The 144,179-nt window shown below is 31.9% G+C and overlaps 6 protein-coding genes across 15 annotated transcripts in view; 2 read left to right on the forward strand and 4 right to left on the reverse strand.

Annotated features, from left to right (window-relative positions):
* Nucleotides 1-1,267, reverse strand: part of LOC139486622 (uncharacterized) — an 8,807-nt gene extending 7,540 nt beyond the window's left edge. The window contains exons 1-2 of the mRNA XM_071271550.1: nucleotides 1,183-1,267; nucleotides 1-899 (exon numbers count right to left, since the gene is read on the reverse strand). The exon at nucleotides 1-899 is cut by the window's left edge and continues 4,421 nt beyond it. Coding sequence (XP_071127651.1) covers nucleotides 1-714 — 714 coding nt within the window. The 5' untranslated portion in view covers nucleotides 715-899; nucleotides 1,183-1,267. The remainder of the gene's footprint in view (nucleotides 900-1,182) is intronic.
* A 15,908-nt stretch (nucleotides 1,268-17,175) lies between these two features.
* LOC139484633 (folate receptor beta-like) lies at nucleotides 17,176-31,868 on the forward strand. Of its 2 annotated transcripts, none has more exons than XM_071268461.1 (5): nucleotides 17,176-17,309; nucleotides 25,658-25,818; nucleotides 26,446-26,631; nucleotides 28,915-29,053; nucleotides 30,846-31,868. In XM_071268461.1, exons 2-5 carry the CDS (start codon nucleotides 25,666-25,668, stop codon nucleotides 31,121-31,123), a joined length of 756 nt encoding a protein of 251 aa, XP_071124562.1. In that variant the 5' UTR covers nucleotides 17,176-17,309; nucleotides 25,658-25,665; the 3' UTR covers nucleotides 31,124-31,868. The 2 variants fall into 2 exon arrangements, with proteins under 2 accessions (XP_071124562.1, XP_071124561.1); XM_071268460.1 differs by lacking the exon at nucleotides 17,176-17,309 and adding an exon at nucleotides 23,548-23,572.
* A 6,680-nt stretch (nucleotides 31,869-38,548) lies between these two features.
* Nucleotides 38,549-43,649, reverse strand: LOC139484623 (NADH dehydrogenase [ubiquinone] 1 alpha subcomplex subunit 2-like). Its single transcript, XM_071268437.1, has 3 exons — nucleotides 43,538-43,649; nucleotides 40,446-40,552; nucleotides 38,549-38,724 (listed from the first exon to the last, which is right to left on the reverse strand). Exons 1-3 carry the CDS (start codon nucleotides 43,627-43,629, stop codon nucleotides 38,636-38,638), a joined length of 288 nt encoding a protein of 95 aa, XP_071124538.1. The 5' UTR covers nucleotides 43,630-43,649; the 3' UTR covers nucleotides 38,549-38,635.
* A 1,472-nt stretch (nucleotides 43,650-45,121) lies between these two features.
* LOC139484624 (serine/threonine-protein kinase Nek1-like) lies at nucleotides 45,122-99,488 on the forward strand. Of its 6 annotated transcripts, none has more exons than XM_071268438.1 (43): nucleotides 45,122-45,482; nucleotides 49,552-49,587; nucleotides 50,907-50,967; nucleotides 51,383-51,424; nucleotides 51,896-51,951; nucleotides 53,029-53,112; nucleotides 57,833-57,900; nucleotides 58,325-58,411; nucleotides 59,235-59,289; nucleotides 60,337-60,380; nucleotides 60,764-60,844; nucleotides 61,156-61,231; nucleotides 61,735-61,873; nucleotides 62,280-62,388; nucleotides 63,086-63,143; nucleotides 63,562-63,627; nucleotides 64,094-64,138; nucleotides 64,767-64,835; nucleotides 65,354-65,410; nucleotides 66,189-66,294; nucleotides 66,866-66,983; nucleotides 67,423-67,531; nucleotides 69,360-69,464; nucleotides 70,050-70,112; nucleotides 70,726-70,770; nucleotides 71,071-71,166; nucleotides 73,646-73,674; nucleotides 74,045-74,221; nucleotides 74,712-74,763; nucleotides 75,164-75,320; nucleotides 76,077-76,232; nucleotides 76,767-76,913; nucleotides 77,954-78,238; nucleotides 79,073-79,310; nucleotides 79,751-79,817; nucleotides 81,021-81,119; nucleotides 84,832-84,914; nucleotides 85,283-85,359; nucleotides 85,642-85,902; nucleotides 88,413-88,549; nucleotides 89,170-89,302; nucleotides 92,439-92,454; nucleotides 97,450-97,505. In XM_071268438.1, exons 1-42 carry the CDS (start codon nucleotides 45,366-45,368, stop codon nucleotides 92,450-92,452), a joined length of 4,104 nt encoding a protein of 1,367 aa, XP_071124539.1. In that variant the 5' UTR covers nucleotides 45,122-45,365; the 3' UTR covers nucleotides 92,453-92,454; nucleotides 97,450-97,505. The 6 variants fall into 6 exon arrangements, with proteins under 6 accessions (XP_071124539.1, XP_071124545.1, XP_071124542.1 ...); XM_071268444.1 differs by having other exon boundaries at nucleotides 76,767-76,817; XM_071268441.1 differs by having other exon boundaries at nucleotides 66,189-66,222.
* A 4,338-nt stretch (nucleotides 99,489-103,826) lies between these two features.
* LOC139484625 (uncharacterized) lies at nucleotides 103,827-118,357 on the reverse strand. The gene is made up of 5 exons (XM_071268445.1): nucleotides 117,384-118,357; nucleotides 108,085-108,264; nucleotides 106,048-106,305; nucleotides 105,200-105,450; nucleotides 103,827-104,575 (listed from the first exon to the last, which is right to left on the reverse strand). Exons 1-5 carry the CDS (start codon nucleotides 117,695-117,697, stop codon nucleotides 103,863-103,865), a joined length of 1,716 nt encoding a protein of 571 aa, XP_071124546.1. The 5' UTR covers nucleotides 117,698-118,357; the 3' UTR covers nucleotides 103,827-103,862.
* A 17,997-nt stretch (nucleotides 118,358-136,354) lies between these two features.
* Nucleotides 136,355-144,179, reverse strand: part of LOC139484626 (glycine receptor subunit alphaZ1-like) — a 20,254-nt gene continuing 12,429 nt past the window's right edge. For all 4 annotated transcript variants that reach the window (XM_071268446.1, XM_071268447.1, XM_071268449.1 and 1 more), the window contains 6 exons: nucleotides 143,856-143,923; nucleotides 142,669-142,898; nucleotides 139,906-139,988; nucleotides 139,173-139,310; nucleotides 136,834-137,318; nucleotides 136,355-136,600 (listed from right to left, as the gene is read on the reverse strand). In XM_071268446.1, coding sequence (XP_071124547.1) covers nucleotides 136,409-136,600; nucleotides 136,834-137,318; nucleotides 139,173-139,310; nucleotides 139,906-139,988; nucleotides 142,669-142,898; nucleotides 143,856-143,923 — 1,196 coding nt within the window. In that variant the 3' untranslated portion in view covers nucleotides 136,355-136,408. The remainder of the gene's footprint in view (nucleotides 136,601-136,833; nucleotides 137,319-139,172; nucleotides 139,311-139,905; nucleotides 139,989-142,668; nucleotides 142,899-143,855; nucleotides 143,924-144,179) is intronic.

Here is a 144,179-nt window from a genome sequence, read left to right on the forward strand (position 1 = left end):
TAAGGACAAGGATCTTCTATCGCTCTCGGCTTCTTCTAAAACTTTGACCTCGACCTCTGCGACAGCGGCTTCTGTCTGTTGTTTAAGCAGTGCTAAATCTGCATCAACTTCAGCTTTTTCACGGTCCTTTAAAGCTTTAGACTGTGTTTCTAATTCACTTAATCTTGCTTTTTGCTTAATTAATTTTGTTTGTTGTTCCGCATATTGTAACTTTGTTCGTTGAACTTCAGCATTTACACGCTTCCTAGCCATAGCTGAACTCGAAATTGAGCCGCTTTTACCACTATTGTTTGAACAGACAGACTCTACAGGAACTACTGACATAGTTTCAGCTGCGGTTAATTTCAATGTCTTAATTTGTTGTAATGTATTGTCAATGATTTCATTGCACTTTTTAAACTCAGTCTTAAAGGTGGGTAATGCTTCATTACTGTCTTCATTATTCTTGCGTGTCAAAAACTCAATATATTGATTTGAGTTTTCACAGTATTTTTCACGAGACTTCAAAATGTTTTTCTCTAGTTTGCGTAGAGGTTTCAGCTCCTTCGAGCACTCTGATAATTCTTCGAGTAAATTTTCTATAGTTTCCCACGAACCGTCAATTTGCTTAAGGTATTTTATCTTATGTGAATGATAAAGTTCTTTACCTTTCTCTGTCATTTTATGTTCATGTGTTACTGTTGTTTCAGGCGGAAGTGGTTGTGATTGAGCCATTTCATAAAATTGTTTGTAGGAACTACTGCATGTTATTCTGTATCGAACTGTGTCTTTGCAATCTTTTTACTATTCTGCCTCAGTGCATACTAGTATAACCATAAGCCACAGTAATGTATATCATTTATTTCGAAAACCATGAAATAACAAGTTCTACATATGTGTGCTGTGATGTTGGTAAAAAGCTACAAAAAACAAAAACAAAACCTTAGCTAACTCATCATACTCATGACTACAAAAATCATAAAACTAACAGTTCAAATCTATGTATCAAAATGAATTTTCAATCAAATCATTCAAAAATTATAGCACCAAATGGCTTTCCATACTTTTGTAAAAACAGTGACAAAATTAACAATCATCATATTTCACTTTTGGCTGATATACACATATACAAAATTTATCTTGATGTGGAAACATATTAACTTTCATCATACAATCATTAAAAACTATGAATTATAAACTTACATTGTGAGTTGGCGTAGTTTACGATACTTTTAAATGCCTGTGACCACGTTCATGCTTTCAATTTAGGAAACAAAAAAGTAAGGGGAACAGTAACGAACTTCAAAGTACAAAAATCTAGCAATAAAAAATAGTCCGGGAAAACTTATGAAAAATCGATAGAATTTCTGTTAAACAATAAAAAATCAACACTGGTAACAGTACATAGAAAGTTTTTGTATGTCCCTTAAAATATCATTGCTTTATAGATTGCTAGATCCCTTGAATGTTTTCCCTGGAAATTTTTATAATTGAGTTATATAGAGAAATGTGTTGGGGATATACTATTGTGTTAAGCAATGAGGTCCAGCGGCATTTATAAAGCGCATCTTGTTGTACTCATTATAGAAATCTGGGTCAGTGCGAGTTAAATCACGGAATATACGATGAAACCAATAATATCCATAGACATCTGGTGGATACGGTTTAGTAGACCACCTCTTACGAACCTCGTGTCTCCACCTAGATATTAGGTAAGAGGTAAGAGGTATTTTAAGTTGCAATGAACCAGCTTGATATATGGGTCATCTCGTTTTGAGTCACCTCGAGGTCTCTTCTTTTGTATGTGAAAAAAACGAGTTTGTTCAGCTGCACTATCAATCCATTACACCAATGGTTCAGTGCAATGAACAGTTGCATCAGCCCAAATTCCTCCATACCGTGCGAGTAACTCTAGTCGAATAATATCAGATGTTGCTTGAATGATAGCACTGTTCCTCCAGGCTTCGTCTGAATAGTACATTCTACGGTTGATGATAGTTTCAGATTGTGTTATGTCGAGAATAACGATTTTGAAATCTGTGTTTAATTCGCTCCATGATTTAAAACAAGCACTTTGAAGTTCTGGAGCTTGCTCAAAGCCTCGATCCCGAAACATCCAAATCACACGTGGTATTTGTACCTTAATTTTTAGTGAAAAAATGAATATAGCAAAATAGGAGAAAGAACAAGCTAATGACTGAAGAAGTTTTCTAAACTAATTTTCTTAATGGACAAATTAAATACATGTTGTCTTTTCTTATTGACTCACGTAAACTTCGTCAAATTTAAAAAAAAAGTTATCAGGCTCGAGCATGTATGACTTAAGCCGATTATTTTATATTTCGACAAAACATGTCACGTGTTATTTGGAAGTATCAAACGCCTTCATCGTAAAAGGATTATCGTTACCTAAAATAGACAAAAAAAAACAACGGTTGATTAATGTGAAAATGTGTAACAGGTTAAAAAAGAATTACTCTAGCTATCCCGTTGCATGGTTGGAATTTATTTTGTATTAAGTTGTATGATCATATATATCAAAAGTTAAATCTGTATTTAAATGTTTTTTTAATAAACAGTTACACTATCTTTTCACAGTAATATTACTGTCAAATCGAGTTTATATTTGCCCTTAGAGGTTTCAACGATTTTCCTATAATGCTCAAAAAGTATCGAAGGTTTGATTACCCAAGTCATCATACTGCAACTCACTGATGTTATTTTTTAAATATTTGTTTTAATTAAAAACATCATTTATCAAGATTTCTTTTAGAAGTTTACCGATTTATAATTCAACATCGATCCTTGATTTTTGTAATAGAAAAAGAAATAACATATTATAAAGAATACAAGTGTGGATAGTATGTTTGGATGTTTGACAGTGTCTCATGACAAAAGGAGTTCTATGTTTTTCCTATATGGTGTTATTAGTTGTGTTGCACGATGACAAACAATCTGAGCATTAGGAGTGTTGTTTATTTATTATTTAGTTTTTATGTTCAAGACGGGAATGGAAGAGACATTAATTGCATTAGTTACCAAATGATTATGATAGAATATGTTCCACATCTTTGATTTTGGATACATTTTGTAGCTAGGAGAGCAACACATAATACATTTTTCTAGGTTCATATTTTCATGTGTTTTTTTTTACTAAATGGGAGATGATATCTAGATTTGAGAACATGATATAAGGAGCCTGTAATTCAGTGGTTGTCGTTTGTTTATGTGTTACATATTCGTTTTCATTTATTTTTTGTACATAAATAAGGCTGTTAGTCTTCCCGTTTAATTTTTTTTACATTGTCATTTCAGAGCCTTTTATAGATGATTATGCGGAATTGGCTTTGCTCATTGTTGATGGCCTTACGGTGACCTGTAGTTGTTAATTTCTGTCATTTTGGTCTCTTGTGGAGAATTATCTCATTGGCAATCTTACCACATCTTTTTTTTATATGTATTTGCTTACTATTTGTATGGTTCTATTTATATTACTTTGTGGAGGATCGTCAGTATCATTAGTAAAAAAAATTGTTAAAAGGTCGAATTGTTCCTCAGATTAGAATACATTTATTGGTTTTTAGTAATGACAATGCCTGACAAGATGCTAGGGGCTAGATGAGATAGGAAGTAAACTTCTGTGCTGATTTTTATCAATTCTTTGATAATATTTCCTCCAAAGCTGGTCGAAGCAAAAAAAAATTGACAAATATGAAAATGATTTCACCAAAAGAACTTTTTTGAGCATGCTTCAAAGACTCAAAACTGCTCCAAAAGTAATCTAATAGAATTTCAAGCATGTCAAGTGGATATTATCAACATCTACTTAATTAGTCTTAATATGTCTAAATATCTAAAAAGTTATAGTATTCTCTTTTCATTTTTGTTTGTTATATAGATACAAATATAAGTGATACATGTACCACAAATACAGTATTTGTTGTGGTATGAAAGTGTAGTAATTAACATTTACTGTTACAATGTTAATTCACACAAATTTATTAGAAATAAACAATTGAATGAAAAATGTTGAACATGTACAATGAAACATAGTTTTAGAAATCAATTAGGCCAGATAGGCCTTATTTTTTAAAAAACATAATCGAATGACCATTTACACTCAGGACCAAGTCATCAGTAGGCAGTATAGATGTATTAAAACAACCTAGTATCATATTGCTAGTAGCGGGAGTAGCATTGTTGGGTAAATTTGTTCTTTTTATAAAATTTGGTCAGACATATAATGTTTGGTTCAAATCGATATATGCTTTTTATCTCCCTATTACTTACATTGAAGAAAGAGGTGATACAACTTTGACAAATCCTTGTACATGAGAGTTGTCTGTCAAATCTTTATTTCACAAAGAATGAATTGCATAACAATGAACTGAGCTCAAAGCAAAGTACTTTAATAATACACTTAGACAAAGAGCTAAATCCTGTGATATACTTTGTACTGCAGGTTCTTCATGAACATCCATTGACCAAAACCATATCTCAATAAAATGCCATACTACATGGTTGGATCAAAAGTCCTGAAAAAGACATGTTTTTTTTATCGTATTTTAAGTATGCACAGGTTAAAACTTTCTTGTGGTATAATCATTCAGTATCTAGTATCTATCAATTTGCTTCATGCACAAATTGATATAGGTTGAGCGCTTCTCTGTCATTCATGTCCAGTGAAGGATGTTTATTCAATATTGTCGACATCGCAATATCTACAATGTTAACACGATATAGTGTCAACATTGTTTACATTGTTTGAACCCTTATATAATATATACATCGTTGACATCGCGATGTATACAATGTTAAAACGATGTGAACACGATGTTCTGTTCACATCGTTTACATTGTTTGAACGCTTATATATTGTTTACATCGTTGACATCGTTAACATTGCGATGTATACAATGTAAACACGATGTCGTGTCAACAACGTTGACATTGTTTGAACTCTTATATATTGTTTACATCGTTGACATCGTTAACATCGCGATGTTTACAATGTTAACACGATGTCGTGTCAACATCGTTTACATTGTTTGATCCCTTATATATTGTTTACATCGTTGACATCGTTAACATTGCAATGTATACAATGTAAACACGATGTCGTGTCAACATTGTTGACATTGTTTGAACTTTTATATATTGTTTACATCGTTGACATCGTGATGTTTACAAGGTTAAAACGATATCGTGTGAACATCGTTGACATTGTTTAAACTCTTATATATTGTTTACATCGTTGACATTGTTAACATCGCGATGTACACAATATTAAACCGATATCTAGTCAACTTTGTTAACATTGTTTGAACTCTTATATATTGTTAACATCGTTGACATCGTTAACATAGCGATGTATACATATAAGAAGATGCGGTATAAGTTCAAATAAGACAACTTTTTATTTAAGTTACATCTTTTATAAGTATACCCCTATAGGTTTGACATTAATACGGAGTTTTGGTTTTTATCGAGTAGCAAGCTATGAAAGGCACAAAAAAGCACTAGTGTAAAACTATTTGAACAGGAAAAATGAAGGTCTAATGTAAAAAAAACATGAAACCAGAAACACGTATGAACAATTCAACAAACGACAATTACTGAACGACAGATTCCTGACTAAGGACAGGTGCAAACAAATGCAGTTAGTTTAACGTTTATATACGTACCATAGACTCAATATAAAATATAAACACGATTTTGACACAATATCGTTAGCATTGTTATGTGAACAATTTAAACAGAAAGGTATTTATAAAAAAAGAAGTGGTATGATTGCAAATAAGTAAAATTTCCAGTACATACATACTAAATAAAGGCAACAGTAGTATACCGCTGTTCAAAACTCATAAATCCATGGACAAAAAACAAAATCGGGATAACAAACTGAAACCGAGGGAAACGCATTAAATATAAGAGGAGAACAACGACATAACACTAAAATGTAACACACATAGACAAAATCCCACGAGTTATCTTGGTTAATGTTATGTTTATTTAATACAGTATAAGATAAAAAGACCAAAACTCAAAAACTTATTTTTGACCACTGAACCATGAAAATGAGGTCAAGGTCACATGTTACATACTAACTGGCACATTTATAGATAACCGTATGGCCTTTAACATTGAGCAAAGTTTATATGGCATAGTTAACAATAAGACGCCGACATGAACAAGAGTGCACACGCTGAAATGTCTCGCCTTCTATACTAATCTTAATAAACATAACATTAACCAAGATAACTAAACAAAGACCAATGAACCTTGAAAATGAGGTCAAGGTCAGATGAACCATGCCAGGCAACATGTACAGCTAACAATGCTTCCATACAACATATATAGTTGACCCATTACTTATAGTTTAAGAAAATAGACCAAAACACAAAAACTTAACACTGTGCAATGAACCGTGAAAATGAGGTCACTGTCAAATAAAACCTGCGCGACTGACATAAAGATCATAAAATATTTCCATACACCAAATATAGTTGACCTATGCAATACAGTATAAAATAAAAAGACCAAAACTCAAAAACTTATTTTTGACCACTGAACCATGAAAATGAGGTCAAGGTCACATGACATCTGCCCGCTAGACATGTACACCTTACCATCATTCCATACAACAAATATAGTAGACCTATTGCATATAGTCTGAGAAAAACAGACCAAAATACAAAAATTTAACTATAACCACTGAACCATGAAAATGAGGTCAAGGTCAGATGACACCTGCCAGTTGGACATGTACACCTTACAGTCCTTCCATACACCGAATATACTAGCCCTATTGCATATAGTATCTGAGATACGGACTTGACCACCAAAACTTAACCTTGATCACTGATCCATGAAATGAGGTCGAGGTCAAGTGAAAACTGTCTGACAGACATGAGGACCTTGCAAGGTACGCACATACCAAGTATAGTTATCCTATTACTTATAATAAGAGAGAATTCAACATTACAAAAAAAATTAACTTTTTTTTCAAGTGGTCACTGAACCATAAAAATGAGGTCAAGGACATTGGACATGTGACTGACGGAAACTTCGTAACATGAAGCATCTATATACAAAGTATGAAGCATCCAGGTCTTCCACCTTCTGAAATATAAAGCTTTTAAGAAGTGAGCTAACACCGCCGCCACCGCCGCCGCCGCCGGATCACTATCCCTATGTTGAGCTTTCTGCAACAAAAGTTGCAGGCTCGACAAAAATGGAAAACAATTTTAACTATATAACTAACTGCTTAACCATGTTAACTTATTTTAAAAAAAAGAACGAAAAAAATGTATATACAACAACAACAAGATGTTGACACTATATTGTTAACATTACGATGTATACGATGTGAACGATGTAAACAGAAAGGTGTACCCACTATATATACAATATAAACACGATGTTGACACAATATTGTCAACATCGCGATGTATACGATGTGAACGATGTAAACAGAAAGGTATAGACTTTATATATATAAATACAATATAAACACGATGTTGACACGATATTGTCAACATCGCGATGTATACGATGTGAACGATGTAAACAGAAAGGTATCGCGATGTATACGATGTGAACGATGTAAACAGAAAGGTATAGACTCTATATATACAATATAAATACGATGTTGACACAATAGTGTCAACAACGCGATGTATACGATGTGAACGATGTAAACAGAAAGGTATACACTTTATATATATATATAAATACAATATAAACACGATGTTGACACGATATTGTCAACATCCCGATGTATACGATGTGAACGATGTAAACAGAAAGGTATAGACTCTATATATACACGATGTTGACACAATATTGTCAACATCGCGATGTATACGATGTGAACGATGTAAACAGAAAGGTGTAGACTATATATATACAATATAAATACGATGTTGACACAATATTGTCAACATCGCGATGTATACGATGTGAACGATGTAAACAGAAAGGTATACACTTCATATATATATATAAATACAATATAAACACGATGTTGGCACGATATTGTCAACATCGCGATGTATACGATGTGAACGATGTAAACAGAAAGGTATAGACTCTATATATATGTACGATGTTGACACAATATTGTCAACATCGCGATGTATACGATGTGAACGATGTAAACAGAAAGGTGTAGACTCTATATATACAATATAAATACGATGTTGACACAATATTGTCAACATCGCGATGTATACGATGTGACCGATGTAAACAGAAAGGTATACACTTTATATATATATAAATACAACATAAACACGATGTTGACACGATATTGTCAACATCGCGATGTATATGATGTGAACGATGTAAACAGAAAGGTATAGACTCTATATATACACGATGTTGACACAATATTGTCAACATCGCGATGTATACGATGTGAACGATGTAAACAGAAAGGTGTAGACTCTATATATACCATATAAATACGATGTTGACACAATATTGTCAACATCGCGATGTATACGATGTGAACGATGTAAACAGAAAGGTATAGACTCTATATATACACGATGTTGACACAATATTGTCAACATCGCGATGTATACGATGTGAACGATGTAAACAGAAAGGTGTAGACTCTAGATATACAATATAAATACGATGTTGACACAATATTGTCAACATCGCGATGTATACGATGTGAACGATGTAAACAGAAAGGTATACACTTTATATATACACGATGTTGACACAATATTGTCAACATCGCGATGTATATGATGTGAACGATGTAAACAGAAAGGTATAGACTTTATATATATATATACAATATAAACACGATGTTGACACGTTATTGTCAACATCGCGCTGCATACGATGTGAACGATGTAAACAGACAGCTATAGACTCTCTATATATACAATATAAACACGATGTCGACACGATATTGTCAACATCCCGATGTATACGATGTGAACGATGTAAACAGAAAGGTATAGAACATATTGATAGGATACAATGTAAACACAATAACGACACTATAAAGTTGACATTGCGATGTTGACAATATCGACAAAACATCGTGCACTGGACATAGTTCTTCTCTGTTGGAAATAAGAACACACCTCCTGGCTCCACCTAATTTAAGTCAACTGATGAAGAAACATTCAAAACTATAAAATGTTATCCAAGACTTTTCAGTGTCTATTTAACATTGCCCCTGAAACAGTGATATATTTTTACACATATATACATGTAAGACTAAAATTTTAAAGTACTACATATATAAGACCAAAACTGATATTCGGTCTTTACTACATCTTCATTCCCCAAGTCATTTTCAAATTTTCCAAATTTAGCTATATTTAAGCTTACTACTCCTCACACACATGTATAGATAATCAGTTTTTCTACACATGAGTATCGTAAGATATTTGCCAGTGAGCTGCAATGAATATTTTTAGCGAGTGAGCCCAGCTAATGAGCTAAAATGAATCAAATTGTGTACTCAGTCAGAGTTGTTGATATTTTAAGGTATCTTTACAAAGAAAACCTGCAAATCTCAGTTGCAATTCAGCACTTTTCATAAAGGGGTGGCCTCTGACTTTCCAAAGGGCTGCCCGCCACTCCTGTCAAGCTTTGATGATTTCCTATATAATCAACTAAATTTTTCCCACCAATAGGAGGATCTAGGGGGCAGACCCCTCCCCCCCTTTTCGTTGGAAAAATTTTGTTGATTATATAGGGAATCACTGAAGCATGACTGGAGCGGGCCCCACCTTATGAAAAGTTCTGGATCCGCCACTGTCACCCCCTGGGTCTGTCTATGCATCTGTTTATGGTTTTGCGTAATAGTACCAATACTGGGTTTTTTTCACCTTCCTCACTTGGCCCTAGACAGTTGATTATCTGGTTAAGGTTCTATCACTAGCTTTTTTAGACTAGAGATTTCATGCGTATTATTAAACCGGACCTCAAACACATGTACTACAGACGAAAAGAGACAAATAATTTTATATAATAACCTTGAGTTTACTTCGACTACTGATATGCAAACCAAAAAACAGACGCAAAAATATCATAAAATAGCGATTGAAAGATTGATTGCACTTTGAATGTACAAATGTATAGTTCAGACTGAGACACGTGTTACATGAGGAGCTGAGTTCAGACTGAGACACGTGTTACATGAGGAGCTGGCTTGTTTACAAATAATAATGTCAAGTGATCACTCACTGACGTCACAATTTGCATCGATCTTGCAGTACACTAGACAGTTCGCTCAAACAGTACCCATTATCATGCAACGCAAATGTGATTGGTTATAAAATAATACAGAAATAATGCATGTACAGTTTTAGAAGAAATTAGTTCATCAAATAGATTAGATTTTCACTTTTGACACGAATAGGTCGGGTTGACATTTCGTTAAACGGACAGAAAGTCACAGGACAAAAAGTCACAGGACATAAAGTCACAAATGTGATAGGACAAAAAGTCACAGGACAAAAAGCCACAAATAATTTATTGACCATTATTTTAAATATAAGAATAAATCTTGAAATATTAACGTTTAAATACATATATTCATATTAAAGTTTAGGAAATGTGTCAGTATACTTGAAAAATGAAGATTTATTTAATTTTAATCATGCATAAGATGTTTTTCTTGGCACCATGAAGCCATTTAAGTGCCAAGTCACTTTAACATTTTGTTTTTTTAACAATTATTTGATAATCTTTTATATTTCTTTGATATATTTTATTTAAAAAGTTGGTTTATATACAATAGTTTAAGAAAAATACAAAAATATTTTTGTAGAAATAAGCGTTTTTTATTCAAAGAAAATAATCAGAAAAAATGAATTGTGACTTTTTGTCCTGTGACTTTTTGTCCGTGACTTTTTGTCTGTGACTTTTTGTCCTGTGACTTTCTGTCCTACATTCGACATTTCTGTCATCGGGGATAATATAGAGATAAATGGGATTAAACTGACCGTCAAAGATGTCTAGTCTAAGAGAAGCACATCTGGAGAACTTTAACATAAATAAGCCATACTTACCAAAATTACTCTATATTAATAAATCCTATGTTAGTGAAATTTCACAATGATTACGATAAACAATTTTGATACTGACGATGATGCTGGTCACGGTTAAATTGGCGCAAAAAATATTCTTACTCCTATTGCTTTACGTAATAAAGTTTGTATAGAATTGAATTTGACTGAAGTTCAGCATACAAAAAAACGTGGATATGCAGAAGCATGACAATATATTACTGATAAAGTGTGTATATATTTCTGTTAACGAAGTTGCCTGTATACTTCACTTGAGCGAAAGGATATCTCTATTTGTGAATCGGTTTATTAACCCTTTAAACCCAGGGTCGAAGTTCAAGATGTTAACATATTAATGGAAATTTTTTGGGTTGCTGTTACATCATTCAGGCCATCTATTTTCATTGCGGGGTTTCACATTTCAAATGGAATTATAGAAAATGAACATGTTTACTTTTATATAAAGTTTCTTTAATAAGGAAGTTTATTAGTAAATTGAGTTGTTTTCGCATACTTAAGTAATTACATGTAACGAACTAACATAGGTCCAAGTAATGTGCGGTGGCTGATCCAGGGGAGGGTTTTCAGTTGGAACCGCCCCTTTTTTGGGGTGATCAATGCATTTGAATGGGCACATGGTTGGACCCCCCCCCCTTTTCACAAAATAGCTGGATCCACCCCTGATGTGTTTCAGTTTAGATTAGAGTAACTGAGACAGATCCAACCATTTTTTAAAGGGGGACCTCACCCAGGATAAGCAGAGGCGGGTTTAGTAATTTTTCAAAAAGGGGGACCTAAAGTAAATTGAGTTTTTTCGCATCACTCACTAAATAACAAAGGTCAGAGTAGTGTACAGGTGCGGATCCAGCAGGAGGGTTCCCGGTTGGAATCGCCCCTTTTGTGGGGTGATCAATGCATTTGAATGGGGACATGGTTGGACCCCCCTTTCAAAATGGCTAGATCTGCCACTGATGTGTTTCGGTTCTGACTTGACTAGCTGAGACAGATCCAGCCATTTTTAAAAGGGGATTCTAACCCAGGATAAAGGGTCAGTTCCAACTGATATCCCTATCCAAATGAATTGATCGTCAACAAAACTTAAGGGAGGTTCAACCTCCGGAATTCCCCTCCCCTAGATCCGCCACTGACCAGAGACTTAAGTACAGCTCTTTGTAAGAACCAGGCAGAGTGCGATACATGATGGTTTCAGATTTTATCAATACTTGGCCTAGTAGAAGCAGTAAATGAATACTGCTCAGAAAATAATTTTGAGTGCGAAAATATGAGTGGTTGTCATGGTAACGGACACACTATTTTTTGGTAGTTAAGCATGGTAAAATCTTTCAAAAATCAGCTAAATCACCACAATTCAGAGCCTGATTATGAATAGAATCATACATTTTGCATTAATGTTCATATGTAACATTGATACCAGGCCCGTAGCCAGGAATTTCAAAAGGGGGGTTCGTTTGACTCAAAAACTCGACTTTAACAGTCACAATTCGAACAGAACATTGACTTTAACAGTGCTTATTTGTTTTCAAGGGGGGGTTCGTCCGAACCCCCCGAACCCACCCTGGCTACGGGTATGGATACTATGTGGTTTAAGCTTCAATTTAGAAAAGATTGCATGTCAACCTAATTTGTATATTTTTTGAAAAATTTAACGAAAAAATGCATATTTTCAACTTTTCTGAAATTGGGATTTTTGCAAAATTATCAAATTTTCTCTTGTGTTTTTCAGAAAAGTGCAAATGTGTATAGAATAGTTAGCACTGTAGTTATGAAGTTTGGATACTACTTTACCAAATTTAATAGAAAAATACGTGGGATTTTTTTTAGTTTTGTCACCATAGCAACCGATTTTTCCTTGGAAACAGAGTTTTTATTTGCAGAATATTGCAGTTTAAGAGCTTAAATGTCCTGAATTGTTTTATAACCAATAAGAAAATACATAAAAGCTAACGCAAACTTTAAATTACTATCGTCAAGTGTTGTTGACTTCAATTGTTACCACGGAAACACATATTATCCATAGCAACATGGAAAAAGGGGGGAGGGGGTATGTTTATTTTTCAAAGATATCATACATGTAGATTCTTGAAAAGATAACGTTTGGTCGGAGAGCCAGATTATAAATAGAATCAATTTTTTTCAAAAATTTCATATATAAACTCGATTTAACTTAGTTTTAGTGTCAGAGCTAAGTAAAGGTACATTTTATTTCGCTTGTTAAGTTTTGGGACTTTTGTCAGATTTTGGGAAACCTCAGGTTGTATTCATTTGAATGCCTTAAACAAAAATGGCATTGACCCCCATTTATCTTTTTATAAATCTTGTACATGTATAATGATTGATTGATTGTTCGTTGCTAAACGTCCAGTGGCAAATATTTCATGCATATTCAGGACGAGAACAAGTTCACAATAAATACAATAGGTAGGTTGTTGTAATAGAGGCCATCTAGGATGATGGTCGGGGAAATTTGGACATTTGTAAAAGTCTTATAAAATTTCAATTATTCTTTGATAGTTTTTGAGAATGTAAACTTGTCAATGATAAAGCTAGGAAAAGTCAAGAGAGAATATTTTCCTGCCAAAATTTCAATGGCTAATATCTCTAAAACAAGTACATTGACCTGTATAATTTTTTTTAGTCTTTGATTTCATTTTTGATCCCATATCGATACTAACTAGTTAGTTAGTTTGAAACTGAGAAACGTACTTCCTTCAGATTGCAGTTCAACCCGACCTTTAGATTTTTTGTTAAAATATCAAAAAAATATACAAAAAAACACATTTTTTCTGAATACTGGAGTTTTGTGAAATTATCAAATTTTCTCATGTGTTTTTTTTTTTATTATTGAAAAATGCAAAAAAATAAAGCATAGCTAGTATTGTAGTAACAAAGTTTGAATACTACTTTACCAAAATAAATAGAATATTGTGTGAGGTTCTCTTGAATTTTATCACCAGAGTTATTATTTGTTGAATTCTGCAGTATAGGGAATTCCATGTTCCCAATTCTTTCCAAACCTTTATGATAATACATAGAAGCTTATATATACTCTAGATCTAAACTACAACGGTTAAGTATTATTACAACATTTGTCATAGTAACAAATATCATACATAACAACATCCAATCATAAGATATATAATATGATTTTGTGTTAAAAATACTGATAATTATGGTGGCTATGGTTTTTTTTTTCTGGACAAAACAATCTATTTTTTTCGCGACAAGTCGAAAACAATTTTTTTCTTTCAATTTTAGCATTACATATAGTGGCAGCTGAGGGTGAAACAAACAATTTTTTTTTTTCTCAGAATCAAAAACAATTTTTTTTTTCTCCGAACAAACCTGACGTAAAATTATGTACTATTATATAATAAATAATATCACATTACCTCCAAAAATCAATAACTGTTACAGTACATTTCACATGTTTCAATAATCCAAAAACGATGTTTATGTAAGGAGTTCCCGCGCAAATGTCATTTGTTACCGAAACGGGAAGTCATTTGTTACCGAAACGGGAAACACACAAAAGAATTGTAGGTGCATGTTGTCATTCGCATTCCGATTAATTTACACAGTTCAATAAAATATATATGTTAACATTATCTATATTGGTTTTGAATTTAGTTACTAGATCAGAAAAATGATTTGTTTCTCGCAGACAACACAAAATAATATACATATTAACTTAAAACATCCCTACAACAAAATGGGACGACCAAACGGCGGATTCCCTAATTTTGATAAAGGTGAAATATGTAGAATAAGAATTGTGCACTCTGGAATAAGATCATAAATAAAGCCCTATATAAAGTGTAAACCAAAAAAAAAAATTGTATGAAATCATTGTTTATTACATCTGCTTGCATAATAATATTGAAGTTGAAACTAACAACGATCACGTGTATCCTGTCAACCCCTGAAAAACATAATATTGTCTTCTTGACTACTTCCGCAAACCGTGGTCTGGTAAAATGATATATTGTTATATAGTGTATGTTAACCAATAAAATTCATAACGAGGACAGGCAAAATAAAAAAAAAAGACTTAAAACAACCAATGCTAATCAGAATACTAATGATTATGTAACATGAACCCAAGTGCACTATTGTGCTCCAGATACCCGTATGATACAATGGATAGAACAAACCTAATGCCACAAAAAGGTCCTACATCAAGAAATTTCATATAGTTAGCAACGCATAATAAAATTAACGGTACCAATTTTCCTGCACCAGATGCGCATTTCGACAATACATGTCTCTTCAGTGATGCTCGTGGCCAAAATATATATACATGCATAACTTATGAATGAAGACATGTTAAACAACAGCTGCTCAAAAATTGCACAGAGTTTATTAAATAGAGAGGGTCTGTATACTATATCAATGATCACCATGGATCGATTAGTAAACTTAGAATTGAAAGTAAATACGCTTTATTTATATAGTAATGAATGTTCATAAAATACAGATAAGCGCTAAAATTATTCATGTGAACTTTTGATACTTTTTCTGAAATTCTCCAGTCATTAAATCTTTTACAAAATTCATTGATTACAAAAAAAAAGAAGATGTGGTATGATTGCCATGTTGAGACAACTCTCCACAAGAGACCAAAATGACACAGAAATTAACAATTATAGGTTACCGTACGGTCTTCAACAAAGAGCAAAGCCCATACCGCATACTCAGCTTCAAAAGGCCCCGAAATGACAATGTAAAACAATGTAAACGAGAAAACGCTAGCAGCCTTATTTATGTACAAAAAATGAACGAAAAACAAATATGTAACACATAAACAAATGACAACCACTTAATTACAGGCTCCTTACTTAAATAAATGTTCATAACATACTAAATGTATGTTCTTATTGAAATTGATAGAAAACCAAAAATTGGGAACTTTGGAAATAAAGGTGGAGGGTAAAAAAAACCTTATCCTGTCCACAATAACCTATGACTTATGATACTTTTGCTGAAATTCTCCAGTCATTCTGTATTTACAGTGGTGGATCCAGAAATTTTCATAAGTGGGGGCCCACTGACTGACCTAAGAGGGGGCCCGCTCCAGTCACGCTTCAGTGATTCCCTATATAATCAACCAATTTTTTTCCCAAAAAGGGGGGCCCCGGGCCCCCTGCCCCCCCTAAATCCGCCTCTGATTTAACAAAATTCTTCCAACAACACTTTACATACTGATACTTTAAACTACGATCTGAATGCCCGCGATTTCGCGGGTGTGTTCTAGTGGAATGTTATAATTAAGGACAAGAGTGCTGAAGTTGATTGACGCAATATAAATAGTCCATTACTATGTTAACCCGAATAATTCAGTCGTTATATTCCGCTGATCTAAAAAGGCTACATTAACTCGTAGGTTGGGTCACTAATGTCGAGATACATGTAATTACATCTTCAAGGTGTAGCCAATTTGAATTGTTCTGATTTATATGTGTTTTTAACTAATTACGAAATTTACATCTACTTGTTTTAAGGAAAAGGTAAAATCACAAAAATACTGAAATCCGAGGAAAATTCAAAACGCCGGAAAGTTCCTATAAACATCATAAATCAAATGCCTGAAATGGCAAAATTAAAAGCTGCAAACATATCAAGGGGAAAGGCTGTGGATTAAATTTCCCATACAATTTCAATATGGTTAGCATTAAATCAAAACAAGGGTATTTAATCCTTAAAGGTATGTTTTTACGTCCCATTTATGAGCATTATGTTTTCTGGTCTGTGCGTCCATTCGTCCGTCCGTCCGTTCGTCCGTCCGTTCGTCCGTCCGTCCGTCCGTTCGTTCATTCGTTCATTCGTCCGTCCGTCCGTCCATTCGTTCTTCTGTCTGTCCCGCTTCAGGTTAAAGTTTTTGGTCGAGGTAGTTTTTGGTGAAGTTGAATTAAGTCCAATCAACTTGAAACTTAGACGGTACACATGTTCCCTATGATATGATCTTTCTAATTTTAATGCCACATTAGAGTTTTTACACCATTTTCACAGTCCACTGAACATAGAAAATGATAAAGCGGATGGGGCATTCGTGTTACCGTGTTCTAGGGACACATTTTTGTTATTTTATAAGTTACCATCCTGGTGCGTCATTGTTCCAGACATTATTTGTCGGTAAACAGACTATTCGTGGAGAAATGCAGTATATGACCACAAGGGTACAAAAACTACAGGCTCCGTTATAAACCCTTATAGCACAACGAAGAAACTCTAGAAGTCAGACCTGTTCTTTTACATTTTAGTGGAAATGAAGTAATTTCAAGGAATTATTAAAAAATTTGGGTCTAGAATAATTAAAGAAATGGGAATTGCCAGACACTTTCATATTGGAACACAACGGACCAATTTTATTTGGCAATTTGCGTTTTACATTTTACATAATGATTTAGACCACACACACTGAATGCATGCTAGTTGGCTGGTTTGACGTGCAGTTGTGAGCCAAAATTTGTTCCTGTGAAAAAAGTTCCAGTGGAACTAATATCACAGGAAATATGTTCTGGGAGAACTTTTTTCATAGATAATTTCAATATAATTTGTTCCATCTCTATGAAATAAGTTCCACACTTTACCTGGTGAAATAAGTACCGGGTTGGTGAAATTTGTTCCTTACCTAGTGAAATAGGTTCCAGGTTTATGAGATTTGTTCCTTACCTGGTGAAATAAGTTCTGGGTTTGTGAAATTTGTTCCTCACCTGGTAAAATAAGTTCCTAGTCTGTGAAATATGTTCCACTGGTTAAACAGGTTATCTTATATACTGAACATTTGTCATCAATGAGTTTAAAGTTATCATTCAAGTGCATTATAAAAATAAGTATAATATATTGATAATACATGTATAATAAATGAAAAATGTAAATCATCCAATAAGAATCTTGTGGACTATAGCAAATATTTAAATAATTATAAACGTAAAAAATATCAAAATGACAGTCCCACTTTGAGCCAGAAAAGAGTATAAGGATAAGAAAAATCTTTCAGAAAAAAATAAAGTCAAAGATGAACATGAACATATGAACTAATTTAAAAAGGACAAAATAACTGATTAATGATTCCAAAAGACATTAAGAAACAAAAGACACACTCTTTTGAAACTGTTCCATGACAAGTACATGTATGACTAGAAACAGGGCCATGACAGTTAACAGGAACCAAGGAGGAATACTACATAAAACATAGATACAAATTATGATAAATTACCATCACTTTATCCTGTAGAACTTTACAGTCATGCCTACAATTCACGGCACATGTATCCCATGCCAGCACACTCAGTACAGCATTTAGCTTGCTTTATAAGTTAAGTGTAACAAGAAAATGTTTCGCTGTGCAATACGTTGCAAAGGTACTTATTTCAGTGAAAATAGGTTTGAGAAGAACTTATTCATTGATTTCTTTGAAATATGTACATATTGGTCTTAAACTAATATCACAGGAACTTATTTAAAACGTTTAATATTAACTGGAACAAAATTCATGGAGCTATGATATTTGTTCAGGAACTTATTTCATATTTGGTCTAAAAAATTAGTTCTGGAACAAATTTTACAGTGCTGGAACATATTTTCTGTGATATAAGTTCCGGCGGAACATATTTCCTATGAAATTTGTTCCAGCGGAACAAATGTCACACCGGAACATATTTTTTGTTACACAGTCAGTGTGCTCCCATGTATGAAAATTTATGGATCCGTCACTCCATCCCCCACCCCTTGAACATGTCAGGGGACTTACTGTGGTAAAGGGGGCTGCTTGCACGAAAAAAACGTGAAATAAGACATAATTTCACATTGAACGTGAAATAATTTCTGTAATGAACGTTGCACGAAAAATAAATACTTTTATTTGAACCTTTTGTGACTGAGTCACTGTCTTGTATATATTAACTCTTTGTTTTACTTGATATTCCCGATTTGATAGTATACACATTTATGATATAATTGGTTTACAGCTTTTAAAAAGTATTTCTTGACGATTCCTGCCAAGTGTTTGAATTTTATTTGAAAAATACCGAGCACACAAAATAAGACTTTGAAAATCACGATGCACGTGAAATTAAATAAGCAGAACACTTGAACGAGGCACCTATCTTGCACGACTGAACGTGAAATAAAAAAGTAAAAACACGTTGAACGTGAAATAGAAAAACGGTGATCACGTTGCACGAAAATAACCCTTTACCACCCTTAAGTGATTTTCTAAATCACTGATTCAAGTAACATTATTTCCATAAAAGTTGGAAGTTAGAGTTGTCTTTCTTTAATAATCACCTATTTCAGTAGTACAAATTAATCACTAGAAGAAGTGATTTAATTTTATTGTAGCTTTATATATAGAATACTAATGATCCAGGGACTAATTATGTTTTTAAACTTATCAGAACCAACATCTGTGTTGTCTAGGATGACCAGGTCATTTCAGGTGATGACCTTGTACTGAATCTAGGATAATGACATAAAAATCACTTGTTTAAGTATCAGACCTCCATTTCCTTAAAAAAAATCACTTCTTTAAGTATCATTCATTTAATAACCCCCACTAATTTCAACACCTCCGAACAGTGATATTTTTATCGCGAACAGTAGAATTTTATTACATAATCTGAAAGATAAAACCTTGAACTTCACAGGAAAAATACTCCCACTGCTGGGAAAAATCTTTTAAGAAAATATCAGTTCATTATGTAAAGCCATTATTATAGCATTTTTTCAACTAGAATAGAATTTTCAGCTAAATTATAGCATCAGAGGCATAAACCTTGCTACTTAAAAGAAGCAAAAAGTTCATTTTTTTTTAATTTAACTAATTAAAAATATTATTTAAACCTATGTGTTTAAAATTTTGAAAAAACTACAAAATCCCAATTTGTGACAAAACCTCGAATTTGCTACTCAAATAAGTGATTTAAAAATCACTTATTTCAGTAAGTCCCCTGACTGTTAAATGGTGTTCCCTAATGATTTGATGGCATACTGGGGATTCACTATTATTCTTTGGATACCAGTTTTTAAAGCAATTGCTTTTATGCTATCGCGTATGGCCATCTTTGTGACCCAGATCAGAGACTCCGCCCATATCAAGCCATAGTATTTTGTTAAACAGGCTCCTGGTCTGTCATTCTTTAACACCTATGTATGTTTTCTAATGCAATACATAGCTTGAAACTTTAAAAAAAACGTTAGTGGATTTAAGAAGTTTCAGAATATGTTCTTGTAGATGTATTTTTGTATTTAAAGGGTCAACCGTTTGACTATCAAATAACATAGAAGTCCGAGTGAAAAAAGGTACATTTTTATAAGGCAGTGTCTGCGCGTACCCGCATGCGGGTACGAATAGTCAACTTGACATTCGTAGGCTGCACGTACCCACATCCGGTTTTATAATAAAATGCAATCGGATCGGGAATTAAACGTGAAATATGTATACAGAAATTATCGATAATATGGGGATTTTGAGTAGAACGAGTGAAGATTATGACAAATTATATTTTCGAATTGTATTTATTAGTTAATAATACATAATAAACCTAGCAAATTAAATGCACACTGATTGAAAATGAAATCTACAGTCCCTGTAAGGGAGCTACCATTTGATTTTTATGGGGGGGCTAGGATGAAATTTGAAAAAAATAGGCAGGACAGGAGTTTTGAGTAAAAAAAAAAGGCAGGATGAGACACTTGCAAAAAAAAAAAGTCAGGACGACAATTTAGGTAAAAAAAAGTCAGGATAAACTAAAAAAAAAAGGCAGGACCGAACAGAGTGAAAAATAAAAAGGCAGGACAGAGATTACAGCTAAAAAAAAATGCAGGACAAAATTTTTCATCCTAGCCCCCCCATAAAAATCAAATGGTAGCTCCCTAAACTAGTCCTATAATATATAATATCCGAATTTTAAGTTGCTTCCACTCTTCAGAGGTAAAATATTTTTTGATGCGCTGAAGGTCTAAATTTTTGTCAAATATTTTAGTCATTTATTAACGAAGCTTTCATAGAAGAATATTGGCATCGGCCTTTGTTTATCAGAAATAATGTATTAGGCCTTAATTTTTCCTGTCGAACTTTTTTTAGAATTTTTTGCCTCCGTGAATACAGGTAATATGTCTTCTGTTAAACTTTATTTCCTCTTTATTTTTTGTGTTTCCAGTTCTTCTTTTCTCTGCAGCTGCAATTGATTCCGAGTTTGTTTTTATATACAATTGTATAAAATTTACCGACTGATACTTTTGAACAAATTGTTCCAATTCATGATAACTTTAAAATGTCTGCCCCACATGTATATCAATCTTTTCCCATTTTAAGAATATTTATTAACCGAGAAAAACTGTTCACTTACCTATATATAAATGTTTTCAAAGTAGTTAATTAAATTTATTCACTAATTGCCAATATTCTTCTATGAAAGCTTCGTTAATAAATGACTAAAATATTTGACAAAAATTTAGACCTTCAGCGCATCAAAAAATATTTTACCTCTGAAGAGTGGAAGCAACTTAAAATTCGGATATTATATATTATAGGACTAGTTTACAGGGACTGTAGATTTCATTTTCAATCAGTGTGCATTTAATTTGCTAGGTTTATTATGTATTATTAACTAATAAATACAATTCGAAAATATAATTTGTCATAATCTTCACTCGTTCTACTCAAAATCCCCATATTATCGATAATTTCTGTATACATATTTCACGTTTAATTCCCGATCCGATTGCATTTTATTATAAAACCGGATGTGGGTACGCGTAGCCTACGAACGGCAATTTTGCTATTCGTACCCACATGCGGGTACGCGCAGACACTGCCTTTTTATAACTGCGATTCCGTTTTCCGCCGTTCGTACGATGTTTCAACAAAATATGGATTCATTTCAGTTGTTGATTTAGTATTGAAAATTTAACTGAATTATCTCCTATTAAATACGGTTTTATATGTTTAATTTGTGTTTCTTTAAGAGGTCAGGTGCTCTTGTTCATTCATAAAATTATCGTTCATTCATACATTTATCGTAAAATCAAAATCACTACACAGGTTAATGCGTAGTGTCAAATGATTACCTGTAATCTAAAAATAGACAAACTTTGTTTGCGCAAATAATTTAGCGGAACGAAACCCTTGTTGAAAACAAATAACAATAAGTTCGTTTTCTTTTTCTGTCAAACTCCGTAATATTTATCGATCACCTTACTAATGAAATGGACCCGTCCAAACGTAGTAGATGCCAAGTCGGTCCAGATGAAGAGATATTTCAATTTGGAATTTTCTAGTTACATAGATTGAAAAAAAGTACGTCTTTTTAAATATCATGATCAAAACTGGGAATGCATAAAATGTCAGATGAAACCATTATCCTCGTGTTTTCAGTGAACAAGTCTACTACGTTTGTTGACACTCGACGGTCCACCGTGTTAGCAATTTTATTTCACATGTTTTCGAAATATTGAAGATCATTTTCGCAATGTTTCCTGAAAATTGATAAATGTCAAAGCAACGTAGAGCTGTTTGTTCTTGTTCGTATAATAAAATTGAGAATGGAAATGGGGAATGTGTCAAAGAGACAACAACCCGACCATAGAAAAACATACAACAGCAGAAGGTCACCAACAGGTCTTCAATGCAGCGAAAAATTCCCGCACCCGGAGGCGTCCTTCAACTGGCCCTAAACAATACATCAGTGATAACGATTTAATGGCATGTTTGTCTGTGATGACCCCCCCCCCCCCCCCCCCCCCTTTTCGGGATTGCATGAGAATTATAGTTATCTCGTACCCACATGCACTTGTTTCTATCCATAGGAAGGTCGGCTATCCATATAAAACTATTTTGGATAGAAACAAGTGCCTGTGCTCGTACCGCATCAGAAGGACATACATGTATATCAACTGAGCAATAATGTTTTGAACTTAGTTTTAAAAATGATGACAAAGTACCATTATGAAAATATTTTTATTAAGCTGAAATATATATTTATTCTTTACATGTTTATGTCTTGTAAGATATTTTATTTCTTTCCCGTTTTTTAACATTTGCGTCTGGAAAGTTGAAATGTTTTAACTTAATCATTTGTGTTAATGGTTAAATATAAATTGATAATGAAAATTGTTAAAATTAAATCAATAAAGGAAATTATTGCCCAGTTACAAACACTACCAGGGGATAATCCATGATGATTTCTTTTTGAGTTATATGTTTCAGCACATGTATATTTGACCCCAACTTTAGCCTGGTAAACGTGTTGTCTCCTTGTGAAATATAAAACATATTAAAAATGACTTTCTGCTAAAGTCTTTTATTTATATAAAGTTAAAACCTTCTTACTTCTAACTAGACAACACTCATGTCAGGTTTAATTATTATATATATGTGGATGAAAAATAAAAGTCCCCAAACATTAACATGACAGCAATTGCTTTTACAGCCTTTAAGGCTTTGATTGTGGGAACAGATGAACCAGGAAATTGTTCAAGGAATTACAATTTTTTCTCGTATGCAAGCTTTGGCAAAACCATGATTATTGGTACCCACGAAAATAAATTAATCCATATATCACTATCATGTCAAAGTTTGTAATATTTATATCAAAACGTGAAACATATGTTCAGAAAAATGAATGATTGTTATAAAAAATTAAATATACATGATATATGTTCATAAAAACAAAATATATATATTAAAAAAAAACCAAAAGTATATGTTCATAAAAACAAAATCTATATAATATAATATTAAAAAAAAACTAAGTATGTTCCTTAAAAAAAAGAGCTTACAAATTAAATACATGTCCATAAAAACAAATAATTATTCATCATGTTCTTAAACATTAATATGTACACCATGTATTTATAAATACAAAACATGTATATAAACAATCAAAATAATTATACAATTATATATATATACTACATGAATACGTACATGATATAGTATGGTGGTTAATATGCCATAGCGATCCTACATTCCATCTTCGTTGGCAGCGGCCAAAAATATTCACTCTTTGGTTAAAGTTTTTTTAATTTTAATAACTTTCTTAAACTGTCCTGGATTTCTACCATACGTGGACAGAAGCTTAGATAGTATCCAGAAGTAAATTTGTAAAAAAAAATCTTTTTTTTCTGTATTTTACTAATTGGACTTAGTTTTTCTGCCAGGAAAAACAACATTCACTCTGTGGTTAAAGTTATTAAAATTTTAATAACTTCTTAAAATATCCTGGATTTGTACCAAACTTGGACAGAAGCTTGTTTATGATCAAAAAAATTAAGCTAGCATCTAGAAGGACATTTTGTTAAAATTTTGTACCTGTTTATCCGTATTTTACTTATAAATGGACTTAGTTTTTCTTCCAGTTAACATTACATACAGTCGGCAGTATATGTTTTTAAAAACATTTATTAGATTCATAAACTAACCTGGATTTTTACCAAATTTGGACGGAAGCTACTTACATAACTTACAATAAAAAGATAGTATCGAGAGGAATATTTTAATTTTTTTTATCTCATTTTTGTTGAGCCTGCCATGAACAACAATATTAGGCGAGACTCAGACACTGGGTTTTGCGGAACCCTTACAAATTTTTCAGATGAAGGGATGTATTTTATATGTTTGATACAGTTGATGTTAACAGTGTTTAATTGTTGTCTTTTTCAGATGAAGGGATGTATTTTATATGTTTGATCGAGTTGATGTTAACAGTGGTCAATTGTTGTCTTTTTCAGATGAAGGGATGTATTTTATTTGTTTGATACAGTTGATGTTAACAGTGGTCAATTGTTGTCTTTTTCAGATGAAGGGATGTATTTTATATGTTTGATCGAGTTGATGTTAACAGTGGTCAATTGTTGTCTTTTTCAGATGAAGGGATGTATTTTATTTGTTTGATCGAGTTGATGTTAACAGTGGTCAATTGTTGTCTTTTTCAGATGAAGGGATGTATTTTATTTGTTTGATCGAGTTGATGTTAACAGTGGTCAATTGTTGTCTTTTTCAGATGAAGGGATGTATTTTATTTGTTTGATCGAGTTGATGTTAACAGTGGTCAATTGTTGTCTTTTTCAGATGAAGGGATGTATTTTATATGTTTGATCGAGTTGATGTTAACAGTGGTCAATTGTTGTCTTTTTCAGATGAAGGGATGTATTTTATTTGTTTGATACAGTTGATGTTAACAGTGGTCAATTGTTGTCTTTTTCAGATGAAGGGATGTATTTTATATGTTTGATCGAGTTGATGTTAACAGTGGTCAATTGTTGTCTTTTTCAGATGAAGGGATGTATTTTATTTGTTTGATCGAGTTGATGTTAACAGTGGTCAATTGTTGTCTTTTTCAGATGAAGGGATGTATTTTATTTGTTTGATCGAGTTGATGTTAACAGTGGTCAATTGTTGTCTTTTTCAGATGAAGGGATGTATTTTATTTGTTTGATCGAGTTGATGTTAACAGTGGTCAATTGTTGTCTTTTTCAGATGAAGGGATGTATTTTATATGTTTGATCGAGTTGATGTTAACAGTGGTCAATTGTTGTCTTTTTCAGATGAAGGGATGTATTCTATTTGTTTGATCGAGTTGATGTTAACAGTGGTCAATTGTTGTCTTTTTCAGATGAAGGGATGTATTTTATTTGTTTGATCGAGTTGATGTTAACAGTGGTCAATTGTTACAATAGATTATCTACAATAAACTCTGTAGATGGCTACCTAGATATTTGTATGGATGGAGTGTACCAGAAAGAGGCTCCTGGACCAGGAGAATTGTATGGACAGGTTTGTTGTCATTATTTCAGATATATATATAATAATCATTCCTCAACATTCACCACAGAATTCGAATAACACACATTGTGTATTGATAAATCATTATCAAAGAAGATTTTACAAAGCTAGGAAATGATCATGTTGAAAGTGAACATCTTTGAAAATTTAATACACTTTGCGACAAAAGATATTGATTTCAAATTTCCTTTTGTAACCAGAATGCCCTTTATATGGAGCAACATTCTGGCATCAACTGCATAATTTTTATGGAGTATATATTGCCTAGATACAATAATTTGTCAATGTTTTGGGAATTTTTCGTAATGTTCAAATTGTTTTTCTTATATGTCTTATATATATATGATATAAGGCATCCTTTTTGGAACAATGTATAATACACTATTATCTTTTTTTGTGTCATTTTATAAGTATCTAATGATGAGATTAAAGTGATCCTAATTTGTGTTAAATGACCTGATTTTTCACGGAATTACAGTGATTCCCTTCTTCATATGGAGGGGAATGCATCCTCTGAACACATCTAGTATAAATGTTACAATATAACACACAAAATGAAAAAAAAATGTTAAGATCTCTTAACAAGCTTGTTTCTTAAATAACATTCTTCTTTGACAGTGTTCTGAGTGGAAGGAGAGAAATTGTTGTTATGAAAACACAACTAAATCTTTACAGAAGCCAGAACCTTGGCAGAACTTTAACCTGAATCATTGTGGTCAGCTATCACCTATGTGTAGAGGACATTTCTTACAGAACTTTTGTTTCTATGAATGTTCACCAAATGTAGGCCCATGGCTTGTTAAGGTTTGTATGATATTTGATGAAAAAAGTTTGATGATATATGATGAAAAAAGTTTGTTAGTTTTTTTATAAATGAATATCACAGAACTGCCAACCTTAATGATCTGTTGGAAATTGTAGTCCAGTCAATCTAGCATAAATTTGACCCTAACCTTGAAGAAATTGCAACAAAAGATTTTAAAGTTTTAATCATTAGCATTATACCCTAAATATACACAGAAAAAAGTCCCATAAAATCTAACTTAAGGAAAACTAAAAAATAATGACTCTGAAGTTCCTATGGAGATTGGCATTTATATGGGAAATAACTCTGCAAAAAAGGCAGAAATATCAATAATTGACACTAAATTATAACTTTACCACTTCTATTCAACAAAATGTAAAACTAATTAAGCATATCTTCTTCTTTTTGTGGTTCAAAGTTTCTTTAAACAATGTAGATGCTGAAAAATATAATTTACAGATATAAACAATACCACATATTCACATTAATTTTTCAGAATGGTCACAAAGCCATAAATTTGCTATTTCTTTAAAGGGACACTAGCTGTCAAATTCATGTTCACGGATTCTAATCAAATTCTCATATTTGATTTATAACAATGTAAAAATTTTATCCAAACTATTAAAAGACTAAATAAAACAATAAACAAGGCACAGGCATGAAAATACATAGCTTTGTTTCGTGTGTTTTTGAGTCTAGATGCCATCTAATTATTTATCTAGTTGACCTCTATAGTCATCCGATGACCATATAAGCAATGTAAACATAAATATAGATATAAATAGATTAAGCAAACACATGCTGTTGAATTATTCCAGGTCTATTTAATTTCATATTACGGATGAAAAATAAATGTTTATCATCATTTTACCTGTATGATAATGTGCAATTGTGGATCGAATCAGTCAATCAAATGATTTACCTTTGTTTCACTTTCAATGTTGACATTCTCTTCCTTTAAATAACTTTACACATACAATTCACATGTTATCCATCTCAAGCTAAGGGGTTAAATTAAAGTTCACATGAATACGGATTCAATGAGGTCGAATTATTCGCTTGTAAGTGAATAATTCATAATCAATGTTTTTTTGCTTATTTTGACAAAATTGAATCTTTTTGGCTACTAAAAAGGTATTATTATTTCAATATTTGTATTTCATTACTGATTGAGCCAAAAAAAATTATATATTAGGTCTTTCATATATCTCGTAGCTAGTGCCCCTTATATGAAAAATGTGCAAAAAAAATAAAAAATACCCATATATAAGTGATGAGTGATGACCTGAATTTTAAAATACTTTATTATACAAACTACAAACTCAAATCATACATTCAAATGAATTGAAAGGGTATTTAAGCACAAACACAACTCATTTAATCAATATAGTATTATTAAATTGTTCTGAAGACGCCACGGGAAGTGGAGAAACGTGTAGACTAGAATAAAGCATTAACTTCAGTAATCCAGGATGTTGTCTCGATGAATATAGTTTTAGATTGAAAAGTTACTTGCAACAGCATAAGGTACTCTTGCTTTTAAAGTCCCCCATGGAGATTTTGAATAATTGGTAGATATGATAGCATGGAACCCATGGAAGTCTTAGATATGTCTGCTTTTAGTATTACTCTACTAGAGCCTGCTGTTTGGTGCGAGTCATAATTTCAAATACAGTTTAGGGAATATATTTTGATTGATGTATTTCAGCATCACACAAGTAAATGGTTCAAAATATATTGTTGCACAAAACATTTCAATATGATTAATTAATTAGATTTCTCATATCAGTTATTTACCATAACCAGTATCTTATATATTATAGTCACATTATATTATTTGGACATTTTATAGACTGAATCTTTTAATCACTTCGAAATGTCTTTTAAGATTGAAAAATTGCATAATGTAAAAAAAATATGATCTATTAACTTTATAATCATAACAACAAGTAAATATTTAAGTTTTCAATTTCTTGATAGCTGCTGAATCAGCATATATTGATACTGTGGATTGATTTATTTCAGTGGAAACCAATTTGTTGTGGATTAAGAAAAACATACATGTTCATGGATATTTAATTTGTTGCCCAAGGTTTTTTGTTCTTTGAATATTTAATTTTCATGTGTCACCTGTACACACGAAATCCAAGAAATTTGGTATCCAACGAATAATAATAAACCCACATTTAGATCTAATTTATATTTAGTCAAAATATATAATTCCATGGGTGTTTAAGAAAAGTAGGATTCAAAACAAAGTCTTTCTGTTTTTATTTACATAGGTTAATGGCATGGAATCAAGAAAAGAAAGATTTTATAAAGTACCTTTGTGTGAAAGAGAGTGTAACTTATGGTGGAAGGATTGTAAACACGATAGTACATGTGTGAAAAACTGGGAAACAGATTTTGACCTGAGCAGTGGTAATATAATTAATTCTACAACTTTTACTGAAAACAATTTTTACATGATGATTTTTTTTTTCTTAACATGAGTCATAAGAAACATCAAATTAAAAAAAATAATGCATATATATGTTTTTTTATAACTCAATGGATAGTTTTCATTATAAAACTTATGTGCATATACTTTTTTCTGAAGAAAATTCTTTAATATATTCATATTTAGAAGAAGTTTACTTTATTTTCATTGCTTCCTTCCCCTGACATATTTTCCATATGCAAAGTGACCTCAGTGTGACCCATCGCGTAAAAATCTGCTGATCGCAAAACGCATGGATGTCCTTAAAATAAACTATTATTTGAATTTACATGTTGAACATGTGCTCAATTTCCATGCTTTTTTGTTGATTTTTTGTTGATTGTTGATAAGCAGGGACAATCGTTAAACTTCGGCTTCAAAACACGAACTTTAATTACCTGCCATATTTTCACAACACTGACCGATTGAAAAAAAATTGACGATTATTCGAAATTTATGCGAAAAAAATGATAAATTTGTGCACAGAAGACTAAGTTTATGATGTTTGTATGCATTGGTTCAAGAATTGGAAGAACATTATTTTTCACCGGTCACTCGTTTCTTATGACTTTAAATGTTTTGATACAAACACAAATATTAGGGGAAACATACCTTAAAATTGTTATAAAACTATTTCTGCTTACAAGCTTGAACAATTTGTTATGATTACAAACAACTGTGAACTAATGCTTGGTAAATCTTCAATAAGATAGATTCCCTCAATTTATTTTGGGGAGTAAAAGGTCAATGATCAAGGTCACCTTTTTCATTGAGTAAACATACTTCATTTTTTTACCAATATTATTAAGTCAGATCTTTAGATGATTTTGAATTTTGGTCAATTGTTCAATAATCACAAAAATAAAGGCAAGCAAAAAGATTTACACTTGCAGAGAAATTGAGTTCCAATATGATATTAGATAGATAATGTTTAGATATAAGCATAAAACTCCCGATCAACATAAATTTTATTTTGATTATTAAATGACATAGCAAAATATGATCCGATGTGTCTGAATCAGTCTTTTACTGAAAAACTAGTAGTATATATATATATATATATATATATAAGTACGTCTGGGTCAGTGACAACCCTACAACAGATGTATCCAAATGAAAATAAAGAATACTTATAGTTACCAAACTTGACAAATATCTTTTTCTTAAGAACTGCGGAATCAGTTAATAATAATCTTGTTATATGTATAAACATTAGATGTAAAATGAGTCCAAACGATGTTTTCCTTTGAAGGTTCCAAACAAATGTGTTACTTTGTTGTTGATCTGTAATTAAATATTAAAATTGAAACATTTTTTTTTCCAAATCATTTAAGGAATGACTGTAATATGTTTTCTGTCTACGAAGAAAAAAACATCAAAATTGTGGTGCACACTGAATAACCTGCGTAGCCTGTTTTGTTAAAGTGTGCACCACATTTTTTATGTTATTTCGAAAAGACAGAAAACATATTACAGTCATTCTTTATAATTTAATTCTATATTCCATTTAAATCGTGGTAAATCATGAAAAAACGTTGATGACGTCACAGTAAAATGACAATATTATGTCTATGAGCTGATAGACAAAACACTGTAAGCCAATCAGAAGAAGTTATTGCAACCATCAGGTATGAAGGAGATAAAAAACGTGCCAAGTTATTTACACGACTTTCTTTCTTCTGGCTTGTGATTTTAAAATAAACTGTTTAAATAGCTTAATGATTTCTTTTTTAGGAACAAACACATGTCCAGGTTACAGTTCCTGTAAAAACTTCACAGAGATATACACAGACGCCACTGACTTCTGTGAGAATGTGTTTGACAGAACGTGGAAGGTTGTGCAGAACTCTTCGGAACCCTGTATGGTGCTTAACTTTCACGACACAAATCCTAATTATAATGTCGCCAAACAAAAAGCTCAGTTCATATACAGCAACAAATCAAATACTGTTAAGTTTGGAACAATGTTATATTTGTTGGTTGTTATTATGTTAACTATACCAAAGATGTAAATATTTTCAAAACATTCCAATATTCCAGTCTTTCAATTAGAAGTTCTTGTTTTTATACAATACATAGGTTGTGCCGTTTTTATATTAATATTTTGTAAGAATTGTATTAAATTTACTTTAATTGTTAAAGCATTTTTATGTTTTTATTCAAACTTTTATAAGATATATACAGACAGACAGATCTAATCATGGTAATTGATCTTTCTGTAGAAAGATTTATTTTTTGCTTACATGTAAATTCTTATCCTGTACATCACTGATAAACATTTTAACCTAGCTTTCATTTGTATTTTTCTAATCATTTAATTATAGACTGACAGTAGAATCTCAATGTATATTAGACGTAAGCTATGGCGATAATTTTGGTTGATTGAAAAATAATGTAGGTTCATAAATACCTGACTTTCAAGCTTCTTCTGTTGTTTCAAGGGAAATGTTATGTTTCTGTTTATATGTAATTAATTATGTCATCAGATTCACCACTTTTTTCAATTTTGTGCATTGCATGCATATTTTAACTTGATCATGTGGAAAATTGTATTTAAAAAAAAATTTTGACCCCTGTTTTCGAAGTTTGCAAACAGTCTAGCTGTCTGATTTGACCTATATAACTGTAGTACTTTTGAATACTGTTACAAATGATTTAAGGTGGTACCCAACACCTTCACTTAAATTAATTTGGCTCGTTTAATTTTCATGAAATTTAAAAAAGTATTAACTTTGACCCTTTGACAAAATATAAAAATTTCAAAAAATTTGAACCAACCAATTTATCAGAAAAATTACACTGGTCATATAGCAGTTTGACAAACACTAATTTTTGAGAAGCTTAATATTCCCTTAAGAAGACAACGTAATTAAAACCTTTAGCTGATTTTACAGAGTTATCTCCCTGTAGTGTTAGGTACTAACTTCAGATTAAGAAAACACAATTCTGAAAGATAAATCAAGATTACATTTACTTGATTCTCAGTCAGAATTTTATTTTAGTAATATATATAAATATGATCCAATGAAATAATAAAAAAGTTCCTCTGGAATTAAAATGATCTTGACTATCTTGAAACTTTTGCATCTTTTATTGGAAATATTTAATTCTGTAATTACCTGAAGAATATTGATTTATATTTAAAAAAAAAGTTTGTATCTGAATCAATTTATTAAATGCATATTTAAGTAAACATATCAAATTGTTTATATTACCATTTTGTTAGTTATATTTTATATTTAATATGGTCTGTTTCTTATTTTTAAATTCCTTCTTTCAATGACATTCCAGACTTTTATGTTTTGTATACTTATCACACTTTACTTATTGTACATGATTCAGCAAATCAAAAGTAGGCTTTTTTATACGACTGCAAAAATTTTTTGGTCGTATATTGGTATCACGTTGGCGTCGTCGTCTGCGTCGTTGTCGTCCGAATACTTTTAGTTTTCGCACTTTAACTTTAATAAAAGTGAATAGAAATCTATGAAATTTTAACACAAGGTTCATGACCACAAAGGAAGGTTGGGATTGATTTTGGAAGTTTTGGTCTTAACATTTTAGGAAAGGGGCCAAAAAGGGCCCAAATAAGCATTGTCTTGGTTTTCGCACTATAACTTTAGTTTAAGTAAATAGAAATCTATAAAATTTTGACACAAGGTTTATGACAACAAAAGGAAGGTTGGGATTGATTTGGGGAGTTTTGGTCTGAACAGTTTAGGAATAAGGAGCCCAAAGGGTTCAAATTGAACTTTGTTTGATTTCATCAAAAATTGAATAATTGGGGTTCTTTGATATGCTGAATCTAAAAATGTGCTTAGATTTTTGATTATTGGCCCAGTTTTCAAGTTGGTCCTATGGTAGATTCTTAATTTTTGGTCCCGTTTTCAAATTGGTCTACATTAACATGATTAAAGTCCAAAGGGTCCAAAATTAAACTAAGTTTAATTTTAACAAAAATTGAATTCTTGGGCTTTTTTTATATGCTGAATCTAAACATGTACTTAGATTTTTGATTATGGGCCCAGTTTTCAAGTTGGTTCAAATCAGGATCCAAAATTATTATATTAAGAATTGTGCAATAGCAAGAAATTTTCAATTGCACAGTATTTAGCAATAGCAAGAAATCTTCAATTGCACAGTATTGTGCAATAGCAAGAAATTTTCTATTGCACAGTATTGCGCAATAGCAAGAAATCTTCAATTGCACAGTATTGTGCAATAGCAAATATTTTCAATTGCACAGTATTAGCAATAACAAGAATTATCTAATTGCACAATATTGCGCAATAGCAGGACATTTTCAATTGGAGTTTCTTTGTCCAGAATAGTAGTTGAATCAACTTAAATCATTGTTTTATGCAATATACAATGTATATTCACTTTTACTACCAACTGATAAATTAAAACAATCTTTACCATTCAGGGATAACAAGCACTTTATTTTACATTTTAATATTTTATGATGTATTTAAATGAGTAGTTATTGTTGCAAACTCCATTAGAAATTTGAATTGAGATCAGTTTGGAAAAAGGGAAAGGGGGATGTGAAAAAAAAATGGGAGGGGGGATTAAATTTTTCTCATTTCAGACTTCATAAATAAAAAGAAAATTTCTTCAAACATTTTGTTGAGAGGATTAATATTCAACAGCATAGTGAATTGCTCAAAGGCAAAAAAAATATTTTAAGTTCATTAGACCACATTCATTCTGTGCTTGAATATTGTGTCCATACTTGCCCCAACCGTTCAGGGTTCAACCTCTGCAGTCGTATAAAGCTGCACTTTGCGGAGCATCTGGTTTAAAATAGTTTTTTATAATTTTGTTATAATCTTCCAATGGTATTTTTGAAAGGAGTAGGCCGGTAAGAACCGATTTTGGCCTAAAATTTCAGGTTCATCTAACAAAGATTTTGGACACTTTTTAAACACTTAAGTGTCTATTTCAATTGATTTAATTAGTTTATGTGAAAGATTTTCACTGATTTAGTCATTGAAAACACTCCGATTCGAGCTTAAATATGAAAAATCTATCAAATATGCCAAAAAACATCACTTTTCAGATGTTTTTTGTCAAAAATGAAAGTGGCCGCATCCATGCTCATCCTCAACCTTTATATATGTTATGTATTATCATCTAATACAACTTGCATTTCAATATTATGAATGAACATGAATGCAGCCACTTTCATTTAAGACATAAACCGTCTAAAATTTAATTAAAATGCTAAAATTGCAAAGATTTCAGTAATTAAGCATGACTTAGTACCAGATATATGTGCATTGTATTCTCAAAAACTGCCCATATTTATGTAGCATTCTACTTTCCAGTAAATAGCTAAAAGATTACATTTTGATAATTTTGTAAAACTGCTATATTTTGGGGCCAAAAACGGATCTTACTGAACCTACTTCTTTGTTTGTTTATTTTGTATAACGATAGTTGATGTATTGAAGAAATTTTTTTTAATTGGTTTGTCATTAATTTATTAACATTTTTAAAAAGAACTGAATTGATATTTTTGGTTTTGGTCAGTCTAATAGACTATAACCATAATAACTACTTTTGACATTAACCTATAGTAAATGAGTTAAAGGTTTGGATATGGAATTTTTATGTCCCACCTATGATAGTAGAGGGGCATTATGTTTTCTAGTCTGTGCGTCCGTTTTTTTCTGCTTCAGGCTACAGTTTTTGGTCAAGGTAACTTGTGATGAAGTTGAAGTCTAATCAAATTCAAATATAGTACACATGTTCCCAATGTTATGATCTTTCTAATTTTAATGTCAAATTAAAGTTTTGACCCCAATTTTACAGTCCAATGAACATAGAAAATGATAGTGCAAAGTTCAGGTTAAAGTTTTTGTTCAAGGTAGTTTTTGATGAAGTTAAAGTCCATTCAACTTGAAACTTAGTACACTTCTTCCCCATGATATGCTCTTTCTAATTTAAATGCTAAATTTAAGTTTTGACCCCAATTTCATGGTCCACTGAACATGGAAAATGATAGTGCGAGTGGGGCATCTGTGTACTATGGACACATTCCTGTTCTGAATAGTATTATACAAAAAACAATGTAGTTAGTTTTATAATGACCAAATATATGAAAACTTCTTCAGGTTGTGTTTTCCTACTGTTAAATGAAAATTTTGAACATATTTTTTAACATTTTACATTTATCAATTGTACATAAATTTATTTTAATCAACATATTGCATTAACAAAAGAATCGTTATCAAAATTTTGTATAATTAAGAAATTGTATAAATAATATTATATTTTAAATAAAAAAGTGTTTCAACAGATGGAAATATGGGTTGTTTTTCTTCATAAAATATATATGTAAGCCTCAAGTCTGTATCTTTTCTTCAGATCTGTGCCCAATTATATTTTGTGTCATAGACATCACAAAAGTATGTCCTTTTCAATCCGTCATAACCTGTCTTACACCTTGACCCCATAGTAACCAAAACTTCAATGAGAGATTTTTGTAATCAAAGAAATTAATACAACTTTTAAAATTGAATTATATTGGTATCTGCTTAGGGATTTAAAGGGTTAATGTGTGAAAATAGATATAATATTAACACCTTTTCTCTCTCAAAAAGTCAGAAATGCTCTTTTAGGATTTAATAAATAAGTAACAAAGCCTAGAGGTAAATGGTGAAATAGATTTGAGAACTGTTAGATCAGTGCTTTGTTTCTTTTGATAATAAGATATTTTTTTAAGTTGAATTTTGTGCTTTGTGTTGGTCTTGTTATATTGTTACACCTTAGGGGGATTTAGGGTGTTAACCCCACCATATTCTGCATTTGCTTGTCCAAAGTCATGTTCTATCAAGTCTTCCTTAAAAATTGGCACAAGTACAAATTTGAATAAACAATGATTTGAGTTTGAAAGGACACAGATTTGACTGTTGAATATATATCACCAATTAAATAGTTTTCAGTTATTATGTAAAATAATGAATATGAGGAAATGTAAAAATAACTGAGACACTACCACAACAAACCATAAGACATGTAGAGTTCAACAAATAGGCCTTTTACTACACAGTATAATTTTGCTCATTGTTGAAGACAGTTCAGTGACCAATATTGCTTAAATTCACATCATTTGGACTCTGTTGGATAGTTGTCTCATTGGCAACCATACCACATCTCCTTATTTCATACTAAACAAAAGACAAGTGTCTGTAAAATATACCCAGCTCAAAATCACCTAAAGGCTAGAAAATTTATGATCAAATGTAACAAGAATAAGATACTATCAAAGATCATTTTTAATAAGGAAAAAAGTGCTAGGTTGTGCAAGGAAGGTCGACTTGGAAAGAACTGTAACTGGGCAACAGTTGTTGCAAAGGTTTTTTGATGACATAAGACGTCAGATTTCAAGTCATCTTTGTGACTGGACTTAGCTGTGGGAGTTGAACAGACACCGAATTCTAGAGAGGGTTATGGACAGTATCCCTTGTCTAAGTATCCAACTTCATGTTGGATGACTGTTTAACATCCAGTTGCAAATCAAAGACATATACAGGATGAGAACATGTTAGTGCAATATGAATATAAACCTTGCTTTGTACTAGACAAACTGAGGTGGGTTCAAACCCATGACTTCCACCACTTAAGGAGGCTCGCGGGTATAAGATTTTCAGAAAAGAATTAAACTTATAACCTTTAGTAGTTGTTACTACAAAAATCATTCCAAAATATCAATTCGTGTTGGCCCCAGGTGACTTTTAAAATGTAGATATCATTGAAAAAGCTCCAAATTATCTACCTTTAGTGCAAAAATGCCATTTTTTGGCATTAAAATTGAAATATCCTTTTTAACTCATCAGTGACCTATGTTTTTTATTGTTGTTTTCAAATAAGCTGTACATAAACTAAATAATTGTAAAATTTAAGCAATTTCTGTAATTAAGTTCTTTTTTTATTTAGATATTTATACCGCTATTTCCCGCATTAGTTCAACAGAAAAAAAGGACATTAACAAAAATGTATGCTTCTTTCAAAGGCAGATTGTGAGCGTAAACGAACGGTGACCCCATTTTTTTATTTCATTTTCCTATTAAGTATAAGATAAAGTTCATTTATAGAAAAATATAGAGAATTCCTATATTAAATAAAAAAATTGATTTAGACCCGCTAGCCCCCAATACAGTTGTTCAATTTAATGAAAAATGTAGATGTCAATTAATCAATTTTGTAAGCAAACTTTAGCATATGTATCAACTTTTGAAATAAAGCACCCACCAATACCAACTTCAGAATTGCATGATCCAATTAGCAGTGAAAACATTGCTGCAGTCGATGTAATTTTATGTTTTATATTTAATTTTGAAATTTCCTAACTGCTGATATATAGATATGACTGCTTTGTCACAGGCATGACTTATATGATACTTTTATTTTCAAGTATATTGTTATTGTAGTACTCAAAAGTAGGTTTTAATTCTCTTACAGTGTTGATCTTTCACCATTTTGGCTCTTTTGTTTTTATGCCCCACCTATCGTAGGTGGAGGGGCATTATGTTTTCTGATCTGTGCCTCCATTCGTCCGTTCGTTCGTCCCGCTTCAGGTTAAAGTTTGTGGTCAAGGTAGTTTTTGATGAAGTTGAAGTCCAATCAATTTGAAAATTAGTACACATGTTCCCTATGATATGATCTTTCTAATTTTAATGTCAAATTAAAGTATTGAACCCAGTTTCATGGTCCACTGAACAAAGAAGAAGATAGTGTGAAGCTCAGGTTAAAGTTTTTGGTCAAGGTAGTTTTTGATGAAGTTGAAGTCCAATCAACTTGAAACTTAGTACACATGTTAACTATGATATGATCTTTCTAATTCTAATGCCAAATTAAAGTATTGACCCCAATTTCACAGTCCAGTGAACATGTAAAATGATAGTGCGAGTGGGGCATCCGTGTACTATGGACACATTCTTGTTGTGTTTTGTACCTTCTTATGTGTTTTTTTGTCTTTTGAAATTTCTGGACTTGATCATACATGATGAATATTTTTCAAGAGACAAACACAGTCAATTATCAGTGTTAAAACGTATCTCACTACCACTGGTCAGCTAAAACAGACAAAAGAGCTGGTGCTGACTCTGAACAGTTGTTATTATATGTATGTGTAAAATGCTTTCTTCAGAAAACTTTGTCATATCTGGGAAACTTATTTTGATTGGTGGAAAAAGTACCTGGAAAGAATCACAGACTTTTAGCAGGAAAAATGGTAATCCTAGTCAATCAGATCAGAGCCAAGCACACTTCGCAACAACAAGAATCGAACTCAAAACATAACATGCTCATGATCCATGTAAATAAACAACCAAGACCACTTGCCACAAAGGCAAAAACTAAAACTACAGATATTTCAATAGGTGTGCAGTACTAAGTATTTACTACTTTACAATGATTTTTGTAACACATTGTAGTTTAAGATTTATTTTACAGTACTTTAAATCACATGTATGAACAATACTAGTCATTCACAAATAACCAGCTTGATATAAATATCAAGATCTCTGTGATAATGTTTTCAAAGCATCCAACACTTGGTCTTTTGTCATGTTTGATAATGGTAGGCTGTGTTCTTTTCCAAATTCTGTACCAAAAAAAATATCAAATTAGCATACATGTGCCATCATCTGTAACAACATTTAACATAATAAAATAAACACATGTACACGCTTGCAAATAAAACATTTGTTTTGTTCTTGTATGAAAATTTGTTATTAATATTATGATATTACAACAATTGTGCTAAAATATGACTGTATACATAACCATGTTAACAGAAGCTGTTTTAAGAAAAACAAAAAAATTGTACATGCATTTGTATGGAAACCATTTTGAAAACAGAAAAAATTAATTGATAAAGATTTGAAATATATAAAAGACAATTATTTCCAATACGGTTTTCAGATGTTTCCAAATCTTTGAATGCACTGCATTGAATAGAACAAATTAAATGAGTTATCTCCCCTAATACATCAATTTTCTTTCAATTTTTTATAAGTGTGTCCAAGTCATATTAACATTGATTAATGCTTACCTAAATAGAAAATTTTGTGTGAAATAATTTCATTGTTATTGTATTATCTTTAAAATGCTTTAGACAGTGTATTCAATTGTTCACATAGCAATTTTACGTGTGAAAGTTTTAAAAATCTCAGGGATGTGTTCTCTTTCATTTTGGTTAAAAAACTCAAATGACATTGTTTCATCTATACTATTAAACGAGAAGACCTCATTTTGTGTGTCGCTTCTCTTCCTTCCACAATAAATCAATCATCATGCCTCAGTGTCCTATAGGTAACATGCATAGTCGCATTTGTCATCCATTCTTATGGTTATTCAGATTGAGTTATTTTGGGAGAAAAACGACAAAAAAAAAGTCCGGATATGATTCCTTCATCAGACTAACTTTTAGTCATAGTTAAGACTTCCGGTTTGAAACATGCACAAATACAACCAATCGTATGAAAGATAACAAAAAATGAAAAATAAATAGGCCAATCAGAGCGTTCTCCATATCATGGTGTTTAGATCGCAAGAACAACAACTATTATACCTCCTTATAGAGGACAATCATCTACATGTAAACTACGATTATACTACATTTATATACAGAGACTCTCTGGTCTGTACGGGATCCGGGAATATATTTATCGATTTTGGGATTTCGGGATATTAATTTTTTAAATTCTGCATCTTGGGATTTCGGGATCAGGACCCATCCGACCACCCCTCAAATTAGCCTTAGTCAGTCTTAGTCACTTATACAAGATTCATATCCTACCATTGGCATGTTAATGCTCACAAAAGAAAAAGCACTGATGGATTGTCCTTGAAGCATATTTTATTAGACTTATAAAGGTCTATATATATAAGCAGTTACATTTATTTGATGTTTTGAAACGGAGCAAATTTTTAATTTGATTTGACTTTTTTGATTCTAGCGTCACTGATGAGTCTTTTATAGACGAAACGCGCGTCTGGCATAAGTGTAAAATTTTATTCCTGGTATCTATGATGAGTTTATTGACCAAAAAAAGTATTGTAGCAAAGGAGAAGAATAATTGTGGTCTGAGGCAAGAAACACGAAAATAATTGAATTTAACAGAAAGGAATCAAATATCTGACTTTGGAAAAAGGTAGAGCGCTTTTGATACCTTTTATGAAATTATCTTTTACAAAAAATCATCCTACAACAGTTCACAAGCTGTATATGCCCGCGATTTCGCGGGTGTGTTCTAGTATATATATATATCAAAAAAATAATCATGTACATGTATATTAAAGAAAACTAAAAAAATAACTAACCATATCTAGCATAGACTTTTGGTTGTACTCCACTACATTCTCTAATTAAAATAGGAAATTTAGGGTTACTCTGCTTAACACCAACATAGTAATTCTCTATGAACTCTCTGAAATAACAACATTAAAATATACAATGTATTACAACATATAAGTATATATTTTGATTTTCCTGTCATTGGAAAGTTACTTCACCTTATTCAATGTTTTGAATAGTAAAACATAATTTGTCACTGGACTTCAAGCAGTCAGGAACCTGTCATTCAGTTTATTGATGTGGTTCATATGAGTGGAATGGACTATCATTAGCATAAGGAAGAAATTAAATACCAGTCTAGTTATGAATTTTGACTTCATAAAATATTAACTTTATAGAATTTGACTTCATTAAATATTAACTTTTTAGAATTTAAACTATTCGTCAACCAAAAGTGAGATTCTACTGGACTTTTACAGATTCTTCAGATAAAAGTGTTTCTCAATTAAAAATTATCTTTTTTTATTGGACTGTGAATTTTTTTTACCCTGGTCATTTTGAGCCACTTTAATAGCTTGCTGTTCAGTGAAAGAAAAGGCTCTGTGTTGAGGGATGTACCAATAACTATTTTTTAGATTTGATAGATTTGTATATGACTTTCACATGTATGTGTATATTCAAATAAAAACGATGAGTCTTTGGTGTGGGACTTTGTCAAAGTCCATACCTGTTAAGTCTTTTTGAGTGTTAATACTGTTGATTTCTGAATTTGAAGCAACTTTTTGTACAAAGTCAAAGGACAGTAGTTGTGCAGGAGCGCATGATTTTCATTTGAAAATTGCTTGTCTCCACCAGGACTCGAACCTGGGACCTCTGTGTTACAAGTCAGCCTGTTAACAGACTGAGCTAAAGAAGAATTGAATCTGGGAACGTTCGCGCTCATTCACATTTGCTCCCTTTCACTCTCTCCCCCTACACATTTGCACCCTACATGTTTGCGCCCAATTTCTATTGGTTTTGTGTTCAATAACTTTGTAGTCATGATTTGGCAAGTGTATTCCTAATGGCTATAAGTATATTTGTTGTCATTGTCTCAAAATAAAGTGAGACAACGTTTCTTTTGTAATAAATAATTCTTAACCATGTTTTGGATAGTGTATAGTTAAAAAAATATATAGTTTCTAAATAAAATGAGATTCGACTAATTTTTTTGTTGTTGAATAAATTTTAATCTTTTTTGGTTCATTTGTGGTTAGTATATTGCTATAATTTTTTGTTTAATGATCGCTTTAGAACAAAGTGGTAAGCTGTTAAAAACAATTATCCTTTGTGTTTTTCTTTTAAATTTTTCAATGTTTTACTCATACAAAGCTAAATACATGCAGGTTTTACATCATATCAATTTAAAACAAGGCACTGGTTACGGTTACATGGAAATGTAACAATAATAAAATAATTATTGTTACATTGGAGACTTATTGCCAGAATACAGGATGGGGTACGGATCCGATTAATTACGAATGTAACAATAATATTTGTGTCTGCGGTTACATTGAGTTATTGTTGCATTACTGCACTTCAACGTACGGTAGATTAATTAAACTTAAACTAGCCTTCCCTAGTTTTGTTGCTTATTTTTTTCGCCAATTAAGAACAACGATTAACGAATGAATGTTGGCAACTGTTAACATTAATTGCATTCAAATTGACTTTTAAGTTTTATAAGTTTTTCAGCTATGCTAAGTTGGATATTGAAATCAGAGCGATGTGAACATAAAATCATATAATAATCCACAATAGTCATTCGTTAGTGCAGAATGGAATTGTACAGTATGCAATACTGACGTGCACATTGCTGCATCACTTGTATGTATAAAGGCTGCTTAGAGTGGTTTCACCAAAATACGTCGGACTAAAACATGCCCAAAAAACTGATACATTACTAGTCCCAGCGTACATTGAAGTGTATTTATGTAAAAATAACGCAATTAATGAAACCGTAGACTCAATTACTATTGTTAAATTCGTAATTAATGGGTTCCTTACCCAGCCCTGCATTCCGGCAATTAGTCTTCAATGTAACAATAATTATTTTATTATTGTTACATTTCCATGTAACCGTGTGAACATATATTATGGGGGAACTTATATTCTGTCACACACGTTCGCGCCCAATTTTAATTCAAATTCCAGTTGAATGATTGGAAAATCATGATTGTTGTTTTAAATTTGCTATGGTGTAAATACTGAATATATTTAGCTTGGTATGAGTAAAACATTGAAGATTTTAAATGAAAAACACAAATGATCATTTTTTTTAACAGCTTGGTCTCTTTGATCTGAAACAACATAAACAATGAAACAATAAAATATAGTAATGCACTATTATAACCAAAAAATGATCAAATTTATTCAACACCCCCCAAAAAAACGTCGTCAGAATCTCAATTTGTTCTGAAACAAGTCAATGCAACAAAGTTATTGCAATTCACCTAACCAAAACATGATTAAGAGTTGTTCAACACAAAATAAAACGTTGACAGAATCCCACTTTATTTAGAAAGGATTTTTATTTTTTTCAACAATACACTATCGATAACACGATTAAGATTTATTCAACGCACAAAAAAAAATGCTGTCTTACTTTATTTTGAGACAATGACAACAAATATACTTATAAGAATACACTTGCCAAAACTTGATTACAAAGTATTAAACACAAAACCAATTAAATTGGGCGCAAACCTGTAGGGTGCGAACGGACTTTGGGTGCGAAAATGAAAGGGGGCGAACATGAGTGGGTGTGAAAGTGAATGGGCGCGAACGGACCTGGATTCGGCTAACTTACAGTACTCAGTAGTACTAGTATCTACTACATTGTCTATGCCATGGAAACCTTCCTGGACGGGTATTTGATCGGCATTTCTCTCAAAACATTTAAACCCTGGTCATAGTATAAAGAACTTGTTCAATTACTTTAAAATGAAGATATTTTTGGTGAAGGTCACATTCTATTTTTCGTAAGTCTTTATAAAGAAATGCAATTTTGCAAGTGATTTTGCAAGATATGAGCAGCTTATGTTATTTTAAATATGAACTCATTATATTAGGTTCGAACCTGACACCCTGACTTGCTGTAGATTTCTGGCATAAATGAATTCTCAGCTCTTTTAAACTCTGTCCAAAGCGAAGTGCTTTAGCAGACGCCATTTTCAGCTGGTTTGTAAATGTAAGATGAAATGGTGAAACGAAGACAACTATTTTGGAAATATTTATTATATAAAATAAGTATAATGAGTATCAGAAATATTTGGTAAATCAAATAATTGATAGAGGCAGCGATATTGAATTTAGAAAGAATACTATTCTTTTACACATGTTACATTGTTATGTTCGTTTTTTATGAAAATCTTAAATTTGTATTAACGAAACTATGGATGATTTTGGGGTCTCACTAATTAGCGACAACAAGCGTCAAGAAGCGACAACAAGCGTCAACAAGCGACAAGAAGCGACAACACATATTATTTTAGCGACAACAAGCGACAAGAAGACTATTTAGCGACAATAAAACATTTTTTTTTTATTAGATATAAAGAAATTTGTATTTAATGGGTTTTTTAAATATACGAGCAGATATGTCTAATTAAAATGTTTTATTATATAGATAGACGAAGAAATGAAACATTTGTGAGAAAGAAAGAGATTGTGAAGTTTATATTTAAATAGTATATTGGTAGAAGAAGAAATTTGACTTTTGTGAAAAAGAAAGAGATTGAGCTTCTTTTTTTTATTTTTAAATATGAAGAATATGTATAAAATAATGTATGTATCTGTTTTCATCAAAGTCAAAGTATGAATAAACGAATGGAGATATATATGGAGCGGGCATAATAGAATATAATATTTTGATTCATTTGCTTAATACTATGCTCTAAGTGTACTCTTGTTATGTCAATTCGATGCTTTATTTGTAGAACTCTCAGCCACGCTTTGCCATCTTTATTATTTAAGCGTGTACAATAACATCCAATTAACACCGTCAACTTTGTACACGCGTCAGACTATACAATTACACGCGCCAGAATATACAATCATTGTAAATAGTGAACACCTGTTGAAAACTCAAGATTGTCATTAATTTCCTTTCATCTTCAATCAATATGCATAAACATGATAAATATCGTTTAATGAGGCAATAAACAAATAAAAAGATGAAAACATTCACATTTCAATTTTCTTTTCCTCCTGTTTGGTTTCAGTTCTTTGTATTTCACAATTTGTGTCAATATTTTCAGGACAATGATGCACAAGTAATTCATTTTGCGAGCTTAATACATATTGCACGAAAAGAGTTTTAAAAAACAAATTATAAGATAAATAATATGTTCTAAAACACAAGGAAAAGTAATCTCATAATACAATGATTAAACGTAATACTGGCTGTTATTCATAATAGATGATAAAATATTATGTAAATAATGTTTCATTTTTTTCTATCAATTTTAACTTTCTTGTCGCTAAAATTATTTTCTTTGCATATTCTTTTAAAATTCATTGCAATAATTAATTTTAATTACAAAAAAATGTTTTCTTGTCGCTAAATAGTTTCTTGTCGCTTGTTGTCGCTAAAATAATTCTTGTTGTCGCTTCTTGTCGCTTGTTGACGCTTGTTGTCGCTAAAATTCTTGTTGTCGCTAATTAGTGAGACCGTGATTTTGTACACTTCCGCTGAAATTCCACTTTTACGAAATATAATTTTACATCGAATATTTCAATGAAATGAATTTTTCTTTATAGTTGTACCCACCAAGACATTTAAACCAAATTCAATTTAGTTATATAACATACAGTTTTACATCATGGTCCATCAGAATTTTTTTAATTAATCTCAAGAAAATCGAAAGTAATGAAAGAAAAATAAATTTATCAAAAAGTAAATAAACATGGAAAAATACACCAAAATTAAAAGTATAGGCGAAGGAGCATTTGGCAAAGCATTGCTTGTGAGGGATAAAAGTAATGGTCAGCAGTATGTCGTTAAAGAAATTCAAATGTTGAGGGTACAGTATACATTTTAGCATGTGTCTTCTTCTTCTTCTTTCAGTACAGAGTCTGACTCTTCTTGAGTGTATAAATGACTCTTGCTCGTGAAATCATGAGACCTTCCCTCCTCACTTAATAAAAACTATTTACAGGAAAATTATTTACAAATAAAACTATGTACATCTGGGGTCAAAGGAGATCTAGGTGTGTGAAGCTCCTGTCAAGGCCTCTGGCAGGATGGTAAGGCTGGCCTTGAACTCTTCTAGTGGAATCCGGGTCTGTTCGCACCCAATCACGTTCGCACCCTTCCACATTCGCCCCCCACATGTTCGCACCCAAATTTTGCAAAAAGTTCGTTCGCACCCCACACGTTCGCACCCAATTTTACCGATTTTTTGGAGGTGTATTGGTATGAATATATATGCCATTGTTTCTAAATAATTCGAGATACTGACAAGTTTTTTTGTGTCATGACAAGATTATAAAAAAAAAGTCCTTGTTTTAAAGTCGGAGTGAGTTGAATAATTCTTAATCGTGTTTTGGTTAGTGTATTGAAATAATTTGTTTTTCACTGGTTCTAGTCAATTAAGTGCGAATCTGACAACATGTTGAACAACTGGTATGCTGCTGCTTTTATGCATGGTAAGTGTATTGCTATGATTAATATTTATTTTATTAGTATTTACATCAAAGCAATTTAGAACAACAATCATGATTTATAAACAACAGTAAACAATAACACCAATTAGGCTGTTTATAAATACCAACAGAGACATATAATACGTCTCTGATACCAATTAGCAATAATCATACATAATCAACATTTAATAATTAATCATCAGATTGATAAAAAAAAAATCTATTCAATAAATTCTCAAATTTTATTCAAATAGAATACAATTATTTGTTATATTCATATGAATAATTTCTAACAATTTAACTTAAATTTTATTAAAAATTGGGCGCGAACATGTAGGGTGCGAACGGACGTGGGGGGCGAAAATGTGAGGTGCAAACGTGTAGGGTGCGAAACTATATTGGGCGCGAACGGACCTGATACCCTTCTAGTGTAGCTGCTATTGTGGCTTTTTCCGGTAGAGTGTTCCATTCCCTGGTTGATCTTGGGAAGAAGGAGTACCTGTATTGGTCTTTTAGTGTGCGCTGTTGGTGTATGCGGTGGCCTCCTCTGGTTGTTGAATCTCCGGGTTTGTAATAATTAGAGGGGTCAATATCCACCAATCAATTGTGGATCTTGTATGCCATGGTGAGTCGGTCTTTGCAGCGGCGATCTTTAAGAGGCACCCATGTGTAGCGGGGTTGCTTCCCCTCCTTAGTACAAGTAGAACATATAAAGCCAGTCTTAATCAACTGAGCTAGGGAATCAATTCTTTGGCTCAATGGGTTAACTGACTATCACACAGGCGACTGGGGTTTGAATCCCAGTGGTGACGATATAAATTTGTAGAGTAGATACATTTGTACATGCTCTCCGGTTACACATGTTTAGTACACCAATCTAAGATTCTTTTTATGAATGAGTTGCAGTAGTTGTCCTTAAGTTCAAATGGTGTAAACAACTTAATTGAATAATTGGTTCCTACTTTGACCATTGACATAATAACATTAGCATTGTGGCAAAGAAAATAAAGGGGAAAGAGCACAAATTTGAAATTCGTCTGTTGAGTATTGACATTATCATGCACCATTAATCGCTATTTGTCCTTAATCACAAAGGTTTCTCCTAAATTTTGATGTCACGATAGATAATGTCTAGGACCACAAAGGAAAAGTGATTGTTGTATGACGTCTATCATGTCTATTCATGCTATTGTTCAAGTAATGAAGTGTCACTGATTCCGAAATATAAAAGTGATAAATTCTATTATATGTATTATCATGATTATACTTGTAATTTATAAAATTAAACTCCATGAGGTGTACCAACATGACCAACGCCTGTGTGAATCATTTCGATAGAGTCCCTGAAGTGGATACCTTGGTATGCAGGGTTGTCAAATGAATGCAACATTAAAATAATACACAAGGCAAGGTTGGAAGAGAAGCCTTGCGAAGTGGTAGGAACCATGGGAAGTTCGTCCAATTAGATACCAAGCCTTAGAACAATTTCATGTATCATATAATAGTAAAACAAACTCAAGTTACATTTTAAACAAACTTTAATTTTCTATATTTATCTTATCTATATATAACTCTGTATTGCTACTTTCACTTTTCATTGTTTCTCTCACCATGACGACGTCAAATTTTATGCACCACTTTGAGTACTTCAGGGATTAATTTCTGTATAAAAATTGTCCTGATGAAGCCTGCCTTGCAGGTGAAACATGTAGACCATAGCTAGGAAGAATCTTAGATTGGTGTATTTAAAAAAGGATATTAAAATTACAAAAGAGGGCTGCTAGATTAATACTAGAAACAGACCCATTCGCTCCTTCTGCACCCTTATTCAAACACTTAAACTGGATGACAGTTGAACAGAGAATAAAATATCATAAGTTAGTGATGACATTTAAGTGCATTAAAAATAATGCCCCATCATATCTTACTAACAAGTTTCATTATGTTTCAAACAGAAATCCATACCCCTTGAGAAATGCTGTTCAAGGAAACCTCATACTCCCTAAACCAAAAACAGAATTGTTCAAAAAATCTTTTATGTATTCTGGACCATTCTTGTGGAATAATTTGCCAATACCGTTAAGAAATATTACAAATGTTAATTCTTTCAAATACAAAATAACAGATCATTTATTGAAATCAACCTAGCTGTATCAATAATATTAAAAACTGATCATGTCATCATGTTTATTTTTTTTACATCACATTTTATCAAGTTGTACTAAACATAATTATCATACTTGACTTTTTATACTAATGTATGCAATGTATATGTTTGCATTTTGTTTGATTTCTCATGATGAGGGCCTCAGGGAAGATTAGTTATATAGCTAACTGTGTAACCCTCTTGAAATAAAGTATTGTTGTTGTTGTTGTTGTTGTTGTTATAGCAAACATGGCAAATAAAATTGAAGACGATTTGAAGTGTTGTTGTCAGTTTGGAGTACTATTGTAATTTATAAGATAATTTATTGTTGATGAGTATGTGCCAATGAAATTATTGTAGTTGTTAGAAAATTTACCATTGCATGATCATGATGATTATTCTGTCAATTTTAGATACATATTGTAATAACTAATAAAACAACAGAGAGGTTTGTGATATACATGTACATTGTATATTCATTTTACATTGAAATTAAAAAGATCCTTAGATGGTAGCGGTCAAGATCATCTCATTTAAGGTAGATCATAAGTAAATCTTTTTTGAGACAGAATTTTCTTATACTTAGCCATAATGAAGATTTTAATATGCTCTTTTCAAAAAAATAATAAAAAGTAGGGGTCACCGTGCTATTTTTCAAGCTATGAGTCGTTGAAAATTGCCTAAATTTGGTTAGATTGTTAATGGAAAAACACAATTGTGTGCATAAAAAATAATCTATGAGATAGAATTTTGAAATAAATTGTGAAAAGATAGGTTTTGTAATATGTTTTAAGAAAATAAAAAGAAAAAATGGTGTCACTGAACTTATTTTCTTGCTACAAGTAAAAAGAAAAAAATTACCTATCTGTCCAGTATAAATCTTTTACTAAAAGAGTTATCTTCCCTTAAATGGCTCATTTGAAAAAAATGATTCAAAAAGCAAAATAAAATGATATTTGTTTAATTATTTTGAATTATACAATAAATTGCCAAGTTTTCTTTATATTATTAAACAGTCTAACCATCAAATTGCAAATCTGTCTCCAAATTTGCAGATTTAGGCAAATAACTAGACCGATTTTTTACTGTGATTGTTCAATCCAAGATGGCGGTATACCATCAATCTACCTTAAGCTAGTCTTGAAGACAACCACTGTTGGTGGCATGTAGTATAGTGTTCCAGTGTAAAGTTGTACATGGGTTAAAAGATTCTTTCTTCTGTTCTAAAATAAAAAGAACTGTCTATTATCATGATTATAAAAGTTAAATTCATATGTTAATAACTTTCTTTGTTTCCTCAGATGAAAGCAAAGGAAAGAGAAGATGCTAGAAAGGAGGTAACTATCTTTACTATGTTTACAAAAGTTGTTTGTCTCTATAAAAAAACATATTCATAAATCTTGAATTCATTTATATCAAACATGTCATATATATATGGTCTGCCAAACATACAATTTATTTGTTAAAATATTCAGATATATACAGCTGTAGCTACAATTTGTCAATCCAGTAGTTGTAAATTTTGTCTGTTTTCTACAAAGTAATCTCTCAGAATTGCCAACAGCCAATGATAGCTATTCCCTCACTGTAGTGAAGGTGTCATTATGTTTTACCCTTGTTAGTCTGTCCGCTGTCCTTTCTGCTCTAAAACCTAAGTTTGCCTCAATCAAATACACAATGTTGATTACCACCAAACACAGATCATGTTTGAATTTTGGTGATGTCACTTTTACTTTTCTATAGTTATGGTCTTTACAAATAAAAAAAATTCTGAATTTTTCATTTCTCTTATTTCATGTATTTAAGCCTGTTAATTATATACATGTAAGTGTGCCTCAATAAAATGGTATGAATCTTATATACAATGCTTATTACAATACCACAATACACAGATCAAATTTGATTTAGGGTGATGTCACTTTAACTTTCTAGAGTTATGCCCCTTCACAAATGGAAAAATTTCTGAATTTTTCTTGTTTCCTTTCTCAACCAAATGTTAGGAAACTTATATGCACAATGCTTATTACCACTAAACTCAGATCAAGTAGGAATTTGGGTTGTGTCACTTTTACTGAACTTAAGTTATGTTATTTTATAAAGTTATATGAAAACATTTGCCATTTATTTAGTATATATGCGAATGCAGCCATGGAACTCCTATTCAATTTTTATAATTTATTGTTATTTTCATATAATATTATAGGGTTATTGCAAGAATATTGGGGAATATTGTCCTGAGTAGAATTTTATATTGCACGAGCTTGCAAGTGCAATATATGTTCTACGAGGGACAATATTCCCTATTATTCATGCAATAACCCTTTTATTGCATAGCAATATAATATTTGAAGTAAAAATTGGTTTAAAGTAAGATTTTGTCGTTGATGACATCATGATTTTTGAAGATTTATTGCATGAGTGCAATATTAGAATTTATTGTGCGATAAATGTTGGTTACTTTCTGTGGGAAATATATTGCTATGCAATTAATATAATTACTTAAATTCATGAATTTTGAACATTTATTGATGTGTTTGTTGATCAATGAACAAACGATGAGGTATTCACTCATCATGCTAATTCATGTGTTCATTTATATGATGTTTATTTTGACACTTTCCTAAAAATATCTTAGTTTAACTATTTTTGATGACAGGTTTCAGTACTGGCCCAGTTACATCACCCAAATATTGTACGATACAGAGAATCTTTTGAAGGTAAGTTTATTTTATCTGTATGGCATTTTTGAGATATTTTTATCGGTACAATATATTCAAAACTGGCATAATTGCCAGAATCTGCTTTAGTATATCTATTTTTTTTTAATAAAGTTTATTAAGGGGTGGCAATGTATATTTATCATGTTTATCATTACAATACATATTGTGATATTCATGGATATGGTTTTCCCATTTGAATGGTTTTACACTAGTAATTTTTTGGGGCCCCTTATAGCTTGTTCTGTGTGAGCCAATGCTCTGTGTTGAAGACCATACCTTGACCTATAATGGTTAACTTCTATTGTTATGATCAATTAATTAGTGGGGTTATTGTTTCCCATTGTACTGATTGTAGTAATAACTTATATTAAATAGCATCTTACTGCAATATTTTCTTATTTTTATTTTTCAGAAAAGGGGTATTTACATATTGTTATGGACTTTTGTGAGAAAGGTATGTTTTAATGAAGCTTGTGAAATATAATAAGTCTTTCTGTGTGTTCATGATATGATGAAATTTTACATGTAAACAACTCATACTCATTTGTTCAATGAACATGTTGCACTTATTTAGTGTTCTTCTGCAAATTCAGGCGAACAGTCATGACAGTGCTATAAAAATGAATCATTTGAAATAATGTAGTGGTACCATTTGAAATGGGTTTCTCCTGTTAGCATGCCAGGTATTAATAAGTTTTGACTAAAGATTGCTTTTACTGAAACCATTGGACTATGGTCCACTTTATTGATAATATTCATAATGACATTCTTATAGAATATTTCTTTTTAAAATTTAAAATCATGATCAGCTGTGAGCAATAATCATAACAATAACTACAGGCTAAAAAAACTCCTATCCAATATTGTTCTGCAGTTTAGTTACAATTTGAAATTTAATTTTTTATGATTGACTTTCATTTTTTAGGTGACCTTTATCATAAGATCAGCAGCCAGAGAGGCCTCCTTTTCCCTGAAGACCAGGTGAGCTTATATCTATATTATTTACAGTAAAATATGCATAAGGGTTTTGTGCATGCTTTTCATTGAAAATAATTATTATTATGTATAAACAGATTAGGATTTAAGGTGGTACCTAACACTACAGGGAGATAACTCTGTAAAATCAGCTGAACGCTTTAATAACGTTGCATTGTTAAGGGAATATTAAGCTTCTCAATGATCAAAATTAGTGTTTGTCAAACTGCTATGTAACCAGTGTAATTTTTCTGATAAAATGATTGGTTCAAATTTTTTGAAATTCTTATATTTTTGTCAAAGGGTCAAAGTAAATACTTTGTCAAAATTTTATGAAAATTAAACGAGCCAATTTAATTTTAGTGAAGGTGTTGGGTACCACCTTAAGAAGAATAGATGATGTAGATAGGAAATTTTCCTCATTTCATTATTTGTATTGTTATGTTGCTATATAATTGAAAATGTTCACATGATTCAGAGGGAATGGAAATTACATATAAAATATTTGAGGTCATGATTTGGAAGAGGATAAGGCACGGGGGGGGGGGGGGGGGGGGGGGTCTCTTCCTATATAAAGGTATATACATATGTGCCGCTGGAATGGGTCCCTTTTTTGATCCGTCAAATATATCAATGGGGTGCAATTTTACCGAGGAAATATATCAATAGGTAGTAATTGACCGATTGTGAAAATTTTGAGCTGATAAATATATGAATGGGTTATGATTTCGCTGTGAAATATATGTATAGGTAGGGATTTCACAATTATTCAATATATGAATGGGGGAATGTTTTTAAAATCCCAGCTGCACACCTGTACCCAAAATCCCATGTTGAGACCCCCCCGTGGGATAAGGTTAGCACTGGACAAATTCATCAAGATTTAAAGAACGCTGAATGAAATTATTAGTGTACCATGCATAAATGTTAAACTATTACATACCAAAGTCCCACAGTTTCCGAAAACAACTCTTTTAAAGTCCAAATTGACTATATCACTGTAATGCTTTACATCTTCTCCAAGTCGATGTGAGGTGATAAAGAGTCTTAATTTGTCATATTTATGATGCATTATACATGTAGGTAATGGATTGGTTTGTACAGATATCACTTGCCATAAAGTATGTCCATGACAGGAAAATTCTTCACAGAGATATCAAGACTCAGGTAACTATATTTAACTATACACTTCTTTGTAAAGTCTCAATAATCAATACAGCTTTAACTATAATGGAGACATAAGAAAAAGCAACATATAGTACAAATAATTTAATGTAAGTACATGAATGAATGATCTTTATTCTCATAAACCAAATACATAGTTATAGAGAAGATATTACAATAATATATATTACATATATAAGATATAGCATGTGTGAAATACAAATAGATATCAGTGGTCTCGCTAGCCCAAAATAGAAGGGCGCCGCGCCCTGGGTGCCCTCAGCTGCGCCCTGTGTGCCCTCAGATGCGCCCTGGGTGCCTTCATCCGCGCCCTTCTGCCCTGACGTCTTTTTCCAAAATTGTCTTGTGCCGTTTTGGTAAAATTTTGTTTCATCGATTTCTGATCTCCAAGTTAATTACATGACACCTGTGTGATTGCCCCCAGGTTAATCATGTCAGCACAATCAATTACAATGATAATGACTTCAAAGGTGTTAATAACTAGGTAATTTAATTAGGACAATGTATCTTTTTGTCATACTTTTGATGAATGTGTCAGCGAGTGTGTTTAGCTTGGGTCGGCATTTTCGATCTCCAAGTCACAATGGAAGAGCGTATATGTTCCAGACCATATGAGTATTTGGACCGTACGCGTACGGTCCGGACCGTATACGTATACTCGTACGGTCCGACCATACGCGTACGGTCGGACCGTATGAGTATACGCGTACGGTCCAGTACGAGCTGACCATACATGTTATTTGATCATATGGGTTAAATTGAAACAAGCATTTATCACAACCTTTATTTTTAGCTTTACAAATTGTTATTGATAATTTATTACAATGATAGATATGAACAATCGAACATTTGAAATTAAGTATTTGTTTAATTTTATGTCTGAATCCTATTTTGGTACTCTCGCCCAAGGGGACACAATTCAAGTAACGTAATATTTTTTATGTATGCAGTTCATGCACGTTCCTTTGCATTTGCATTTTTTGTAAAGTTGCTAAATATTCTAAAACAATTGACCTCTCACATCATGTTTACTTCCAATATCTTCAATTTCAGTGATCATAATTCAATTAATGTATTACTGATCGACATGCTTAATTCAAGAGACTAACAGGTTTAATTAGCGTGAATTTAAAAAGAAGTTAATATATAAAGTTTTTGTTTCAATTACAATTGAACTTTTTTATATTAATTCAATAGTTAAGTTATGTTGATCTGCTATATGCATTTGTAACTAATAAACTTGACCAACTTTTTAATATTAGTCAGACCGTACGCGTACGGTCCGACCATATGAGTATTTTGAAAAAGTACGCATACGGTCCAGACCGTACGCGTACGGTCCAAATACTCATACGGTCTGGAACATATATAAATGAAGACTTTCATGACTTTAGAATTGAATTTAAGTCATCAAAATAAAACTATGCCTTTACAGAAATGCCTTCCATCTCAACTTGTTAGCGACAAGCACAGATTTTAATTAACCCAAACGTGGTGGAAATTGATTTTGGAGTTACTTCCCCTGTTTTAGCTTATTACAAATTTGTGCTCTAAAAATATTATCTAGTACCAAAAAAAGGAATAAATTACCAATTGAATATATAATAACATAATAATGTTACCTTAAAGATATTAACTGTCTTTGAACATATTAAAAAATATATTTTGCAATTTCTACTTGATAATTATACTTTTAGCAATCCATGTTCTAAACATTGTTAAATTAGTAATGCTCTCTGATTCAGATGAAATGATGTATTCAAATCTATAATTCCTATATAGATAAAAAAACAAAAAAACAAAAAAAAAACACATATTCTTTGATAATTGGTAGAGTGAAGTTGAACTGTAAAAACATAATATGTTGATGAAGATGTACTATATCATTCATAACTACACAAACAATGAAATAAAGACTATAGTTGAAAAGCATCTTTATTTAAGAAAAACAACATATACAGTAAAAAAAAAGAGATTCGTTAACTCGTGATACACACAGAAACGACACAGAAACGTAGACAAAAAAATGAGCAGTGCCTTTTCTTATCATAAAAAGTGCCCTGCCCTCCACTGGCACCCTGCCCCTTTTGATTTCTAGCTAGAGCACTGGATATGATAAATATTTATAAAAATTATAAATAAACATATAGTTGTATTAACCAGGAGGATAGACTTTCACAGAAATAGATTTAATAAATCTACAAAGTTTCTCAAACTCAACAATATTTTGGGTTGAACATACTTGTTTGAATTTGATAACATTTATATTTTTATTACAATATAGTGATAAGTATTTGCATCTTTCATCTTTGAAATAATTACATGACATGATATAATGGTATTCATCACCAATGTCAGCTGAGGCGCAAAGGTGACACAATCTTTAAGATCTTGGGATGTTGCGCCACCTTCCCGTCTCAATGGGCAAACGGTTATTCCCACATCTCAATTTACATAAGGTTATTAATAAATTAAATGGTAGTACTGATAAATAGTGTTCAAATTTAAAAACATTTTTGTACAATCTATAACACAGCCCCTTGGGCGAATTGTTCATTTCTGTTGACCATTCTTGAATGAACTGATCTTTTAATCTTTGCTGAACACTCAATACAACCCAACGTTTCTCAATTTTCTTTATATTTAATATCCATTTACTATCATAACCATAGTTATTGAAATTTACATATAACAGCTTATATGATAGACATGATAGTTTGTTCTCTTTCCCTTCTTGTAAACGACACCAGAAATTAATCATACATGACTTGACGGTAACTGAAATTGGGTATCTTCCCAATTCCCCGTAGACCATAAAATTGGGGGTTGAACTTTTTAACCTCAATATATATTTGCAAAAACGTAAATGAACTCTCTCAAGAATATCTAAATTTTCAAATCCCCATATCTCACACCCATAAGTTAGTATAGGAACAATAGCCTTATCAAACATATCGAGTTCATATCATCAGCATACAATAACAGAAAAAATTTAAAATATACAAAAAGTTCATTTTCAATATCTTTTGTTACAGACTGAATTCCTTCAATATTAGAATTTTCTAAAAATTCTTGTAAATCATTTAGATACAAGGAGAAAAGTAAAGGAGAAAGGTTTTCCCCTTGTCTAACTCCTGTTTTACAGGCAAAGATATTGGAAACTTCTGAATTATGAACAATATCAGTTTGAAAAATAATGAGTTTCGATGAATAAAATCAAAAGCTTTTTCAAAGTCGACAAATAACCAAAATAATTTCTTCTTTTTCACCCGTAATAATTCAAATAAAGCATTTAATGAAAAAACATGATCCGTTGTGGAATAACCTTGCCGGAAACCTGCTTGGTTTTCATTTAAGATGTTATAATTTTCAACAAAATCCCCAAGTCTGTCTTAAGAATTGACGTGAAAACTTTCCCTAGACATGTCAAAAGTGCAATCGGCCTATAATTTTTTGCGTCTAATTTACTCCCCTTGTTTTTGAAAATAGGTATTATATTTCCAATAAGTTAAGCCTCAGGCAGGATTCCCGTATCAAATACAATATTAAATAAATGTACATAAATATCACCCATACAATCAAGAGAAGAAGCAATATATTCATTAATAACTTGGTCTTCACCCGGTGATTTATTATTTTTAGCTTTTTTTACAGCTTTCAAAATTTCATCTCGGGTTATTGGGCAATTCAAATTTTCATTTACTGTATCCGAATTTACATCGTTTTCTATCAAAAACTCATTTTCGAACTTATTTTTGTTTAAGTCCTTGAAAAAATCAAATAAGTTTTGCAGTGAAATATTGCTTTTCTCTCTTTTTCTACCTCTATTGAACAATTTCCAAAATTCTTTTGGATTTTTTGTTTTTAATTCCTTCATCTTTCTGCTCATTTCAGTATTATGATTCCTAATATTAACATCCATAACTTTTTTTATAATATAATTCACTTTGTCTAAGTCGTTCTTTAAAAATGTTCGACCCATAATGTTTGTATAATCTCTTAGATTTTCTAAATTCTCGTTGCGCTTTTTTACAATCTATATTGTACCAGTCTTTACTAAACTGGTTCTTTGAGCACTTAAACATAGTTTTATTAAATGTCGAAGTTCCGAATGTTGCCTCTGCAGATTTGGTTAAAGTATCACAAATATCAGTAACAATGTTATTCATATATTTAGTAACATTATTTACATCATTTACATATGCAGACAATTTATCAAATATATCATCAACTTTATTTCTATCTATATTGTTCTTATACTCATTACATTTTTCATTTTCTCATTTAATAACTGTAATTGTAAAGGGACATAATTCATATGGGTTATCTCCCATTTAACAAAATTGCAAAAATACTTATGTAAAATAAAAACCATTGCCTATATTAATAATTTAACTTCTGACTTATTTTAAATTTGAATTCCGCAATAAAGATATTGTACAATTGCCTGAATGAACCAAAGATTAGACAATAAATTTTTAATTAAAATTTTGAATAACTGAATTAGCAGCAAGTTTTATATAAGTAGATGTGGTATAATTGCCAATCAGACAACTCTCACTCAGAGATCAAACGATATATAGGTTAAAAACTACATGTTACTTTATCAAATACAAACAACAATAAATTAGTCTATTAGGTAGGGGGTTTGTAAGATGAGACATATATTCTAAATTGTTGTTTGATATTTTTTCTTCCACAGAATATATTTTTGACAGCAAGTGGACTTGTTCAGCTTGGAGATTTTGGCATTGCTAAAGTTTTAGGAAGGTAAAATAAATTAAATCTGCTGGGACCACAACTTTTTTTACTATCAGGCCATGTAAACACATTTATAGTTCTCATATTCTTGTTCTTTAGCAGTTAATGTGCTGCTTGCTTGGTTGATTAGTTGATTGTAAATATGTAATGTCATTTTACCAGCTTGAATTTTAAGCAGAAGAAAATTGGGGTTAAATATGTTTTTTATAAATTTGACTGCTGTCAGAATGGTGCATGAGTGATTAAAAATGTTATTATTCTCAAAATTTTATGATAGATTTTCTGAAGTTTAAACTTTCAGGTAAGCTGTTAAGATTGAAGTTATTATAACTTATCAAAATAGCCAAATGGTGACAAGTGCTTTGTTTCAGTTCGTCATATTGATGTAATACATAAAACTTGAAATATGTGACTAATTATGTTCTATTTATAGCACTGTTGAACTAGCCAGGACATGTATAGGAACACCATATTATCTGTCACCTGAAATATGTGAAAACAGGCCATATAATAATAAAAGGTGAGATTCTTAGTAGCAAATCAATGTCCTGAAAACTTGCCACCGGAAACTTATGCAAACAACCAATTAATTGTGCTTCATATTTAATTGTTATTCAATTTTAACATCTAATGTTTGAGTGTTAAACCAGAATCTCACAGAAAGATCTTGGCCTGTGAAAAACCTGGAACAAAAACTAGATTTCCTAATGGAATTAGTGTACATGTAGTAAATTGTATCCTTATGGGTGTTGATGTATTATCAATTATACAAAACTAAGAAAATATTGGTTAAATGTTACTGAAACAAAACTCATGAGATTCTACATAATATTACATTGTGTCAGAGCATCACTTTTATTGCCATTCTTGATCTTGAATACTTATTGTAAAGGTAGGTGTGTGCAAATGTTTACAGGCTTTTAATGTAATTAGCATTACATAGAGAAAACATTTTTATGCCCCATTTATGGGCATTATGTTTTCTGGTCTGTGCTTCCGTTTGTTCGTCCGTCTATTCATCCGTCTGTCTGTCCTGTTTCAGGTTAAATTTTTTTGTTAAAGTTTTTGATCAAGGTAGTTTTTGATGAAGTTAAAGTCTAATCAACTTGCAACTTAGTAAACATGTTCCCTATTATAGGATCTTTCTCATTTTAATGCCAAATTAGAGATTTTATCCCATTTTCATGGTCCACTGAACATAGAAAATGAAATGCGGATGGGGTATCCGTTTACTTGGGACACATTCTTGTTGTATACCAAAAATAATAAACTGAACTGACAGCTTTGATAGGGTTTAGGATTGCTGAAATGTTTATTCTATGTTTTTTTTCTTCCATTTGTAGTGATGTCTGGTCCCTTGGTTGTGTTTTATATGAGATAGCCACATTAAAGCATGCAGTAAGTATATGTTATGTTATAGTATAATCATCAGCACGATTTCCGTTCCTCACCCTTCTTGTATTCCATCAATATAGGGAGATCAAAATGTGCTCAACAAATTTTATACTGTTAATGTTATTTCATCATATTAAAAAACATTCAGAGAAACACTAAAAACATTACATGCAGTATATATATGAGCTGCATCAGATAGAATTTGATATTATGCAAGTGCATGTATATATGTACAAGTATAAGACTTTGATTAAATTTGGAACATTCTAATACGAAATAAAACATTAATTTTGGTCTGTTTTGTAGGGTGATTCAATAGACCACTTTCGAGTTCATCCGTCACCGGAAAAAACTCGTCAATTATACGCGCCTTTATGACGTCATTTACCAGATAGAGGGGGTCACCTGTATCCCTGCACTATTTACGTTCATCAAGCGTCTTAGTGATCGTCATTGTGCAGGATAAACTAGAAATAATGGATGTTCTGTAGGTACTTAATGACAATTCCCTAATGACAGCAATGCTGATTGTCAATTTTGAGAATTCAATTTGCCGAATAATTCGTACAATATAGAATCATAGTTTTCCAACCACTCGCTCAACATTGGAATGGAAGTGACGACGCCCCTAAACGCACAAATGACGTTCACTAAAACCAGAGTTTTTGACGGAAATGCATCGAACTCGAAAGTTGTCTATTGCTTCAGTTTTCAAACAGTTAATACAGACTTTTTTTCAATCAGAAATAAGTTAACCAATGTATTGATGGATTCAAATGTTATAATTAGTATGTTTAGTATGCCAATACTGGTTTACATCTGTCCTTTCTTTCTTCCATCCACCCAATATATACTGTTACCCAGTAACTCAAAAATCTGAGCTTCCTTAAATTTATATGAAGCCTATTGTGAGCTTGTTTTACTGTGTAATGCATATTCATATTAATTGCTTATCAGCTTCCTATTTACATGGATATTTTATCATGATTAGTGTGGGTATATCATTATTGAGAAAGAGCTCACAGTTCAACTTGTTTTTACTTTTTTCAGTTTGAAGCTGGAAATATGAAAAATCTTGTATTAAAAATTATAAGGTAAGTTTATTTATTGTCTTCAAAGAAGATATATAAGTCAAATTTTTGTGAGACCTTTAATATGAAAAATAAGATGAGATAAATACAATACTGTAATCCCAACTAATTTTTGCAAGTAATTAGATCATGTTTAAGCAAAAAAATCAACATGAATATTAGTTGTCATTTCTGATTGTTAACTTTCTCTTTTTATAAATACATAAATGTTAGAAAATATTGAAAAGGAATCACTGTGAAGTTAGCTAGTAAGGTCTAATATATCTTGGAGCAAAGTGTCCACAAAAATCTAAATAATTTGGTTCTCAGTAGATAAATAACAAATGTTGATAAAGTTGATGAACAAGATAACAAACTATATTTTTTTATTCCAATTTCTTTTGTAGAGGTTCATATCCACCCATATCACCAAAGTACAGCTATGATTTACGAGGGCTGATAGCTAAATTGTTTAAAAGAACACCAAAGTATGAATTGTATAATAGTGTTGTATAATAAAAAGTTATAAATGCAGATATTAATGCATGGTGAAGTTATTGAAAATTTGTTTGAAATTTGAAAATTAGAGAAATATCTGTTCATGTTCAAAATGATATAAAAGATATAGGTACCTGTCTTGTAACATATGCATCACATCTGTTTTAAAAGATGTTTCCTCTGAAACACTTTTTATTTTCAATTATTGCAAAAATTAAATACTTTTTTGTTTTACAACATACTTTTTGTTAAAATTTGCTTATTTGATGTTTATGTAATATATGAATTTCTTATTTCCCAGAGACAGACCATCAGTAAATTCTGTATTAAAGATGCCATTTGTTCAAAGAAGAGTTCCCAAATTCTTAACTGATGAAGTAAGTATTAGATGTTATTATTGTTAAATTGCAATGAATGAAATAATAAAAAAGACATTTGATCAGTCACAAATGATAATCCCACTTACTTAGTAGCATTACATTATACTTTCATTTATTTCTTATTATCATATTTAATTCAAATATAAGATTTTCAATTCCACAAGTTGCTGTCATTTGATAATTCTGAATATGCATGACATGATATGGACTTTTTAAGGCACAGATTAGCATGGATATACATAATAATGCTATTAAGCTGAGGCTCAACTTTCTCTTTACGAATTAAAATATTCCATGCAGTTGAAAAATTAATAGTGAATTTTTAAGCAATTTTGTTACTTTCTACAATTTTAGTTGAAAAATAAATAAGAAATATTCACTATACTGCTAACTGATAAGATTATTGTGGATTTCTAAACATTTGCAATACAACACCAAATATTATATAATGTGAGTCATGAAAAATCAATTCTATTTCTTTATTTAATTCCATTTTATAGCAAATAGCAGATGAATTCAGTCATACAATCATGCACGGTCACAAACTGGGCCACAAAGTTAGAGCAGCTCCAAGTCCTAGTCCTGCCTCCAGACCTCCATCAGCCAACAGACCTCCATCAGCCAATAGACCTCCATCAGGTAAATAACTTCACTTTTAGGTAGGTAGTATTACTGTCCTCCATCAACCAACTGTAAGGTGTAATGTGAAGAAATGCATTAAAATGATAAACTCCTTCTTCTGAGGTTGATTTTAAAATCAATTTCAAATCTTCAAGCAAAATGTTTTTGTGATAAAGGATGCAACAGAAATCAAGCTGTGCATGCAATACCTAATTACCTAATGAAGTATTTCCAAAAGACAATAAGTTGACCAATAGATGTTTGTTTAGGAATTTAAGGTATTGTTTGTTTGCTTTCACATTTATTTATCCCCTTTGTCTCTTTTTATTAATACTAATTTATTTTTGTATTTATTGTATTACAGAAAACAAGAATTTTTTAATTCATTTAATTCAGTTAATATTCTATTTTTCTGTTTTTACAGCTGGTATTAAACGACCTCTTCCTGCTAGACCTACCCCTGCTGCTGCTCCTAAGAAATATAATCCAGCTAATATATATGGTGCTCCAATAGCTAGGAAATCTAATGAAAGGTTTTTATTATGCTTCCAGAATTAGTTGGAACCAAAGCCATTACAATCAAATTTAGCTCATACAGCAATAGATGTGTACTAAAGAAATAACTAACTAGACTCAAGCAAATTTAGAGCTTACTTGTAGACCCCTGTCTATTGTCGAAGTTTGCATGTCTGATTATTTGTGTTGTTGGCATGCTGTCTCGTTGATGTATTTCCCACATTTCTTTTATTCATATTTATGGGGCTTTTAAACATTTTCATTGATGCTGACATAAGAGTATTTACACTGGACTTCTCAAGACATACAAACGCTTCACATCTATTTTGAATTATTGAATGGTGTTGGAATTTAAACAATGATTGACTCTGTGTTTATTTAATGGTAATTGTTTGCTATTGCATGTGTCAAATTGGTTTAAATTTTATTGTGATTCGTCAAACTATCTTTATTATGATTAGACAGAGCTTTCACATAATTAATATAACTGTTATATTTTGAAAGAATTTAATGTTATTCTATAGAATCAGTCCTTTTTTTTATCATCATAAAAAAAGTTACATTTTATCATCATGCACTAAAAATACAGTTAACCTCAATTGGCATATCCTACATAAATGTCATTTGGTTGATTGCATAGCGATGTTATATTAAACTCAATAACAAGTTAAGATGCTGAATGATAAATGTATTAATGCTTTGTTTTAATTTTAGATCACAAGACAGGAGAAGACCTGGAAGTGGAAGTGGTCAAAGGCCTCAAAACAGTCAGGTAACAAGGATTTTACACTATACATCAATATCAATGAAATGCTTTATTCACAGAAATATAAGTGAAACCAATAACGGTACAATAGTAATATTGTTTTAAAACATCAAACACATCTGATAGATATAAGAAGATGCAGTATGAGAGCCAATGAGACCACTCTACATCTAAGTCATAATTTGTAAAAGTAAACCATTACAGGTCAAATAATGGTCTTCAACACGAAGCATTGGTTCACCAAGAACAGCAAACTATAAAGGGCCTCAAAATGATGAGGGTAAAATAATCCAAACAGGAAAACTTACGGTCTAATCTATATAAAAACATTTATGAACCACATTATGACAGAAGCAAACAAACCAGTATTTTTGATGTAAATTTAATCATGTATAAGAATATTAGAACTTTTTTTTTTCAATAGGACCTGCTTAAGAAAAAGAATGAATTTATAGAAAAAGAAAAGAAAAGAAGGGATGAAATACAAAAGGTTTGAATTGTATTTTATATGTTGTTTTTGTTATTGAACTCATAAAAATAGGACATCAGTTTTTAGTATTGTAGACTGTACTAAATCTTTACATTTTTTAAAAGAAACATCAAATGCATATTCTGAAATAATAATTTCATCTGGTAGAAATGAAACTCACAGTGAAATGATTTCTCATATCTATTATTTTGACTACTGTGTGTTTTCAATACCATGCTGTTAACAGAATGCTCAAATGTTTTTTTTATTATATTTTTCTAATATGTGGTTTAGTTTATAAAACTTGTGATAAATATGACCAATCACTTACTGAATCAAAACACATTAGTTGTATATGTTATATTGAGGTTTTGAAAAAGTGGTTCAAGTATATTCATTTCAAATTTCACTTGAAAATTTTATGATTTGATTTTCATATTTTGAACTAGATGCAATTTAAATATTGTGAATAATTTTCTTTGTATAGGCAGCAATTGAGAAGAAACACAGGGATCTTATTGAGAAGCAGAAGGTATTCTTCTAGAATCTTTTTAGTATAGTTATAATAATTTTTTTGAAGTGGGTATACAAAATATCTGAGTCAACAACCAAACAACACAAAATAAACAGAGGACAGTGTTCTAGAATACTTCAGGCAACATAGTCACATGGCCTGTATGTTTCAATAGAAAAAGTACATTTTATTTAAAAGATACAAATTTTTTTCTTCAGAATTTATATATATATCTATCATGTTCAGGATGGCAACAAACTACAATTGACAATTTATTCTCATGAATGGTATTTTTTTTAATAACCCTACTAAGCATGATTATGCGAAATATGATCTGAGATAGTAGAGTCAATCATTTGAAAGTTAATTCCATTATTATTTCACTCTTAAGATGTAACTTATGCAAAATAGTTTTTTTGATAAATGCACTCATGATCAAGAATCATTGTGAAGGGTTAAAAGGCATATTCATTTTATCAATGACCAAAATAGAGATCCTTGTCTCACAAAAGAATGATATTAAATTAAAACTTAACAATGGTTTTAGGATGTATACTATTTAAAGATTGTAATTCAAGTTAATGGTTATCATTACTCAAATATGTTTGATACAATAGTAAGATCTTACTTTTTTGTTCATAAACAGGCAAACAGAATGAACAAAGCTCGTGAAGAAGGATGGAAGCAAGTTCTAGGATATTCTGATGATAGCCAGGTATTTATTTTTGTTTTGATGAACAGGTTATAGTTAGCTGGGTGGTAAAGTGATCTGCAGATTTGTATAATTAAAACAGCATGCAGGAAGAAAAAAATGTGTACAGTGTTTTTGTTGACAAGCTTTTATTTGAATTATCGGGTTTATATTAAATGATGTCAAAGGCTCAAGTGTATACCACATAAAATGGAGAAAAAGGGTTTTTCAATGGTGGCTTTAATTCTGATAATTATTGATATTTTGGGACATCATTTCTAACAATTTAGTTGCTACATATTTGCAATTTTACAAGAGTTACTCCCCTTAAACAGCATTTTGATCAACAGGCTTCTTCATTTGTATCTTGAAAGTTAGATAATATATACTTTTGTATTCTGATCATGTCTGACATATTGAAAGCAAAGGTGTATGAATACCTTAAGATACTGTATAGAATAGCTGAAAAAGAGATTAGGAATACCTAAATTTTGTACATCAGACTGTACAGTAAATGGAACATTATGTTGTAATTATTTCAGAATAGCAAAGACAGCAGTGAAGGAAATCAGGGACAGATTAAATGGCCAGCACAGAAGGTAGATATTGTTTAGTATGTATGTACAGGACTGGACCAAGGGTCTGAGGAAAGGGACTAGTATGTATGTACAGGAGTGGACCAAGGGTCTGAGGAAAGGGACTAGTATGTATGTACAGGAGTGGACCAAGGGTCTGAGGAAAGGGACAGTGAAAACACTGCTGAACATAGTGTTTTTAATTTTTCTTTTGATAATTGTATGACAAAAAAGAAAACACAATCTTATGAAAGGAGGCATAACTTTCTGTACCCCTTGAAACTACCACTGATATGTAATTTGACGTGGTAATACAACAGGTTTGGGGACAATTTTAATATTACCGTGATTACTGTTGGTCTTATAATACTCTTATTCATAAACATAAATAAGTCTTTAAGATTTAGGGATCTTGAACTGAACTTGATAATTTCACTGTATGCTCTAACAAACTAACATTCAAATAATTATTGTCAAGTTTTATGTATAAAATTTAAATAAAGAAACTAATGTGATGTATTAACTATTCCGAGCATTGCAACAGGACAGGTTTCACCAAGATATAAGCTCACATTTTAGATTTCAATAACATTTATTTGTATTAGCATTTTCTGAAACAGAATTCACATTTATGTTGTTTGTTCCCCTAATGTGATAATATAAGTAGACTAAAGTATACTACAAACGGAATATAATTCTTGGAAATTGTACTTTATCTGTTATGTCAGTTAATGAAAAGTTACAAACAATTTAATTGTTGATATGTTTTTTTTTAAAGATTTCATATAACTTTGTTTTTTAGCCGGCAGCACAGAATAATCAGCCAAATAATAGAGGTGATTATGCTGATTATCATGCTTACTTAGATAAGTTAGACAGAGACAGAAATTACAGACAAAACGCTCCAGGTATTTAGATATACCTTCAGATTTAAATGTTGTATATCCCACTCAGCCTTTCACAGTCTGTTTATGAAACCTTGGATAAAGTCAGAAAGCCCTTCCTGTTCAGATTTAATGGAAGCCTCAGTCATGTGATTCATTTTAATTTGTGGGTACAAATTTTCATTGATCTATAAAAAAAAAATTATTCAACAAATTCACATACAAAACTACAAGAGCAAGTATCCAAGAAAACACAATGTTTCCTCAATTAACAAAAATTCCTTTAATGACAAATGATAGAACTACATTTTTCAAGGCACAGATTATTTGTACATTCCCTTGATACCACAACATTTAAAATTTTGAGAAATAATATACAAATATATTTACAAAAATATTGAGTGGTGTTAGCTCTTGATCATAATAACTTTTTCAGTATAAAAAGAAAATAGAAAAAGTACAAGAAAAATTCAAATGAATCAGTTCTTTATCAAATGCTAAAACACATCAAACAAATGGAAAACAACTATCATATTCCTAAAAAGAGATCTTTAACTTTCTGATTTCTTTACAATGTTAAAATTATTGACAACAGGTGGAGCTGCATACATGGCAGCACCTATACAACAACAGGCTGTTCCTAAATGGAACCGTGCTGGGGAAGGACCAAGGGGTCCTGCTGCCAACCCCATACAACAGGCAGAAGAAAATAGGTATGTAATTTTTTTTATTGATATAAATATTTGATAGTAGATAAATTGAAAGTAAAATGAAACCAAAATATTTCTTGTTAACTTTAAATATTCATTTTTGGAACAGTTAGTTACAATAAAAAAAAACAAAAAAAAAACGTGTACAGTTCATTCTTTATACAAAATAAATAAAAAGCAGGTGTGGGGTATTTATCAATAAGACTACATGCCAACTGCACAAAAACAAGAAAAGATATTTGGAGGTCAACAGTTATAGGTCTAGCCCTTAATCTAAGACACATTGTGTATAGTTTTAATTGAGACTATAGACGATCTCCCAACATCAAGTTCATGAAATTACAAACTGAAAAAAGAAACCACAAAATGTAGAGTTAGGATTTTTTAGACAACTAGGTGCTGATGCTGCAGATATTATAATGATTATTTTGGGATTTATTAGGCAGAAGGGTGCTGATGCTGCTGAGAGAGCCAGAATTGTTGGTGATTTTATTCAAAGGAAACAAGAAGCTGAAGCAAATAGGAGGAGAGGAAATGCTGAATTGTTTGGGGTAGGTGGTGGATTTGTATTTGGGTATAAAGACATGTAGAGTCTGAATGCCAAGACATTTTAAGACACTCTTTCTAATATTTTAATCAAAGAGAATATCTTATATTTGCTGTTTCATTAAGTATTTCCACAAGAAATATAAACATAACATCATTTGCGTCTCTTGTGGAGAGTTGTCTCATTTGCAATCATACCATATCTTCTTTTTTTTTATATAATACCTTGAATACTTGTAATATTTGATACATGAATAAGATCAGTTCACACAATCAATATATATTTATTTGGATGGAAACAGATCCCAAAATTATCTCCCTTTAATGGATGCTGATAGGTATTCTGTTTGTGGTGTAAGAGTCAACAATATGTTTAAGTTTGTGCTTATGTCAGTTTAAGGAGAACCAAAAATGGTAAATCAATGTTATTTGGGATGTAGTGTAGGAGCTTTGGCACATCTCATTTCAATGGAGATAATTATTTATAAAACTTTTGAATGGTTTATATGCTAAATTTTGTGATAAGGTCAGTTTACGGTAAGTGGAACCCAGGGTTTCCCCTGGGTCAATTATTTTTTTCGCCACCTCTTTCGCCAAAACAATATATTTTTCGCCACTTTATTATTTTTTCGCCATGTAATAGATATATATTTTTTTTAAATCTACCTTTTTTTCTAACCCCCTCCCCCTACCTTAAATAAGATGATTTTGCCCCATTGTCTCTATGATTATTCCCTCAAACTTATTTTATTAGAGTCTACATTTCAATGAATAAACATTAAACATTTATCTAAAACAGCAGAATTTTTTTTAACTTAAAGGGAAAAATATTCCAACTTTTCTAAATGAGGGAGATATAAGTCCTGGATATAACAAATTAATGGACATGTTTTTATCATATTATACCAGCATAGTTCGTAGGGAAAGTTTCTTTCAAAGAAAAATACTGATGTGCCCTTTTGTACTAAGAAGTGGTTTTTACAAGAAAACAAAAGCTTTTATCTCATGAAATTGATCCCTCATTTCATGTGTAGTCATACCATTGAAGGGTTACTTGCATTCGAGGGGTTGTCTCCAACCTTTTGGATAGATTTCTTCATTATGACAGTTTTCTTTTCTTGACGATCGTAAATGAAAAAGTTGAGACATTAAACTATGCTTGAAACACATGTGTCACTCAAATGACTTTAAAGTAGTCTCCCTAATCAATTACCATAATTACAGTTTTAAATCGGAGATTTTTCTGGCTTTTGAACATTGTTCGTCACAACAAGAGCTTTCTTTTCTTAACTATCTTTAAAAGGAGAGGAGACATCAAAAGTTTGCTTCCAACACGTGCGTCGCAAAGTGGTAAATAAATTCTGTATGTGACATTTAACCATATCATTTTGTCAAATCCTTTGTTGTTGATAGCTATAAAATGCAATCAGCTGATTATTGATTTTCTGTCAAAATCTTAATGAGGTCAAGGTGAATTCCAAGTATTGTCTAATCTGGTAAAGTCCGAGAAACCCGAAAAAAAGTAAATAAACAAGATGGAGGAAAATAAATCGTTATATATATTTCTTTCTCCAAATTCTTTCGCAAATGACGAATTTTTATCGCCACAATTATTATTTTTTCGCAAATTGCGAAAATGGCGACCGCCAGCGGAAACCCTGGTGGAACCATTTATGATAAGTCAAAGATATTTTATATTAGCATTGGTATATCTTATATCTAAAATTATTTGGTCTTCTTTCTTCAGACATACTTCATTGACTTTGAGTATTTAGCAGCAATCAATGAAGTTAGAAATAGTCTGAAACACAGATTTATTTATATATATTTCAGGGAGCTGCACCATATGAGTCCCCAAGGAATGTACCCCCCTCACCTTCACCGATGAGGGACGACAGTAGACCTTCATCTGCTGATTCTAGGAGAAGAGAAGAAGAGGTAGAACATTAGTGAATGTTGAAAATATTATTTCAGTAGCAGATTTTGACAGAATAATTGTGATTGAATATTATTTAAGAGAGTTTGTATTTATAGTGTCAAACCTTGTTCTTTTTTTTTTCAGGCCTAAGGTAACCTAGTTTCCTTTACCATTAAAGATTTATTTATGGAAATCAATATTGAGAAATGTTGATGTGTGTCTATTTATAAGAAGACATTTTACCACAATATTGACCCCTTATTATCTTTTCACTGCTCTTTTAAATGCATTTTTCAAATCCTTAAACATAAACATAAATAATGAACTCAGCAAATAAGACTCTGACCAATTTTGATCAAAACCACAAACAAAACCTAACACAAAATAAAAGGTCATAACATGTATTATACTGGTATAACCTATAAGGTTGTATTTTTAAATGAAAAAGATTTAGTTGTTTAAACCCTATAAATGCATATGATTTGTTTGGATAAAGGAAATGTTTGGGTATATCTCAATTAAACAGTAACACAACAACACAAAATGCTGAAAGACTTTTTTATATTTTCATACCCTTTATTTCTTCTTACTATTGTATTTGATAGGAGTATTTAGAAAGACTGAAAAAGATTAGACAAGCTAACTATAACGAAAGAAGAAATGATAAGGTAATTATATAAAATCTTTGATATAAGAATATTGTGTAACAGTGGTATTTAGCTGAGTTAATATTGACTTTAGAGTGATCCAACAAGGTTTCAGATTTTGAATATTTATCCAGTTTTAGTGTCTTGTCTGACAAAGTTTTGCAGGTTAGACAAAAGTGTTCTTTTTTTGTCTCCCAATTTGGTGCTGGCAACATGAGCAAAAATCTATTAAACGTTTTTCAGGTCTGTTTCGGGGAACCACTTATGAATCATGAACAGTAATATTGTGTTTGCAGTTGTGTAATCATTAGCACATCATATTTCCATGGAGATAACATACCACTGCCTCATCAGTTAGGGTTCATTGTCATTGAAAGTTATGCATGGTATAAAATGTTATAACATGTCGCAATTTAAAATTTTGTTTTATACTAACAAAATCTCATTTAGTATTTACAAATTTCACATATTTAAAAAATTTAAAAAAATTTCAATGAAATAGAAAAATCTTACAACAATTATGCACAACAGTTAACAGAAGGTGAAAAAGTGTTATCTATTTACAAAAAGATATTACCTCTGAATGTTTAAGTAAAATCATTTAGTATTGATCATTTTTTGTTATGATTTTCAGAATAACGAAGCAGAAGTTAGGAAAAAGAAAATTGAAGCTTTAAGAGTGAGTTGGGTTTACAAACAAAAAAATAATTTTAAAATGAACAATAATAGCTTACACTAAGAAAAGTAAGCAATTTTTGACACTCAACAAAGAGATGATTAGATAGAATTATTTAAATGAATCAAACATTGGATGATTCTCAAATTAGAACATAATTTGAACAAGAGAATTTATAATTTGAATAAGATGAGAAATGATAAAAATGTCTAATAGCTATGGGTATTTTAAAAACAATTATGTTGCATACATGATAAACAGCCAAATCAACAGAGTTAACTTTACTTCATAATATCTCCATAGCAACAAGCTGATGACAAAGCTAGACAGTTAAAGGAACAATTAGAGAGACAGAGGAGAGAAATGGTACAGAAAGAAGAAAGAATGAGGAATCATCAGGTAAGATATATAAAATAATGTCATCTGAAATTTTTTTCAGCAATTTTTGTAGAAAAAGCATTGGTGACAGGAATTTATTCAGATCATTTATATAAAACCAAGACATGTGTCAAATTTATACAGTCAGCCGGACCAGAGAAATATTTGGAGATACACGTAGTTCGACTCAAACGAACACCGGAAGTTTGACAATCTAAGGGACACAACTCTTGCTTAGCTTGGTAAAGCTAAAATAAATCAAGGTGAATATGACAAGGGGCAGGGATCTCCGTAGCCTGTTTAACGATGGCGCTGCGCCATCGTTCAGATATCTTGCGCCATCGTCAAATGACTTGCGCCCTCGTTCAGTTTTCGCGATATTTTTTAGCAATTATAATCAAATGCATGTAATTGCATAACCCTCAGGCTTTTTTTATGTTATAATCCAATACAGTTCTAACGCCTGAGGGATATCCAGATTAAGATCGCTAATCACTTGTACCTGAGCTTGTACAGGTAGATCAACAAACCAGACAGGAGAATATTATCTGAACATGCTGAAGATCAACGATTCATTTGTCGAATTATTTAACTAAGTTCTCGCAAATGCTTATGATAATTCAGATTAAATAAATAAATTAATAATAACCTTTTCATTTGACAACGTTCGCTTTACAAATCTTTTTAACCTTTTACATAACCTGTACAACTCGTTTTATCGTTGCTGCAAACCAGCCATAACGGTAATGGGTTCATGACTTCTGACAGTGTCAGTGAAAAATAAGCTCCGCATGATTTTTAACCCCCAAAACAATTACCAAAAATAGCAAGAAAACTACATGGGGACCTTATAGCTATTGGTCATTCTCGACTAAGGGAAAGGCAGGGGCATGAGGGCTTGGCCTTTGAAGGGTTACAAATGGCAATTATTGAAAATACATGTATATATAATTCTATATAGTATTTATAATGAAAAATCAAATAAATATAATTTAAATGAGCAATGAATTAGCATGTTCACTTATCCTTATGTGGAGAGATGAAATACTTTCGATCGCACTACACTGTACATCGTAGATACGGTTTATGATGGTAAAAGTTCCTGCATCGTTCAAATTTCATCCATGGAGATCCCTGAAGGGGATCGATATTCTAGTATCAGATTGATGTATTTGTATGTCACAGTCTTATATTATTATATTGACTTTTTTTTTAATGATTCAATTAAAAAAAAATCCTATGGCTTTTCCAAGAGAGTAATTTCCAATCAATAGTTTCGTTATTCAGGTTGGTTATAGCTGACAAAATTGTTTATTCTTGGATACAAGAGATTTAAGAAAATTTAGTATTCATTTTGTTTTATCTCACTCTTTCTTTTCAAAAGAAAATATAACAAGATTAAAGGCGCCGTTTGAGTAATTTTTAGGTGATCATCAACGGAAGCCATAATCCTCACTTTATACACACCCAAGCTCATTAGTGTTAATCACAAATCAATTCGGGGTCAGTGACCTGAAATTTAATTTCACGTGTATTGTCAGATTAACTCTTCAATCCATTTAAATCCCGGAGGTCATGTTTTGACATATGTGTATTAGTTCGAGATAAAAAATGAATTTTTAATGCTTTTGTTAACCTTGGGACCGTAAATTTAGTTCGACTCAACCAAAATTTCGACTCATCCAATTTCGACTCATCAGGAGTCGAATACATACTTTTACTATTCATTATCACTGAACCAGTATATATTTGCTCAGGGGCCAGCTGAAGGACGCCTCAGGGTGCGAGAATTTCTCGCTGCATTGAAGACCTGTTGGTGACCTTCTGCTGTTGTCTTTTCTATAGTCGGGTTGTTGTCTCTTTGGCACATTCCACACTGTATGGAATAAAGTTCGGGACCACTTGAAAACTTCGACTCATCCGAAATTTTGAGTCAACCGAGTTCGAGACAACGAGAGTTAACTGTATTTAAAAGCAAATCTCTGATGCAGTATTTGAATTTGTAAAGTCTGAACATAAGTAAATATCAATTGATGTAAATATGTAAAATTAATATACTCACTTGGCCCAAAATATAACACCAAAATGTTTGAACTTCAAAGTCTAGTTCTTCTCTCAGGGATTTGAAACCCTGCTACATTATGATAACACAATACCCACTGTGTCCAATACATTAGACCACTCAGCAAACCAGCTTATACAAAATATAGCCGACATTTAGGATGATAAGTTTACTAATTGTCATATCAGTATTATTTTATTATTTACCTACATAAACTTTATGACCGACATTCACTGATGGAGCTACTAATACATAAACAGTGCAAACACCACAATTAAGACATACCTCTTCTTAAATTATCACCACAATTAAGACATACCTCTTCTTAAATTAGCACAAAAAAAAGATAATATGTATTTATTTATAATTAAAAATATAGGTCACAATTTCTTATAAGTTAAAATTTTATATTTATTTTGAATATTTGAATAATTCCAGGCACAGAGATATGCACAAGGAAAAGACAGGTATATTAGAAGTTTACAATAGTCAGGGTTTATATTGTTAAACAAAATGGGACATGTTGACATATTTAACATTTATTAAAGCAAGTCAGTGGCATTTTTAAAGAGTCACTCAAAATTACAATGTAAATGCAAACCAGTCACAATTTATGTCAATAAAACATAGGGTCAATTTCCTTATTTACAGTATGGTATTTCTTTTTTTTAATATTCATTTGTTCAATGAATTTAGTAATAAACTTTATCATGTTAATAGAAACACTTTTACCCAATTTTATGTTATGCCCAACTAAATATGTTGAAATAGAAAAAAATAACCTTGCATATATAACAGGAAAGTTCCTGGTATTTATAAACTAGTTTTATTATTTAGACCAGGTTCAGCTCCTCCAGTTGCCAAGCCAGTTCCAGCTGTTGGTATTACAGGAGTTCTGAAGGCTATTGGTTCAGAACCTGCTATACCAGAGCCTGTACAATCTCCCCCAGGGATAGGAATGACTGGTGCCCTCAAAGCTATTGGAGCACAGAACTCACCAGAGGAAAGACCTAAGTATGTATATCATAGGAATTTATCTGCTTCATTCTGCAGTGAAAGTAGGCAAGAATTCAGATGTAAAGTAAATTCATTTTCATCATATTCATAATTATTCAGATATTAGGAAACTAACTAGATTTAGTTTGCATAGTTACGGTTTGTTTTATATCCAATTAATGTTTGATATTTTTTGATTATATAAGAATCATAGTTTGACCAGTAGCATCTGATAGTATTGCTACAAATCAAATGAATTTCCTTCTAAGATACTATCTCATGAAAAAGTTAAAAAGCTTTACATATTCTTAAGACATGTATCTATTTTTCAATACTGTGTTTTCACCTCTAAATGTTTATGATACTAAGTTTACCCTACTTCTACTTACATTTATATACATTTCATTTATATACAATTATGAGTATATATATTAAAAGAAAGAACAAAACTATAGTTATAATTATGTTTTGATTTATTTAGATAATGAATATGTTTATGTTATTACAGAAGTGCATTACAGCTTAAAAGAGACGAGGTTCTAAAGGGAGTTAATCAAAGGGTATGTATCATTGATCGAGGTTCTAAAGGGAGTTAATCAAAGGGTATGTATCATTGATCGAGGTTCTAAAGGGAGTTAATCAAAGGGTATGTATCCTTGATGTTTCTTTAACAGATTCTCCAATATTACAAGTTCCAACATGGTTTTTTTCTCACTTTGTCGAAATGTAGGTTCTTATGAAATATAGAAAAATATGTTATATTGAACAAAAATGTCTTTGAAATTAGTTCCTTTAGCTCCAATAACACATGTTGTTTTTCAATATGCCGAAATATAAATACTTATGGAATATAGAATTAAATGGTTTGCTTAACAAAGATTCTTTAAATCTGTCCTTTTTGCTCCAAAATTATATATTAGCCTATATTTGTTACAGTCTAATAATTTTTTTGATTTTAAGGGTCCACCAAGAGCAGGATGGGGAGCTCTAGATGAAAAACCTGCCTTTGAAATAAAAGAAGAGGAAGAACCTGAAAGTTCAAGGTCAAGATGGGGTGACAAGATAGATGACAGACTGAAAGGACTACCACTTCAGGAAACAGCATCTGCTATGGAAGGTACATTACTTATATATAGACAATCTCCTACACTAATTTGATGGTAATGAAAGAAGAACTGGCAAACTTACTTCATGTCTAGTTTAAATCGAATGGAAAGAAATATTCCAATTCCATAGGAAATAAGGATAAACTACGAATATGGGCTTTACAGACAGTAATTTCTGTATAGATATCTAATTCTTAGCCTATTTATTCCTTTTTAATACTGTCAATTCAATATTGCGAAAAATGCGACAGAGTTGTAAACACAAAAATTAAAACTCGCAATTTGAAATATTTTATATAAATTAAACAGGATTTTTCTCAAAATCGTTAAAATTAAAATCGCATTGAAGTCTAAAATGATAAAATCGCAATAATAAATGCACGCAATAATTTCTGAATTTACAGTGTTTATTTTAAATCAACAAGTAGTTAGATTAACCTCAGTAATTCATGTGTCGAAAATTAGATATAACTTCAAATTTTCTTGCTTCCCTCAGAATTTCCTATTGAGACATCTCAAAAGACATCCAGGCCCTATGATGTCACATCAAAGAAAAACGCATCTCTTTGAAATCAGTAAAAGATTATGTCTACATCCATCTAAAAATCATAAGAGAAACAGATTGTAAAATCTGTGTAAAAAAATAATTTTCCACTATCAAGCCTCACATTATATATTTGCAAGGAAGTGGAGAAAATTCTCTTCACACTTAATGCAGTGGTAGAAGCTATATCTATTGATAAAGCCCATTGATTTATTAATTAAAGCCACCAGTGCCAGGGACCAGGTTATCCTGAATCCAAGTGATATAGCAGCTGATGCAGCTAGGAGACAATGGGGCAGACCTGGGAGTACAGTCATGAATGCTCTTAAAGATATACCTATCATGGAGGGAAGCAGTACCATGTCCAGTGATAAGTCAGGTATACTCTTCTTTAGTTTGAAAGTCCAAGAGGGGAAGATGTGAAGCAATTACAAAAAAATAGATTTAATTTAATGAATGGCAATAATTCATTTTGAATTTATTGAACCATAAACATTTATTTTTGACTCTTCACATTGAATAATCCGCTTCGCTGATTATGTAAAATGTGAAGAGTCAAAAATTAATTTTATGGTTTAATGAATTCAAAATAAGTTATTGCCATTCATTATAAATAAATTTCTATCAAAATTAAGGCTCCAAGAACTTTTTATATTATTTATATTAACAATAACAACGTACACACATGTTGACGTATGAATACACACTGTCAGAGTGGGCATGTTGCCATAAAAATTGACAACATTGAAAATAAAAGTAATACTTTTAACCAATCAGAAGACAGTAATACACCAAATTTATTTATTCCTGATGATTACAGTCTGAATTTTTATTGGGGGTCACATAATTAAAGATCATAGATATTAAAATAAAACAAAATTACAGCAAAATAGTATAAAATATTTAATTTCAGATGACAGTGTTCCCTCTTCAGTAGCTTCAACAGACACAGAAGTAAAGCCAGGTATTGGTGAAACCATAACAGTAACAAAAACACCCATTCAAAAAGGCACAATAACAATATCATCCATAGAGACAAAGGAAAATATTACCAGACCTGGTAGGTGTCTACTGCAATGTATTCAATGTATTCAATGGGCAGTGTCAAATGTTTAAGGTGGTTCCTACATACCTTTCCTGAGGGGCTTTTCAATTAGTGATTATTTATGCCATACTTGGGGGAGCCATTTTGTTTTCCAGTCTGTGCTTTCAATCCAAAGTTTGTTTGTCCTGTATCAGATTGAATATTAAAGTTTTGATTGAAGATAGTATACCATGAACCAACCCCTTCAAATTATAGCTCTATTAGAAGAATAGAAATTAAACAGTTAGTCTGTATTTCAGTACTTACTTCTTTGTATGGTTTGAATCAAAACTTTTTGTGGATTATTTTTAGAACTCTTTTGCCATTATACATCCATTGATTATGGTTTGTTCTACTTGAAGAATGCTGTTTCATTGTTCTCTTTTAATATGAACATTATTATGTCTTTTATTTAGATTTGTATTAAGGTACAATGTTTAAAGCCCCATTTGTGGTCCTGCATGCACTAATGGGGGTATCCAACACTTTTACTAAAACATATTTGACTTGTTTGATTTCCATAAGATTTTGACAAAATATTAATTTATCATTGAGAAGCTTGTTCTCTCCTTTAGGATTGAAACATTCAGCTGATTTTGAAAGATTAAACTCTGTAACCCCTTAAGAAGGACCTGTCCAGCACTTACCATGCCATCAAAACTCACCATAGCAATTATGTTTTCAAAGACAGTTAGACTTGACATATAAGTTTTAAATTTTAGTAAAAACATGAGCAAAATGTGTTATACATTAAAGTTATATTTAAAGTAATAAGAACTGATGAATTCTTTGTAAAAATAATGTGTGGAAATAGAAAAAGTGAAAACTATTTTGGAATTCAAATGAATGTTGAGTCATCAATTGATATATACATTATTATACTGACTAAACAATATTAATGATTTAATTTTTTAAGTTTTTTTTTTTTTTAGCTTCATTCATTAGAATGTTTCCTTTCAGTTTTATCACCCTTCTTTTACTTGATGTTGTGTTTATGCACTTTTTCTTATGTTTAGAAATAGAAATTCCATCAAAGCCATCTGAATCACCTGATCATGAAGTCAACCAATCAAAATCAGAACCTACAATAGCATCATCACCTGACCAGAAATCTACACAATCTGACACAGAAAAGGAACCAGAAAAATCCAGTTCTGAAGGACAGTTGTCTAAACCTCCAGTAGCTACTAAATCAGTATTAAATAAGCCTCCCTTGCCGTCCAAACCTAAACCTGCTGATAAACCATTGGTATTACCTAAACCAACAATATTAACTAAACCAGAATCTCCATTAGTATATGGTTAGTAATAATTATGTAGATTTTACTGTTTTATGTCAAAATCAACCCTACATTGTTATTACCGGTATGATCACTGATATTTAAAACTTGAGGAAAGATTTATTGACGAAGGAGCAAGATCCAAAGTAAAAATCTTGCTCTAAAAGGGTAAGAAATTCTCAAAATTGAGAGGAGAAAAATAAATCAGCTGAAAAGGTCACCATATATGTTATATGCATGTTTCACAACTATTCTTTTGTTTATTCAGTATTTATTTTGACACTAGTATTCATTTGATACTATTTTGTTTTAGTTCATTTTTATGCTCCGTTTATGGGCATTATGTTTTCTGGTCTGTGCGTCCGTTCGTCCGTCCGTCCGTTCGTCCCACGTCATGTTAAAGTTTTTGGTCGAGGTAGTTTTTGATGAAGTTGAAGTCCAATCAATTTGAAACTTAGTAAACATGTTCCCTATGACAATGTATGATATGATCTTTCTAATTTTAATGCCAAATTAGAGATTTTATCCCATTTGCATGGTCCACTGAACATAGAAAATGATAGTGCAGATGGGGCATCCGTGTACTTAGGACACATTCTTGTTTTTTCTTCATCAAAACGCTGCTTTGATTTTTAAATTTCTTGAAATGCTGTAGATTAAATTATTTTTATGTTGTGGGATGGAATTTGATAAATTTTGTATGCAAGACTTTCAGGACTATGAAATATTGTATTCATTGAAAATTTAAATATTTAAATCGTTACACTTCAAATCCATAAAAATAAGTGTCCCACAAATAAAATGAGTCCTTAGTATTGTACATCTCCATTAGTATATATTAATACATATTTGCAGCCAAACAAGGTGATGCACCACAGACTAAAAATGAAGTAGGTGTCGGATCATTGTTCAGTAAAGTAGAACTTGAGGAGACAGACCAGAACAAAACAGAGGGGGGCAAAGATAATCTAGTTCTTGAGGAAGTTCAAGATGATACACCAAGAGATAAAGTTCAAGATGATGTACCAAAAGATAAAGTTCAAGATGATGTATTGAAGGATAAAGTTCAGGATGTTATCCCAAAAGATAAAGAGTAAGTAACCATATGATAATTTTGCTAAGGTTTGTTCTTTAATACTGTTTAACCTCTGTCTGTCCATCCATCTGTCAGTCTGATTGTCCATCCAATGAACATTTTTTGTTGTATCTTTCTCAGGAATTATACTTCAAGGATTTCCAAAATTTGGTTTTAGGGTTTATGTAAGTCAGGTATACCGTGTGATGAGTTTTAAGATTCATCACTCAACAACTTCCTGTTTACCGAATGCTTACATATTTTTATGTTATTAAGATTATCCACTTGCTGCAGGGGTATCATCAGTGAGCAGTAGCTTGCAGTTTCACTTGTTTAGTAAGAATTTAGTAAACATTTAAAAGAAGTCTTGTGAACCATTGACAATATATAATGTGTAGCAATATAGAAATACTTTAAGTTAGACTAAGTTTGATAAAAACGTTTTTTCTTTATGACAGTGGTAAACCAAAGACAGGACTAGCTGTAGCATTGACCACTGGTCATTTTGATATGAGGTATACAGGGGTAAGTCATTAAGGATTCATTAAAGGTGAATAGAGAAGTGAATAAGTATAAAAAGCCTCATAATGCTATATATTATTAAACTTTTTAAGCATGAAATATAAGTTAAAGAATTGTAGTGTGTTTATCATACATTTAATAATTACATTAGATGTATGTTTCATTATGATACTTTATTCTGATTGGCTAACTGCACATCACGTGTTATTCCTTAAGCAATTGCATTACTCAATAAAACTTCATTCATTATAACACGTGGTCCCACAATTAAGTGCACAGGTGAATAAAATAAAACAATCATACAATTCGTGTTTTCATGATCATAGCTAAAAAATGTAATTACAAGTATTGAATGCTTCTTTTTGTAACTTCATAGGGTTGTACCCACATTTTTAGAATGAAGCACTTCCGCGCTTCATACAAAATGTACTTCGGTCAACGCTTTTACACCCCAATGAAGTTACACAAAGAAGCATGCAATTCTTAATAAAAAAAGCACAGAAGTTAAAGTTCTAAATTAAGATGTTCAAAAAAAATTTCTCCAATGTACCTAATGAACTTTTTAAGCATGAATTATAAGTTAAAAGAAGTTGTAGTGATTTTATCATTTTTATGCTTTCAAATATCAAATTTATTTGTATAAGACGTAGAAAAAGAAATAGGTAGAATTTGAGGCTATGTCAACATTTCTATCCTGTTTCAAAATGAGAAGAAAACAAAAAATATTCTACACAATGTTTGTTCATTCTCTTTATACTGTAATTCATTCAATTGTTCCAAATGCAATATTTTTGGTTAACGGTTTCAATTTTGAATTTGATGTGGATGACACAGAAATTCTGTAAAACTGTATTCTTTATTGACATCATGAATAATATTCTATGGAAATGAATGGTCAGAGTCATTAAGAAGGGGATATACGGTCAGTGACTGTTTATATCACAAATAAATGTATATAGACTACCCATATAGTATTTTGCCACATAAATATCAATAAATATAAGAAGGAAGATGTGATATGATTGCCAATGAGACAACTCTCCACAAGAGACCAAAATTACACAGAAATTAACAACTAAAGGTCACTGTACGGCACCCTTATGACAAAAAGAGACTACTTTAGCAGTGGCATCAACACTTATTTTCTTATGTTGACCTAAACTTCAAGGAAACAACAGCATAAAGTAGTCCATGTTATATTTTCAGATGTTAAGAACATGTTCAGAACCAGATCTGAGTAAACTGTCACAAAAAGATGTAGTAAAGATAGAAAGAAGAAGTCTAGAGTTAGAAAGACTTAAAGAGGTGATATGTTATTTATATAGTTAGTTTGCTGCATGGGTCAGGGAAGACTTATGGATGCCCACTACTTGTGTGAAATGTTTATTTTTTATTCTTGTGTCTTCTTGTACTCAACAATATGAAATTAGAATTTCTTTGAACAAGTACAACTTTACATTTGTATATGTGTATATTATTATATTCAGTGTTTGATTTCATTATAAGTATGCACTTATAAATCTTAATGGACCGGGGTATAATTGGACCATCAGGACTCACCACACCAGGCAAAAGAGAGCAAGTTTATTACCCTAGGATTCCTGATATCATTTAACGAGTAAAATTAAATTTTGGTTGCCTAAGTTACCAGTTGTGGCATTTTGATTTTTATCAATATATTACTACAAATGCACCTGATGTATATTTAAGCTAACTTACCAATTATGCTGTGATCGGCAAGGCTTAGATTCTAGGTTAAAGTATTGTAACTCATTATTCACTCTGTTAGTCTCTGCAATATACTCTCGTATGACACTTATCTGCAACTTGTCTTTCACACGAGGACGATTACTCCGCGCACACACTTGCTTCCGGTTGGCCTCTCTGGTTCTCTCGTCCCAGTCCGTACTCGTCATGTCTAGCTTATGTTACCTTATCACACACCTGTTATTCATCTCACAATTCATTTAGACCTCAAGGCAAGAAAAAAAACCCTTTAAATATGTAATAAAAGAGGGACAAAAGATACCAAAGGGACAGTCATAAATCTAAAACAAACTGACAACGCCATGGCTAAAAATGAAAAAAGACAAACAGAAAAACAATAGTACACATGACACAACTGCCCCTTAAAATAACAAGAAAGAAAAATGCTGGAAAAGTGTATTGCACAAATAGCATTATCTTAACGCCTAATGTCTTCCGGACTTCTCTTTTTGGGTCGACTTTCTTTCCTTGTTAAGTATCCAGAGAGAAGTCTGAAATGTACTTTCTTTCCTTGTTTAGTATCCAGGGAGAAGTCCGAAGGGTGATAATACCTGGGGCGTGTTTTTTTGTTCTTCGGTAGTGAGCCAGAAGAGGTCCATTTCTATTTTTTTGCATTGGGAAGATCTTCTGGCTCTCTTCCACCTCTTCTTTTTAAATAGGTGGTTTAGACAGCAGAGGCACAAAACAAACATGGCGTCGTTTATTCTAAATGACATTCATAAATTAATTAATGAAGATATACTAGAATGTGAGCTTTGTTATAAACGTTTTTATGGTATGACAGCCTTAGTAGGACATATCTGTAGGACGATAAGCTGGATGAATATAAGAACTACACGGACAGTAACAGTTAAGGGACAACTCTTTGAAATTCTAGAGACGGGATTTTGATTCTTCTTTAGGTACAGAAAACCATCAACATTTTGAAGATTACTTTCCGGCGCATGCCTGATTGAGGTTGCTAGTTCATTTCAATTTTTCTTTTATTTATTAAACTTTACAATTTTATTGAACTTTTAATTTTTTACATTTTCTTTATTATATTTTCATTAGTGATTAACGCTAATTTCAATACTCATGATTGGGCTAGTAGTCAGTTTAAATCAATAGATGAGGAATGATGAAGGAAATAGGACATCATTATTCATTTTAATTTGTCGCTAATCATGCCTATTTTTGTTTTGCTCTTACCAGGCAACCATATTCATAAACGAAAATCTCCTGTCCCCCATCCCAACAAATAAATAAATATCAGATGTTTTTTTCTTATTTAACACAAAATTGATGCTAATTTTTAACGCCCAGTGACAAATATTTCATGCATGTTCAGGAAAACACGAGAGAAAAAGTCGGGTATATAATATAAAAACGAAGAGATGAGATCTGATTGCTGATGACGCAACTATCATAATATGAAGTAGTGAATGAAAGCAATAATAGGAAACCGTAAGGACTTCAACAATAAAAAAAAAAACGATACTGTAAAGCCGTTTATAAAACGCCATGAAAGTGTGAAACAATTCAAACGATAAAACTAATACGGCCTAATTATACAAAACAAAACAATTTGAAAAATACCAAATATGAGTTGAGACATGAACCAACGACAAACACTAAACTACATGCTCCTGACTTGGGACAGGTTCATAAAGAATATGACAGAAGTTGATTATATAAAAACGAAGATGTGGTATGATTGCCAATGAGACAACTCTTCACAAGAGACCAAATGATACAAAAATTAACAGCCATAGGTCACCTGACCATACGGCTTTTAACAATAAGCAAAGCCAATACCACATAGTGAGCTATAAAAGGCCCCGAAATCACAAATGTAAAACAATTCAAAGGAGAAAACTAACGGCCTAATTAATGTATAAAATAAAGTGAACGAAAAACAAAGAAGTAACACAGCAACAAACGGCAACCACCGAGTTCCTGTCCCAAGTCAGTAGCCTGTAAGTCAAGTCACTGACTTACAGGCTACTGACTTGGGACAGGCACATATATACTGAATGTGGCGGGATTAAACATAGTAGCGGGATCCCAACCATTTCCTATCCAGGGACAGTGATTTAACAGTACAACAACTTGTTTGTGAGCGCTCGATCCTCCTCGAAGCTGAAACAGTAGTGTAGCAGTACAATATAAGAACAACCTGTGCAAATCAGTTGCAATTTGATTAACTGAAAAGATCGGCACGAGATACTCAAAAGAAACCGGCCAACTAACATTAAGACTATAGACTCAAAACATCGAACAAAGAGTATTTGCAATTACTGGAAGTTTGTTCAAAGCTAGTTGCAACTAGTTCTGAAATAAATCTTGTTCTCCCAGACTGAAGTATCAATCAGTACACAACCAACTGTTAAAATTTATTAAAAAGAAAAGTATAGGAAACGTCTGGTTTACGTTGCATACTAACATATGGATCGATATATAATGAAAGCATTTGAAAAGTGGTAGTCCGAAGGTTTTGACCATCGAAATTTTGCATTAGAAATAATAGCTTTGCTTTATACAAAAATAATCCAGTTCGGTTACTTTAAAAAATAAATAGATAGACTAAGATGTCCTTTTTACAAATTGATCTGAGTCATATTCCAGACAAATATTAACGAATTCTTGTGCAGGATAAGATTGTTCTTAAAAATCAAATAGTGGGGGATAAAGCCTGATTTGTTTAGCAACATTGAATTGAAGAAAAGCATAAAGAAAATTGTAACGAACAGAGCACAATTTTACAGTCATGTCTACTGGATGTATCTTAATTTTCTTAAAAAAATCGTAAACTTAATTTAATTCATCCAACATAACAAGAACCTGCTGTATTCGACGGCAATTAAATTTTTTTATTTTATTGATCTTCCGTAGAATATCTCCAGAAGAGGTCCAGATTCATTTTTTTGAACTCTTCACCAGAAGACATTCTGGAGATGTACAGAAGAGACCAATAAAACACGCCCCTGATTATACCGGTCCCATAAAATTCTGAATGGAGGTTGCATTTTCAGTATTGTTTTTTTAAGGAATAATGTTGCAATATTCCATAAGATTCTTTGCAGTCTATAGTGCAGAGCATGTTCATATCAATTAAAACATTATAACTTGTATCTGAATCAAAACAAACTAAATTTTGTACTTTAAGAAAAATAAAATTGAATAATTAAATTTTTCTTAAAGTTATTGTGATTTCCAATATTATATCAATTCATCTTTTCAAACAAAATAATAATAAATTGTAACACAGGATGACGATGATGATGATGAAGAAGAATCTAGTGAAAATAAAGATAAAGATGATGGAGAGAATGAAGAAGAGGAAGAAGATGTGTAAGTCACAGGCTGGTAGTCTTTATATAAAGATGAGCAGTTGTGGTATGATTTCCAAAGTTCAAATTAAGTGGATATAAGCAATTTGCTTTATCTATAAAGACCTCCAATAATGGAATTATTCACCACTTGTTTCGTAAAAGAGTTGATAATATTTATAAATATTTATGGGATTTTCCCTTAGAACACTTCGAACTGTAAATACCCATCTTGTATCTGAAACTCATTCAAAGCATTTAGATGAGACTCTCACACTTCTGATATTAGATATTTTATTCAAGGGATTTTTTACATATCAAGGAGAATCGCTTTTTCTGTTGACATAATAAGTATTTGAGTACCTAAATAAAGTTTGATTTGTTTTTCAGTGATGAAGAGGAATATGAGGAGTTGATGAGTGTACGAGAAACAATGGCCAGTCTTTTACTGAGGGAATGCAGCACAGGTGAGTGAATTAGTAACAACGGTTTTAAGTAAGATATTGGTCTTCTTCACTTAACAGCTTGGTAAATTTGACCTTCTTTGACTAGCATTTTTTGCAAATCTCCCATTTGAACATGTTTGGTGTGAGTTGAAGGCTGTACTTTGAACTATAATTGATAACTTCTATACGTTATGACTGATGGAGAGTTGTCTCATTGGCACTCATAACAGATCTTCCTTTTTATATGGTATTTTTGTTAATAATTTGATCAGATTAATTATAAAGAGTATAACTATATTGTAGATGATGATGGTTCAAACAAAGGAGACACAAACAAATTCAGATTGTCTGCAGCAAGCAATAAAGAGAACGACATTGCAGAGGAAAACGATGATAAAAATGAGGATGAAGAAGAAGAAGAAAATAAGGAAGATGAAAATGATGAAGATGAAAAGGGAGATGATAATGAAGAAGAGGAATATGGAGATGATGGTGATGTTAATAATTACGCTGAGGCTCTAGAAGATGCTGAATATAAAGATGACAGTGCACTATTTGAATCAGGTAAGCAGAAGGACAAAATTTCATTTGGATATTGAATGTATGCTCCGAGAGAATGTACTAATCCATTGAAACAATTTCCTGCGAAATTTAATACTGAACAGTAGTCTTAAGCATCCGTCCAGAGGTTATATTCCTGGATTTTTTGGATAAACATATAGCAGAGCTGTAAGAAAATTAATTTGTAATATTTTCTTCTTTGTAACTATAGTAATTTCCCCTGAATTTGTTGACTTAGAACCACCATCTGATCATTGATATTGTTTGGACTGTTGTTTTGAGTGTCTTACTGCAAATGCAATCATTATTTAACTTACAATTCATTCAGACCACAAGGCAAGGAAATAAAGAGAAATACTGTGAAAAGTCTTCCACATATTTCATGTCTTCCTGAAGTTGGTCTGTTGGTCAACAGTCTTCCCTGTTTAACTACTATGGAGAAGTTTGAAGTGAGATGACCCATAATCATACCCACAATAATGATTTAAGATTTCATAAGGTGCAATATGCTTTTTAGCTCACCTGGTCCAAAGGGCCAAGTGAGCTTTTCTCATCACTTGGCGACCGCCGTGTGTCGTCCGTCTCCGTCGTCGTAGTTGTCATTAACTTTTACAAAAATCTTCTCCTCTGAAACTACTAGGCCAAATTTAACAAAACTTAGCCACAATCATCATTAGAGTATCTTGTTTAAAAATGTGTCTGGTGACCCAGCCAACCAACCAAGATGGCCGCCATGGCTTAAAATAGAACATAGGGGTAAAATGTAGATTTTGGCTTATTACTCTGAAACCAAAGCATTTAGAGCAAATGTGAAATGGGGTAAAATTGTTTATCAAATGACGATCTATCTGCCCAGAAATTTTCAGATGAATCAGACAACCGGCTGTTGGATTGCTGCCCCTGAATTGGTAATTTTAAGGAAATTTTGCTGTTTTTGGTTAATATCTTGAATACTATTAAAGATAGAGATAAACTGTGAACAGCAATAATGTTCAGCAAAGTTAGATCTACAAATAAGTCAACATGACCAAAATGGTCAGTGGACCCCTTAAGGAGTTATTGCCTTTATAGTCATTTTTTTTACCAATTTTTCGTAAATTTTTGTAATCATTTACCAAATATTTTCCTCTGTTACTAAAGGTCCAAGTTTATTATAGATAGAGAAAATTGTAAGTAGCAAGAAAGTTTAGTAAAGTAAGATCTACAAACATCACCATCATCAAAACACATTTTTGTCATGAATCCATCTGTGTCCTTTGTTTAATAATAATAATAATAATAATAATAATAATAATAAATTCTTTATTTAAAGAGGGTAAACACAGTTAGTTACAATCACTAATCTTCCCTGAGGCCCTCATATACATGTATGCAATACAAGTAAAAACAAAATGGTAATAATAAAAGAAAAAGCAATCATACAACATATAAACACAATTGTATAGACATAATAGTTCAGTGTACATGTACCATGATTAAAAGATATAAAACAGTTAAATATCGCATGTAGTAAATAGACCTAGTATATACAAATCATTAAAATCATACATTCTAAGAGTAATACAATGTAGTTGCAATCATTTCAGACTGAATATTGGGACTGTCTCAAGTATTGTTTTATAATTTGTTTAAAAGAATAAGTGTTTTGCACTTTACGCATTTCATAAGGTAGTCCGTTCCATAAAACTGATCCAGAATAAGCAAAAGATTTTTTAAACAGTTCAGTTTTTGGCTTTGGAACTATCAAATTACCTTGAGTAACACCCCTTAAAGCATAAGGATTATTTACAGATATAAGTTGAAACTTTTGAATTAGGTACTGTGGTGCTTCTTTCCGCATACATTTAAATAGCAATAAATATTTATGGTATTTGATTCTGTTTTCTACTGTCATCCAACCAAGTTTTTTAAATAAGGGGGCTGATGGGGATAATGGGTCTGCATCAAGAATTAATCTTGCTGCTCTTTTTTGAAGTTTTAATATTCTTACTATCCCTTCATTTTTACATTCTCCCCAAATAATACAGCAGTTTAATACCTGTATGCACATAGACCAAGGTGAGCAACACAGGCTCTTAAGAGCCTCTAGTTGCAATATTCCATTAGATTCTGTGATAGTACTTAGCCTGGCATATATAACTTGTATCTGTATCAAAACAAACTTTAGACTATGGCAAATCAGATTATATACTTAAAGTTTTATAAGTTATTATTATTGTATTGTAGATGAGAGTGATGTTGATTGTTTAAATATCTTTACTGCAAATGCACCCATTATTTAGCTTACAATTCATTCAGACTACAATGCAAGGAAATAAACTATTTAAATGTGTAATAAAAAAAAACAAGTAGGAGAAATGCTGAGAAAAGTCTGTCACACAAGAAATATTTTTGAATACCCTAATGTCTTCTTGAAGAATCTCTGTTTAGCTGTCAGCAGGAAGTCTGTAGTGTTCTTTGGACTATATCAAATCAGATTAAAGTTTTATAAGTTATTATCATTGTTATTGTAGATGAGAGTGATGTTGATACACAGTTTGGAGATGATGATGAAGATTTTGATTTGTTTTCACGGTTAGAAGAATCTCGAGCAGAGTTAGAAGGTCAACTTGGTTGTGATAAATTTCTAAAAGTATATAAAACAGTACAGGTAAGATATCATTATTAGATTCTGATGCTTAGGTATGATAAACAGTTTAAAATTATATTTATTTATATATAATTTAATTTTGGATGTAACACATCTTCTGATTGGCTGATGTTGTTTTGGCTATCATATCATATTCACAATTTTGTCATGTGACCATGACATCATCAACGTTTTGCATGATTTGCTAGGTTTGAAATTAAATTATAAGAAATAACTGTAATATTTTGTAAGTCTATTGGAAATAACATTAAAAATGTGTTACACATTGTTAATAACCCGCTACGTGATTTCAGTGTGCACCATTCCTTAAATATATGATGCTGAAATTAAAAAAGAAAACATATTAAAAAGATATGCTGGTTTTGAGAAAAAAAACTCTTTACACCCAAAATTTTATAATTTGCAGGAATTAAAAGTAGTTCTCAATAAATAAAAGCATTTAGAAAAAGACCAACACATTTTTTTTTAATTTTTTTTATATATAATCATGTATAATTTTTCATTAGACAACGATTTTAATGATCTTTTAAACTTAACTGAATTGTTATAATGTGGTTATGAAATATCCAAATGATTTGAAACAATATGTGTTAACTGCTTTTTTATTGATTGAAATGCAGGCTCTTCAAGAAGATGAAGATGAGAATATAGAAGATGGGGCTAAGTTAGCCATGAACATGTTAGGCAAAGATCAAGAACATTTATATCCTAAAATATTCCAACTAGTCATGGCTGATGCTGCATTTACTGAAGGTATGTTGTGAACTTGTCCTTAAGGGCATATCCAACAGTTTCAGGGGAGGTAATAACAAACGTAACCTTCGTCTATAGTTTCCCGTACTTTCACAGTGTTTCAACGACGTCATAATGGCCGTCTGGAAAGGGCGGTTTCTTTCCTCAAAGGAAAGGGCACGGCGGGAATCGGCAAAAAACTCATACAGAATATTACCAGAACTAGAACTGAAAACTTAAAAGATATCTTTGTCCTTATGGTCTATTTATATAAAAGAACTGCAATTATCTTAATCATAATTACTAGACCATACTCACTTAAGTTTCCGTTTTCTTAAAATTATCTTCAATACAGTAGAAAACAACGACAGCAAATGCGTAATGATTTATTATTGCAGTAGAATGTAACACAAATTGTCAGTATAGTTCTTTACCAAACTTTTCCGAGATCATTGTCATTCAGGATAGAAAACTCAAAGTTTGGTTTTTCTTGAGAAAGATGAAAAAAAAATGGTTTCTTGAAAAAAATAAAATACGGCGTAAACTAACATTTATCATGCATCTAGCTTTGCGTTGAAGTGCTAATATGTATCCATTGTGTATATATGCAATAACTCATATATTGAAGCGTTATACCACGGCCGTCAGGCTCGTTTAGGTGGAAAAATTACTGTGTCAATTTCATATACTTATATATTGTAAATATGTCATAAAAGCAAAAACACACGAAAAAAATGGCCACAATTTAAAATAACATTCAACATTTTTCGGCTGTTTCGTTTATTCTCAAGTTAATGTCTTACTGATCTGTTTTGTTAATCAAATTATTGTTTTTCATCTACAACTGCAAAAGGTGCAACAGATGCGACTTATTTGAAGATTAATGTGACCTTTGTTGTTGTTTATAGATTTTATTCGAAGTTCGTATATCCCTTCAACCATTTATTTAGATGGTATTTTAACGTATAGATAGCGCAAAACTCTCCTTACTTACTCTATGCATCTGATATAACGAAATTTTTATTTCGACTAAAAGAGGCTGTAAATTTATACATCCGAGCAGCTAAACGGCCGCACCCAATTTTAGCAAATATAAACACGTAACTGTCGGACTGGAGCAGTCCAGAATGTGAATATTTCTATACCCAATCAATACTTTTTTTATGAAAAAGATTTTAAAGGTATACATTAATACGACAGCAACCCAACGACACATATGATTCAAAACACTAAGAGTCAACATACAGATTTTTGTTATAGCTAGAAGCCTGTAAAGAAAAAAAAAACCAAACTGCAACATGAATATATAATACGGAGTTGGTGAGATTTTAGACAAGTGTTTGGTTGCAAAATTTCACGTGCTCTTTATTGATTTCGTTATGTGAAATTATGTAGACAGTGTAATATAAATCAGTGTTATAAGAAAACCACTTCTTTGTAAAGTAACGGTAAAATAAATAATGATTATGGATGACGGACGTCAAGTGGCATATTAAATGAATAATCAGAACAAAAACATCAAATGTAAATATAATATGAAAATTAACCCTGCTTTGTACTTTAGACCAACACACAGAAACGGATTTCTAACGTGTAATTCGTTTGTTTTAAAAGAGGGATGAAATACCGTATACCAGAGCCGGGGACTATTTTAATAGTTTGTAATTCCATGGTTTGCTAACCCGAATAAAATTCAGTTCCTCCCCGTAATCGACCTCATCTACTTAGGTAGTAATCGTAGATCCGTGGAACATAAAGCCTGAATTATTCGGGTTAATGGTTTGCATGTTTCACACCCGGGTTTCACAATTTTGACGAACACAATAGTAAAGCTAAATGAATTATTATCTCGTACAGATACTGGTCCATTATAAATAAGAAGATGCGATATGAGTGCTATCGAGACAACTATCCAACAAACTCACAGTGTAAAAATAAATTTGTCTGCAACACCGTCGCACTGCCTTTGAAAAATTAGCGGGGAAATATAACGTTACGTCCCGAAACGTCTTAATTGTTGGCGCAATTTGTGAGGCTTACAGAAGGGATTGAGTAAACAATATCATATTACTCGATTTTTCTAAAAAACGAGTATGGTGACAAATATTTTTCAAAAGGTTATGACGTTCCATTTTTTTCAAAGAATAACATATCTTACTTTGGTCAAATCGACACCGTTAGAAATATTAAAAAAAATCTAAAATGTGCATTTCAAATGTTCATTTCTTGCCGTTTTTGGGGGTAACCATAACGTTTTTGGCTTTATTTGAGTAAGAATTAATTCTTTAAATGGTAAAGTTAGATTTTTCTAACCATCTTGAACTATTTTGCTTCAATTTGAGCCCCATTATATAAGTATATGTTGATTAAAAAATCATATTTAATTTTTTTAAATAAAAAACGTTTGTTTCTTCAAAATTGCAAAAATGTTCAATTTTCAGCAGTATTTTTAGCAAAAACGAAATCGACAACAAATATTTTTTTTTGCAAAATTTTATTCTCTGTCTATTGAAGAATGAAATATCTTTACGGGAAAAAATTCTCACCGTCAAAAATAAACTGTTGGATATGCCCTTAAATATCCGAACTAGCCAGGTTAATTAAAGTTTTAATGACGGTAAGCCATTGAGGTAAGGTAAAGATTAGGATAAAAGAGTATGTATGGCTTCTTGGTGTCCAGTGGCAAATATTTCATGGTATTCAGAATACAAGAAGTAAATATTGTAATTATAATTTGTTCTTTAGGAGCATAACCAGATATAAAAGGGTGAAAAGGAAAGTATTTTGTCTTTATACTGGTTGTAAGATGGACACGTTCAGTTGTTAACCGTTAAGCGTTCACTCTTATTTAGCTTAAAGTAATACTTCTGTCAACTTTAACAAGTGATGCAAAGTTGGGTCTGGATATTGATGTGTTTGAGCTTTTGATTTTGTCATTTGATTAAGGATTTACTGTTTAATTTTTCTATGAGTTTGGAATTTGAATTATTATATTTATTCTCTCTACTTTTTGGTCTCAGCTTGATAATTCTAGAGTTATACAATATTAATTAAACATTTTGTTCCATGAATCTGAAGACAGTGGTATTTACTGTATTTATATTTGTGGTTTGTCAGTATTTAGGAACTTGATAAGAAAAACTACTACTATTTACAGGTGAAGATGACTAAAGGTAACATATCACATTGATGTAGTGTGTTAATGCTTCAACATCTCTCTTACGCAAGAATTAGAGGAAAACATTTATTTTATTGCTAGATGTATGCTTTAGTGCTAGACATTTACTAAGATTAATATAGGGATTTTACATATTGTAAATAGTAGACTTGTACATCTTTTACTGAGATTAAGTGGTGTAAGGTTGGTATCATAAACCATGAGCTGTCTGACAGGAAATTGATTATAATGATGTGAGAATACTGGTAAGGCCAATTAAAATTCATTGCTAGATTTTCATCCCCACCCGCCCCTCTGAAATCGTCCCGCCCCGATTTTTTTTATTTAACAAAAATACGATTTCCGGATTTTATCATGTCCGTTACCGGGAACCATCGATAATTTCGTTTCATTCAACACTTCCTGTTTCAAATTTCGTTTTTTGTATTTCTCCGAGTAATCTAATAACGATATGATAAAGTCGACATATTCTGCTGCTCTATTATGACAACATCTACCGAGAATAGAGATTGATAACGAGAACGGCATGAAATATTCGAGTAACGAGTAAAACGCCTTGTCATTTAACGCAAATTGCGGTAGTCACAAGTGAATCGAAAACTGTGTTTTTTCTTTATCTATACGATGACTTTGTGTCAGGAAATTTGGACTGTAAATAATATCCAAAGCGCAAGAATCGTAGAACAAATTGGTACAAAAAACATGACTGGATTAAAGAAATCGACACAAGCACGAATTTGTTTGATTTATGACCGTATATTGAGAAAAAAGGTCGACAAACACGCATTTTAATTCCCTTATATTTACCCATGGCTATTGTTTTTGTTGACAAACAGCAAACACCCTCTGTAACTGTCCCAATACCCTCAATTTAGTCATTAAAAAACTACTTTTTGGTTAAGTTCATGTTTTACATCACATAATTACTTTCCACACTGAGTTTACATTTTATTTTGTACTCATAATACTTGTGTTGCATACAATTGTACCAATACATTTTATTGATTTTCTGTGGACTACAAACCATTGCTTAGAAAGCAAAATAAATTTGGTGTAGGTCTAGTCCAACTGAAGAGAGCATTTCTCTTCCCTTTGATGTATACTATAAATAGGTTTCTAAAGCGGCAATTACATGTATAACAGTGGTTGCCAATCAGGGATTTTTATTTAAGAGTTTAAAAAATAGTGTCAGATTCCTTATACAACATGTATATACATTATACAAGCTTGTTTTCCACTAGCATATACCCCGCGGTATGAAGAACTTGAGACAAGGGTTTCATATGAAATAAAATTTAAAAAATAAAATCCTCCCACCCGCCCCATGTTTTTCAAAAATTTGGATGAAAATCTACTAATTTATTTTATTTGGCCTAATGCATAACAAACAAATCAGAATTTAATCTTCAAACAACTGCTATTGAAATTTGAGAAGTCCATCATAATCTGACTGAATTTTTATGATTGTTTATTTTAAACTAAATTTACAAGACATTCTTATTTAGATAAAATCTGAAATAATTCATGTATATAGTGTTATTATGAAAAAAGGATTTTTTTCTATCAAATTTTTATTTTTTTCAGTCTTCTGTTTTCTTTTATGTCTACTTCATGGGTTATGCATTATTTCTCCTTCCTTTTATTCAAGACTTTCCTGTAAACTAATATTGTTTTCTTAATTAAAAATACTACCTATAATCTGTTATCTCTTATTTTTCTTCATACATAGTTTAACCGTGTTAACATGTAAATATATTAAGTCTGATCTTGTTATTGTCTATCTCTTATTATCAGGATTATTTATTAGCAAACAATTATGAATAACAGTTATTACTAACTAGAGTCAACCCAAATGTATTTTGCAACTTAATAGGATTAAAGATAAGTTACCATCGAAAATCTTTTTCAGCATAACTTTTACCTTTAAATTTTGACTCAGTCATATAGACAATTTGCAGAAATCTTATGATTAATTTGTTTCTGCAGGACAGCGACAGAAAATGGAATCACAGTAAATTATTATGTTTTTTTATGTTTGCTTCCTGTAACCATACACTAAAATATTGTCTGCAGTGATGCACATTTTGGAATTACTAAAAGTGAATTAAAGAAATTCTATCAAAATCAGGATTATTTTTTTTTAGATAACCAACATTTTATTTAGTGTTTGATTATCAATTTGCCATCTTTAATTTTGTCAGAATCTGGATTTATAAACTATTTGTAAATAGTAAAATCACAAAAATGCTGCACTCTGAGAAAAATTGAAAATAGAAAGTCGGTATAGTTTTGGTTTGTGCCCTTTGAACTTAAGGACGCTTAACTATGCAACAGAATATGCATGCTCGCAAATCCTTTCTGTGATTGGACAAAATGCTGTCATGGTGGGTGATTTAGTTGTGTTTGAAAAAAAGTCTCGTTAATTATATCGAGATGGAAAGCAAGTGAAAAACTATAAATATTTGAACTAGATCTTACAAAGATTTATATTTTTATTAAAATAATTGTTTCTCCAATAGCTCTTTGCATCCATGACTGCTGTTTATTTGGAACAATTATATAATTTTTAATGTAAACTTTGTTGTACGAACGTACATGACTTTTAGAACACATCTACGCATGTGAGATTTCCGCGGGGTACCACAAACAAAGAAAACGTTATTTAAATGGTAAATCACTAATTTAAATATAATCTAAATATACACAAAACAATTTGTAACGTTCTTTTGTTGGTAATTCATTGATTTTTAAATAGTTAGAGCATTGTTGTTCACAAGATGAAGGTAGTGAATGGGCGTTACCACCAAGGACAAATTGTGTCAAACTATGCAGGTTTTCAGTGCACTGCAACCGCCTTCTTGTAGTTACATTCAGATGGAGATTTAATTAAAGAGGTCCTGCATCATTAAGTCATTGTGTGCTTCTGAAGGTTATCGAAATGATAGTTTTAAACATATACTCAAATTTAAAAACGTCGGATATCTTTTTTAAAGATAGTTCTTGTTTTTATGTAAGATTTCATATACAAATTATGCTTAAGATTTAAACTTCTTGAAATTAGTTTATACAAAATAATAACGTAGAGTTGATATAAACAACAAGACTGTGATAGCCAATGTACCAGTGTATGAGTAACGGGTGATCATGTTTTTATAGGCAGAAGATGGTCTTACTCTCATAACTCCATTAAAAATTGTTCAATCGTGTGTAGAAAAGATCCACTCTTTAGCCCACCTTGCCTTAAAGGCCAAGTGACATGGTTAAATAGAATAAAAGGGTAAAATGCAAGTATTTCAGAATATTTTAAAGGCAAACATAGTTGTTAGTTTCTGTGTCATTTTGGTCTCGTGTGGAGAGTTGTCTCATTGGCAATCATAACACATCTTCTTTTTTATATGTTAAGAATGTTGAGCTCAATTTATGGTTCGTTTAAGTCAAAACTGTCAGATGACTTCTAAAGTTCTTATATGAGTTATTCCCCTTTATGTTTTTTTTTATTATTTTATTGGTCTTTGTTGAAGGTGAAGGTACGTGAGCAACACTGGTTCTTTAAGGCCACAAATTCTCTCCATATTTAGATAATAAAACTAAAATAATACAAACTAGGATCTTTACTAAAAGTAACATAAATTTTGAAATTTAGTGGCATCACTTTTGCCATTCTAGAATTCTGCCCCTTTACAAATTAAAAATTGCTGAATTTCTTTTCATTCTCTTATTAAAGTTTACCTTAACTAAGTGTTTTGAAACTTATTCACAATTCTTATTACTGTAAAACTCAGATCAAGTATGAATTTGAGTAACATCACTTTTACTGTTCTTGTGTTATTTCCCTTTTTGATGTTACATGCAAGTGGGGGCATAAACTTTGTCATATGGACACATTCACCATTTATTTTTAACGTACAATTGTGGGTTTTATTGGTATGGTTACCTGCACAAAAAAAGAATTGATTTTAATTTTGCTACTGTTTTCACAAGAAGACTTTCATTACTATTTATTCCACTTCACACACATTCCAATTTCTAATTCATCTTTTTCTTTTAAATTCTTAAATAGGTTATTTTATTTATAAAAGATACTAATTTTTTTTTTTTTTTTTTTTATTTCAAATGATATGAAATGAAATTCATCTTGTTTGAATCATTGGTTGTGGACATTTGTAACTTCAGTGGGAATATTATAGTTTTTAACGCTTATATCTTTGTTTTGTGTCTGATAGCTATTGATACATTTAAATATTCCATCTGCTGTGGATTCATTCATTTTCATTGGATACCAATTTTTGTTGAAATTTTAGAGTACAAATTAACCACGTATTTAAATATTCAACGAATTGCATATTTGCCATTAGTTTGTATGCAGATTTGGCAAAACCCTGAAACTAAATATCCACAAAAGTGTAAGTTCTCTGCAATCCATGAAAATTAGTACCCACGAAAATAAAAGATTCCACAGTATATTCTTTTTTCATAACGTAAAGAATATTATTTCTGATTATAACCTGCGGTTTAAAATCTATTGTTATCAGCTCAATGAAAATGATATTCGATACAACTATAAGCAATGTATATATAAATTCCAAGCTCTTATTACATGAAAGAAGAGCTAATTAAAATGATTGAAAATTAGTATTGTTACTCATCCCTTCCCTTGTTCAACAGATAAACAAATATTTGTCATTAACCTCAATGACTGACTGTTGGTTATATTTTCGTTGAACTTTTTGATTAAAACAAATAAGTGTATTTTTCATTCTTTTTTTAGCAATATTACCATGGTTATTATTGAGGGATGCTATGTATTCAATAAATTCTCTAATATCATAAAAGACATGTTTCTGTAAGTACAGATCTTCTTTTCAGTAATTTGAATGTTGTTGATCTAAGTGAATTACATGTACCCAAACAATCTAGAGAAAGTTTGAAACACTGTTGTAAAGTTCTGTTTGTTCTTTTGTTTTATCATGTTTATTTTTTTATATTACAGACAATGAATAAAGACGATGCAAAGACAGAATCATTCTAACTGTGATAGGTAGCATCTTTACAGCTCATAAAATACAACTATAAATACATTTATAATATTGAATTCCATTTATGTGTGTACTGCTTTTGTTTATGAAGAGAACATATTTTTGAGGTTGCCAGTTTATAACAAGTGTATATGATTGTGTATTGTGAGTGAGCGGTACATCACATATAGTTTGTTGTATATCTATCACACATCATTGTTATTTCACATAAGGAAACATATGACATAGTAATACATTTCTGACATTGTTACATATTCTGACATACATTGACATAGTAATAAATCTGTGACCTGGTGAACTAAATTTGACAAAGTTATTTATTTTTAATAGAACAAAAGAAATATGAAAACCTGACAAAAAACTTGCTAGTAATTTAGAGTGATCAGTTTGTTAGATAATCAAACCAATCGAATTCAAATAACCAGATGCCACTTAGTTTTGTTTGAAAAATGGTAGCAATATGGTAGCACAAGACATCCATGAATCTTTGATTTTAACTAAAAGCATAATTAAGGTTTTGCATAATTTAGAATCTGAATATTAAATTATTTTTTCAATTACTAGCTAGAATACATTCTTTTTTATAAACCTACATAAATAAGTTGGTATTTGGAATTGAATGAAAAAACAGTGGAACTGTATCTATCAGACACAATGATATAATTACTTACATTATTTATATATAAGTATCTCTACAAACTACATTTTTGTTTTTTGACATTATATTAAAAAGATGATAGTAAAGGTAGAAGGTTTTTACTGTTTCACAAACATTTCATATTTCATTGTTGATTATGAGTTACATGTATTTAAATGCACTGAAATGGTTTTGCATTTCTTTGCAATATACATGATATATGCATTAAAACTGTTGCTGTTACAATTTTCAATTTGTTCTCTATTTGTTTTATAGATTCATAAATCATAATATATATTTCACATCTTTTATAGTAAATGTGGATATTGTGATTATTCCTATTTTTGGTTGTGATAAATGGAGGGTATTTGTAATTATCATTTTGTTTTTTGAGATAACAATATTTTCAATTCTCCGTCCAGTTCATATTTAAAAAAAAAATTATTCTTAAGAATGTATGCTATGTTAAAATCTTGAAAGATTTTGTACACATTTTATGTTGAAGTATAAATGGAAGTTGACTTTAGTTCCTTTGCAATATTTCTCTTCCTATTTTTGTCTCCCTTTTGTGTTAATGATGCAAAATTTCTATCAAGACTTGTCAGTATTAGATAACAATTTGCCCATATTTTCCCTTTCAAATGATAAGTTATACATTCATTTTTCTATAAGATTCCACAATAACAAGTAAGAAAGGCAAATATCTTTGTATATGCCAGAATAGACTTTGTGATCACACCCAGCCAATATTGATTGACCTATTTCAAATATTAGATTGTTTTTACGGACAAATTTAGAAAGCTAAAATGGTGAATGGTTTTAATTCCTTATGTCAACATACCTTCATTGTCCATAGTTGCCGTCCATTTTTAATATATCCCTGATCTGTGTTTACAATATTTTTCTTGTAGTATGTATATATTTTGTATTTATTGTTTGTTGTTGTGCTTGTTTTTGTACTATTTCACATGAAGGGAATATTGCCATGTGTTTTGCTTATTTCTTTTAATGCTATACATTCATGTATTATATACATGTAAAGTGATTGCTTGATTTAAAAATTGCTAATGTTTTGATCCTTTCTTCAACTTTTTTCTATGTGTTCAGCAGAATATTTCTTAAAGGAATACAAAAATTTCAGAAAAAATATTTATAATTGAAATTGGAAAATGTCAAAGTAAAGGCAAGCTTGAAATGATGTCTCTATTGTATTTCTCCCAGTTACATATCTGAGTACTTTGCATTCAATGCAATGAATAATTCTAATAATAATTCATAAATTTCTTAAACATGTTATTATGAAATGTGTAAAAAGATTTTAAATCACAGGTAAATAATAAAATCACAAAATAAATACATATTTGTTTTTATTTTAAGTCCACCATCAGTGACATCAACTCATTCCCCAGCGGTTGTAAACACTTATTAAAGATACAAGGCGTATCATATCATTTACCAGACATGTGTCTCGTCTTAATAAACCACATCATTGGTACTTGAATCAAAAAGACCAAATGAAATATAAGTTGAAGATGCTTGCAAAACTGAAGGGTTTAGTTCAAGGAAGTAAGCTATATAGGTAAACGTAACAAAACGTTTTCTTATTTCATTTTTAAAGAAAAACACTTATTTAAATCTTTCGTTACAAATAAAGGAACAAGGAGGCAAAGAGAGAAGCACAGTTTGTTCCAATAGGAATGTCTTCTGATTGTTGAAAGCACATACATAAAACATATAACATGTATAAGTTACAAGTATGTTGTTATCTAAATAAATCAAGAATATTAATAAGGTCCTTTTCAGAGGGTGTTTTAAATGCAAATGAATATTTTTTTACAGTAATCTAATTTGAGATTTACACTTGCAAATGATTCCTTTGTAAATCATAAATCAGAGGTTCAGCTAGCTATAAAACCAGGTTTAATCTTCATAAGAAAATGCCTAGACCAATTCAGGAATGACAGTTGTTATCCATTTGCTTGATTTGTTTAAGCTTTGATTTTGCAATTTGATTAGGGACTTATTGTCTTGAATTTTCCAAGGAGTGTATTGATATCAAATCATTCCCACTTTTTTTCACATACTTACACTCAAATTATTCCCGAAGTCAAGTAAAAGTACTGATACAGTACTTGTATGGTTGATAACTGTCATTTTTTTTTAAAAATATTTACCTTCAAAGGTGTGGGTAATAATTAAAATCACATCGCCTTAGATATCAATCTTAATTCACCACACTTAACATCTTGTAATTACATAATTGAATAGACACTTAATTACAACGCTCTTGACCTCAATAGGTCTCAAAATCGTTATATGTGGTGGAAGATACAAAGGGGATATTCAAACTCATACGTCCAAGATAAAATTAATGGTACCAATTTTCTTGCATCAGATGCGCATTTCGACAATACATGTCTCTTCAGTGATGCTCGTGGCCAAAATATTTAAAATCCAAAGCTTATATAAAAGATGAAGAGCTATAACCCAAAAGGTCCAAACAGTATAGCCAAATCCGTGAAAGGAATCAGAGCTTTGCATGAGGGAGATACATGACAATGTCATGACAATTAAAGAAAGAAAAGAAAAACGACAAAAAAATACAAAACACAACGTAGAAAGACAATAACACACGACTCCAACATACTATTTTAAACTATCTAATTGGGTCCATGTAAGCAGCAACCCTAAATCAACGAAAAAGATGATATGAAGGATAAACCCTACCTATATATTATTTTCGAACCTCGAAGTGTGAAAAAAAGTATAAGAGAAATCCGAACTCCAATGTAAATTAAAAGAAGGGCAAAGTCCCTAAAATCGGACAACATCAAACTTTATCAATAAACGGAACGAGTGAAAAGCAAATGGTATATTCTCTTCTTGATAAATGCATTTCCATCACGAGTTGGTTGACCGTTATGGAATAACCGTATCACAAATGATATCGGACATGTTCCTTACGTCGTATCTGCAATCCCCTTCCCTTTCCTGAATGTGACCTACCGAATAAGACTATTTACCGGATTTGTTATCACATAAGCAACACGACGGGTACCGCATGTGGAGCAGGATCTGCTTACCCTTCCGGAGCACCTGAGATCACCCCTAGTTTTTTGGTGGGGTTCGTGTTGTTTATTCTTTAGTTTTCTATGTTGTGTCGTGTGTGCTGTTGTTTGTTTGTCTTTTTCATTTTTAGCCGTGGCGTTGTCAGTTTATTTTAGATTTATGAGTTTGACTGTCCCTTTGGTATCTTTCGTCCCTCTTTCAAAAGAAAATGGTGGCTTAAACCTGATTTAAAAGCGAACTTGTCTGACAGTTGAAAGGACTTAAAAATGATTAACACCAGTCAGTGATTAAGTGCTTTACGCTTCTTTGAGACTTTTCCCATTTAATTCCTTCTTGAAACACAACTAACTAGTAAATCAAATAATAATACTTATCTGGTACAATTTGGCATTTAGATGCACATACGTGATGATGAATTACAAGTGATCAATTGTGACTGCATGAAATTAATAAATTACGTTTAAATAAGTAACGTTTATTTGTGCTCAGTCTGAATTAGGCATACAGAATGACCTGTGTTTATGCACCAATTTAACTTCATCTGACATAAACACTTAGTTACGTGTTATAGTGTTCTTTGATTTGTCTTTGTGACTTATTAACCTTCACTGCTTAGTCCATTTTTGGGGATAATCTTTTGGCATAGGTCGGTGCTTGTGGATCCAGTCAATGTGTTGTGTGTGCTGTGGTCGTGTTTTGTATTGTTGTCTTTCATTTTTGCTTATGTGCTTTGTCTGTATAGAAATGCGAAGATGTGGTATGGGTGCCAATGAGATATGTCATTTTTCTTTTCTTTGTTGACATGTTAATTTTTTTAATGGTGATTAAGATTATAACACAATTTTGGCTGCTGTACCCCTATTTTTGACATTTTTACCTGTTATATTTTTTTTAAAAGACAGAATATGGAGAGCGAGAAGATAATAGGATGCATGGCAGTTGAATACCACAATACAAATTAACTAGATACAATGCCCCGTTAAAAATACAAATACACAAATTTCAAAACGACACACAGTAAATGAGAAAAATTAGAAAAACGACCAAGAAAACATTTGTTAACTATAACAATGGTATAAAGCTCTATATCTAAATGAATTATGCTAGAAAGAAATCAACAAAGGAACCAATGAACTCTGCCATCACTTAATTGATCAGAATAACATAGTGTCTATTATACAGAACATAATAATCCTAATCCAATAAACAGTGTTAATAGTGTTACGATGGAATTTACCCCTCTGATTCACACCATTGATAAATATATCGGATACTAATAGATTTTTAAAAGAGGTTAATGACTTGATTAAGGTTAAACTATAGGTTGTATTTAATGGGAATTTAATGATCAGTATAATAAGTACTTTTATTTATTGGAATTCATGAAATGCAGTTTTACTACTTTGTATGTTTGTAAATTATGATGTTTTGTCTAGTACGTGGTCTATCTTGATTGCCAAAAGAGAAAAAAAAGTAATATAGCAAAAGTACTGAACGCCGAGTAAAATTCAATACGGAAAGTCTTTAATCAAATTGCAAAAGTCCAAAGACATCAAACGAATGGATAACAACTGTAGCATTCGTGCCTTGGTTCAGGCATTTTCTTTTGTAGAAAAAATTACTATTAACTATAACACATTTTGTGTTGGCGTCTTTGTTAGATTTCTTTGTAAGTTTGTTTGAATTTTTTAGACAGTTGTGATGAATTGTTACACAAATGTGCTGCTGAGACCTAATTATTGTCACACTAACCTATCATGACTGTTTGTTAATATAACGGAACTGTAGACAACTGACATACAAGTGGGAGGGTAAGTGGTTCAGATTATTACACTGTTCACTGCTGTACCCCTATTTGTGACATTCGTACGTTTTATATCTGTTCGTTTTGTTCACACATTATTGTTAATATAATGTAATGTTCTGCTACTGTCATACACGTAAGAGGTTTAGTTTGCTATTAACCCGCCATTAAACTTGTTTTAATCATATATTGTCTACATAAGGAAATGCCTGTACCAATCAGGAATATGACATTTCTTTGATGTGTTTGAACTTTCGATTTAGTCATTTGAAAAGGGACTTTCCAAAACGTTTAGATAAGGGTACAAGAACCCCAATATCCCTGTCACATACTGATGTAATGGACACTGTATAAACCATTCTGAAATAGTCTTTTTGGTCTTTTGTGGATAGTTGTCTCATTGGCAATCATACCACATCTTCTTTTTTATATTTGCCTGTTAAAGTGTTTCTGTTACGCTTTTTTTTTAATATCAGTTGTTTCACTTTTCATTTGGCTTTGCAAATCTTTTATCCTGAATATAAATGGTGACTTAATAGATACCAGTATCATACGTTCATATTGCACAATGAGGAATTGGAATGAGTGACAAGTGTGACTCCTTTGTATCAATTTGGTGATTTATTCATTGGCTGTCGTCATACTGACGTCAGTATAACATATATAATACATGTTGCTTGTTATTCATTAAAAGATCCCGAAAGCAAAATACAACTGATCAGTACTGATTAATTATGTTTTCTTTTTTTTTGTATTTGAAGGTCCAAAAAGTAGCATGTACAAAGTGTTTGTAGATCAGCAAACTAAGCATTTTAGAGAACTAAAATAATACAGTTTATTCATATATATAAATATATTTAATGCCATTGTATAAATAAGATTAGAAACAGATTTAACATAAGTAGATACGATTTGAGGTAGCTCCCTGTATCGTGAATATAATGCATAATATTGCCACCATTTCCCTGAAGGTTTGAGCTATCGACGTTAACATTGCAGCTTCTACTAAAAGTAGTATTTCTATACGTTCTATCAATGGGGTACAACAAAGAGTCAAAATCTGAACTGAAGGTAATACGAACAGGTGTGACATTGTCATCCGAATTTGTAACAAACCACAGTGCTTCTATATATCGTATATCAAATGATGTCTCAGTTATAGGGTACAGTTTCATCTTACCGAATCTCCCATATCGCAGAATTAATTGCGAGTTTTGTTTTTGTATTTTCATCATGCCGAAAGCTGGGTTGCAGTAAAATCCTACGTAATCATCTTGTTGTGTTGAAATGTTCCAGAGAGGTTCGGGTATCATTTCGTCAAGTGGATATTCAACGGGATTCTTCTTAATCCAAGGTTCTGGGTATGAACACGCTGTTGTATCATTTAACCAGGGATCAAGACCCAGCAACATATCAGCAGACCTACTCAATATTGTTTTGATTGCGTCACTGTTCCCGTTAGATTTGGAACCAGTCATTGAAGCATATATGCCAACTTTCTTATCTGGAAACAACCAAAGGAGTGACGAATAACCAACAATACCACCAGAGTGCCACAGTCTTTTGTAACCTGAATTGAAATTAATAAATTATCAAATAAAAAACTCAATCAGGCAATATTTGCTTTAGCCTTTTGAATTTCATATACTTGTATTTATTTTGTATTTGGTTTTTTCTTTTGAACTTTTTGTCGCGAGCGTACCAGGTGTGGTGAATTTAAGGAACGTGAGTATAATCGCGAAAAATCGGACGGATATGTTTTAATCATTGATTCGGTAGTCCTGCTGGGTCCTTAGATGGTACCTTGGTGTACTGTCCACATAGGAGCTTATGCATCATTAGTTTATGCTCAGTACTGACCTGAGTTAAATGATTATGTTTGTTCCAATTTCAAGCTTAGGTATAAATGGAATAACAAAACTCGCAGAGCATTGAGTGAACTTGATGATAGTGGTTTCAAAACTCGTTTTGTAGACATGAAAATCGTTACCATACGTTTGTACTGTAATTACAATCGAGTTTCGGGGATTCCACCTATCCGGGAAGTGTATTAACAATATTTTCGCACTCAGTAGAAAAACTAATTAGTATTCTTGAAACAATATAATCTTAGCTGAAAAAAAGAATAAACATTACATTCAGATATTAATCTTTAGTTGTATGTTCTATAAATGTAAACATAATTGAATCATACCTCGGTACACTGATGATAACCACCCCATATTGTAAGAGATAACAGCATCAGATATTGGGAATCTGGGTTTATACAAGTTGCCAAATAATGGAGTTGCCATCTGACCCCGATATGTTTCTTTTAATGTTGCATTGTCCACTAGATTATGTCCACTTGAATCCTTGCCTGTATTAAGATGCAACAAAATCCATTCTCCCATGTCTTTTGGGGTGGAATATATAGAACCTGCTGGACCCGAGGGTGATGAAGTACTAAAATATAACACATTAAAGATAAAAACAAATATAGAACCGGTGGGATCGAATAGAATAATGTCGAATGATAAGTAAAACAACATAACCAGTATGATAAATAAAATATAGAGACCAATTTGGCTCTGAAGGTGATGATGCACTGCATAAATAAATAAATCACAATGCAGACAACATTGCTATTTCAGAATCCTTCTGGTTTGAAGTCGTCCGTCTTACTCAAATTAAAAAAACAAAACAAAATTTGAAGCACATCTCACGTTCACACGGGTATATGTGATGCTATCCTATCACTCAATAAACCATATATCAGAGAGGTCTTGCATAAAATATATCCCGGTAAACTTAAAATTAGGGATGCTACAGAAAAAAGATCTGTCTCATAGTTTTCTATGTTGTGTCGTATGTAGTATTATTTATCTGTTTTGTTTTCTTTCTTAGCCATCGCATTGCCAGTTTATTTTTCGATCTTTGAGTTTGGCTGTCCCTCTGGTATATTTCGCCCTCCTTGATCGTCTTCTTGATATTGACACAGATTGACGACGTGTTTTGCTGTTCATGCAACTCTAATAGTTGTTATACATTGATAACACTTACTATAATAACTCTTCTTTTAATTTAACAGGAGTCTCCTTTATGTACGAATATCCTAAGGCAAATTCATGAAACGAGGAAATGTGATCAACAAACCCACTATTTTTCATACATAATGGGTTAAACAAATATTCCTGGACAAGATGCTCCCACGAACGTCCTGTTATTTTCTCTGCCACATAACCAGCAAGAGCATAGAAGTAATTGCTGTATATAAACTTCGTTCTGATTGGTGCTACTGGCGGTTGATACTGTATATTTCTGAAAAAATAGTATTAATAGTCAATGTTACATAGTGATGATATTTCTATACAGAACGGCTCTCAATACCCTTCATGTAATGTAACATTGCATTTTAATGTTTCTGTTGCGTTGTTCTCCTCTTATAGCTGACGTGTTTCCTCAGTTTTAGTTTGTAGCCCGGATTGGTTTTTTCCCAATCGATTTATAAATTTCGAACAGCAGTTTATTTCGTTTGCCTTTATCTTTCATTTATGTAGTGTAAAAGATGTATTGTAATATAATTTCAAATGTTTATACATTGCTGTACAAGCTATCTTGCCATTGACCTTCTTTTAACGCTTGATTAAGTTAACTGCCAATAATTCACCAGCTAGTTTTGTTTTAGCACATTTGTTGTTTACCTCAACTTACTATTAAACACTAGCTATCCTCTTTGGCACAAAGATGCAAATAATTAAATCGGACTGACCTAAATTCAATTAGATTCGATTAGGAGATTTAAATCCCTAACACATTTCCGATTGTCCCTGCATACACATTGATATTGTTAAGAACAAAGTTTTCTATTCTCATATTATGCATATCTTTTCTTTTTTACCTATTTCAGTTGCCTCTGCATTGTCGCTCTTTTTAAAGTGATTTTTTTCATTCCCACGCTTAATTCTTCTTTCTTTCATAGTTAGGTTTTGAGAGTTTTAGTTTATCAATTCCCACACCAAAGTATGTATTTATATTGAGTATAATGAAAAGAACTGTTGATAATTCATATACAGATAGTGAAGTATTACGGAAGCCGGTTATCCACGTCCACATGTATTTGTTATATTTGTATTTTTATCCATCTGATTAGTAAAGCCTTTTTCAACTGATTTTTATACTTCGTTCTTATGTTGTACGGTAACACCACTGTCCCAGGTTAGGGGAAGAGTTGGGATCCCGCTAACATGTTTATTTCCGCCATGGTATGTATGTGCCTGTCCCAAGTCAGGACCCTGTAATTCAGTGGTTGTCGTTTGTTTATGTGTTACATATTTGTGTTTCGTTAATTTTTTGTACATAAATTAAGCCGTTAGTTTTCTCGTTTGAATTGTTTTACATTGTCATTTCGAGGACTGTAATAGTTGACTATGCGCTATGGGCTTTGCTAATTGTTGAAGGCCGTACGGTGACTTTTAGCTGTTAATTTGTCATTTGGTCTCTTGTGGAGAGCTGTCTCATTGGCAATCATACCACATCTTCTTTTTTTTAATATTGACCTTCTTTTAACGTTTGATATAGTTAACAATCAATAATTCACCAGCTAGATATGTTTACGCACATATTTATATTCCTCAACCTACTATTCAACACTGTCCTCTTTGGCACAAAGCTGGGAGGAGTCTAAACCGACTGACTTACATTCAATTACATTCGATCGCGTATGCCAGATTCTAAATCCCTAACATATCTCCGATTGTCTCTACATACACATTGATATTGGTAAGAATGTCTATTCTTACAATACGGACATCTTTTCTTTTTTACCTTGAACTCTGCATTGTCGCTCTATTTAAATTGATTTCCCTTCCTCTACCTTACTTACTCATTCTTTTCCCACAGCAAGTATGTATTCTTATTGAGTATAATGAAAAGAACCGTTGATATTCCATATACATGTATTGATATATAACGGTAGCCGGTTATCCCCACAGCGAAAACAAAGTGCGTACTTTCTGTTTTTATACTATAGCCCTAACAGGCTTCAATTAAATACTCTTAAAGTAGTATTGAAATAAAAAATAAGGTTGAAGATCTTACTTAATGAACTCTTCTCTGGATGTATTTTCAGGAAAGCCAACCAGTAAAGGTTCAAAGTATCCGGGAACTCCTACTTTGTGTCCCAAGAGATCTCGAAGATTGATGTTGTCTGTTCTGACATCGTCAAATAATCTAAAGTCATTCCCCAAAATATCTTTTATTGGTGTATCCCAGTTGTATCTGAAATAACATTAAATAGTTATAAATTTATATATTTTTTCCATATACATTTGCAATGTGTAAGTGGAAGAAAAGTGATGGATAGCGCTGCAAAGATAATAAGAAATATACACAATCTACCAGAGTTTTAAAATTATGGTTGTTTAAAAAGTGAGAAATATATTTAAGGCTGGCAAAAGAGAGGCGAAAGATTCCTAAAGGGACATTTAAACTCATGCGTTGAAATGAACTGACAACACAATGCCTAGAAACAACATCAAAAACAGGGGTAATCTTAAGTGCTCCGGAAGGTTATAAAATGTAAACACACTTCAAAGGACGACAGTCTATAGGATTCGTACGCTTTCAATATTCACTAATTACTAAATATCTTATCCTTTGGCCTACGTTTTACTTAAAAATCTTATGACTAAAGTTGATCGAAAGTATATAGAACTGTTCTTGATTTACGGCCCTTTTTTGTAGGATTGTTGGAATTTTGTATTTTCGACAGACGCGCATTTTTCTACAAAAAACTCATCAGAGACGCTCGAATCAATAATGTTAAAAAGACCAAATAAAGTACGAAGTTGAAGAGCAGTGAGGACCAAAAATTTACTAAAAGTTAAAAAACAAAAATAAATAAATGTGTACATACAAAAGTTTAACTGTACCAAGTAAGGAAAATGGCCATTGTTATATTATTGTTCGTTTCTGTATGTGTTACATTTTAATGTTGTGTTTCTGTTGTGTCGTTGTTCTCCTCTTATATTTGATGCGTTTCCCTCAGTTTTAGTTTGTAACCCGGATTTGTTTTTTCTCTCTCTCGATTTATGAGTTTCGAACAGCGGTATACTACTGTTGCCTTTATTTAACGAAACTAAAAAACTCAAAGGGAAAGGCTATAAAAACTGACAAAACCAAGGAATGGAATGAGTGGAAAAAAGTATGCCGAAGAAAATGGTTGGTGCAACATGGTTTAATAATTTAATTTTGGATGTAACGCGTCTTCTGATTGGCTGACGTTATTTTGTTATGAGCCCATAGACATAATTTAGTCATGTGACCGTGACGTCATCAACGTTTTTTCATGGTTTTCTACGGTTCACAATGGAATTTAGAATTAAATTATAAGAAATGACTGTACTATTTTTTCTGTCTATTCGAAATAACATAAAAAAAAGGTGGTGCACACTGTTAAATAACCCGCTACGTTTTTATGTTATTTCTTCATAGACAGAAAAAATATTACAGTCATTCCTTAAATAGATAACTGAAAATAAAAATAAAATAAAAATATGAACTCCGAGGAAAATTTAAAAACAGAAAGTCCCTAATCAAATAGCAAAAATCAAAGGCTGAAATACATAAAACGAATGGTGAACAACTATAATATTCTTGACAGGTATTTTCTTAGGTACAAAATGGTGGATTAGACCTGGTTTTAAAGCTAGCTTATCCTCTCACGTTTATGTTACCAGTTTATTTTCGATTTATGAGTTTGACTGTCCCTCTGGTATCTTTCGTCCCTCTTTTGTATGTCAGTCGCATACAATTTTATTATATTGACCACAATTTATGAACAAAACGAACTGACATAATAGGTTAAAATATCAAAAATGGGGTACGTCAGTCAACATTGCGTTGAATATGAATCATTAAACTTCCCACTTGTATGTCAGTTGTCTACAGCTATATTAACAAACAGACATCTTAGGTTAGTGTGACAATAATTAGGATTCAGAAGCCAGAATTATGAAAACATACATCACAACTGTCAAAAAAAATCAAACAAAATTACAAATAAATCTAACGAAGACGCCAACACAAAATGTGTTGTAGTTGATAGTAAATTTGACTATCAAGATAAACCACTTAGCCAAAACATCCTAATTTACAAACATAAAAATTAGTAAAACGGCATTTCACGAACTCCAATAAATAAAAATACTTATTATACTGATCATTAAATTCCTATTAAATACAATCTATAGTTTAACCTTAATCGAGTCATTAACCTCTTTTAGAAATCTATTAGTATCAGATATACTTATCAATGGTGTGCATCAGTAGGCGGAATCGATAAGTATCAGGTATCATTTCCTATCATGATTGTCTTGATAGAGGGTTGTTGCTCACAGGGAAGCTATTAAATCAAGTGTTCCAAATAGTGAAGTTAAAATAATCTCTTCGTAAATTTTACGGACGCCATAACGAGTTGGTTGACGATTATGGAATAACCGTTTCACAAATGATATCGGATATGTTCCTTACGTCGTAACTACAATCCCCTTCCCTTTCATAAATGTGACCTACCGAATTAGACTATTACCGGATTTGTTATCTCATAAGCAACACGACGGGTGCCACATGTGGAGCAGGATCTGCTTACCCTTCCGGAGCACCTAAGATCACTCCTAGTTTTTGGTGGGTTCGTGTTGTTTATTCTTTAGTTTTCGATGTTGTGTCATGTGTACTATTGTTTGTCTGTTTGTCCTTTTCATTTTAAGCCATGACGTTGTCAGTTTATTTTCGATTTATGAGTTTGACTGTCCCTCTGGTATCTTTCGTTCCTGTTTTTTTCAACTTATTAATGGTGTGTATCAGAGGGGTAAATGCCACCGTAATTATTAACACTGTTTATTGGATTAGGATTGTTATGCTTTGTATTATAGACACCATGCTATTCTTATAGTGATGGTAGAGTTCATTGGTTGATTTGCTGATTTCCACAGTAAAATGCATTTGATGTATTAAGCTGATTATAGTTGACAAAATTTTTCTTGATTTTTTGTCTTCGTCACTTTTTTGAAGGGGCATTGTATTGCCTTGTTCGTGTGTCTAATGGTATTCAATTGCAATGAATCTTATGGTCTTTTAGGTCTTTACACTGTTGTTTATTTTTATTGGAATAGTTTTCGTTGTTGGGGATTTGCGTCAATAATCGCGCATTAAATGGGATTTAATAGAAACAGGTTGAGAACATTCGTTATTTCGGGAGAGAAGTATTTTAAAACAAAAAGGTTTGAAATGTTAAATACCGATACATATTGCATTATATATATTTGTAAGCTCTTTAATATTTTATAAAATGTCTTTAAAATTATACAGAACAGATATGTCTTTAATCTTTACAGTAATTAATTATTCAACTAAAATTCAAACATCTAAAGCAAACATATGAGAAAACGGTACATTGAATTTATGATTTAACTTATTTGTGAATGAGTGAATAAAGGTAGATATTGAATGTTCCTATATGAGAACTGTGAATGAGTGAATAAAGGTAGATATTGAATGTTCATATATGAGAACTGTGAATGAGTGAATAAAGGTAGATATTGAATGTTCCTATATGAGAACTGTGAATGAGTGAATAAAGGTAGATATTGAATGTTCCTATATGAGAACTGTGAATGAGTGAATAAAGGTAGATATTGAATGTTCCTATATGAGAACTGTGAATGAGTGAATAAAGGTAGATATTGAATGTTCCTATATGAGAACTGTGAATGAGTGAATAAAGGTAGATATTGAATGTTCATATATGAGAACTGTGAATGAGTGAATAAAGGTAGATATTGAATGTTCATATATGAGAACTGTGAATGAGTGAATAAAGGTAGATATTGAATGTTCATATATGAGAACTGTGAATGAGTGAATAAAGGTAGATATTGAATGTTCATATATGAGAACTGTGAATGAGTGAATAAAGGTAGATATTGAATGTTCCTATATGAGAACTGTGAATGAGTGAATAAAGGTAGATATTGAATGTTCCTATATGAGAACTGTGAATGAGTGAATAAAGGTAGATATTGAATGTTCATATATGAGAACTGTGAATGAGTGAATAAAGGTAGATATTGAATGTTCATATATGAGAACTGTGAATGAGTGAATAAAGGTAGATATTGAATGAGTGAATAAAGGTAGATATTGAATGTTCATATATGAGAACTGTGAATGAGTGAATAAAGGTAGATATTGAATGAGTGAATAAAGGTAGATATTGAATGAGTGAATAAAGGTAGATATTGAATGTTCATACATGAGAACAATAGACAGAAAAAAGAGCAATCTTTCATTTATCTTCTTTATTTATCTAAATAAATTTGTAAAAAAATATTTCAAAGCAACATTTTTACATTTGCTCCAAAAACAACCAGTTTTCATTAACATTGCATATATAACACATACTTAAACGATAAACGGCTTTTATATCGGAACAGCGACGCATAAAATATTATCATTCTTTCGACGAGACGACTTTTAATTCAAAGCTATATAAACATCTATTTTACGGTTACAATATGCAACACTGTGAATGGAGCTGTAGTTAATACTAAAAAGTATAAATTCTATGAATGGATACATCGCCCCCAATAGATCCGGACGCGTTAAACATGGCAATTACTATCTTACAAGGAAACCAGAAAAGAAAAATTAATCAGTAAATTAGTTTGAAAATGAAAATGGTAATATTGGTTTTCAAAGGAAGCATTTGTCTGTTTTTTTCTGGTATATTTTTTATCAATAAATGTCAAATAAAGATGTTTTGAAGGAAGTCAAGATTCAATTTGGTTTGCCGAAGGAGTGTTCATACTTTTAAATATCATTCTTTTGAACAGAGAAAAAAATTGATAATGAGTATGTTCGTTTCAAGACAATTTTGTCTGTTATATGATCTTTTCTCCGATATTCCAGGTTGAAAATAATGAGAGAGAGAGAGATTAAGAATGAACAGGAGCTATGAGCATTAGTTGTACAGGTGGGAGGTTAAGCTGGTTATGAAACCAGGTTTAACCAATGATTTTCTTGAGAAAATGACTGCATTAAGTGAGGAATACGACAGTCATTTTCCAATCATTCTGTTGGTTGATATAGTCGATCATCTGACTTTGTCAGGTTTTACGGACTTCTTGTTTTGAGGAGTTTGGAATGGTTAATCTATTGACTTTACATGAGCATCTAAAGAAGAAATTTTTTGGTTTTGTCTTGGACATATCACAAAGTTATATAACTTTTAAGAAATCTATAACATTCAATAATAAATTTACCCAATGAAACTAAAACTATTTGAAAATAATATATATGTTTTTTTTTAAAGATATAGTATTATCTGATTTGTTTATCCTTTATCCAGTAAAAATGTCCGAATAGTATGGAAGTGAACTAACTTCCTTCAGATGAGTATACAAGGCACACAGAAAGGGTTGCGACAAAAAGTCAATTCGTATATATGTGTTCATCAGGTTTGCAGTTCCATTCCTTTCGTGGAATTTTTCATGTAAACATAAAAATTGAAACGGTTATATAGATATAAGAAGACGTGGTATTAATTAGTGCCAATCACAATTTGTATTAGTAAGCCATTATAGGTCAAAGTACTGTCTTTAACACGGAGCCTTGGCTCACACCGAACAAAAAGCGTTAAAGGGGCCCCAAAATGACTAGTGTAAAATCATTCAAACAGGAAAACCAAAGTTATAATCTATATAAAAAGAATGGGAAACTAATAACAATTCTGAACCACATCAACAAACAACAACCACTGAACATCAGGTTCCTGATTTAGGACAGGTGCAAACAAATGCAGCGGGATTGCACATTTTAATAGGTACCAACCTTCACCCTTTCCGAAACCAATAGTTTAACATCACAACATAGAAAGACGCACTATAAAATATCAATCAAAATGTCTTACCTCATTCAAAAGACATATTAACAGAAACAAGTAAATACACACTGAACTAATACAATTGATCTATGACACAATGTTAATACAAAATCAATAAAATAAGGGGTTGAGATGTTAAACAAATTTAGAAATACAACCATAACTTTGAACAAAATGCCACCAAATAGAATAATGTACACAGGTAAAAGAAAATAATAGTGTTGTTAGGTATACAGTAATGAAGAATGGAGAATTGAAATATTTTTTACAAAATAAATAGTTTTGTTGTTCATAGTACGAGAACAGGAGTGAAAATGTAAAGGCATATCAATCACTTATCAAAGCTGGTAAATTTTAAAAATAGAGAGACGAGATATAACACTAAATAAGTAAACATCTGTTTGTTTAATAGTGATTAAGATAATAACACACCGTTGACTGCTGTGTCCCTATTTTTGACATTTTTAACTACTATGTCTGTAAGTTTGTTTAAACATCGTTGAACTAGTAAATATACTGGAATTTTATACGTTTGCCATACAAATGAGAGGTTTAGCTAGCTATAAAACAAGGTTTAATCCACCTTTTTCACCGTCGTCAAGAAAATGCCTGTACCAAGTCAGGAATATGACAGTTGTTGTTCATTCGTTTGATGTGTTGGAGCTTATGATTTTGCCATTTGATTAGGGACTTTCCGTATTGAATTTTCCTCGGAGTTCAGTATTTTTGTGATTTTACTTTTAAAATAACAAAACGCATTACAAATTGTATCAACAGGTCAAATTAACACAAAAGTATGATTTGAGAGTACTCGGAATTACCGAAAGATAGTTAAAAGTAAAAAAGCAATTGATAATAGAAAATCATGCATCACAGATCATCACAGACTATTTTTTTTTATTGTTTTATGTATCAAAAAGAAGATCATATCATTGTCGAACCATATTAACGTTTTTTTTTTTAAATTAAGAACGGCTAACATCAAAAGTGAAACTTCACTGAATTTATTTTGGAAGGAGTGAAAGCTTTGAACCATTACATGTGGAAATTACGCATTTGAATTTATATGTAAGCAGTAATAGCGTCACACCTTAATATTCGATCAAATCATATTACAGATGGGATGGCTAAAACATAGCCACAATAATAACAAAACAAAATTATATACTCTTGTAGGATCAAATGATTTCAGATAAAACAGAAAGCAGAGTGTAGATCATACGATATAAGCATTCTTGACGTAGTCTCTTCCGTAGGTAAGCTGTCTCAATGGTAATCATACCTCATCTCATTTTTTATCAAAGTATTTCATCTGATGGTAATGATTGTTATGAATCATTTATACTTCTATTCCAAAAGATAACTTAGGTATATAACAACCTGGAAAGTAACTGCCCGAAAGAACCATGCCGTCAATGTCACTATGTTCTGAGTGTGCAAATATACAGCAACATCCTTTTGGTATGATAATTTTGAATCCAATTTTCTTTTCGAAGAATCCCAACTCTAGCTAAACTCGAACAATACATTACAAAAATTCATTCAGGTATCCTTGATGTCGTATTGCAAAGAACATGCTGGGAACATTTTTGTCACAATCCACAAATTGTCACTTTTTAGGTGACATTCAAAATTTTCTTCCCTTAATCCAAGTGAACCAAACTTGGAGATTATTTGGTTGACACACACATACTATTGACAATAAACATAAAACATTTCACAAACGTTCAAGCATTGACTTTCATTGACAGGTCTTCAATAACTCCTTGATATCAAATAAAATGGAGAAGATTTCAAGATGGCAATTGAGAATTATAAGTCTAAGAATGAACGAACAAGCAACAATCTGTCATAAAACTCTACAAAGAAAACTAACTTTATTTATAATCTTATATCATTTAGAAAAATAAGGCAAACTCATTACTTAAATCAACACCGATACTCAGGTTGTATCAGAAGTTTCTGATCCACTAATTACACCCGTCATGTTGCTCATAGTAGGTAAAATACGTTTCTGATCCACTAATTACACCCGTCATGTTGCTCATAGTAGGTAAATTACGTTTCTGATCCACTAATAACACCCGTCATGTTGCTCATAGTAGGAAAAATACGTTTCCGATCCACTAATTACACCAGTCATGTTGCTCATAGTTATAAAAATACGTTTCTGATCCACTAATAACACCCGTCATGTTGCTCATAGTAGGTAAAATACGTTTCTGATCCACTAATTACACCCGTCATGTTGCTCATAGTAGGTAAAATACGTTCCTGGTCCACTAATTACACCCGTCATGTTGCTCATAGTAGGTAAAATACGTTTCTGGTCCACTAATTACACCCGTCATGTTGCTCATAGTAGGTAAAATACGTTTCTGGTCCACTAATTACACCCGTCATGTTGCTCATAGAAGGTAAAATACGGTCGAAAGCAGATGAAGTGCGATTCAGATAAAAAAAAACACTTTGAACATTCCAAATTTATAAACCGTTATTTTCAAATTTTTTTTCATAGCTCAGCAATCTGAATGTTATTCCTAACAATATTTGTAACACGTTTGTTTCTTCCAAGGCAAAATGACCCGTAGGTATTTGCCCATCCTGTTCATTTCTGGTCTTAAATCTCTTAAATATACCAGTACTGATACATCATTGACTTTTTCATGTAAGTTTGAGCGCTTCTGATGAAAGTAAACGCTGAATATCGCTAATTTGCTATTTTCGTTTTTTAAAACAGACAGAGAAAAAAAACAATAGTTTATTATACCAATAAATATGAGGCTGCTGTTCTTCGAATGAACAATAGATAAAAATAAAAAAAATATATAATTATAGAATAGTCTGTTTTAGAAATCGTTACAACAAAACTGTAAACAACACGATTCCCTGTCTGTTATATATGTACAATTTTAATAACAATGAAGTTTTTGTTTGACATTTGTATAACAAGGTGTGTAAATTGAGTCTGACGGAATATTAAAAAACAATTATAAGCAAAACATTAGAGCAATTGTCTTTCAAAACATACAAGTTTATGCTGTTTTCATGCGGCAAATTAACATAATATCAATTACATTAGACAATTAACCCTCTAATGTTGCTTGTCTTCTTTGGTTGAAGACCTTCAAGATGTGTTTAGTTAAGAAACAATAGGTTTACTTACGATATGTAAAATGTACATAGATGTATTAAAGAAGATGAAGTATGAATGACATTGAGACAACTCTCCATGTGTATTCAAATCGATGCTTATACAAAGTCAGTTTTCAAATTATGGTTATCGAATTAAACAAAATATGGATAAACATATTATGCATTCTATAGCACTTTGAAGTATGGAATTATTTTTTAAGCAAAACAAAAAATATGAAAACACCACGTTATAAATTCCATGCGTCCGAAGCGCTTTTCTGCTGCATGACCAAAAATAAATAAATAAAAATGAATGTCTTACCTCGGATTTTCACTGAGCACTTTAGCAATGACTGTACTTGTAAAAGCTTTCGTTAATGATCCTATTGCGAATTTAGAATGTTTGTCAACTGGAATACGTTTCTCAATGTTTGCCATCCCGAATCCATCTGCTAATATTACTTTATTGTCGTAAACAAGTGTTAATCCAAGCCCAACGATCTTTTTACAGCTCATTAAATTGTTTACAAAATTTTTCAGATCTTCAATATTCTCTGGAGTAATTGAAAAATCCCCAATTTCTAAATATAAAACAAGAAAACTGTAGCAAAATATAAATATGCGGTCAAATTTCATAATGCGAAATCAATATCATAGAAACGGCACATTTAATTAATATTGGTCCATGAAGTTGTCCAATTAATGATTGCAAGCTACAAGCTGAAAATAATCACTTCACAATTTTCAGTTTCTTTTCCAAGCATTAAACGGCAATTTTTCGATAATTTTTAATTTCCTTTAAAGAATGTAGTTCAGACTTATCCGCTTATAAAACTATATATCTTTTCTATAATTATATAAAAAAAATGAATGATTATCCGCTTAAAAACTATTGATGTCCGTTTAAAAACTATATATCATTTTTTAATTATGAAAAGAATTATGAGCCTCTTTATCCCTGTCTGTTAATTAAGCGTAAGTAGTGGGTGTAGATCTCTTGATACCCCACTGGTTCCATCAACTGTCACCATGTGATGTTTATATACAAGATAAAATCCTCTAAGTAATAAAAACAAAGTTAACAATCCCCTATCATTACGGAATCTGATGATTGATATGATTTACCTATGGGTTATAAACACTGCACCTTCAGGTCAGGGAACGCAAATCAATGCAAATATATCAATTCTGCATAAATGTCATCAAATCAATTCAAAAACTGTATGTCGATATCCTCTTAGTAAAGTTCAAATACTTTGCCAGTAGCCCAATTGTGGTTCACGAAAAAGAATGACTAAAGTAGATATAACATTATGTTTATGAAACTTCGAAAAGCAGCTAAAAAAGTTCACTTAAACCACGTTATATAGCTAACTTCTACGTCTTTTCGTGTCTGGTGGAGAGTTGTCCTATTGCCAATAATACCACATATTCTCATGTTTCATCAAGATGCTTTATTTTTAACTGAAACATATTTTGTCATGTTCGAAGGACGTTTTTTTTTGTCATAAGAAAGTGATCATCGACAGTCTTAATTTTTGTTATCGGTCCAGTGGCAAATATTTCAAAAATGTTTAGGACGAGACCGAACTTAATAGTTGGGTACTACAATCGGAGTCGAATTGGGAGAAGGTAGAGGCTTTATGATTCAATTGGAAAAAGGATATGTTGGATATGGTTTCCATACGAATCCCCCAAAAGAGTTGTTAAAAGTTCCGTAAACAGCACAGATCACTTATAATGATCTATCTTTGTCACCGAACATTCAGTAACTTCGAGCACGCTTTGATACGATTTCATTCATTATGCTGTAATTGTTGTAAGTTATATATATATATCTTAATCTAGTATCTCAATACTATTCAAGACTTCTCAAAAGATAAACTTATCATCTGGTAAGAAGAAAACTTCATTCATAAAATCTGAATTTGAAAAGAAATTTGAATCAGTAATTAAATAATATATGTAAAATGTTTGACCAGATAACGATTTTCTATTAATACATATACATAGTTATGTGATCAGATGATAATTATTCTTAATAGTACAATTAGTACATGATACAATGATAAGCAATCTTCTATAAAGATAAGTTAATAGGTAGGTGTATTGCCCTCTGCTGGAATGATGACAATAACAATGTAGCATACTAGAATAGTAGTATGTCATAATTACTATGGTCATCTCAGTTGGAAAGTTTCCAAAACAGGACCAACATTCTGTTTATTTTTTTGAATCGTGTATTTCTCATTTTGTTTTTCTTTGTTACAATGCTGTGGTCCTCGGTTATTTGTTACTAGATATAAAGGGAAGACATCTTTACATTTATCACTATTATATGTTCGTTTATATTAAATCAGTCCAATTTGATAATAATATCAAATGAGAATACTGTTTTTGTGGGATTTCCAAAATAGCATCCAGCAACGCTACTAAACCAAGGTGCAGAATTAAAATGTGCACAAAAAAAGGAAACAAATACAATTTTTATATTGTTTCAACCATGAGTTTTTGAACTATTCTAATCAAGACTCTGTCGTGTGTAAAAATGAATAAATTAAGCATTGTATAAAAGACTAGAATGCGTATATAGCTGATTTTAAATCAAATAGTCCAATTAAGGATGTAAAAAAATGGAACACACTCATTTGCAGACGCGGTTTGTGGTATCATTTAAATGCAAGTTTCACATAAAAAAAATTATGGATTGTACAATAGGTACAAAAGAAATTAAGGTAGTATTTCTTACTTTAAAATTAAGAATGGAGAGGGGAATGTGTCAAAGAGAATACAACCCGACCTAAGAGCACTTAATAGTCTCCATTTTGGGATGCAATATCATCTTAAAACGGTCGAAAGAGTAAAGCTGGCTACGCTTTTCATTTTACAGAATAACACTCTGATTTGCATACACCACTAGATCATGTTTTGCATCAAGTTACTCCAACTTTGCTAACTTAATAATTTAGAAATAGTTGTAATTATCACTTCTTAAACATCCGTTTTAATCAATGCTTGACAGATGGAATGAATATCAAATTTCATTCTGACGCAAATGCGTGACAGTCACTAAAGAAAAACTAGCTGATAATCTTGTCTTTTAAATGACTAACATTGGAGTACCGAAGTTGCTTAAGATAATGAAATAGTTGAATCAATTTCAATGTAGCAACTTCTTGATATTTTTCATTATAGATCTTATCAATGAGATAGCCAAATGACATCCTACTACGTTGTTTATCTAACAATTGTTTGTAGATCCAACCCCTAGAAAAGCACTAATAAAACCATTATTTTCTATAAATACCTTTAAAAAGTTATCAAATAGATGTAGTATCTACCACAATATCCTTTTTAGTCTGATATTTATCCACTCGAGATAATAGTTGAATATGAAAATCTAAGCATGTGCATGAATAATTGTATTTATAAAAAAGAAGATGTGGTATGATTACCAATGAGACAACTCTCCACAAGAGACCAAATAACACAGAAATTAACAACTATAGGTCACCGTACAGTTTTCAACAATGAGCATTGTCACTTATAAAAGGCCCCGAAATGACAAATGTAAAACAATTCAAACGAGAAAACTAACAACCTAATTTATGTACAAAAAATGAACGAACAACAAATATGTAACACCTGTTATACTGGCGCAAATAAAAGGTTTTATGTTTGGCGCAAATGAAATATGGTTACTGGCACACAGGAAAGATGGTTACTGTCGCAAATGAAAGATTTTTTAGGCACAAATGAAATACCAATTGGCGTAAATGAAAGATTTTATTTTGGCGAAAATGAAATACCAATTGGCGCAAAAACAAAGCACAAATTAGCGGATAAATATCGTTGTCAATGGGATAAAGTCGTAGAAGTGCAAATGTTCCGATGTGATGTAGGGATAATACACGAGACATTACAAGTCTGCGTTCGGATTATGAAAATTTATGAAACTGACCTTAAAAGTAAATCATGCATGTAAAATTGAAGAAAATAATTAAAAAAAAACGTACGAAAAGTAATTTTTGGGTCCACAATATGTATCAATAATTCATCTTTGTAGCTAACATTTACAACTTTCATTTAAGTTCGTTTGACTTAATGTGAGTTTATTTGTAAATTGGTGCTTTTTAAATGTCAATTATGGAGGTGTATTCCAGAGATATGGTGTCGGCACGAGTGGTATTTATGTGAAAACACAATCATAGGAACTAATCAGATTATAAACTACGACTACTAAAACGAATGAACGAAGATTACAATCACAATCAACTTAAATATCATTAAACTTGTTAAACCGATATCGTTTCCTGGGAATTACATGTTAAAATTTCAGTTGATTTGATTTACTCGAATTTGACAGAAAAAAATGAATAATTGGATGAAATAATGAACATATGATAAATGTTTAATGAAGTAAAATTGTCTTGCAAGTGATCAATATCTGAATTGAATATGATCTATCACATTAACACCCACGACATATAATATTTGAAAGGTTTAACATGTCAGTTTATACGGGGCGCTAAAAGAATTACTATTGGCGTTGGAGGATCAATGATTTATAGAGGAACGATTTCAATTTAATCTTCCATCAATTACCCATACAATTACAACCTAATATGTCACATCAGATATCGTTAAAGTTTTATATAATAGATTAACTTACATGTTTTTATTTTTGGTGTATTTGTTGCACTTGACGTTGAATTTCTGTCTTCTTTCAGTTTCATCAGTTTTCGATTCATATCTTCAAATTGAAAGCGTCTTGTGCATTTTTTTTGTTTGTAAGCGCGGACGGAAATCCATTTTGTATGAAGCACGAATACACTTTAAGAATACAATGTTAGCGCAGTCAACTTTTTAACAACTTACAGGATTAAAAAAAATACAAAATATGACACTGAAAAACTAAAACCAAAAAGAAAGTGAAGCTCCTTTAACACAAAACAAGAGGTCAACTCAGTTATGCAGGTCGGATAAACAGTAAACTGTCCCAATAGTGCCACCCGTCATGTGACTCGTAACAGGTAAACATACTGTGATAGGTCGCATTGATATAAAATTATACCACAATAGAGGACAAGAGTACAGGAACAAACAGGAAGGTATATAGCAAATACGACATGGAACAAATTCGTTCTCACCACAATCGGCAATCCTCACCAGTGATGTAGATATTGCATACCTCAATGTTGCAAAATATGGAGCGGGGTCTGCATACCCTTCCGCAGCAGCTAGTGGGTTCATGTAGTTCAGTCTTAAAATATGTTGTGTTTTTAAACTGTTGTTTGTATTTTGTCTTTTTCGTTTTTTGTTTTGCCATGGCGTGGTCAGTTTTTTGTTCTACTTATGAATTTGAATTTCCTTTTAGCATCTTTCGCCTCTCTTTCAACCATATCATGATGGCCTCCGTAAACTTCGATGATATGTTTTCCCCTATTGATTAACTCAATTGCCTATTGACTAAACAGTAACCCTCCACCAAGGAAATCAAGAGAATCTTGATAACCGTAGCTTTTTAAAAGTGTATAACACTGCATATGTGTTTAAAGAACACATATCTATAATGTGGTTATACTTTTGACCGATAACGAAAAAAATGCTTATGATATAGAAACGGTAAAGAGTTAAGTTAACCTGTCATTTCAATCGAGCCAGTACCAAATCATTGACTTCAGCATGATGATAAGAAGATTAGGTCTGATTTCCAAATAGACCAAGTGATATAGATTTAAATAGCTAAAGTTCACCATACGTCCTTCAATAAACCAAAACCCATGTATCGTATAGGACGATATAAGGTTTGCGCCTCAGACACACTACATACAAATCATAACAAAATCAAAACAAAACACAAGATACCGATCTAAAAGTACTGGCAGTTACTGAAACCTAGTTCAAAGTCAATTTCAACAAATGAATAAATCCCGTTAATAAAGACTAAAATACCAATCATTATACATCTAACAGATGTATTGTTGAATAAAAGACACCATAAAAGGTCTGAGAAAATCATGGCACTGAGCGATGCCAAAATATATCAATATATATTTAGTTATATTTCAATTCATCAGAACAAATTCTACGATTATTTGGAACCGATGAAAACAATACTCCAAACCTTTCCACAAAGTAAAATTGATAACCTATCAGAACAAGTTTATTTCAATAATAAATAGGTTAACATGGATCGTATCTAAATGTCGGGGCTCTTTAAAAAATGTCACGTTTGTTTTTACTTTTTCTACAAGTAAAGCCAAATCTTAAGATCTATAAAAGAGTTGTGTGAAAATGAAATTCATAGAGAAAAGTAGAAATGGATGTATTATGAACACGTTGAATAATTTTTAAGTTTGTTATGAGTTTTATATGCGAAAACACAAATTCATATTGATTCAAAAAGAGAGGCGAAAGATACCAGAGGGACATTAGAATTAAGAAAATAAAGTTGACAACTCTATGGCTAAAAAAGTAAAGGACCAACAGAAAAACCATAGCACACAACACTAAACATAGAAAACTAAAGACTGAGCAACACGAACCTCACTAAAACTAGGGGTGATATCAGGTGCTCTAGAAGGGTAAGCATATCCTGCTCCACATGTTCCGCCCGTCGTGTTGCTAATGTTAATAAAAACCTGGTAATAAGTATAATTTGGTAGGTCACATGCGAGAAAAAGGGGACGGGATTGTTAGTTACTACATAAGGAACATATTCGATATCGTCTGTGAAACGGTTATTCCATTTATTCCATAACGGTCAACCAATTCGTGATGGCGTCTGTAAACCCTACGAAGGGGTGATTTCAAATTCACCAGTTGGAACAAATGTTGCTACATAGAAATGAAAAGTTCATAATTGGGAAGCTGAAAATACTTGTTTTGTCGTAAAATTTTGTTTTCAACCGACTCACGTTGTTTATTTTTAGATGTTTACCAAGATATGATGCTCAAGTGATTGATTCTATTATAGATTTGTCTTTTTTAAAAATTCTTTCCAATGGACAACTTTCGAGTTCGATGCATTTCCGTCAAAAACGCTGGTTTTAGTGAACGTCATTTGTGCGTTTAGGTGCGTCGTCACTTCCATTCCAATGTTGAGCGATTGGTTGGAAAACTATAATTCTATATTGTACGAATTATTCGGCAAATTAAATTCTCAAAATTGACAATCAGCATTGCTGTCATTAGGGAATTGTCATTAAGTACCTACAGAACAACCATTATTTCTAGTTTATCCTGCACAATGACGATCACTAATACGCTTGATGAACTTAAATAGTGCAGGGATACAGGCGACCCCCTCTATCTGGTAAATGACGTCATAAAGGCGCGTATAATTGACGAGTTTTTTCCGGTGACGGATGAACTCGAAAGTGGTCTATTCATTTTCAATGGAGGACGACATTTTGGTTCTTTTAAAAAAAATGTATAACGTACTTGTGATCACATCTTAACTTCGATGCTTCACAGTCTTATGTCGAAGAATTATTATTTTTTCAGACTAAACTCTGATGTAACTAGGATCGTCAGGTACGTATATGATGGTTAGACAAATGCATACGGATATCCCCCTTTTTAACAACGGTGTTAAAGCCGCAATAACATGTCAACCAAAAGTACATGTAATAAGTACCGACTAATATTTTATATCTATAAAAATGTGTGCTTAACGATTTGTAAAACAGTAAAAACCATATACAGTAATTATTTTAATTAAGTGAATGGGAATAGGGGGATTGGTAAACTGTTTTAGCGGTTAATGTTAATAACTTAAAGATAACTTATATTCCGACACACATTAATACAAATGACTTCTGTCTGTCAAGGTTTTATTACTTCTTAATTTTCTTCTTTTTTTAGCTAGAGATGTATGTTTACTAACCGTATTTTTAAAATGACAACAATAAAAAGGGATTGGACATTAATTAGAGTTAATTTTTACATGGTATAAGGACACTGTGATGAGCTTTAATTGTTTTACCCTAATAGTCCTAAAACTGCTGAATGTGAAAAATAACCAAATGTGTCTCGGTATACAGTATTTTAATGTAGGATTGTTTTGTACTTTATAAGATCGAACGTACAAGCAATCATCAACGAATCCTAAATAACACACCACTTAAGTGACCAAAAACGCAAAAGTACAACCCACGTCCCTCAGGCATCAAATATAACTACTTAACCAAATAATTTGCTGAAGAAAACTGAGCACAGTGTCTTGATAGACGAGCGTCGTAGTTGACAAATGATAGCCGATGTTGTGATTGGTCAATTAGACAGCAATCAAACAAGAAACAGAAAAGACATTTCAAAGTCAGCAGAAGTTTTGAACACATAATGTCGAGCACTTACATGTAACTTAATCACTTAAGGTTAAATATAAAGCGAAACGAATTCAAACGTCTTGATTGTGATCTCAACTGGTCATCTTCTAATGAAAATAAAAAGACTTAAAAAAAAAAAAAATCCCCAATACCAATACGAGACAATGACTGGAGGAAAACGTCAATCTCTAAATTAAGTGCATAATATTAAAAAAAAAAAATACAACCAAAACATTGATTTTTTTATATCCTATCAAGGAATACAAGTGATTCAAAGTACGTAATATTTCAATACTATTAGTCATGCATATACAAGTATAATCAAACCGTTCTATACTCTAACACTGAACTTTTCTCGCTGGAATTATAACGAATTTTGTCTTGTCGTGGCCATTTATAGCTGACCGCTATACAGTGTGAATTTTGCTCATTGTTGAAAGCCGTACGATGCACTATACATATACGCATACTCGTCATATATACTTTGATGGATACTTAACTGGTCTCATTGGTAATCTAACCATATCATTCTCTTACTTTTAAATTCCATCTCAAACAGAACGATTCATATGATAGTCAGTGGAAATGACATGACTTACTCCCCTTTACACATTTCTGTTTCTCCGTATATGATTGCATTAAAAAGATCAAGATAAACAATAATTGCATACGAACAAGCAAATGAATAAAACAAAACTTTTCGTCAAAATGCACATGCAAAGAATCATATTTTTTTTAAACTACGACAACCTTTTAAATTCGTGCAGTTAACCCGTCAGTTTGTTCGACCTAGGACAACCGTTTAAATCCGTGCAGTAAATATTTCAGTTTATAGTTAACGAAGTTACCTTGTTGCAGAATAAGATAGCTTTACCACAAAGTCTATCTTCTTAGAAGATGATAAGATATAGGAAGATGTGGTATTGTAACGTGTTTGGCTTATGAACTATATGTTCGTATCCGTTTTCACAGAATCTGAGACACTCCAATATCAATCTTTTAATTAACTCAAAAACCCAACTACAACTTGGAGGCTTTACTTAAAACTACAAGACCAACTTTGAAACTTAATAAAGAAATAACACTATTTACACAAATAACTTTGTATCAAAAAGTAGTCTGAAAACTAGAACGTCAATTTATCCTTGATCCTTTCACTGACTCCGAGGTCCCAACTGATTTGACAAACAATTATATTAAACTTAAGATCCTAGGTTCCTGAAACACCTAGTTCTGAGACACCCAGTCTCTAAAACAACTAGTCTCTGAAGCACCTAGTTCCTGAGACAACTAGTTTTGAAGCACCTAGTCCCCGGAGCACCTAAGTCACCAGATTATTACAAGCTATCTGTTCGAGGGACTGCGACCATTCCCGAGAGAAATTACAGTTTCGGAACAACGCGGTAGCTTGCAATAATTGTAATACTTAGTCTCCGAAGCACCAAAGTCACCAGACTTTTACAAACCACCTGTTCGAGGGACTGCGACCATTCCCGAGGGAAATTACAGTATCGGAACAACCCGGTAGCTTGCAACAATCGTAAAGACTTCAAAAACTGCTTGCTTCAAAACCACGAGCTTTCAACTCAAACTAGGTTTACAAACTTTCCTTTTAAACTACTTTCTTGGCTTGTATTCACTTTCCGATGTTCATCCGTCGACGGCCAATTAATAAAAGAGCGACTTGCAATGACTCGGTGTCTTTATATACCAAGAGCGCGGACCTCGAAGAGAGCACCCTAGCAACAATTAACGCGTCTCATAACAACCAAGGATAAAAGACTGATTTTATATGTATTTTTTCGTTAACGCATTGTTCAAACGGATAATTAATGATAGATAATAATACAACGACAAATTACAAATGTTGTCTTATGCCTAAACTGCATTTTTGTCACAGTATGAGTGCCAATAAGACAACTCTCCATCCAAGTCACAAAAAACTAAACCATTATATGTTAAAGCACGGCCTTCAACACGGAGCCTTAGCTCACAACGAACAGCAAACTACTAGTATACAGGGCTAAAAAATGCCTGACTTACTTACTTAGTCCTTCTTATGCCTTGTGGTAGATAGGACAATGATAAAAAATAACTAGTGTAAAACAATTCAAACATAACTAGAAACGAAAAACAAGAAACACTTATGAAGAACAGCAACATATGTCAACCACTGGACAACAAGTTCCTGACATAGGACAGACTTACACCTGTGCAAACAAATGCAGCAGGTTTATAAGTTCAACATGCGTCAAAAATCAACCTTTACAAACCTGAAACAGTAGTATTACAACATAGAAAGACACCTTAAAATATCAATTGAAATGGCTTAACTCGATCAAAAAGAAATATTAACAAAAAGCAGTAAACATACACTGAACGAATACATTTGTTTAATCTAGAAATTGGATATTCTTTTCATTGCTGTAACTTCTATCAGAATTTTGTAAAACAGTTTTATTATACATACTAAAGTTGTGCACAACTGATTAAATTGATAGATTTTTTTCTTAACGCCCAGTGGCAAATATTTCATACATACCTATAAAAAATTAACAAAAAATACATAAGTAGCTCCTGTTATAGGGGTTAAAGGGATGAAGGTCGGGAAATTTGTACATCAACGAGAAAATGAGGGCACATTAAATAGAGACAAAATTGCACATATTTCTATTTTCCAGTCAACATTTGGGAATTTGTGTATTCTCACTAACGTTTAACTGTAGTTGCGGACACGCCATGATGGCAGAAAAATTGGCAATTATAAGAAATCTAAGGACGTTTTAAATTTGTGATTTATAGGGAAAAGGAGTAGGCATTTAAAAGTCAGAAACCCTCATTTGGGTTACTGCAAACGCTCTCAGATCTGTCCTTCATGTCTTTTGATGAACATTTTAATAGTTTTACAGATTGTCAGAAAATGGTATTTTTATTTTTGAATCAAGATATTATAAGATTATGTGCCAAAACCTGTAATTTTATTCTTAAACGACGCCGAAAAGTTTTATATTGTAAATAATAATTAAATACTTTTGTTGTATAATTTTACCATTCAGGTTTAATATTTATTATGTACATAATACATATTCTTTTAAGTGATTATCGTCTCTCATAAATCTGTACAGATTGGCTTATGTATACAAAATGTATCTTTTATAAATGTATTGTGTAATTTTATACATAAGGTGAGACGTAAATAAAATAATGAATTGAATTGAATTGACTTTACTGTTGATGTTTCTTGTTGTAAGCCTTGTATCGTTCTGATCAATTAAGCCCTTTCCAACTGCTTTTTAATTACAGTTTGGTCTTATTTTTTTGCTGTTTTACCTACGCTGTCTTAGTTCAGGGGAGGACTTAGCGCCACCATAAACATATTCAATAACGCCACATTTTATATGTGCCTGTCCCAGACCATAAGCCAATAGTTTAATGGTTGTTATTTGTTTGTTTTATATCACATTTTGTTTTATTTTCTGTTTTGTACAGGTCGTTCTCGTATTGCCATGTTCCACAGCTGACTCAAATTAAGGATAGGGGTGAGCGCCGACAAAGATGTCCTATTTTTCGCAATCTTCCGAATTAAACGTATCACCGGCTTTGTCCTTACATGAGCATCACAACTATTGTTATATTTGGAGCCGTATATGCTCGCTTTTTCAGATTCACATGAGATCACTCACTCCCAGGCTTTGGTGTTTTTTTTCAGTTCGTTTCCAGTCTTTTTATACAAATTAGACCGTTGGTTTACCCGTTTGAATGGTTTTACACTAGTAATTTTTGGGACCTTTATAGCTTGCTGTCCGGTGTGAGGCAAGGCAACGTGTTGAAGACCGTACATGACCGATAAGGGTTTACTTTAATTGTTACTTGGACGGAGAGTTGTCTCATTGACACTTATGCCACATCTTTCTATATCTATTGGATGGAGAGTTGTCTCATTGGCACTTATGCAACATCTTTCTATATCTATTGGATAGAGAGTTGTCTCATTGACACTTATGCCACATCTTTCTATATCTATAGGATGGAGAGTTGTCTCATTGACACTTATGCCACATCTTTCTATATCTATAGGATGGAGAGTTGTCTCATTGACACTTATGCCACATCTTTCTATATCTATTGGATGGAGAGTTGTCTCATTGACACTTATGCCACATCTTTCTATATCTATAGGATGGAGAGTTGTCTCATTGGCACTTATGCCACATCTTTCTATATCTATAGGATGGAGAGTTGTCTCATTGACACTTATGCCACATCTTTCTATATCTATAGGATGGAGAGTTGTCTCATTGACACTTATACCACATCTTTCTATATCTATGTGATGGAGAGTTGTCTCATTGACACTTATGCCACATCTTTCTATATCTATTGGATGGAGAGCTGTCTTATTGACACTTATGCCACATCTTTCTATATCTATTGGATGGAGAGTTGTCTCATTGACACTTATGCCACATCTTTCTATATCTATTGGATGGAGAGTTGTCTCATTGACACTTATGCCACATCTTTCTATATCTATAGGATGGAGAGTTGTCTCATTGACACTTATGCCACATCTTTCTATATCTATTGGATGGAGAGTTGTCTCATTGACACTTATGCCACATCTTTCTATATCTATTGGATGGAGAGTTGTCCCATTGACACTTATGCCACATCTTTCTATATCTACTGAATGGAGAGTTGTCTCATTGACACTTATGCCACATCTTTCTATATCTATTGGATGGAGAGTTGTCTCATTGACACCTATGCCACATCTTTCTATATCTATTGGATGGAGAGTTGTCTCATTGACACTTATGCCACATCTTTCTATATCTATTGGATGGAGAGTTGTCTCATTGACACTTATGCCACATCTTTCTATATCTATAGGATGGAGAGTTGTCTCATTGACACTTATGCCACATCTTTCTATATCTATTGGATGGAGAGTTGTCTCATTGACACTTATGCCACATCTTTCTATATCTATAGGATGGAGAGTTGTCTCATTGACACTTATGCCACATCTTTCTATATTTATTGGATGGAGAGTTGTCTCATTGACACTTATGCCACATCTTTCTTTATCTATTGGATGGAGAGTTGTCCCATTGACACTTATGCCACATCTTTCTATATCTATTTGATGGAGAGTTGTTTCATTGACACGTATGCCACATCTTTTTATATCTATTGGAAGGAGAGTTGTCTCATTGACACTTAAGCCACATCTTTCTATATCTATAGGATGGAGAGTTGTCTCATTGACACTTATGCCACATCTTTCTATATCTATTGGATGGAGAGTTGTCTCATTGACACTTATGCCACATCTTTCTATATCTATAGGATGGAGAGTTGTCTCATTGACAGCTATGCCACATCTTTCTATATCTATAGGATTGAGAGTTGTCTCATTGACACTTATGCCACATCTTTCTATATCTATTGGATGGAGAGTTGTCTCATTGACACTTATGCCACATCTTTCTATATCTATTGGATGGAGAGTTGTCTCATTGACACTTATGCCACATCTTTCTATATCTATAGGATGGAGAGTTGTCTCATTGACACGTATGCCACATCTTTCTATATCTGTTGGATGGAGAGTTGTCTCATTGACACTTATGCCACATCTTTCTATATCTATTGGATGGAGAGTTGTATCATTGACACTTATGCCACAATTTTCTATATCTATTGGATGGAGAGTTGTCTCATTGACACTTATGCCACATCTTTCTATATCTATTGGATGGAGAGTTGTCTCATTGACACTTATGCCACATCTTTCTATATCTATAGGATGGAGAGTTGTCTCATTGACACTTATGCCACATCTTTCTATATCTATAGGATGGAGAGTTGTCTCATTGACACTTATGCCACATCTTTCTATATCTATAGGATGGAGAGTTGTCTCATTGACACTTATGCCACATCTTTCTATATCTATTTAGTTTTCATTGTTGTGTTTTGTGCACTATAGTTTTCCTTTTTCATATTTTTGCCATGTCTTTTTTAGTTTGTTTTCGACTTATGAGTTGGGATATACATTTGGTATCTCTCGCCTCTGTTATAGAAAGCTTGTATTAAAAAATCTTTATGACTACCTATCTGATTAAGATAAGCCCATGCTTTGTTAACAAGAATCTGATATATATATCTATTGGATGGAGAGTTGTCTCATTGACACGTATGCCACATCTTTCTATATCTATTGGATGGAGAGTTGTCTCATTGACACTTAAGCCACATCTTTCTATATCTATAGGATGGAGAGTTGTCTCATTGACACTTAAGCCACATCTTTCTATATCTATAGTATGGAGAGTTGTCTCATTGACACTTATGCCACATCTTTCTATATCTATTGGATGGAGAGTTGTCTCATTGACACTTATGCCACATCTTTCTATATCTATTGGATGGAGAGTTGTCTCATTGACACCTATGCCACATCTTTCTATATCTATAGGATGGAGAGTTGTCTCATTGACACTTATGCCACATCTTTCTATATCTATTGGATGGAGAGTTGTCTCATTGACACTTATGCCACATCTTTCTATATCTATTGGATGGAGAGTTGTCTCATTGACACTTATGCCACATCTTTCTATATCTATAGGATGGAGAGTTGACTCATTGACACTTATGCCACATCTTTCTATATCTGTTGGATGGAGAGTTGTCTCATTGACACTTATGCCACATCTTTCTATATCTATAGGATGGAGAGTTGTCTCATTGACACTTATGCCACATCTTTCTATATTTATTGGATGGAGAGTTGTCTCATTGACACTTATGCCACATCTTTCTATATCTATTGGATGGAGAGTTGTCCCATTGACACTTATGCCACATCTTTCTATATCTATTTGATGGAGAGTTGTTTCATTGACACGTATGCCACATCTTTTTATATCTATTGGAAGGAGAGTTGTCTCATTGACACTTAAGCCACATCTTTCTATATCTATAGGATGGAGAGTTGTCTCATTGACACTTATGCCACATCTTTCTATATCTATTGGATGGAGAGTTGTCTCATTGACACTTATGCCACATCTTTCTATATCTATAGGATGGAGAGTTGTCTCATTGACAGCTATGCCACATCTTTCTATATCTATAGGATTGAGAGTTGTCTCATTGACACTTATGCCACATCTTTCTATATCTATTGGATGGAGAGTTGTCTCATTGACACTTATGCCACATCTTTCTATATATATTGGATGGAGAGTTGTCTCATTGACACTTATGCCACATCTTTCTATATCTATAGGATGGAGAGTTGTCTCATTGACACGTATGCCACATCTTTCTATATCTGTTGGATGGAGAGTTGTCTCATTGACACTTATGCCACATCTTTCTATATCTATTGGATGGAGAGTTGTATCATTGACACTTATGCCACAATTTTCTATATCTATTGGATGGAGAGTTGTCTCATTGACACTTATGCCACATCTTTCTATATCTATTGGATGGAGAGTTGTCTCATTGACACTTATGCCACATCTTTCTATATCTATAGGATGGAGAGTTGTCTCATTGACACTTATGCCACATCTTTCTATATCTATAGGATGGAGAGTTGTCTCATTGACACTTATGCCACATCTTTCTATATCTATAGGATGGAGAGTTGTCTCATTGACACTTATGCCACATCTTTCTATATCTATTTAGTTTTCATTGTTGTGTTTTGTGCACTATAGTTTTCCTTTTTCATATTTTTGCCATGTCTTTTTTAGTTTGTTTTCGACTTATGAGTTGGGATATACATTTGGTATCTCTCGCCTCTGTTATAGAAAGCTTGTATTAAAAAATCTTTATGACTACCTATCTGATTAAGATAAGCCCATGCTTTGTTAACAAGAATCTGATATATATATCTATTGGATGGAGAGTTGTCTCATTGACACGTATGCCACATCTTTCTATATCTATTGGATGGAGAGTTGTCTCATTGACACTTAAGCCACATCTTTCTATATCTATAGGATGGAGAGTTGTCTCATTGACACTTAAGCCACATCTTTCTATATCTATAGTATGGAGAGTTGTCTCATTGACACTTATGCCACATCTTTCTATATCTATTGGATGGAGAGTTGTCTCATTGACACTTATGCCACATCTTTCTATATCTATTGGATGGAGAGTTGTCTCATTGACACCTATGCCACATCTTTCTATATCTATAGGATGGAGAGTTGTCTCATTGACACTTATGCCACATCTTTCTATATCTATTGGATGGAGAGTTGTCTCATTGACACTTATGCCACATCTTTCTATATCTATTGGATGGAGAGTTGTCTCATTGACACTTATGCCACATCTTTCTATATCTATAGGATGGAGAGTTGTCTCATTGACACTTATGCCACATCTTTCTATATCTGTTGGATGGAGAGTTGTCTCATTGACACTTATGCCACATCTTTCTATATCTATTGGATGGAGAGTTGTCTCATTGACACTTATGCCACAAGTTTCTATATCTATTGGATGGAGAGTTGTCTCATTGACACTTATGCCACATCTTTCTATATCTATTGGATGGAGAGTTGTCTCATTGACACATATGCCACATCTTTCTATATCTATAGGATGGAGAGTTGTCTCATTGACACTTATGCCACATCTTTCTATATCTATAGGATGGAGAGTTGTCTCATTGACACTTATGCCACATCTTACTATATCTATAGGATGGAGAGTTGTCTTATTGACACTTATGCCACATCTTTCTATATCTATTTAGTTTTCATTGTTGTGTTTTGTGCACTATAGTTTTCCTTTTTCATATTTTTGCCATGTCTTTTTTAGTTTGTTTTCGACTTATGAGTTGGGATATACATTTGGTATCTCTCGCCTCTGTTATAGAAAGCTTGTATTAAAAAATCTTTATGACTACCTATCTGATTAAGATAAGCCCATGCTTTGTTAACAAGAATCTGATAACATTTGATTTTCATGTAAGTGTATATATCCAAAAGACTTTTGGAATTTTCTTTTGATTTTTCCAATTTATTGTCGTTAGTTTGTTTTCTCATATTTCTGTCTTTTTCCTTACTCATTTTTTTTTACTCTCTTTGTTATTTTTTTTAAACAGGATATTGTTGTGTTTACCAATTCTCTTTGATTTTTTTTATTTAGCACCTATCAACATGTGAAATTTGTATCTGTCTCCCAACTGATATTTTGTTTTATCTAGCACCTATCAAGATCTATCAACATGTGAGATTTCAGCAGAATGTTGGAAAAAATCACGTCTACAAAAAGGAGCTACATCGCTATTATTCATAAAGATGAACATCTTTATATTAATTCTGATACAAGTAAAACTGATTAAATAATTAAATCATATTGTCTTTCTTAAAGCTTGATTTTTTTGCCGCATTTATGGGCATTACGTTTTCTGGTCTGTGCGTCTGTCCGTTCATCCTCCCGTTAGTCCGTTCGTCCACCCGTCTGTCCCGTTTAGTCCGTTCGTCCACCCGTCTGTCCCGTTTAAGGTTAAAGTTTTTGGTCGAGGTAGCTTTTGATGAAGTTGAAGTCGAATCAACTTGGAACTTAGTACACATGTTCCCTATGATATGATCGTTCTTATTTTAATGCCAAATAAGAGTTTTTACCCAAATTGTCACGTTCCACTGAACATAGAAATGATAGTACGGATGGGGCTTCCGAGTACTATGGACACATTCTTGTTTTTTATATTTTGTGTTTAGGTGTGCCTTTGGTATTAGTACTTATATTATATCATTTGTTTTTTGCTGCAACTCACATGTGGTGGTACAATAGAACATTTTATGATATCATATTGCTGCATGGTTAATAGTATTACAGAAAAAAATTCAAAATGCAAAGGGTGGAACATTTATTAAAATCGCTACAATTATCGCCCTTTTACTGCTAAAATTACCTAACAATCATAGTCGCTGGAATGAATTCGTAACAAAACTAACAAACAAACTTACAATAAAAAATTACAAACATATAAAAAAAAATTATAAACATACTACAACAACACAATCTATAAAATAGGCATACTATATTAATAGACATAACTATAAACAATCTATTAATAGACATAAACATTTCTTAAAGATCATTTCTAATAGAGTAATTTAAACGCTTATATACTTGTATAAAATACCGAATTAACTATATTTGTAGGTGGTTTTGATAATGATTGTACCTAAGTTTACTGCTTTGCTACCAACATGAGCACGCTAGGACAAACATGGACAGAGTTTTGACCGATCAATAATAACAGTAAAGCATAACAAAGAAAAAAAGTATATATATACTATTTAAACGGAAATATTGTAACACGACGTGTGCCACCTGTGGAGAAGGATCTGCTTATCCTTCCGGAGCTCCTGAGATCACCCCTTGGTGGGGTTCGTGTTACGTAGTCTTTAGTTTCTATGTTGTGTTTTTTGTACTATTATTTGTCTGTTTTTGTTTTTTTTGTCAGTTTATTTTCGATCTATGAATATGACTGTCCCCTTGGAATCTTTGCCCCTCTTTTCACGGAAATATTGTAAAATCTATAAAATCTGTCTTAATTGGGTTGCACATAACAGTGAAGCTTCCAAAATAAAAATAAAAATATAACGTTTTTTCTATTTCTAAATAATACTATGTTTTACAGGTACTTCTACAGTTAGTTGTGTTATTGCATAGCAATATAATATTTCCCACAGAAAGCAAACAAAAGTTAGCGTGCAATAAATTCTAATATTGCACTAGTGCAATAAGTCTTCAAAATCATGACGTCACCAACGACAAAATCTCAATTTAAACCAATTTTTACTTTCAAATATTATATTGCTATACAATAAAAGGGTTATTGCATGAATATTGGGGAAAATTGTCCCTCGTAGAACATATATTGCACTCGCAAGCTCGTGCAATATAAAATTCTACATGGGACAATATTCCCCAATATTCATGCAATAACCCTATATTATTCTCACTAATAATTTAGAATCTGGATGTAATGCACCCAATATACAACATTAAATATAGCAAAAACAAGCGGAAACAGAATCCTGGATGCCACGTCACAGTACATAGCATACAACATGCCCTTCTCAAATGCTGGTTTATCTTCTAATTCACTGCGTTGTTTCTGTAGCGTTACACCTGCATCCATCTTAACAACAGTCTAAAAAATAAGAAAAATAAAATTTTAATCCATATTTTTTAAAATTTGTTTAAACTTTTATTTAAAAATGCAAATATCGTATTTAGGGATATTTGTAACAAAATTGATTGACATTTATGTATTAATCTATCGAGTTATATCAATAGCTTCCCTACATACATTATTTTCTGTATTTTGTATACGAAAAACCCATTTTAAACCAGAATATATATTAAGCACCAAACATTATTTACCTCTTTTTTATTTCCATTTGTTTCATCCGAGCTGACGCTACCTCTGTGACGTAAACCATCTGGATCAGAGGAAGCCATTACACCTTGATTATTTCGCATTAGTGCCTTTTCCCTGACTTCCTTTGCCAACTTTATTAGTTTTTTCATAATGATTCCCTTGTGAGACCCTTTCCGAGTCAGCACATTTGCAATAGCAAATTCAATGAGTGCAGCAAAGACAAATACAAGACAGGTAGCCATCCATATATCTATAGCCTTGGTATACGACACACGAGGAAGTGACGCATTTACACTTGAACTCTGGGTAGAAATAGTAAGAACTGACAACACGCCCAGGGTGACTCTTCCGGGTACTGAATTTACATTCAACCAAAATGAGACCCATGATAACATGACAATAAGCAGAGTCGGGATGTACATCTGAACGACATAGTATCCAATGTTCCGCCGGAAGTCAAACTGTGCAGACAAGGTACTGTAGTTTCCTGTGAATGTAATAAATCTTATATATTAACCATACACACATGAACCCTTTTGTTTTGTTGTTCGTCATCAAATTTGTTAAAGTGATAAACGACTTGAAATATGTCAACAGTAAATCACTGTCAGTTATTATACACTAAACTAAAAAGTGTTCAGTGCATAGTCAAACTTCATTTTCTAAATGCAAGAGATTCATATAGAATAACAAATCGAACATGTATATGAAAAAAAGTCAACGATTGACCGAACAACTCATTAATTTACGACTTAACTAGTAGTTAAACTATCCATATTATTGCACATGTGAAATTGTCGGTCATTATTTCCATGAAAAACACGGCAATTCATTGCAAACGATATGATAATTCATAATATTCAGTTATACTTTTTGGAACAAAAATTTGCCAACCCATTCTGTATTCAAAAGCTTGCAGCTACTAACAAGACTTTATAGAACGTCACCAGTGTCTAAAGCCAATGAACCAATGTTATGTCAAATAAAATGGTCATCAAAAGTTACCAATACCTTGTTGATAAATATTCCACATTAACTTCACAAATAATTTTGATGGTTATGAAGTATAGATTCGAAGTACTGATGATGTTCATCACGTGTTATAGTGTTTCTCTCAATTGTCTTTGTGAAGTATTAACCTTCACTGTTTAGTCCATTTTTGGTAATATCCCATGTGAAGAGGATTGGTACTTATGCCCCCAGCCAATGTATTTGTTTGCTATTTACAGTTTGTATGCTTGTCTTTCATTATTGCCTATGTGCTTTGTCTATATGCCATTTTGTTTCTAAGTTGACATATATTTTGCTGTTATAGAAATCAAGATTTAAACAGAATTTTGACTGGTATACCCCAATTATTGACATATTCTACTATTATGTTTGTTTGTTTTGTTCAAATATTGTTGTCAATATATTGAAATTGTTTGCGACTGTTGTACAAGTGTGAGGTATAGCTAGCTATAAGACAAGATTTTATCCTCCATTTTCAACACGAAAAAATGTCATTTACCAAGTCAGAAATATGACAGTTGTTATCCATTCGTTTAATGTGTTTAAGGGTTTGATTTTGCCATTTGATTAGATACTTTTCATTTTGAAATTGTCTTGGAGTTCGGGATTTTTAATATTTTACTTTTCACCTAGTTTTTGTATTTATCTTGTAGTGTTTATTCGTACTTTCAATCAATAAAAATGGGAATGGAAATGGGGAATTTGTCAGAGACAACAACCCGACCATAGAGCAGACATCATCCGAATGATTGCTAAGTAACACAGTGAATTTGAATTCCGGGCATTGCAATTGACCTTTATGTTTCATTAGGCAAAATTAAATATGTATGGCGTTTGTCCCCGAGGGTATCACCAGCCAAGTAGTCAGCACTTCGGTGTTGATATGAACATCAATTATATGGTTATTTTATAAATTTCTTGTTTACAGAACTTTTTTCTCTCGAAAAACTAAGGATTTTCTTATACCTTAGCTGCATTTGGCACAAGGTTTTGGAATTTTGGGTCCTATATGCTCTTCAACTTTTTCGATCTGAGCGTCATTGATGAGTCTTATGTAGACGAAAAGCTCGTCTGGCGTATTAAGTTATAATCCTGGTACCTTTGATAACTATTCTATCTGTTTATATCACTGGTTACAATTGGTTCATGTGTTGTTGATTTTTGTAATGATCTAAGATTTTCATGCTTGAGAAAGTTTATTTTAAGTCGTTTATCCTATATGTGTTCGTGATCAAAAGCTGTACGCTTTATAAATACATTGTTTATCCGTTTGATATACTGAAACATGTATCAAGCTGACCATCAGTTTGTATATCTAAATATATAATACCTCTTATTCGATGGTCAGAAAAGAAGTTGTCATAAGCATGACCCACAACTTCAAACTGAGGAAGACTGGTTATATTCATCCCGATAGGTTGGTTTTCCTTGGACCAATGCAGATTTATCTGTTGAGCATCGTAACCAACTGAAAATTATTATTATCATTAGTGTTAAACATTTCAAATCAAATTTGTCTGTTGAGCGTCGTAACCAACTGAAAATTATTATTATCATTTTTGTTAAGCATTTCAAATCAAATTTATCTGTTGAGCGTCGTAACTAACTGACAATAATAATAATTATTATTGTTAATCATTTTGTTTGCCAATTGCAGATTTGAATCTTTTATTACACACTGTTTACACAAGTTGATTCCTTTTGCTAATTGTATGATTGTATAAGATTTGGCATAATTGTCGATGAGACAACAATCTACCAGAGTTCAAATGACGTGGATGTTTGCACTTGCAGCCTTCAAAGAAGAGAACAGCCCATACCGTATAGTCAGTAATAAAATAGCCCGGATCATTAAAATTATGAAATTATGGCCACAAAAGCTAAATATTTGCTCACAAAATCAAAGTTCGTAATACCATATGAAAAAAACTGTTTTTACAATTTTAAATTTGCAAGTTAGATAAACTTGACGTTGTCTGCTGTTCGTTGTCGTTGTATGCTTCAAATATGCACGTTAATCGAGGAGTTTTTTTTGTTGATGTATATATGAATAAGTTACTTACAACTTTCTAAGTGTAGTCTACATGTCTGTTTATCAAAAGGGTAACTATGTAATAGCATTACACAACTCAGCTTTAGGGTCAGTCTGCAAAGATGGTTGATTAAAAAAATAATCGAATATTCATGCATTTTCTTTTTCTTGATATAATTTAAAGACATATAAGACATTTGTGTTAACTTTTATGGTAACTATTACAAATGTGTTTTAACTTGTTGTTGTTCAGGTGCTATATATTTGATTGAATAAACTTAACCCTAACAAAAAAAGACAACAACCCGACCAAAAGCAGAAAACAGCTCAAGCTGAAGTATAGATTATTTGTGAACTGTTTGGTGAAATGCTGGTCGTTTGTTCGTTTGTTTTCTTTTTCTGAAGTTGTTGTCAGCATTTCTTGGACCAATGTATTTTTATTGTTCCGTTGGTTCCTCGTCTCTTTTAACCTTCGGCTGTCGTATTTCCTATATAACAGTGTATATTATAAAAATAAGAAGCTGTGGTATGGTTGCCAATGAAACAACTTTCCACAAGAAACAAAATAACACAAAAATTAACAACTATATGTCACCGTGACGCCTTCAACAATGCACAAAGCCAATACCGCATTGTCAGCAATATAATCATAGTTTAAGAACCTCAGTAGAATGCATTTCATACATTTTATGTACTGTTAGTATTAACTTTTACCCACAAGTCGATTACAAACTGACAATGTCATGGCAAACTGACAATATAAAAAAGAAGATGTGGTATGATTGCCAATGAGACAACTATCCACAAAAGACCAAAATGACACAGACATTAACAACTATAGGTCACCGTACGGCCTTCAACCATGAACAAGGCCAATACCGCACAGTCAGCTATAAAAGGCCCCGATAAGACAATGTAAAACAATTCAAACGAGAAAACTAACGGCCTCATTTATGTAAAAGAATGAACGAAAAACAAATATGTAACACATAAACAAACGACAACCACTGAATAACAGGCTCCTGACTTGGGACAGGCACATACATAAATAATGTGGCGGGGTTAAACATGTTAGCGGGATCCCAACCATCCCCCTAACCTTGGACAGTGGTATAACAGTACAACATAAGAACGAACTATAAAAATCAGTTGAAAAAGGCTTAACTCATCAGATGGACAAAAATGCAAGTGGACGTGGCCGGGTACTTATACATCCCGACCCAAAAAGACACAATGAACAGATCTAAGAGTACTCGCAGTTATCTGAAAGCTAGTTCAAATCATGCATCTAAGACTAAACTATCAATCCGTACACATCCAAAATCCAATGGATTTAGTGTAAAGACGTCATAAACAGCCAGAGAAAAACATGACCTTGTGCAATTCCAAGTTACAGGTATCGACAGATTGTAGATCCATGAATATGTATATGTATATAACATACAAGTAATATTTAGTAGGCTTTTAATTTACTGATAACAAAATCAATATTTATACCAATAAAAACAATATTCAATGATCTTATTACAGTGTTAAATAGGTAACCTTTTAGAATAAGTTTATTAAAAGGAGCGACAAGTTTACATGGATCATTTCTAAATTTCCGGGCACGGTTAACAACATTTCCGTAAAAATGAGGATGTGCTATCCCATTTGAAATAAGTTTTCTACAGGTACAACCAAACTTCAAAACCAAATCTTTATATGTATGGAAACATTTAGTAAAGGTTTTCAGTAATTTATGGTAACAATATCCCTGGTTTAATAATTTACCAGTAATACATAGGTTGCGTTCGTTAAAATCAAAAACGTTACAACAGAAACGGGCATACAGAACAAGTTGTGAAGTATAAACACCGTAAGATGGTGCCAAAGGAACATCACCATCTAAAAATGGAAAATCAATAATAGGGAAACCAAAATCGTCTCTTTTGTCGTAAATTTTAGTGTGGAGCTTCCCGTTTAGAACCAAAATATATAAATCTAGGAAAGGACAGTTATTACCGAATAAATTTGATTTATTTAAAGTAAGTTCCTTAGGGTAAATTTCAGCAGTATGTTGAGAAAATTCTTGATTATTTAACGAAAATATATCATCAAGATAACGGTAAGTGTTGTTGAATTTATCAATTAAATGCAATTTCGACGGGTCTTTACTAAGTTTAGTCATAAACTGTGATTCGTAACAAAAACAAGTCTGCTATTAAAGGCGCACAATAAGGGCTCATGGGGATACCTACAACCTGTCGATAAACTTTGTTGCCGAAACGTACATAAATATTATCAAAGAGAAAATTAACAGCTTCAATCATCTCAGCACACCTCCAGTAAGTATATCTAGCATATTTACCTTTCTCAATAGAGAAGAAGGCTTTAAATGAGTTGCAGAAAATATACCTACATTCAGCTTTACCAAACGACCATTTATTTAAATAGGAAAACTTTTGTATAATAATATAGTGTGAAAGTGTAGTGTAAAGAGTAGAAAAATCAAAACTATTAACAGAATCAAAAGGACCATCAAAAGCACATAATTTATCCAAAACATCCAAAGATTTTTTTACACTCCAAAAATAGTTTATACTACTATGTTCTTATATTTTATTACAACAGTTTATGATAAGCTCTTTAATAGTAGTTAATGAACTAGTTAAAAGCATTGAAAGATTAGTTGTAGAACACTTACTAGAGGCCGAGATGAAACGATATTTAAATGTTTTTTTGTGAAGTTTAGGTAGCCAATACATAGTAGGGACAAAACATGGTATGAAAAATAAACATGTACAAAACCTACCTGACTGTATAGTTTAGTATACATTTCTTAGTCAATCGAAACATTCTGTTAGGTGACATAATATTATGGTAAGAAGCCTCTTTCTCGTTTGGGAAAAACACGTCTGGGGTCCATAAACTACCGACACTTTTTGAATCTAGTTCAACTTCCTCAAAATCTAAAGATTGGAGGTCTTTCTGTAACCTCATATCGGTCCACTCTAGATGTAACAGCAGACTTATCGTAAAATCCTTGTTAATAAATATACAAATATATGTGATGAAAAAAGAAATAAATGTACTTACAATGTAAAAACTAGGAAATTTTGAAAAAGACGAAGCAAATGAAAAATGCCATTTTAAATACTTAGTATAAATCACTTATGGTCTCATTGTAAACATATTTCGGGTTACTTTAATATATTTACTCAGAGTAAGTGTGCATTATCAATATTTCCTTGGTAGTAAGTTACGGCTTACCAAGCAGCTATTAACCAAAGGAGTTGAAGACATCTCTTCGAACGTTTTTAAATGTACTTTCTTGAATTGGTTGGTTGACCGTTATGAAATTTTTGTGTATTTTATTCAAATAGTTTCACATTATCGTCTTCTCTTCCATGCTAGTTATCGAAGAATATTACTTTCCACGTGCTAAACTACTGGTACCACTAATGTAACATGATATTATATCTACCACAATGGAGCAACTGAGATCATCCAGGTTTAATGTTGAGTTCGTGTTGTTTGAAACACATCAAACGAATAGATAACACCTGTCATATTCCTGACATGGTACAGGCATCTTTTATATATATAAGCCTCTTTGTATTTTCCGCTTAGCTTAGGGGTAAACATGTTCTTGTCTTTTCGTATGTCTCGTGTGCAGTTAAAAAATCAATACATTAAAAAGTAATAGTTCGAATTTCACTAAACAAATATTCTTATCTTTCTAAATTATGTCAATTTGTTATCGTTTGGATGTCATCTTTTGACAATTGTATTCTCTTTATGGCTTTTAATTACCCAAACACCTTTACCACTTTTGTTTTTGTCATATATAAGTGCCGAGATATATAAGTCTCTGACAGATGCAAACACCTGGCCACCAAAACAAAACGTTAGTTAACATTTCGTTGATAAAGCAATACATGGGGAACAAAAACTTGTTTTTACGAGTTTTTGTCACTTTTTATTATTTATATTTCTCACCATATCTGCCTCATTAACATCATCAAAGCTTGTAACATACATATCACAGAAAATATCGGTCTTCCCTCCTTAAATAGATATTAAAAAGAAATGAGATATAGCTTTTCTATGATATAAATATCGGTTAAAACTTTCTAAATTGGAGCAACCGTAAGTTCGTTATTAGATTAATTAACAATATGTCGTCACACGTTTCCTTTCGCGAGGAGAACAATAGCACAAATATAAATCGTCGCGAATATTTAAACTTGAATCTTTCCGTATCTAACTACATAAAACAATTTGAAAATCACGAAACTAAATAGCCACAAAAATGACACGTAC

The sequence above is a fragment of the Mytilus edulis genome, chromosome 8 (genome assembly GCF_963676685.1).
Source record: "Mytilus edulis chromosome 8, xbMytEdul2.2, whole genome shotgun sequence".
NCBI classification, from domain to species: Eukaryota; Metazoa; Mollusca; class Bivalvia; order Mytilida; family Mytilidae; genus Mytilus; species Mytilus edulis.

Excerpts from the sequence above, each read along its gene's own strand:
- LOC139484624 (XM_071268438.1), top strand. The coding sequence starts at position 45,366 with ATGGAAAAATACACCAAAATTAAAAGTATAGGCGAAGGAGCATTTGGC. Across the intron at positions 50,968-51,382 it reads ATACAGAGAATCTTTTGAAG|AAAAGGGGTATTTACATATT; the intron begins GTAAGTTTATTT and ends TTTATTTTTCAG. Across the intron at positions 85,903-88,412 it reads CAGTGCACTATTTGAATCAG|ATGAGAGTGATGTTGATACA; the intron begins GTAAGCAGAAGG and ends TTGTTATTGTAG.
- LOC139484623 (XM_071268437.1), bottom strand. The coding sequence starts at position 43,629 with ATGGCGTCTGCTAAAGCACTTCGCTTTGGACAGAGTTTAAAAGAGCTG. Across the intron at positions 40,553-43,537 it reads ACAGCAAGTCAGGGTGTCAG|AGAGTTCATAGAGAATTACT; the intron begins GTTCGAACCTAA and ends TTGTTATTTCAG. Across the intron at positions 38,725-40,445 it reads AAAAGTCTATGCTAGATATG|AATTTGGAAAAGAACACAGC; the intron begins GTTAGTTATTTT and ends TTTTTGGTACAG.
- LOC139484633 (XM_071268460.1), top strand. Across the intron at positions 25,819-26,445 it reads CAGGAGAATTGTATGGACAG|TGTTCTGAGTGGAAGGAGAG; the intron begins GTTTGTTGTCAT and ends CTTCTTTGACAG. Across the intron at positions 26,632-28,914 it reads TAGGCCCATGGCTTGTTAAG|GTTAATGGCATGGAATCAAG; the intron begins GTTTGTATGATA and ends TTATTTACATAG.
- LOC139484625 (XM_071268445.1), bottom strand. The coding sequence starts at position 117,697 with ATGAAATTTGACCGCATATTTATATTTTGCTACAGTTTTCTTGTTTTA. Across the intron at positions 106,306-108,084 it reads TCCAGAGAAGAGTTCATTAA|AAATATACAGTATCAACCGC; the intron begins GTAAGATCTTCA and ends CTATTTTTTCAG. Across the intron at positions 105,451-106,047 it reads TTAAAAGAAGAGTTATTATA|TACTTCATCACCCTCGGGTC; the intron begins GTAAGTGTTATC and ends GTTATATTTTAG.